The following is a 104,397-nucleotide window of genomic DNA, read 5'->3' as shown; positions in this document are numbered from 1 at the left end:
CTGATTTACAAATTAAGCACTGGGTATCTTCCAAGGTTACAGCCTAGTACAAAATTAACTGTTTAGGTCTCTCCGGACAGTGTTTCCCTGCTGAGTCGTAACAGCAAAAAGAGGGAAACTTGTCCTAAAAGACTGTAATTTTGGAAGATACTTGCATGGTTTGTCTAACGTAGACTGCTGAAGCTTCATATTAGCATCAGATGAACTTTGGAATACATTTTTACACAAAACGAGGACTGTGGAATTTGTCCCCCTCCCATCATTTACATTGACATGCATTTGGAAGTGATCTCTTCATGACCAGTATGAACAGGAGGTATAATCACAGCAAGCAAAAACTGTTTCAGTGTACATATGGGCACCTGACTATTGTTTTAAGACAGATTTCAAAAACTGGACCTGTCCTTTAAAAAAAAAAAAAGTTATGGATCCGTTTGATTTTTCTTTGCCAAATCAGCAAAGTGAAATTATTCAGATGAATGTAAAGGCATGTGTGTTACATTTGGAATCACACTGGATAAAGGAAATGACTGGGGCAAGTAAAAGGGTATGTACAAACCATGAAATCAAAAGCAAAGACCTGAATGCACCCTGACATCACTTGATGTTTTGAGTCACCTCCAGGTTAGTATCTTTAAAAAAACAAAACAAAAAAAAACAACAATTATATAGTTTTCTCCAGCCACAAGTCAATTCACAAAATGCCCAAGGCTATCAAGTCAACCAACTTTTTATTCCATGACTCATTAGTTGGGATTTGGAAGAAATTTTACATGGAACCAAAAGGTGACAGTGGTCAATCTGTCTTTACCAGAGAAAATCGTCAACATAATGTCAAATGTTAAATTATGTCAGAACATTATTATAACAGTAAATGACACTCATTCTGTTACATTCTCATAAATGCATCCAGCAGCTGTCGGTCTGAAACAACCCTGCTGATTTTGTGTCAGGAAGTGCACAAAACAGCTGAAAGTATTTACACAGTACAAATTTAAAGGTTATCTGATTCATTCTGAAATAAAACTTCCTCACACCGTGTTTATCATTTCTTAAATTAAAAAGAAAGCTTAAGAGTTAGGACATGAGTGCTAAAATGGTTAAAGACAACCTACTTTCATTTAAAATAAAAATGATAAAAAAAACCTCAAGTCTTTGGCAAAGCCTTTTGCTTTCGCAACATCTTCATTTAAAATGTCTTTCCCAACGTGCAAATGGGCCGAGCTTTTTACATGTTTTGAACAACTTGTACCACAAATATTTCTTTGCTTTTTTTCCAAGTTCAGCTAATTTGAATGTAAACAGCTGGTTTCCAATGATAACATTCAATAATAGTGACGGTCCTCTTCATATTGGACACACATGGATGTTATGAAGTCCAGTCCAGTGTCTTTTAATAGCTCCATCAGTCTTTCCGTGTAAGTCTTTATGATGGACGAGGCCTCATCCGAACTTCAGTCTGTAGTTTAGGATTAAAGGAATATTACCTTCTCTTTGCTCGTTTCAAGAACATCCTTGGGAAAAGGAGGCGGCGCCGGTGGTGGAGCCTCGCTGCTGCTCCTTTTGTGTGTGCTGAAGGACTGAGACGTTTTCACATTGCGGACGGATCCTGGAGGGTTGTAGGCACCTGAAGGGAGAATGAAAAAACTAGAATTACCGCCCCGCGGTTGTATGCCTCCGCCAACCAGTCAAGTTGCAGTTTACATCCATGTCTGTCCAGACTCATAATATATGCAGTGAATAAAAATTTAAAAAAAGGGTATAAAGTGTATTTTTTGGCTAAATGGAAGTTATCACTATATTGATGATACATATGTATGATTCTAGTGAATGTACATTGTTGAACTGATTAATGAAGGATTATCAGATGTATTGGCTAAACAGGTACACATGTACTTGATGACTGTGTGAAGATGGATTCTTAAAGTATAGCTAAACAAAATGTGGTGCTTTTGTTTTCTCCTGGCATTTTTAGAGCTCTCTCTGAGCTGTAGGTGAAACTCATTCACAGGAACACGATTAGCTAGGCACGCTCCAATAGGGATAAAAAAAATAATAAAATAAAATAAAACAATAATAATAATAATAATAATAATAATAATGATAAACTAAAATGGAGCTACAATAGGTACTTGTAAAATTACAGCAACACCTGACATCAGAGACACCATAGTCTCCCCTCCCATCTCTGTACTCTGAGTTTAAACTGATGATGGTCTTCTCATCCAAGTAGGAAACAAGCCTATATACCAAATTTATTTCTCACTCTAAACAACTATGAACAAGGCTTTAATTAAGCTTTTTTAGACACTTGACCTTCAGGAGTGCAAGCTGTCTGTAAAAATAGTCACCTCAGCAGAGTTAATTATTCTACTACCAATTATCAGAATCAGCTATTTTTGGCCAAGTATGTGTACACATATAGTACAAGCTCTCAATTTTATTACACACAGTTCCAAGAACAATTTTCAGGACAATAAATAGAAATAGACATACAGCTAAAAACAAGGCCTCCCTGGTGACTGTAATAAATAGACCTTAGTCAACCTACATTGCTACAGGTATAAACAGCAGGATGGAGCTACAGTTGCTAGTTATGTCTGGGCTTGTTGTGAGTAAAATACTTCCCTGATGCTTACGCATGATGTATGATGCAAGAGTGCCAAAGAAAGTTTAGTCACCGACTATCTCTATAATAAGTAAATAAAACACATACTTTTGTTAGCCCGTCATTAAATATTAGCCATGTTTTACTGTAACTCCTATTGCTCTCAACACACTAACATTAACATGGATGCTAAATAGAAATAGACATACAGCTAAAAACAAGGCCTCCCTGGTGTAATCAGAAAGGGTGAGCTGAAACTAAACAAATAAAACAGAAAAAGTACCAGAGAGTGCAACACAGAGGCTGCTATCCGAGGTGCCATCCTGCTTAATCAGAAATACTTTATTGATCCCTGAAGGGAAACTCTTTGTTACAGCAGCTCGCCTTTACGTCAGTGCACACAGGAGAAAGTACTAGCAAAAAATATAATACAATACACAGAAAATAAATTAAGTATAAAATAAAATAAGTGTGAAGTACCACACTTAAATATATATTAGAAACAAACTCAATAACACCCAAGTTTATAGTTCAATTATTCAACACGAAAAATAGACCTTACTCAACCTACATTGCTTATAGTATATTCAAATAAAATGTGGATCTTGCATATGGGAACAAATCCGATTGTATGTAGGGGTGACGTCTTTATGACTGAGTGAGAAGCCATTTCTCTTTGATTGTCTGTACCTGACTTGTAGATGCTTTGAGAACTGGTGTTCCTTTTGGCTCTCAGACTGCCTCCTTCTTTCCCGGTCACTCGGATGGGCAGCACCTGGTTCACGTCTATATTGGCTGCATGTAGAAATACAGGACTGGGGTCAGTGTTCGGGTTTTAAGTTTAGAATCATTTCCTTTTTGAAGCAGTTGTAAAACTGCATGTAACTGCAAGTTGACACACTAATCAAATCTTCAAGGTATTTGAATCTGAAGGCTGATTGAGCTTGCCATTTGCTAGCTGTAACTGCTAACAATTGACTCACTGCTGATGGACAATGTTTCCTAAAAGTTCAGCTGCAGCTAAATGTTTCAAACCACCAAATAACAAGTTGAGGCAGTTTTGCCCGCAAATGTTTTTCTGTCAATAGACATGAACATCTACTGATTTCTTTCTGAAGTCTCTTGTATTTAAAATACATGGTTTGCAATACCAGTTTTTTAAAACTTTTTTTTGAGAAAGAAAATACACAAAGATGTAAAACTCAACATCCGGACCTGCGCTGTGCGTTCTCTGGTGGGAATGCTTCGTCTTGAAGCCTTTCTCCTTTCCCTTGGACAGAGTTGCCAGCTTGGTGGGGATCTGCTGCTGCACGGCTGCAGGCTTGTGCACCTGGTTGGTGGTGCTGATCAGTTGGATGGGCAGCTCTGGCTTGGGCGGCTGGGGGCTGATGCTCTCCTTGCGAGGTGGAACCTTGGGAGGAATTTCCATGGCGTCTGAGGTGGTGGGCAAGATGTGGATCTTTGGAGGTAAGGTCTGACTTCCACCTCCGTTCACCATGCTTCCCATGAACGACTGGTAAGTGGAGCGACTCCGGTACTAGGGAGAAAGAGGGAGTTAAATTAACTCATCTCACCTTCAACTTCTACCTGTGAAGATTAACTACTGATTCTAGTACTTCTTTCTGATTATGTATTTTACTACAACATTGTAATACTTTTTGTAATTTTTTTCCCTTTTAATATTTATTTTAAATTAGATTTTTTTTTTAAATGCACTGTAAGTCAACGTCATTGTCGAGTTGCTCATCAAAAGTGTCAATGTTAAATCAAGGCTCAAGTTAGTTCTGATTATAGTGTTATATAAAGACTTTGCTGACTTAACGTTCCCTAATGAGATTGGACTTTGTGATGGAAAAGAATATTTGCAGATATTTGTCAATATATTTTAAATTTCAGTGAGCATAAAAAACTCATGGACATATGAATACACAATAATGTTAATACACATTCAATCAATCAGATCCTATTCCTCACTTGTGGAGAATCATCATAGTTTGAGTGTCCTGGGTTTGGAGAGTACTTCTTTAATTTCTCCTGCAGCTGCTCCAGACGCTCCCTCTCCTGATTTAGACGCTCCTTGTCCTTGTCTACTGATTTTGTAGATTCCCTCAGCCTCTCCAGGTCCTGCTGATAGTTTTCCTTCAGCTCCTCCAGCTCGGCCTTCTCTTCGTTGAGCTTCTCCTCCCACTTTCGACACTCCTCCTCCCTCTGTTGCAGCTGAGCCTCCAGAGTCTCGACCTGCATCCTCTGCAGCTCCCTCTCCTTCTCCCAGCGCTGCTGCTCCTCTCGATACTGGGCCTGCAGCTTGTGCAAGTTGGTAAGTTCTTCCTTCTCCTTCTCCACGTTTCGCTGCTTCTCCTGCTCGAGCAGCATGCTGCTGTAATGACGAGCGGGCTGCTTGCTCTTTGACTGAAAAGCGTGCTGCAGCTCAATCTGGCTGTCCTGCTGGGCGATGATTGCCTGCATGTTGAAGAATTGAACATATGACAATGAAACATATGAAATCTAACATAGGCAAACACACAATTTATTGTTGTGGTAGAAAACTAATGGAATCAAGAAAGCAAAAAAAATTAAAGATGCTTTTGCAAGAAACTTGTAGAAATGAGGTGCCTGCTGAATAAAATTTAGATTTCAGAGCAATTTACACTTTCTTACTTGCAAGCTGTATAGCCTCTGTGCAAGCAGTATCACCCTGTCACACGCCTACAGAGAAAAAGAATAATGCACACCAAAAGAATTGCAGTCATATAAGAATTGCATATCAATTTTTCTGCATGAATGAATACAGATGGAAAGAGAGGAAATTAATTAACAAAAACTATTAGAAGGGTTACCTCTGCCTCAGGGAAATGACTGGAGGTTAAACTGCAGTTTGGCCTCTGTGTGTCAGCCTTGAAGCAAAATAGCACAAGCAATGTAAATACTTGATATTTTATCACCAGATGGAAGTAAGGTTTAGATGCTTCACATCTGTCTCACTCACATACTGTTCCAGGCTCTCTGAGTGGCACATTTCCTGGAGCTGAGGGTCACTAGTGGTGTGACTGCTGTAAGCTGGACTGCCCTCCCTGCCACCTGGCCTCTCAGCTGCATCGCCATCTGAGAAAATGAAATCATACACATCAAGTCAATAAACACCTTCACATATTCAATATGAGTAGAGATACCTAATTTCTGTTGGTGATAATATTTACTGTACAGGTAAAAACACAGCAGGATGGAGCTACAGTTGCTAGTTTGTTTTTCAGCTCATTAAAAAATTTAAAAAAATTAGATTAAAAAAAATAAAAAAGGAGTTAACAGTATGACTGGGCTTGTTGTGAGGAAAACACTTCCCTGATGCTTACGCATGATGTACGACTGACTATCTCTATAATAAGTAAATAAAACACATACTTTTGTTAGCATGTCATTAAATATTAGGCATGTTTTACTGTAACTCCTATTGCTGTCAACACACTAACATTAACATGCATAAAAAAAGAGTTAATGTCACTACTATGTAAGCTTTATGTCAGCTTACTTTTCATGGCGCTTGCAGCAGGGTTACTATCGGCCACGCCAAAGGTCTCAGCCCTCCTGAGCAACCCGTCCTGCATCCGACTCTCATCCATAAGAAGGTTTGGGTCTCTTATCCTTGAGAAGAGCAGGTTCTGCAGGTTTTCCACTGCAGACAAAAAGAAAAAACAACTCCTTAATCTCCTCCTTTAAAAAGACCTCATAAGTGCTCTCTGAGTTATGACTTGGCTGTATGAGAAAGAGTAGAGTATATTTCACTTTCACTTCAGTGCATATCTTCTGAATTCAAATATGTTTTCATAGCTAACCAATGCAGAAATAACCGATACTGAATACTGCCTAATTATTCCAACCATGACAAACAAAACTCAGGCGAACTCTTGAAAACTGATGATGTTGTCTTACCCTCATCGATGGCACCTTTGAGCAGTGTCTCCCCCTGCTGGAGGTCAGTGGCGTCTCCTCGGAGCAGCAGCCCTTTGTGGGGGGTTTCCTGCTCCGTCACAGTTTCATAGAGAGCAGCAAAGATCTGCTGTTTCTCTGTCAGACTTAGCTTTATTTGGTCATCCCTCATCTTTAGCATATCTAAAAATCAAATAAACAACATGTTTGTCTAGTAAATGCAGTGGAAATGCAGAGAGGGCAAGTTGACTGAGCATGACTGCCCTTTTCCAGTGAGTCCTGCTTTGTGCAAAAATGAATGCCAATATATTTTTTCCATGTTTTTATTATCAAAATCCCACCATAGTCTCTTCCTGTAAAGTTTCAGATTTTTTTTTCCACTGAAATATCTTGCAGTGGTATTTGACAAAATCAGCATTCAAAGAAAAAGGGTTGTCTGCACACTGACATTTGCAAGCTCCTAAAAATATTTAATGATACAACATTTCAACCTACAAGGTCTTCATCAACCAGTACAAGATGATGGTTTTTGTCTTAATCCAACCTTTCCTCAATCAAATACCTCAGAACAAGTACCTCTACCTACAGAAGAATACCGAACCACAGAACAAAATCATTTAATATATAAATTGCAAAAAGGTTGTTTCAAAGGACTTTTAAGGCCTTTAAGTTTGTCAGGTGATAGAAAATGTGTTCATCACATGGACATTTCTTTTGTTGGATAGAAGACAATCAAACATCCTTTGAAAAAAAAAAAAAAAAAAGATCAATTGACCATCTGCTAAGTTCTTACCTTGAAATTGTTGCAGTCTAGCAGTCAGTTCACGGTACAGCTCCTCTTGTGGATAGCTGAATCACACAGACATCTTACTCAGTGTTGTCTTTTATGTCTTAAAGACATACATTTTTAAAACATTTTGACCAGATATTTATTTAGATTCCATATAAAGAACGTTCTCTTTATTGTGTTTTTGATGTTTATCTCATGATATGGTATATGTAAGGAAGGACATGTTGGTTGGCTGTTCTCTTATCTTTTACCAACACTTTGGTCACTGAAAAGGTATCTCAAAAGCAGATTTTTGTAAAATTTGTAGAAGAAATTGTAAATGTAATGGGCAAATAGACATGAAATTTTGTGAGCACTTTAAGTTCCAAAGAGAAGGAATCCTTTTCATTTTGGAAACTGATCACCTCCAAGCCAAAATATCATCTTTGCACACAAAATCTTATAATCTAACTAACTGTCAGAGTGCCATAAAATTTGTGTTTTCAAAGGGATTTGCTTTTAATGACCACACGGCCACTACTGATGAGGCTACAAGAATTTGATTGAAGGATGTACTGCCGTTACACAGAACTATTTCAGCTATCAGGTACCAAGGCTATTAACATAGGCTGTTGCAACTATTCTATCAAATATTAATTTCCCAATAAAACTCATTCTGCTCTCTTCCTTGAAGTCCTCGTCTTACCGGTTCACAGCTTCCCGTATCAGCGCCATCCATTTGATGCGTTCCTCTCCGGAGCTCGTGTGGATCTCGTACATCTCCGGCATCTCTGGCATGCTGGTGGTGCATGCACAGATCAGGAACATGGCTTTGTCCTCATGAGCCACTTCCCTAACTATCAGACTTTGAAGGGAGATCACTGGTGGTTTGTTATCCTGCATGAGCCACGATAATACAGCAGGTGTTATTATGATTCAAATAATCATCATGATCAGTCCCGGATTATTACATCACATCATCTAAGATAATGTAGCGATCATATCTTGATGTAATGATTTAAAGAAGTCTGTCTTATTGCTTCTGTCCATGTAGAAAAACTGAAAAAGTGAGTTTTCTATAATCTGTTCTAACAAAAATGACTCATGTTTGGGCAGAACTCACCACAGCAGCAAACACAAGCTTCTGATCTTTCTCTTGTAAGAGGAGGAGCACGTCTGACAGCAGCACAGCATGGATGTCTGCAGGGAGACAAATGCTGCTCAGTATCAAAACAACACTTGCTTCATGTTTTGACTCAAGCTGCCACGGAAGATGGATATGAGACATGTCTACCTTTCATTTTGTGTGGATATTAATCTTTGGCACCAAAGTAATGACATAAAAATATGCTGCTACACTGGTTCTCTGAATTTTTCGGCTTTCACAAAAGCAATTTACCCTGAAGTTGAACCTCCTATTAAAAAACACAAAGAAACAAGTACATACACATTTATTTCAGTATCCCCTTGGGGGACAGTCAGTGACATAATGCTTTCCCTAGCCCCTTAGCCTAACCATCACAACTAAGTGCCTGACCTGACCCTAACCTTGATCTAATTGTAACCTGTACTGTAAACCAAGTCTTAACTTTTAAAAAGCTGTCTCTACCCGTGGGGACCTCAATATTTGTCCCCACAGTGACACAAATCCCCATGGGTTAGTGTGCATTCAGGTTAAAGTCCCCACCGGGATATAAGAACGAACACATACACTTTGGTTTACAATTTGACCTTTGGTGACCCCATTAGGGCAATGTGAAAGAGTAGATGGAGGTATGTAAAAGTTTTGTGTCGTGTACAAAAGGGTCACAAATTTAAGGAAGAACCTGAATGAGTAGAGAACCATAAAAATTGCAAATGTTTACATACAGATGTATTGCATGATACAATTCAGTAATAAATAAAACAGGCGCACTGGAGCTGCTCTGAAGTGGCTCATGGTGGCCCAAAACTTTACTAATCGAGGTTAATATGCAGACAGAGTTATTAACTGTGTCTTGTTCCACCTTCAAATTGTAATTAATACCACTGTAATAAATCTGTCATTAATTATCATCTCTTATGCACAAGGACATAAAACTCTGCTTAATGAACCAGGAAATGCTGTGAATGAGCTTTGTTGTCGGGGAGATTCCTCAAATTCGATTAGCCTATAAAAAAAAGCATTTTCATTGAAGATGAAGTGCAGGGAAAAAGAAACGAAACCCTTTAAAACAGAATTGATCAAGACCATCAATCTTACTACATTTTTAACTTTCATTAAATGACAGCTGCTTACAGTAACAATATATGTAATGTAATATACATACATACATACATACATGTGAGCAATGGTCACTGACAAAGCCACAAACAAACAGCCACAATGTCAATGAACTCGTCACAAACCTTTTTTTCTCCCGGAGGCCTTCCAGGTGACAGTGCCTTCGTGCAGCAGCGTCCGGTCTCCCTGGATCAGATCCTCCCTGCGGAACAGCTGGCCGTCCTTCAGCCGGCCCTGAGACTTTGGCTCCAGACGCAGGCCGATCTCTCTCAGACGAGCAGCGTTCTCTTTTTCACTGATGTGATTGTTTACCTGGGAGATGGTGTCTTTGATCAGCGCCAAACCCTGTACCAGAGACTTGTACTCGTCTGTGTCAGCTGAAAGGAGCATGAAAAATATTAAATGACCAGTCTTTATTTATATATGAAAACATTTTATGCATAGGACCAATCTAGCCAACATTTCTTTTACCAAAGAAGATAGCCAGTTAGATTTCAGTAATTGCAGTTTGTCAAATGTCTACTAATGAACAGTGAAAGGCTGAGCATAGTCTATAAACAACTATAACAACTTGTTGAGATGCAGGTAAGTGATGATTTTACCTTCAGTGTTCTGTATGATTCGCTCCACCAGGATGGGATACTTTGTAATGCGTTGAGTCACCAACAGAAAACACTCAGGGATTCCCAGCCTTCGCACTAGGGGCAGCTGACCTATTTTCTGTTAAAACAAAGAAAGGTTTTGTTTTTCCAAGACGCATCATTCCTGCCATTCTCCTCTCAACAGTAACCTGTCTTAGGTTGAGCATCACAGATTGTTAAACGCATCATTCTTTGTAGAGCGTCATCACTGATGTTTGTGAAAAGGCATGTCTCTTAGATACTGCTACTGATGCTCCAGGCATGCACCTAATTCTCTTCAATTTCTTGTTTTGCCAATTCCAGTAACAAAACAAACACAGGCCTCACTGTGTCTTGAAGAAAGTCACATTCGTGTACATAAATTGACCAATGAGTGTAGATTGCTTACCCTAATAAGGATCTGCAGTTTCTTGTTGTTCTGCAGCTGCTCTCTGTAGAAGCTGATGGCTTCAGTGTGATGACTGCAGAAAACACTGTAACACCACATCATTTCTTCTCCCAGTGCTCCTGAAAACTAACACAAAAAGGAAAAACATGAAATGTATACTTCTAAAAATTGTATAGTAACAATGTTGCATTGAAGTTACTGCCAACATATTACTGAAAATATAAAAGTATCAACATTGTGTTTATTTGGGGGAAAGGGAACAATGGAAGAAAGACGAGAGAATGACAAAGACCCCAGGCCAGATTTGAACCCAGGATATTGTGGCTTTATAGCCCACACAAAATGCAACACACACCTGCCATGCTATGAGGCATTACATCATTTGACACTCCTGTCACTCTCTCACACACACACACACACACACACACACAGGACATGTTATACAGATAGAAGAAACAGTCAAGGTATGGCAGCCAAGAAATGTCAAATTGGAGAGCAAATGTTTCAAATCAAAACAGTAGCGTATCCTGACGCATTGACGCGCATCAACCTTCAATGACACAGATCAAGATGCTGTCTGTGTGTTGGTTTACATAGAAAACAATGAGTGCTGGTCTTCTGACACACAGCACTGTGTCACTGGTGTGTGTGTTACCCTTTAGAGCCACTTTATCAGGACATCTAACAAACTTCATTTTTTTTTTTAAGTTAGGCTAGATGAGCATAATGTTAAGACACTGCTTAACACGGCTCTGTGCTTCATATATACTGTACATCTAAGCATATTAACCAGGGCTGGACAAGGAAATATAACTCAGGCAGAAATTCTACCATGTTAGCATACTTCATATTACCGTACATTTCAATGTAGTTACATGAAATATCGTATTTAACATGTGAATTTGCATACAGTATGTTAACAAATATATAGATATAAATACTGTAGGAACTTCTTTTGATTATATTTACAGTATATTTGTCCTTACAGACCGGTCCAAATATTAAACCTACCTAAAAATGCAAGGAGCTTTGGTTTAACTAAACAATGGAAGTCATCTGACACTAACTGATGACAAATACAGCAATACAACAATACATTTTCTCTTGCAGTGCTACAAAGGATATAATTCAGAACAAAAAAGTTCAGAAAGGGTGACAAGGGTGGAGAGATTATTTATTCCTAAATAAAAACAATAACAATGTCAGTGCTGCATGTTGGTCTCCTGGGATGGTATCAACTTATGTGCATCTTATTTTCACCTAAATATGAAAATGTTGTCACTTAATCCCATTTTTGAAAGCTGAATTGTCTACTCTGTAGAAATGCAAACATAGCATTTAGCGGTTGTAAATATACACTGAGTACGTATATACCTGAGTGTGGAATGCAAGCATAAATGCTTTTAGTTAAAATGTGCAATAAATAAAATGTAGGAAGTACAGTGTATTTGGGAATAGCGTAATCATTTGGTTTAAGAATATTTGGATAATGTCGAACAATCTGTTTACAGTAAATTCATGATCCTTTTGAACCTTTCTGGAAATCTAAAGATTAGCTTCCAACTCCTTTCAGTCATTTTGGAGAGACATTCTGAACTGAAGGTGAGTAGATAAAGACATTTTCACTTTAAAAAGAAAGAACTAATTCTTTAAACGTGCAATCAAACTTTGCATGTTTACAAATCAAATCACTGTCTCTGGGGAAAATTCCCCCCAAAACAAACTATCCCTTTCAATTAGAGGGCTTGGGATGCCCCCTCTCTGTTGCAACCCATTGATTTAAGAAGATCAATTAGACTGACTGCAATGAAAATCTAGCCTGCTGTGGCTTTAAAATGACTCTATCCTACCTGAGAGATGAGAATATCCCCCAGTTGTGTGATCTGGTAGTTGTTTGGGCTTCCTTCCTCCTGACTTTGGTTTTGGTGCACTTTGAGGCAGTTGAGGAAGTGCTGGTGGAGGGCGAGCAGGGCCTCCACCCTAGAGAAGAGCCACTCCAGCCTGGCCGTCTCTATCAGCAAAGACTTCCTCAACTCGTGCATGTAGACATGGAAAAGGATTTTTAAGGTGCGTACATGGTGCATCTCCGTCTGGATCAACTCTAGGAAATTGATGAAGAGGGATCTCTTGATTAATAGATCTGAAAGAGATCCGGGTTCAGTGCCTAAAACATATAGGAAAATGTATGTGGGGTACAATAGCAATAAGATGTTTACTCCAACGACAACCAGTGAGGTGCCCTCGAGCAAAGCATTTAACTCTAAATTGGACCAGTGAAGCTGTTTTATTAGAAACACAAAAATAACTGCTCTCGAACAATTCCCACATGCAAACGCAAACAAAACAAATAAAGAGTAGTCCAGTAGTCAAAGCTGGAAAAACATATTCTTGGGTGAACTTGTACTGTTAGGAAAAAACACAGTTGTTGGCATCATTACACTTATTATTATAGTTGAAGTGTTTACCCTCAAAAGGTCCTCTGAGTTAGAGAAAGCATCCATCATCAACATCATAATTACAGCTACTGTCATCTGTGCTTCAACAACAGTGTAATTACTATGCACTGCCATCAGTGATCAAAGATTCATCTTCTTTAACGGGTGATTGACATGAGAAAGTTCTGTCTGAATGTAGACACACACATACACATTATAAGATGATATATGATTACTGAAAATACAATTTGGTTTTTGGATTTGGGGTGGTTAATTTTTTTTTTATTAATTTATTTATTTTTTTAAAAAACAGATTTTACAGACTTAGCTGGTTAAGCCTACCATAGATGACCTCCTGTCTTTTAACAGCCTCTTTGTTCAGGGCCGTCAGGTAGTTCTGGTCCACAGCCATGCTCCACGACTCCGCCTCCAGGTTCTGGGCGTCTGACTCAAGCTCGCCTCGCAGTAGATCATAATGGGAATCTGGATGACACATAACAAGTCCTAGTGTGACTTTCTATCACCCAAACAAAGATTGTGCTTTGTGGTGTATCTCAGGGATTCATTACTGGTCATGTACAGGTTATTATCTTTTTTTGTGGCAAAATGTTCTTTACATGGCGCCAGGTTTTAGTCATGTCATACTGTTTCATTACTTACAAAAATAGAGGAAGGTTTCAGTCAGCAAAGAGAAAATCTATTCAAAGAAATTCTAACTATTGTAGCTGCGTCTAACTGGGATTTTAATAATCTTTTATGTCACTTATATCTCTTATGATGTCACTGCAGCATTACGCACTGATCTTCTCTTAGTCCATTATTGACAAAAATATGTGAGAAATACAGCTGATTATTTCTAGCCTTGTGTTACAGAATTGTATTTATCCTTAATATCTTCAACAACAATAATTACTATTTTACCATTTATCAAAAATGTGTCATTTTTTAAATCAGCCTCACACCCTGTCGATCACTTCTACTGACCTAATTAACTACGAGTATGTGAATTTTACTAGATGAAGGTCTGAGGACCAAAAATGTCATTAATAAAGTGAGTAAAAGAGGTTAACAGTGTGTGAGATTCTTTGGTTTCTTTGTACAATGTCACATATATTTCATAGGAGAAGATTAAACTTCACAAAAATAATAAAGACTAGGCCATCCAAATGAAAACTACATTGAAGTTTCCATAAGCTATTCTTAACAGTGAAATTACATCATAAGTTATTTTTAAACAGTGAAGTTACATCATGCTGTTGTGACAAAGGTACAGAGAGCTTTCAGCAGTTTCTCATGAAACCAGCTGACCTTCTAGGTTGATGGAGTCAGCCAAGGAGGAAGCTAGCAACACAGAGTCCTCAGAGGAGAGCTTCAACCGCTGGCCTTCGACCTCATCCATCTGTACCGGACTGGATCTAGTTGGTATGTGATGAGATAAAGCGCCACAGGTAAAAGTGATGTCAGTGCACAAACACACAGAAGAAAAAGCACACTAACGCTGGTAGGCCTTCAGTGCTGTTGCTTAATTAAGTGTTGGAGCTTCTATCGGACTTGGATGGTTGAGCTTATCTATTCGATGCCAAGTATAACAACCTTGATGTCAAAAGGAGAAATGCTAGTAAAAAAGAACACAACAAAAAGACATAACATGACTCAGAATCAGGTTTTGTACCACACACGTCTATTACGGCTGACAATGAACCCGGAAAAACCACATGACTCGGTTTATATTTCAGCTGCTGACACTTGACTGGAAAACAATCTGTGTCATGATGCACGAGGAAAAACTAAATGAAGACACTGTCTGTTACACTGTGAATGTGACCCAAGACACACTATGGAAATTAGTTCTTAAAATACATGCACACCAACCTGGGACTTGTGTAGTTGTAAGAGGAGGAACTGAGCTGAGCAGTGTGTTTTTTAGGGGTGATTGTCATGCCTGGACTGAGGAAGCAGGCAGGGAGGCCATGGGAGAAACTCTCCCCAGAGCTGAGAGAGAGAGCAAGCAACAAACAGAGAGGCAGATAAATAGACTGTGAGTAACTGAGGCAGAAAGACAAACACCATGATGGCTGCAAATGTGCAGCCAAGTTTTCCTCATTATTAGGACACTTTATTTATTTTATATATATATATATATATATATATATATATATATATATATATATATATAAAAACATTTATTTACACTTGGAAAAAACACACTGAGGAACAGGTGCCCTCTTTTACAAGTGTATAGAGTTTAAAAGTCATAAAAACAAAACACACAAACCTAATCAAGTCAGAAAACTGAAATATTCTACCCTTTTAGAGGATGCAACTGTTATTAATCACATTACAATGAAATAGGGCTGGGCAAAATCTAAATATTAAGAATATTTTCTGATATTGAGATATATATATATATATATATCACAAAATAGATGTATGTAAAAAAATCACACATCAAATTAATACTCAATAAAATTAGCTGTGTTATGCATTACATCAGACAATACTATTTTAATATGTAAAACATATCCTACAATAACATACATTAACAAAATATGATTATATCACCACAATACAAAACCACTGAAACTCGATACATAAATTAATTGCCCAGTGCCACATTATAAGCAATGACAATTTCAAGGATTAAGAGTTTATTATTCAACAGGAAATGCAAAAAATACCTTTATTTTTTGTTTCTGAAAGCTCTTTGCTGACTCACAAGCCCTCAGACAGATAGGTTACCTACAAAAGAAAAAAAAGGACTGTAAATGGAGAGTGCATTTCATGGTGTTGAATCCAAACAACAGGCTGCTGCAAAACTAATCTAGCCCTGTGGAGAGGGAACTGGTTTGACAAACTGCGACAGCACGGCTCAAGTCAGACCAGCTCTCAGGTAAAGACAACAAAAAAAAGAAATTGTGTTGGAGAACACAAAGCAGCACTATGGTAACAGAAGCTACAAATGACATGATTTATTACAGTGACACAGGTACAGTAGCTGTTTGCACATACATGGATCAACATTTCCTATTCTATGTTAAAGAGACATTACATGAGATGTATGTCACCAAGCTCCTGTCTACACAGCATTTTCCTTTCGACTCTGTAATACACATCTCTGCAGGGTGGGGGTGTGAAGATGTTAATAGAGTCCATAATAATCCTATGACTGACACATTCTTTCAAATGCCTGTGATTAGGAATTACTCACCTAGTTCATTTACACTTCTGCTTACTTTTTCCCCACGTTGTGTCTTCCACGGTTTCCTTGTGACACTGGAAAAAACATAAATGGGGGGTCCGGTTAAAACAGTGGATAAAAACAAAAGAGGAAAATTCTGAAAAATGCTTGTGGGTCCCAGTCTGATTGAATTTGGTACCAACACCGACAGAAAGCAGTGTGTCCCAGTTTTAGCGCAGTGGCCCTCAATGACCCCACTGGCTGCACGAGTGCTATTGCTAATGGGCCCTTGAGGGTCAATGAGACTGATCCACTGTTGTGTACAAAGGCCTCCACCTGATCCAAAGGCAGCAGTAGCATAGCTTGTGGCAAATCAGACAGAAGGAGGAAAACAGTTTTATAATGTGGATCATAACATAAATCATACTGAACAAATACACTTGAACAATACATAAAATAAACATTTAAAAAAAAGACAAGAGCATTAACAAGGGGGAAAAATGCAAAAAGTACCCTTTTTTCCAGCTACAAACTGCATTCTAATTGTATCTAAGCTTATTAGTTTAACAGAGAGAGTTTTAGAAGAAAAGCAGCAGTTGTTCAAAGTCAGACACACCTAAAACATACACATTACTGTTTGACTAAAGGAGTTGTGACACAAATGCTCACAGGAGCTCTCCTGCTAGCCTCTGGCTCACCTGTTTGTCACACACTGACACTTCCTGCAGAACAAGAGCAGATACCTCAATATGAGTGTTTGCAGCACGCTACTTGGCTAGGCTTAAAAACACCTCAGTCATGGGCTTTGACGTGATTTTTCCCCACCCATTAACTAGTGCTAAAACAATTAGTAACAAAATAACAACTGTGATAAATCGATTAATCGCATTAAGTCATTTCTCAAGCAACAAGACTAAGAGCCTACAGCCATGCTAGCATCTCTACGAGACAGTAGCAAAGCAGTGCTTTGAGCTATATGCTTATGTCAGCATGCTAACATGCTCACAATGACAATGCTAAAATGCTGATGCTTAACTAGGTGTAACGTTTACCATGATCACAATCTTAGTTTAGTGTGTCAGCATGCTAACATTTGCAAATTAGCACTAAACACAAAGTACGGCTGAGGGGACTGTCATTAGTTTTGCAGGCATTTAGTCATAAACCAAAGTAATGAACACACTGACCAGACCATATGATAGCCTGGTTAAAGGGAAAAGTTAAAAGGGATCGCCAAAGTTACAACAATTAATCTTGAGAGGAACATGAATGTCCATATCAAGTTTTATGCCAATCCATACAATAATTGAGATATTTCACTTAAAACCACAAATGTCAACCCCATAGTGCAACTAGAGGAAAAATCATGGGGGTCACCAAAGTCATTAGGATTCATCCTCTGGGAACCACGAATGTCTGTACCAAATTTTGTGCACATCCTTCCAGTAGAAGTAAAAACTTTGATCTGCTGGTGCCGCTAGAGGAAAAGTCAGGGGATTACAAAGTCAGTAGGATTCCTCTTCTGGGGACCAATGATGACTGTACAAAAGTTCATGGCAGTCCATCTAATAGCTCTTGAGATATTTCAGTCTGGACCAAAGAAGTGTATCGACAGACAGACCAACCGAAAGACCAACATTGCTAGTTCCACCTTCACAAATGTAAGGTGTGGGAATTTTCTGCCATTTTACAGACTAAATGAATAATCAGTTATTTGAAAAAAAACAAAAACTATTGTTGGTTGCAGCCCTAGTCTATTCTCAAATCTCAATACTGTTTAGATCTCTCTGCCTTACTGCTGCTCAAACATTTCTTGTTGTGTCATGAAAACAAAAATTATGGAGGAGTATCAAAAAGTCCCAGTTTGTATTAGCCTACACTACTCTGCCTTGTTGTTGTGAGTGACAGCCACACCTCAAATGATTCAGCCATACTGGGCGGAAAGGAAACAGAGCAGCATGAAATACAGGTCATTCCCTACAAGAGACAAAACAAGACCAGCAAGTCTGCCAAGTATCCTGCAGAGGACGGAAAGCCAGGGGAAGAAACTGCTGTGTTTGTGGAAAGTAGTGTCACTTAGAAAGACATAAGCCCTAATCACTTCAACACCACAACAACAAGACTACTGAAACAAGTGAGAGTTGCTGATGTTTAGTCATGACAAGACAAGTGAAACCAGGCTATTGACGGTTAACAGCCGTGAAAATATATCCATTAGCCCGAGGAGGACATAAAAGCTGACTGACAAAGAAACCAGTGATCCGTGTTGATCTTGTTCCTAAAAAACCCTGGAGGCTGTATTTGTTTCACATCATCACAGAGGTATAATTTCTCAAAAAACAGAAGCACCAGATGACTGCGATATGTTACCATGTTACCTTCACATCCACCAGCCTTGACACATGGTTTACTCATTAACTTCTAGTTCCTGGCTGTGTTTTTATCTTTAGTGCAGTGTGATGTGATGTAAAAGCATGCCAATGTGTTTCTGTCAGTATGAACAGGTGAATCCTACCCCTTACTAAGTCCTCAATCTGAGGGAAGAGTGATGCATGTGTGTATGCAATACAGTGAGAGCCCCAGGTAACCTATAGCATTCCTATATATTATATAGTTTATATAATTATAAACATATGAGACTGGCAAGAACATGTAGACTGATTGGCCAGCCTCAGGGTCTTCACCCCTCATTCTGTACATTGTATAGTAAACTCTTTAAACTTGAATCACACCGAACATCAAGTCAGCATTATTTTTTGTTTATCTTGCATTATCGTTGAGTGGTGATGCAATTTAAGTGCAGATTCATTTCAACAGTCTGCACTGCAGACTGCATAATGTAATTTTCCAATGAGACGTGCAGACTTGATGTTCACTGTGATGGATTACAGAACAAGTTTGAACAGTGGCCATTGGTGGAAACCAATGGCATGGTTTGCAAAATGGTTAGCTGTACTCTAAAGTATATGTGATTTAGGGTAAATGGGCTACAACATGCAAAACCCCTGGTATGGTATTGGTGTAACATGATATCCCCTGGTTACTCAAAAGTAATTTATATAATATGCATATCAATGTATTATATTACATTTTGGAACAGTGGTTTCTAAACGTTAACGGAGAGACTTTAAAATATAATATTTTTTCATTTATATATTTTAAATCTTAGAAAGTTTGGAATACTTCAACATTTTTACTGCATATATTCCAGTTAGAGCTCCTGCCATGATCATGATCATGATCAAAATGATGCCCTCAAAAAAAAATAATAATAAAAATCAGATGAATTTCTGTGAATGTTTTGGACCTGAAAATAGGGCGACATGCCAGAAAAAGCTTGTGAAACCCTGTTTTAGAAAATCGCTTCCAACTGAAGCAAACATTCATAACAAGCAATCACATAGTGCCCACTGAATACATTATTGTGTAATATCCATTCCTTCAACAGTCAACTGCTAAATACAGTCTGCTAATACGGTCATTGTGAGGCGACACTGAAACCTGTGGGACTTTGGCTCTTACAAAACACAACATCAGTGTTTGATTTGTTTTTGTACCAATTCTAACATTAGCTCTGGTGGTGTAGAGCTTTTAGAAGATACCATTCACATTCATTTGTTGTACAGTATGCAACAACTTCAGTTTAATTTTGCTATCACAGCAAGCACAGATAGATGACAGTTTCACTGCTTTCATTTCTTAAATAAAAGGGCATCTGCTTTTAGCCATTACACTTCCAACTGACATCTCAACTCATTTTAATGCCTACACTTCAACTGACACTTCAAACACTTTCAAGTCTCAGCTCTTCACCTTCTTCAGCACTTCTAGGTCCCACAACGTCCACTGTTCATACACAATTTACACAACTGCTTTCAGTGATTACACTTGAGCCAACACTTAAAATGTCATTATCTTTCAGTTTATGCATTTAAACTGGCATTCATTTCTCTTGACTTCCTCTTCAACTGACACTTCGAGCCCAAATTTTCAGTGCTTAGTGCTTAGTTTACAATTAAACTGAAACGTAAACTTATTTCAGCACTTCCATTTTAACTGCCACTTCAACTTACTTCAAATTTTGGTATTTCAAATGTTTCAACTGCATATTTTAAACAAAGACCACAAGTCGTTTCTGGGTTTCGATATTTGTTGTCAAACGTCCTATTTTAACGTTACAACCGCAGTTTTAACGGCTAAGTATGTATAATTCCGCGTAAGCTATGTCATCACGCAATATGTTTTTGTGAAATCTTATATTTTAACGGTTAACGTTAGTTTTCGTATCATTCCGCATGCAACATGACGCTCTATTTAATATCAAATCACCTGCTAACTGCTAGGACATTTTGGTGGTTCCCTCAAAACACAACATAATCTCTCATTTTGGGGAATTTTGCAAAAAAAGAAACAAGGTTTGACGACATTAGCATCAGGGTTCGTGTGTTGTCGATCCAGCGGAAGGAGGATGTGAGGTGCGAGTAACTGACCTGGATTCAACAGAGACAGGTGTTTCAGGGGAAATAACAAACAGGTGTCAAGTCAAGAGTCGAGACAGGAGTGGCTGCAGTCAACGTTAACTAAGTTACTGGTTGACATATGGTTACTCTAGCTAATAGGCCTACTGACCGAATTGATAGGTAACGTTACAGTAACGTCAAATTAGCTGTTCAAAAGTCAAAATTAACACGTAAAAGAAGAAATTCGCGTCAGTTTTACAGGTCGAGCAAAAAAAAAACCAAGCAAGTGGTCACCGCTTTGGAAATAACTTGTTTTCATGATCGTGACGTATGTTTTATAGTTAGTTAGCCAGCTAGCTAAGTTATCACAAAGTGTTACAATTACAACGTTAACGTTACCCAATAGCCGTTTATCAGCGTGTTTGTCCCGTCCGCAATGTTAATTTACTAACATGAACAATGAAACAACCCAACAGCAGTTTCACCTTACCCGGCGAAGAAGAAGGAGCAGCAGCAAGCAAGAGGCAGCTCTCTGTTTATTTCCAGGCAGAGGGAAGAAATGTCTCTCAGCAACTTCCACTAAAAGGGAGAGACAGTGAGGATGCCTCGGGAGGAACAAGTGCACGAATAAGAAAAAGTGTAGCTGAAGTGGAGGGTGGTGTTTTAAAAAGAAATCCCTGCCTCCTCTGGATGAGCCCTCCTTCCCTCTCTAAGCATCATGGGAATCGTTTAGTTCAGTGCAACACCTTCCGCAGGTCTGGCTGCTGCTCAGACTCACTCCGTCTTTAAATTAATGCAGACATGTGGCATTCATGACATGTCTCTACCAGTATGGTCCTGCGGGCTCTGCTGTGATGCTGCAGTTATTTGGCATTGATAAATTACCAGATTGATTTTTAAAAACGACTTTCCCTGTAAGAAGCAATGACAACATGTCCAGGAGGTTAACCAGTTGGTGTGAAAACTGAGATGCTTCTTATTTTGGTAAAAAAAACCCCAAAAAACCAAAAAAAAACAAAACCAACAGCTTTTCTTTATGTAGGCAACTACAGGGAATGCAGGTAGGAGCTCAGGTAGTATTTCTTATGAGTCATTTCTTGTAATTTCATTTTCACCAGGCTTTTCTTTTAACCATATTTAACTGGCTTAAAGGGACAGCTCACCCCAAAATCAAAAATATGTCTTTTTCCTCTCACCTGTAGTGCTGTTTATCCATCTAGATTGTTTTGGTGTGAGTTGCTGAGTTTTGGAGATATCAGCCGTAGAGATTTCTTGTGAGCAGTTTCATGTAGAAACTATTGTTAGAAAGAAAATAGTTCCTACATGAAACTGCTCACAACAAATCTGTGGATTATCTTGAGTAACCGGGTCTTGATTTCTGGAAAGAGACATTGCTGTTGAGTTTTTCAAATGTATTTTTTTGGCAGTATGAGCACCACAAGCCGAGTGCCATGTACTGTAGTCCCATTATACATGGGATATATATAAATATGTATTTTTGATTTTGGGGTGAACTGTGACTTTAAGTGCAGTTTTATAGCTACTATTAACATATTGACATAGTCATGTGTAAAAAATATGAAATATGAAACTAGAAAGTAATTCATTACATAACTGGATTGATCACTGTACTGTGATAATGACTTTTACCTCTCTCACTCTGATTACTCTGATTCGGGGTGTATTTTGAGATCCAGACAGATTGAGAGGGAGTATTAGAATGCAACAGGTGATGGGACGCATCTCCAACAGGTATGAATATGGACAGCAGAGGAGGTCAATCCTTAGAAAGAGAAAGTCACTGTACTAAATGGACCTTGTTTTGAGAATATTTTGTCAACTACTGTTTCCAAGACTGAACTTTTAATCTCAATTTTTAAGCCAATGTGGATGAGAAGTCCTAAAATGGGTCAGAAAATAGACATTTTAACAGCTCTAATTCTATAACAACCGGGTCACTCCACCTGCTGGGGAAGATTGTGTGATACGATCGAAAGCTCCAGCACAGCTACGGAGTGGACCTTGTGCTTTGTCATCCAAAATCACTATACTTTGACCTCCTTCACTTAGTTTTTTTTGTTAGATGACTGGGCTAATATTGGGTGGTACAGTCCCAGTTGTACAGACATTAAACCATTCAGTTGCATCTAAGTTAATCCAACAGGTACGTACTTTGAGTCAGGTTGCATTTAGTGATCCCCGGTGGTGTGAAGCCTCTCAAACAGGTTCAGTATTTACAGCAGAGGTGGTCGATCCTCAGGAATAGAAAGGGGCAGGATATTTGATAAATGTTCAATTTTATATATATATATATATATATATATATATATATATATGTGTGTGTGTGTGTGTGTGTAATATTTAGAAACAAGACTAATATTAAAAGTGCAAAGCTTGGCCTTATATGTCACCACATAGATGGTAGTTTTAATTTAATTGTTGTCCAGCAGGTGGCATCATTGTACTACAACACTTGTTTGGGAGTTCAGCTTCAGCTATTGAGACCAACCTAACACACTGGAGCCTGAACCTCTGGCACAGCCATCCAGCATTGTAATCAATAACAGATGATAGATACCCTCATCACTGCACATAGCATTTGATAAATGCTTTTGATTAATGACAGATCTGTGATAAGTCACCTCTATGATTATATATCGGCAGACAAACACGGGATAAAGTGCTGTACATAAACGTTTTATAGGCTGCATTTGAATGCATTTAGACTATTTATAATGGTTGCAATTCTGGTAAAGTTTATTCAGAATTTTAATGTAATTTTCATTATGTGTGTGAAATGTAAAATATCCTGCCTCAGTATATACCTTTATCAAAACTCTGAAATTACCAAATTTGAGGGATCATTGCCAAAAGTATTTGATTGGGTAGTGTTTAGCGGTTGTGTATAAAAGGAATACCTGCCAATATATTGTTAAATGATTTCTTTTATCCGCAAATATCAATATCTGTACTGGCTTCAAAAATCCCATCTCACTCGGGCTCTACTTTGTATGGACATTGAGTTGAGTGTGCGTACATCCTATTTTTGCATGGCTCGGTTGGAAACAAATTCCTACCTTTCCAAACTGAGATAAAAACACAACTTCCCTTTATACACACAAGACAGTATTCACTGAAGAAACATCGCTGTGTGGAAACATGTGAAAACATGAACTGAGAGAATGGAAAATAACAGAAGCACTGCCAGAGCCTCGTCATGAATGCACCTTGCTGCATTATTTACAGCACTATTTTATTTGATCTTGATATGATGGGCAGACATCTTAAGCTGAAGACGCCAAACACTCCTCCTCCCAGGCATCACATGACATCGCATAGCAAAAAGACCAAGTGCTGTTGGTTGATCGTGAGTCCAAAAAAGCGAATTAGTATGATTTTCTGGATTAGAAAAAATAAACATGAGACTAACATTTAAAAACATTTTCTATGACCGAAAATACCTCAAGAATGACAACATATCAGCTATGTACAAAAACATCAATAATATATTTATATATATTTATATATTTTTATCTTCTATACCCACTAAAATATACCAAAGAAGCAGCTATTGGTCAATCTGAGGAACTCGTTCACCAACATGTTTTTTGAAAACAGTTTAAATATCCTTCAGCTGTAAATGTGAAAACTCAAAAAAAAGGAGGAAAAAAAGGAAAGGAAAAGAAAAAGACATGTAAATAAATTTTTAAAAAATATAACCTGACAAAAGTCCTGTGTTCATCCTGTGTGCCATTTTGGAATACTGCAGAGTGTGAGGAGGTAAGCTACTTCAACCAGCTTCTCCAGTGGATAAGAGTTTGTTCGAGGATGGACCGTCTTTGACCATCCAACAGAGTTCCCAAAGTCTTGACTTTCAGTTCGTCATCCACTTGCGTACAAAGGTTCAGAAACAGTTCCATGACAACTGATGTAGGCCACAGACAAAATAGAAGGGCACTTTTTTTCAAAACTTAGCAACCCGGGGATGAACCCTTTTGTTGAATCAGGGGAGAGGGGCACAGTCTGGACTCGGGAAGGGACAGTGGGTTTAGCAGCCTTCTTGTTTGTCAAGAGTTTGTTTCACAGTTGAATCCATTATCCACCCAGTCTAGCACAAACTTGGCAATATATATATATATATATATACAGTATATAAACTACAATCATGAACAAGAGAGATCATCCTTAAATAGAAAAAGTGTCTTCTGGTATCCGTGTGTGGACTTGCTGTAGTGTCTGTTTGTGGCATCTGAGGAGAAAAATAAGGTCCTGAGATATGCACTGAGGGGCTTCTGAAGAGAGAGTGATAAAAGTGTGATATATATATATAAAATGACAACAAAAACAAAAATATATTTAAATCTATAGCATCGACATGTTTGCGGGGATGTGTACACTATGTTAGGAGGGGCTGGACCGCGGTAGGGCCAGTATTCGTCCATTGGTCTTTCCCCCGTTCATGTGTGTGAACGGGATGTGGTGCTCCTCGTAACTGCCCCTCAGGCCCATGGAGGAGGCCTCGTCCCTGTCCAAACACTGTTCCCTCTGGGAGTAGGACGACGGGTCCAGCGGGATGCTCTCCATGTTTTCCATCATGTCCAGGTCAAAGTCTTCACTCTCGGGCGGCTTGTTCTCCTCACTGTAGAAGAAGGAGAACTCCTGGAAGGAAGGATGCAGGTCCTCGCGTAACATCTCAATGATCTCCTGGAAGGTGGGACGCATCTTGGGGTTGTACTGCCAACACATCTGCATCAGGTTGTGTCTGGGTGAGGATACAGGAAGAGTGAGTTCACCATTAAATGATACTGATGTCTGAATTTTAGTTTGTTCGCTAGTTATTTCTTGCTTTCATAATGTACCTATTTCTTGTTAACACAGTTGTCTGTCCGGTGTGGTTAAGAATACCTAATTTAGTATAACTTGAAGCACACGGCTGGCGATATTTTACACTATTGTACACACACAAAAAGCAGACTTTAGTTTTTAAGTAACATTTGCTAAAAACTACAGCTGTCCAGCTGTTTTAGGAAACTACTTTGCTACTACTTTTTTTTTTTTTTTTTTTTTTTTAAATTCAACTGTACACCTGTTACCTGTTTTGCATATTTGGGCTTAGGCCATTGACAGGTTTAGGACATCGAAAAATATTAATAAAAACGCATTGTTGGTTTTGGTCTTTTCATGGAATTTGTTGATAAGAAAAATACAGAACATCACCAGCGTTATAATTTAATATACTTATATTCATACTTGTTTCTATATATTGTAATTTTACTATTGCTAGTCTACTCTGTATGTATTGCATTTATTGCATGTCTGTCAGTCAGAGAGATCCCTCCCTCTGTTGCCCTTCTTAAGGTTTATTTTAGCTGCAACTAACTATTACTTCCATTATCGACTAATCAATTAATTGTTTGGCCTATAAAATGCCAGAAAACTGAAAAATCATTGCATTTTTCCAGAGTCCTAGATGATATCTTGTTTTATCTGAGTCCAAAACCCAAAGATATTCAGTTTATGATGATATGATATATTGCAAATTATAGAATATGATATAAAACAGAGAGAAGCAGCAAATCCTCACATTTGAGAAACTGGAACCAGAAAACGGTGGCATTGTTGCTTAAAAAGGACTTAAATGATTAATCAATAATTAAAATAGTTGCAGACTAATTTTCTGTCAGTGGACTAATTGATATATCAATAACTGTTGCAGCTCTAATGCAGATTGTAAGACCCTGAGGCAAATTTGTGATTTTGAGCTATATAAATAAACTGACTTTACTCAGGTAGTCTAAAATAATAAAATTACTACAGTACAACTCTTGTTTTTCTCAGTCCATATATGACCTGAGCCCTACTCTTGTACTCACAGTCTGTCAGCGCAATTGTCCGGCCGGTCCAGGAAGCCCCCGTCCATGACAAACTTGAGGACCTGCTCGTTGGACAGGCCCTGGTACGGCTGCTCGGCCAGCGTGCTGATCTCCCACAGCACAACCCCAAATGACCTGGCAAACAGGCGGACGAGAGACAACAACAATGACACAGGGAGAGTGAGGACAGGCCAGTTAGACACCTGACAGAGTAAATCTGTCTGTAAACACTTGAGAGAGTGAACAGGTAGACTGAGGGCAGAGGCGGCAGCTGTGATGCTGGTAAACAACATATGATAAAAGCAGGTTAACTACATGCACTTTCTAAACTCGTATTTTAATATTTGTAATGTGTTTACTGTTTGTTATCCTGGTCTGATTTTATGACCCATGTTGCTCTGTGGAGAAGCTTTAAAAATAGACTCAAAAGGAAACGATTAGCCTTTAGATGAAAGGCTAAACTTGTTGATCAGCTTATCAGAAAGAAATATTAAAAAACAGTGTAACACAGTAAAGTAAAATAATGTATTTGTAAAGTAGGAAAAATTGTATTTTATCAAGAGTAAGCGCTCACTCAACACCATGTTATACTATGTACAGCACCTACACGCCTACTCACAAACCCAAAATCAGAGGTGTCACTTACCAGCAGTCTGAATGTGCAGTGAAGACACCGTCTTTCAGAGACTCAGGTGCCATCCACCTGACGGGCAGCAGGCCCTTCCCTCCCTTCCTGTAGTAGTCGGTCTCGTAGATGTCTCTGGTCATACCAAAGTCTGGGAAGAAAAAATATTTATGTTAAGAGTTACATTTTTAAGGGGCTTAATAAATTTTAATATGTCATTTAAGACCCACTTATTCCTACTGCTTTTCCGTGTCCCTGGTGCATTTTAGCTTCTTCAGCATCATGAGGCATTCAGTGTCTTTTTTGATAAACCACTGTGGGTAATTTCGAACAAGAGAAACATAGGCCCCTTCCCTGATACACCCACCCACATACGATAAAAACATAACACAAAAACAAAAAAGGTTGCCAGAACAGCAAGCATAGTAACTAAATCAAAAACTATTTTGTGCCTGTTGTGCTAAAACTTACCTCCTATTTTGACGGTGAGATCGTGAGCTACCATGCAGTTTCTGGCTGCCAAGTCTCTGTGGACAAACTTCTTGGCATTAAGGTAAGCCATGCCGTCTGCGATCTCAGCAGCCATTTGGATCATCTCCTTCAGAGTGGGCGGTGGACGCCCGGGGTTGTTCTGAGGGACACAAGACAGATTTTCAATTCCTGATCTGCTAACACAGAGATTCATACTGCTCAGATCCCACAGCATTAAGAAAAATAATCAGGTTTATTATCACCAAAAAGATCATTATCACACTTGACTTAAACAGCTTAGTAGCAGCAGTTTTCTCAGCCAGTTTGGAGGCCTGGTGTTCACCTCCAAACAAGCCTTTGAGGCTACTGCCATGTTTTTAGCTAACTGCTAAAGTCATCTGTCAACATCCAAGAGCTCACCCTCCTCCTCCTATGCCAATCCAAGTGCCCTCTGTATATTTACACACTTCAGAAGATGACACTACAAGTCATCTGTACACATATCAAAAGTAAAATAAATTCAGTTTTATTATTATTTACAGAGTCCCAACAATTCTCACCATGAGCAAGCACTTGGCGACAGTGGCAAGGAAAAACGTCCTTTTAACAGGCAGAAACCTTGGAAACTCAATCTGGAATTTAATATTGCGCAATGGTAATTGAAAAGGTATAGCTGTTTCAGTTGTTGTGATAACACCCCACAGGTAGATCCATATTAGGCCACATAGCCTCTCATCTAATTAAATTATATTTGATATATGTGATTTAGTCTACAATCTACAACAATCTGGCTGGGAAGAAAACAGAACTGCAGTGAAATGTGACATCAGAAAAGTAACTCCACAATTTCTTATTGCGTTAACTGCTGGTTAATTTAAACAAATTAATGGTTTGAAATTGTTCTGTATTTGTACATCTGTGATGAGTCTTATATAGAAGTAGGGGAACCACTGCACTTTTACATGCAAAGTAAGTTAGGTAAAATGTATTTATATAGCACCTTTAAAGATCAGACATCACAAAGTGCCAAAGTAGATCCTAACTTGGTCAATAAGAGCAGCAGAGGATCTTAGGGTGAGTAAAAATCAGTCCAGTATGACAAAGGACTACCGTACCATTTATCTACATAAAATGCAAAGAAGTGAAAAGAAAAAGTGAAAAGAAGAAAAAGAAGAAGCACATAACAGAAGATAAAGTATTTCTACATGTGTACTGTTGCAAGTGCAATTCAACCTAAAACAAATATGAGCATAATTAAAAACACTTCAGATTCGGTTTATGATTGAGGGGTGAGTGCTGCAATCTCATTACCTCAGCGTCAGGTCGCAAAGAGCGGAGGAAGCTCTTCAGGTCTCCGTGGGTCATCAGCTCCATCACCACCAGCGTCGGCTGGCCTTTAGACACAACACCCAGCAGACGCACCTGGGAAACAAGGACGAGGGGTTTTTCCATTTCAACCATTCTGGTTTGATTACATTATGCATTATGACAACTGGTCTGGTAACAGCAAGGTGATACTGCTGTCCTTCACACAGCTAAATGTAGGAGAGGTCTGGTACTTACTGTTCTAGCTCAGTAGTGTGTCTAATTATTGACAGTTAAAACATACCGGTGGGGTTCATTGATTCACACCCTACTTAGCACTTTTACACAACCAAAACTAATACCACACTGCTTTGTGTTGCTCTTTCACAAGATGACGTCTCTCCTTACCACATGGTGGCAGTTGAAGGCCTTCATGACAGAGGCCTCGTTCAGGAACTCAATTCTCTCTCTCAGGCTGGCCGACTCGTTCACCGTCTTCACTGCTACGTGTGTTTCCCCCTCGCCCTTGATGATGTCCTTGGCGATGCCCTCGTAGACCATGCCGAAGGAGCCCTGACCCAGTTCCCTCAAAATGTTGATCTTGTCTCTGGCCACCTCCCACTCGTCCTCCTCATACACTGCAGGCACATTTCAAGGAACAAAGAAAGAAAGTAAAGCAAAGTTTTTCCTTACTGTGCCAAATGTTTATTTGTGAAAATCCAATCAGACTTCGTCATGTACACAAATCATGTGCCAAACAACATGGTTTCTCCCAAGATAAATCTACAATCTGTATAAATAGGAACTCTGAACCCCTTAATCTGTTAAAAGGAAACTGCACTTTTCATTTACAAAGTTTCAGAAATCAGGTAACTGCTGAAATCTGGAAACAATCAGATTTCCTGAATGCTTTCTTAACTAATGTCTCTAGACATGTTTTAAGACTTATGCTTTAATTAACAATATGTGTCCATAATGTTTTTCCACAAAAAACTTAGATTAACTAGTTTAACTAGTTACATTTCTTAAGACGACATCTTCTCCTTCAGTGAAATCCAGAATATATAAATATGCAAACATTACATACGTTTAACGTGTAACTGGACCTGATGTCTCCTACTTCACTTATAAGTCCATTCTCAGTGTATGTGAACTATAGGTTTCAAGTTTCCATGTCACACTTGTGTAAGTTTCATTCTGGACCATGATTTGCTTCAAAAATAGTGATGTTGTCTTGTTACTGAACTGGAGACAACTGCTGTGAAATGTCACGTTAGTGAAGATGTCTTTGCTAGGTGTGTGTTTCTGAAAAAGGAGCAGATGACTGGGCTTTTCATGAACTTGCTTAATGCTGTCTTCACTATCAGAAATCTCTACCGGCATCAGAAACTTGTAGGAGAAAACACAAGCACCCCATGCTGACCAAGCCCAGTTCTTGTGGTCGCCATGTAGTACTTCCTTAGCCACTGTAGCTCCGATGTGTAGTTACATTTTTGAGTAAGGTGCCACAATCCCTTAACTCAAAACTATAAATCCAGTTTAAGGTAAAAAGACCCACCCACTTTTATATTATTGATCAAATGGCTTAAGCCCTTTGCTTACCATCATTAGCACTGAGATACTCCGGGTTTGAAGAGGCGTAGATGGGACCATTGGGACCTTGAGTTTGACTGAAAGGAAAAAGAAAAAAGCATTTAATAATTACACTGACAAAATGTGAAATAATAAGAAAATGAATGACAGTATTGAACAGGATTTGATAATTGCGTACTTCTTCTTGAACATGACGAATCCTGCCACTGCCACAAGCAGCAGGAGGGCAAAGCAGATGACCGGTCCAATTACAATCTTCACGATGTAGAGAGGATCGCCTGATCAACACATCCGCCCAGACAGTGAGTCACATTTCAGGTGAAGAACAAAAACAAGGTCTTATAAAACCCACTAATTAAACAGCAGTTAGGATCAACATGCTGCTCTGTGAGCATAATGTGCTTCAAGTAGCATCTTTTGATCTTGTGATAATGGTTAAGAGGACTGAGTCATAAGAGACTTTGGCATTTCCATGTCTTTCCATGTTAAAATTCTGTTTTTGCATACATCTACATTCATTTCTTAGCTTTTTTGACAGCAGCTGACCACTATATAGATAAAAGACATCAAATATTATAAGGTTAAATAACAGCAGATTTACAACTACATGAAATGTGTAGTCATCTATGCACTAGGACTCAAAATGTATATTCCTGCCACTGTTCTTTTTGCAATTCATGAATGTTTTAAAGAGTATGAAAATGAATTTCCTACTAAACTAATGCCATATCCCAAACCCATACTACATATTGAGTCAAGCAGGTTTTTGTCTTCACACTAGGAAAGTAACAAAATAAAGTATACTTAAACCAGACAACATACATATTAAATGCGATCACACAATTCTCCCAAATTTGCGATGCACAAAGGAAATGGAGGAGTGGCTAAGAGCTGGAAAGAAATTTAAATAAATTGTGGGTGGCGGTGAAGCAGCTCTAAAAGAATCTTGGAAAACAAAAAATAAATGTTATATCTTAGGAAAAACATTTTGATGTCTCTTTGAGAAGTTTAATGGGCAGTAGCTTTCCAAAGTTGCAGTTTAACTGACATCCAACGTCACATGTATCATATAATTTCCTGTTGGTATAAAATGGTCAAGTATGTTGATATTTTTGTATACTTGCTGCTAAAACAGTATACTATGATGATTAGTATGTAGTACATACTGTATAGAATTAGTATATTGTATGGATTTGGGACACGGCTTTGGTCTCGACTTGGATTGCCTTCATGGCAGATGGAGACTTACTTGCGTCCTGGACGTAGAAGTACGTGGGCTCAGTCCAGGATCCGTTTCCAGCCAGCGAGGTGGCCCGGATCCTCACCGTGTAGTTCCCAGGATGCATCACTTTCAGCTTGCAGCCACGGGTCACTTTGTACATTTTCCTCGACACGCAGTAGTGCAGCTCCTGCAGAAGAACAATGCTGACATTCAGGCAGTGGACAACCAACAAGAAACAGCATCGTATGACAAAAAAAAAAACCTGCTTCATAATTTCCAAGTTTAAAATAACGTTGTGACTCATTGTGTAGGATATACTGTTTCATCTGCTAAAACTGTTTCATGTTGTTTTATGTGGAAACATCTGAGTTGTTTTTTATTGTTTTCCACAGCAAATAACAGCCAGATGTTTTGTAGACCTGTCTCCATAGCAACTAAAACATGGTGCAACAATAAAATTACTTCTCCATTAAGTTTATCAACCAAATGACATTAGTGAGACCACAAGTCCAAATTTAAAAAGAAAATACAAGTCAAGTAATAAATATTGCCTCTCTTATTTGTCTGTGCTGCATGGCCAGTTTTAAGATGGATACATTTAATTTGATTCTCAGTTAAATTGTCTTTCATTACAAGCCAGAGCTATTGTGTTTAATGAGAAAGGGGAATATAAAAAGTGCTTTCTGAGTAAGAATGAGTATGTGTGTATGAGTGTTGTGGTGAACTTAAAGTGAACTCATGTACTCAGTGACCCAATGACTCAAATCACTACGAACACTAAAGCAATAAAGGCATGACTGATGTGTGTGCAGATGTGTGTTTGGTGTGTTTCTTCACCTCAGTGTCTCCCAGTCTCTTGTAGTTGACCTCGTACAGGATGATCATACCATTAGGGGCTACCGGTTCCTGCCATGTGATGTGAACTGAATTTTCTGTCACCTCGTAACTGATGGGACCCCCGATGTCATCAGCTTTGTCTGCGGAAAACAAAGTCACATGGATTCATGAATCAGATTTCTTTTAAAACTTAATGTCCTGTCCTTGCTGTCTGTCTGTCTTTACCTTGTCCTCTGTCAAACAAATGCAAAAATGCCAAAAAAGTCCCATGAAATTGTAACATTACCTACATAATTGGATGTAATTCTTGTTCAAACAGGATGTTGGAGTGGGACATCATGACATTTACAGTAAGCATGACAGAGAGGGATCAATTTTAGTTGCATTGTGGGTAATGTAGGTGCCAGAGTTTGACAAGGAAGAAGAATGTGTGGAATAAAAAGGACGATATCTCTGGTTCTGTTGCATTGATCTCGATACTTTTTTTAAAAATTGTCAATGAGTCCGACAATGTTATAGGAGTGCAATGCTAAAACGGTGGAGTACATTTTAAAAACTATTTTAAGTGTAAACCAATGAACTATCAGTTATGGCAAGAAAGGCTGTTTGATTTGACAGGATGAGCAGGAAGCAGAGATTGTTCAAAAATGTGCGATGTTTTTATTAGTTGGACTTTTAGGTTATGCCAACTAGTGCAGCATGGCCTCTGAAGATGCACTGTTATCCAAGAAATAACTGTTTTCCAGGAAAATCAAGTGCCCATTTCATTGTTTTTTTCAACAAAAGATTTGAGGAATTGCAACCCACAGTACAAAAACACCTCAGTAATAAACGCTTCAGAACCAAAGATGTTGCCAAGATAATCAATTTGTTTGTTGCCAAACAAATGGAAGAGAATCTTTAAGAATACCGCTGTTAATACCAAGTTTTTTTCTTTCTTTACCAAGATTGAGCCCACAGGAGGAACAATCTGTGAGAGAGGGGATGAGAAGTCACAAATTTTGAGAACTACAGTAGATTCAAATCAACAACATCTCCAGGCTGAGGCAGCTATCACCTTATTGATGATTATGTGATTTTATTACATAGACCCACACTTTTCCCCTCATTAGTAACAGTAACAAAAGAAGAAGTTATCAGTGCCTTCTTACCTTCAGGCATTGTGCGGGCGCTGACATACGCTGCCATGCTGCAGCGGGCCGGGTCGGTCGGGTGGTTGCAGGCGTGTATCTCAATCTGGTAGCTGGTGAAGTGGCGCAAGTTGGAGATGACAGTGGACTCCTTGGCGTGGACGGTCACCACCGTCTTTGTGCTTTCAAAGGTTTCCTCGTCCTCGTCCTCAGGGATGCCTGTGCCGTGGGGCGGGCTGGGGGCGGTGGTGAGGAATGGGTGCGTTCGGTTTGCGATGCCCATCACAGAGCGACGTTGTCTCGAGCGTCTAGACAAGGCAAGTTTAAAGCGATTTATGAAAGACACCAAATTTCAACACTTCACGAAGTGGACAGACACTGTCTCACAAATGTCGAACTTTTTGTGTGAAGATGGAAACCATGTTATCATCACTATCTCCATCTGCTGTTTACATTCCATCAGACGTTAATTAAAAAAGTGCACTGCAGAATTATTTCCTGGGTGTTTACGTATAGGCTATGTATGTATGTATGTGTGTGTGTGTATATATATATATATATATATATATACATACATACATACATGTGTACACACACACACATTTTTTTATATTATATGTTATGTTCTATGTGTGTAGCATGAAGGGACTACAAACTTTCATTTCATTATACAACCTTGTGTTGTAAAATGATAAATAAATTACCTTGTACCTCGTACTTGTTGTGTGGGAAGCTAAACTGAAAGGAATGTTGAACTGGATTGACTCTGACAACATGAAGACAGAAAAGAAAAGCCTTTCTGATTTAACTTGACTTAAACCTTAAAAAAACAATTCTCTTGGAGGACAATGTTCATGAATAATAAAGTTAATAAACCCTACAGCTTTCTTACATCTAATACTTAAAAAGACAACTCTGTTGTCATTTGTCTTACTTTATCTCAAAGACTTCATTGTGGAGGTAATTCTCAAAGGTTTTGCGGTACTCTGAGTCCTCTTTCTCCTTCTTAAGCTCCTTGTCGGTTTTGGGGCAGGCGCAGCATCGTGTCCCCTGGCCCTGCTCCTCCGTCTGGTTCCACTTCTGCTCCTCGTCACTGTCCACCTGAGTGGGGACCCGTGATGGCAACTTCATCCCTGGTGAAATGTAGTCCGACACAGCAAACAACAACAAAAAAGAAAAAAGAAAAAAAAACAAAAAAAAAACAAATCAGACAGAATGGGATGACAGGTGCGATAAATACAGACACATAACACAGTCTTATGCACAAATATCCATGTATACACCCTCCCACACACACACTTGAGGGGCACATCTGTCATTGTCATCCACAGGTCCCCACCCTCTCTAGTGGAGATAAATTACCAGTGACACAACCTCCCTGCAGACTCCCATCTCTCTGGATGTGTGGGAGTTATGGGAATTCAAAAGAGGAAAGTTTGGGCTCGGTGATGGCAGGGCATCGATGCAGGTCAGGCTGTGACAGGAATAATTCAACCAAGGTAACTATCTGAACTTTGCCTGTACCTGAGCGGAAGTGAGAGGAAGATCTCGACGTCACGTAGTTTAAGCTACATAATGCTACCCAAACAAACAATTTTGCTGCACTTGATTTTCTTGCTCAGTGGATGCAGAGGAACTTTCTCCCTGTTAGGGACAATGGTTCAATTCACAGAGGGGTCACTATGCTTAAAATGCACTCAAAAGATAAAACTGTTCAACAAATGGCTTTTCTTTTCTGTTGCACTTTTCTGTCCAAAATGTGCCTTAGACATATTGCTGTTGTTATGTGGAAGTGTTTAACTCCAGTTTTGGTGATTTTAATGTTTTCATTTAATAATAATAATAATTAAAAAAACATGCCACTCTGTGGGTTGAAGAAATTCTGCCAGGGCTTCTACAGCTAATGAAACCTTTTTGGAAAATGTGAAAGATGTATTATCATCAATTAAAGAGCAAGGCTTTTTTCCTGGTCCTAGAAAATCAGACTTATGTCAGACTTAATTATGTTTTATGTACATGAAATAATCAAGACAATGAGGTTGAGCTAGTTTGCTTTGGGCGTTGGGTAAATATGCTTTTTTTGTTGTTTTGTAGGTTTGTTGTGGTGGTTGTTGTTAAGTCGTTTAGTATATAATGTGGGTTGATATATATTTGGAAAAATCGAAATAAATCCTTGATATGAACTACCCATCAAGGAGAATGAGATCATAAAGTTAACACAAAGTGTCCTGGGAGCAGATTGGAGCAACCTGAAGTAGTCAAGAGCCTTTGAGTGAGAAGAGCTGTTCTACTATTGGAAAGACAGCAAAAGACATTCTTTCGCTCTCTCGCTCTCAGACACAGTCAGACAAACAAAACTACTAACATAGAAGCAGACACAAGAACAGGACAACCACAAACTATGTGGCTCACCCTTCTGACAGTAGTCAAACTTGTAGAGCTCGCTGGCTTCAGGCTGGCGCTGGCAGAAGACCAGGTAGTGAGTGATGTTGCCGTTGGGGTCATTGGGGGGTTTCCACTTGAGGATGATCTGGGAGGAAGAGTTGGACGAGGAAATGGGGTCCAGCGGGACTGAGGGCTCTGGGGAGACATCACAGAAATACCAAAGAAGATTTTTAATAAGCAGAGATGGTTAATGCTGGGTAGGGCCTCTTAAAGCATACTTATGTTTGTTTATCCATCAATCCCAGTATTTGTCCCTGAAGGGCAACTGGTGGACAAAACAACAAAAACACTGGATAAAAATGAAGCACATAAACACATCTTATAAATACAAATTAGAAATGAGTGGTACAAGGTACAAGTTAACACAAGTAAGTTAAATTAGGAATAAAAATATAAAATCCTAAAATATTTTGAATTTAGGTCTTAAATAGGTATATCTGTACTCCTGTCACCTTGACCATTTTGTTAAAAAATACTGTCCAAAACAATGAGCTGACTGTGCAGAAAAGCAATTGTAATTGTAATTCAATTGATCATGGTACTGCAGTTTAGTGAGTCTCGGTTTTAAAAAAAACACTTGTGTTTCTCTCATGTAAAAGGGATTCTCATTATTATTTTACTAAAGAAAACAATTATTAGTCTTTAACACATTCAGTAAAAATTTAGTAAATGCATGTTTATCAGTGACTTTGTGATACTATCTTATAAAATAAAACTCCTGATACATTAGTGTCACAATTAGCACATTTCTACAAATTAATCATTGGGATTTATCAAACATAGAAGATGAGAAGAAGTGCTCTCTCAATCTAATTTGCATCTCATGTTACAGGATAACTAATGAAACACCCTTACTGGCAGGGCGTTGCTCTGTGACCAACAGCTGCCAGCTCTGGGTATTTGCAGTTACCATTGTCGATATGTGTACAGCTGAGTGATTGCAATGAGTATTCGGTGTTCCCATTTACATTCAGATGTCCATATTTTACAAGTCAATGACGACCAAATAAAATATACATTTTTAGTCTGGGCAGCACAGGAAAAAGCCTTGTTTTGTTTGTTGTAATTTGCACATTTTTGGAAGATATTTTAATACCATTTTTTAACTACTGACGCTTCTTGCTCTCTGCACCAGGGTCTTAAGCTTTTGACGCTTCATTGGTGTATATCATGGTTTCCAATGTGGCTTTGGTAGTTTTAGTTCTTTTTTGAGTGTTAAGCTGCGGTTTAGATGTTTAGTTTCAGTTCTAGTTTTCAGTAGTTTGGCAGGTGTGGTTTTTTGTTCACATAAAAATTTTTCTGTGAAAAAATAAATTTCAAATGATTTATGTATTTACATTTTTTAACATGTCTTCATTGTAAGTTTTACATTCTCATAGAAAGTTTTAACTAAAATAGCTATGATGTCTTTTTTTAACGTACCAACTTGTTGGTTTATGCAACATGTAGTTTTTGGTTAATAATGTTGGTTATCACTTTAATCCGTGTGTGGTGAAAAACTTGATATGTATATATGCGGTGCATGAGTGAAATTTCCAAATAATTTCATGACTGTAGAGTTAAGCATATTTTCATGTTGCAGATAAAAGAAAAAGACAAACGGCAATGTGACGCACATTTTTTCTATTCTTAATTCGATCCTACTTAGTGAAAACAGATTAACAGTGCTAACGCAAGAGGCATAATAAACATCAGTGCTTGTTATTGGTGAGAATTAAATACAACTAAAAATGTCTTTGGCAGCTACATAATCATTGTTTCAGAACAAATTGTTTTTTCTATCCTATTATACATCTAAATGTGTTTTATGATCTTTGATTTGCATCACCTGTGGCCAGCTTATAACAAAATGTGCTTTCTGTGCTGAAACTGCAAAAAGAGGTTACCAGCTACATGTGGCATAAACACTGACTGGCATCACCTTATATCTGATTGTCTGGTGAGCCGTCTTTTGAGTCGACATATGAATCTGACTTTCGAGTGGGAGGCAAAAATAAGAGACGCTTCTCATGGCCTGAAGAGGAGTAGGAGTTCTGAGTAGATAGTGACAAAAATATAATTAATCAAAAGGTTTACGTGTTGATATTTATTCTTCCAATGAAGAGTATTTGAGGAGAAAAAGAGATGGGAGGAAGGAGTGGTGCGTGGGAATGTCAGGCTGATCCCTAAAGAGAGACAGAGACCCGAGCTTCATTGTCACAGTGTGGTTATGTTGTCCCCATTTCATTAAGGTGCAATACACTGGTCCGACCGCATTGTCAGACGAAGTCTCATCAGCCACAGCGTATTTGTACTGACAACTTTGCACTTCAGACGAGGTATGCTGGTTAGACATGACACAGACCAGGAACCCGGAGCGGTTGCCAGACGGATAGAAAACAACCCTCACTTAACACGGCTGGCTGACTGAATGATACGTCTCTGCTGGAGGCCTGTTTCGTGTGAGCGAGGGATGTCATGTTTGATGCAGTTTATCAGGAAGGAAATGCACATTATGTAAAAAGGAAGCCAGTTAGACAGGACATCGTGACTACGAGGAACCCAAACTGTACACGACACACACTGTGGGTGGCAGAGTACAATTAAGCACTGGGGAAGAGATTTATGATTTTTTCATGACTGACTGATGCAGACACCTTGCACGAGGCAGCGCCCTGTCGGTCGGAGGCCCCCCCAGGCGAAACGTCCCATCTGTCTTCCTCTTCCCTGTTCTTGTGCCAAGGACATTTTGGCAGCAGCCAGACTGACACACACAACACTGAGTCCACTAGTCAATGATAGTAACACCACAAGAAATGTGGATTGAAAACAACCCTAAAAATAGTTGAACTCTAGCACTGTTTGGCAGGCGAGTGCATTTGTGGAACAGACAATGTAAGTGTGGCAAATACTGATTTTCTTTTATGTTTACAAAACGTCAGTATCAGTCAATTAATGGAAGGGCTGCTGTTTGATTCTCTCCTGAATCAGAAAACATGGAGGTGCAGGAGAAGAATGTGGTGGAGAGCAAACTGCATGATGCTGCATTTTGTCGCACTGCCACGCTATGGTACATACAACTTGTAGAATGTTAAAAAAACAACAACAACAAAAAAAAAAAAGTTCTTCTCTAACTACATCAAGGGGATATTTTTTTACTAACGAACCAGTGAACAACTCAAATCTAAATCAGTCTTACTGGTGGCGTTGGTGCGAACATAGATGATCTCGCTCTTGGCTCCGTGGACCTGGTGCTCGTCAGAGGCTGAGAGCTGGGTCTTCACCATTATGGCGTACTGCGTCCAGGGCTTCAGTGGCAGGATGAGATGACCCGGTTCAAACTGCTCTTTATCCCCTTCTGTGGCTCGACGTGGAGGGTCCACATCAGCGATCACCCAGCTGTTGGAGCCGCAGGCGTCCTGCCCGTCAAACTCGGTTACGTTCTGAAAAGGTCTATTGTGGGGAAAAACAATAACAGTATATGGAAGAAAAATGTGTTATATGTAGGCCTAAATTGTATTTCAGTTGAGAAAGGATATTGAGTTTCAGTTTGATGTTTTACTGTAATTTATCATTTTATTTATCTGACTAGTCAGTAGAGGAAAAGAGCCTTGCAAAACAAAAAAATCACTGAGGCCAGAGAGACCCTCAAAATGATGCTGGTTCAAAGGGAGAATATTCCAGGATACTTTGCTGATATTAGTACTTCGTAGGGTGAATCCAAAATGCTGCCTCACTTTACTTCTCAGTTAGTTTGGTGTCATGATTTGAAGACACATTCTTTTCAGATGTTTATATGTTATCACGACAAGCAGGAAATTACATTACCACTATCCACACAATCTAACTGATCTATACGTTTCTATTCATCTATTAAGAACTTAAGCAGCTGAAATCAATATTTGTCTGTCAGAGGTCCAAGTCTGATTGTGACTGTGGCTGACTGATGACTGAAGATTAACTTACGCTTCTTTGTAGAGCACCATGAATCCCAGCAGGTCTCTGAAGTCTGGAGGCCAGAAAGGTTCCCACTTGACCATTATTTTATCGCTCATGGTTCGAATCTGGGTAAACTTCAACACATGGTTCTCACCTGAGAATAGACATTAATCAATTAAAAGCAGTGAAGAGTCTTTTCCCCCTCAGAATCGAACAGGGGAACTTGTGGTTCATCGTTGGCATCTAAGTACAGTACCACTCCTGTTTTTGGAGTTTCTATGACACCTTCTACCTGACAAAAACCTTGTTAGGCCACAGATCAGCCTTTCTCCTGTGACAACCACATAATCAGAGCTGATAGTGGCTCCACCATGATCCACTTAGGTGTAAGAACATATTGACACACAGACCAGAGACTTGCGGCAATAGAACAGGAACCCTACCCGAACCGATTAGGCTGAATAAATTTTAGACCCGGCCCGACTCCGATCCCGGGTCAGGTCTTGGTTACTAGAAACTGAAGCATCCCATCCATCTGCCCCTCTTTACTGCCTCCCTCTTATGTCAATCTAGTAAAAGGAAACGTATTAAAAATGTATAAACGATACATTATACCCTCAATCTCGCCTATATAGAAGCACAATAAACTCATTCCTACACCCTGTTTCTGAACAAAAATAGTCCTATATCACTGTGTTACCATGTTTAACAGTTATTGGTGCTTTGTTCTGTTGGTTGTTCCTAGTTCAACTGTGTCAGTAAAAGGTCTGCAGGAAGACATTTGCAAACACAGAGGGACAGGAAATGACCATCATAACAATAACGATGACTATGTTTGCATCTGTACCAGGGCAGACTGTGTTTCCTGTTGCCATAGTAACTCCTGCAACAACGGTCATGTTTCCAGAACAGAGGTTCTTACATGACGCCTGGTCTCCGTTGTTCTTGGAGGCGATGTCGTTCTTGACCTGCCGCTCTTTGGTCCCCGTCACCTCCTCCATCTTGCGGATCTCAGACATGCAGAGTTTGGAGTTGTAGTGGAAAAACATACGTCCTTGCAGGATGGTCAGTTTGTGTTTGGACCAGTCCCAGAGCTGTCGCAGGTTCTGGTTGTCCAGGGCATAGAACGAGTAATTCCTGGAAAAGAACATACAAGATTGCATGAACATATTTTTCATGATACATGATTCATGACCTTTTAGCTGAGGATATTATGAAAGAGCTTCTTGAGTAACATGAGTAGAAAAGTATTTCAGCATGGTTAGCCTACAATTTGCATCATATGCCTTTCCTGCCATTTCTACTGTAAGTGTAGCCCTTTGTGCTACAAGCGTCTTCCACTTCGTCTGAATGAAGTCTCATATATGATTTGGGAAGGTCTAACCAAAAACAGTTACCACAGAGAGACATTTTGAAAAGGTCAGTCCTTCCACTTTTAACTCATAATTACAGGAGGAGGCTTTGACATGGCGAGGATGAGATGGGCTCAGAAGTCGGAGTCTCACCCGATTTCCTGTTCCTCTCCACGAATAACACGGAGTTTGCGGAAAAACGAGAGGGATACGAGGGCGTAGGAACGTCGCACTGTCAGGTAGCCAGTAATCTCCTCCAGCTGGCCCAGGCTGGCCTCCAGTTCAGCTGCTATGTTGTCTACAGAAAACCAAAAGACACAAGCCTTGAAGTGACTTCTGATTCTTCAGCATGCTTAGTACAAAAGCTCTCACTCTCAGGCAGCTGTTCTTTACCAGCAAGCTGTCTCTGCTGTCTGTGTTTTCAATTTTGGTTTCATCTTTTTTCTTTTAAAATCACACTCTTCTTTTATATGCAAAAGATAAATAATACGATTCCCCTATTTAGGCTGTTCTGACACAAATAATTGTTTTCAGTCCATCGTCAACTTTTATATTTTCATAGCTAAATTTAAATTCCACAAGCATAAAAGTCATACTAAATCATGCACTGCTATTTTCTTTTTCTTCAGGCAAAATTGTTAATGTGCATGTTCAATGTGTTAAAATTCAAATAAAATATTCTTCTTTAAATCTACACTTAGTTAGCAGCCTTTTCTTATACAAATTACACATCTCTTGCATTCTTTAAACCACATGACGAACCAAAAGCTCCTTATTATCATCTCAACACACATTGTCTTTTTTTGTCTTTTTTATTTGTTTATCTATATTGATGTTTTTATTTTTTATTTATTACAAATCAAGATAAACAACTTGAGATGTACCATCTCATTTTCTAGGAGCTCCCACAGTTTTTGCATTTGAAACTTTATCTTATTTCATATTAAATGTATGTTGTCGTTTGTTCAACTGCACGTTCTTCTGCTGTAATTTCCAGTGTTTTTTCAATGTCAAGCACTTATGGTTGTTCTGTTGATCTGTTGTTTACGGTTATCTGATTCAATCAAACAAACCACAGTTACTCACTTCCTCCACGCAGGTTGATGACCAGGCTCCCGTTGAGAACAGTGCAGCCTCTCAAAGCCTGGGCTGCTGTGACAGAGTCCACAGTTTTCAGACCCATACATACCTTGGGACAAAGCCCTGCACAGGGAGAGCAGTTGAGCCTATAGAATCAAAGGGAAAAAACACTGATTAGAAAAATAGTTCACAAAAATGTGTGCTTGATATCAATCTAGTGTATGTTGGTGCTACAAATTCATTTTCCACCTTCTTTACGATTCTCCTCAACACAGACATACTAGAACCTTAAACCTATAATTAACTGATTTGATATGGTGAACTTGTTAGCAAAAAGTTGCTTATTTACACATCCAGTAGATACGGAGCAACATACGGAGCAACATTAGCATTCATTTGGAGTCCTTTTGTGTCCACCTGGTGAATTTAAGTTCAATATTCACTCTTTTCAGCTCTGTTCTGCCCTCTACCATCCGCTGAGGCAAACATCTGACTCTGTAGCTGCTAAATACTCAACTACATTCACCAGCTAATCACTAACTTTGTCTGTCTGCCATGTGGTGCCAAGCAAGCTGTTTCTCCGAAAACAACTGCGGCCGAATACGCTGATGAGAGGGGTGAGACTGAAGTAAAACAGTAAAGTTGCGGGTCGGACAGCTAAACGATGAGCTGAAAGAAGCTAAAACACTCCATAGAGCTGAGGGGGAACTACAGAGTCAGGTGATAGCTCTCTGTAGATTCATAACTGCTAGCGACACTTTTCAGTAGTCATGTGACCTATTATGTAAAAATATTGATTATAGCTGCTTTAAATAAGCTGCACTGTATGAATAACAAAATCACTGAAAATGAAGCTTTACTCAAATTCTGTTTTGAATCAAATTGAAAATGAACTGACCCCAACCTTTCACCTTAACAACAACCTGGCTTACATAATGTTTTCATAACAAGTCTCTTCACATAACAGATATATGGTCAGGGCTTTGTGTGCCAACCATAATAACCTATTTCCTGAAAAGCCATCTGTACAATCCCCACACTCATAAAGCAGCAATTGCAAACTTAGATGAGGTAAAATCGAAAGTACACAGCAAACTCTGCAGCCTCTCAGATTCACACAGCAGAGTGAACATCTTCTATCAGAGACTCGTGCTGTGGAGAACGTTTTTTGAAAGTTTCAAATTGAGGGAATTAAGGCATGATTAGACAATGATGGGCTGTTTGCTTGGGGCCATTGTCCTGGGTGTGTTAAAGTATTTTTTATATAGCCTAATACTAATACTATAATAATAATAATAATAATAATAATAATACTAATAATTGTAAAAATAGCTGAAAAGTCTGTGTCTTGCAAATAAAAGAAGGTTACGGGCATCATTCTTTATCTGGCTCATAACTTTGCTGATCCATCTTGACCTTTTTCCATCTCTAGTGCCACATATGTACTTTCAGGCAAGACATTCATAACGCCTTTGAGTACACCGCTTATCCTCAAAGCACTTTCATTTCCACAACTTAGTTTAAAGCCAACGACGGGAGAGAGATGCCAAAGAGAAGAGATGGGCCACAAGGGGAAGAGAAAGGGAGTCAAAGTGAAAAGGCTGAGATATCAGTACAGCAGGGTTCACCACAGGTCAACAGTAGCCTAAAGGTGGAGATGAGCAGGATTGTTGATCCAAATATCTGACAAGAATTTATCAAATCTGCACAGAGAGGTGCCTTTTAACTAAATCTGTTCAAGCATTATTCGGAAGATATGAGCTGTCAAGCTCTTCATCAGACAATACCACTTATAATATAGGCAAAAGGAAATTATTGAAGCATATAAAATCAGAATCAGAAATACTTTATTGATCCCTGAGGGGAAACTCTTTTGTTACAGCAGCTCACCTTTACGTCAGTGCACACAGGAATAGAAATACTAGCAAAAAATATAATACACTATAATACAGGTAAGAAAATAAATTAAGTACCAAGTGGGTATAAGTATAAAATAAAATAAGTGTGAAGTACCAATTGGGTTTACCGGTTGATGATAATAATACGGTATAAGGTAATAGTGCATGAACTGTCAAGTTAAGTGTAGCTTATTAAGGTTATAATGAGACGGAGGATATTGCACAGCAGTAATAGAGGTATGAATAATAATATCAATAAATAGGGAATTTTAAACTAAAATATTGCACAGGAGTATTACACAGAATATTGCACAATTATGTCAAGTATTGCAGAGATGTAATGATCAATGTCCAGTTTAATGACTTAGAGTCATACAGACTACACTTAGAGGGAGGAGTTAAAGAGTTTGCTTTAAAAATGTATTATACTTCATATTTTCAAGATATAATGTCTGACAGTAATTAGCTTTCTGTTGAAATACACTAATGTGATAGAATAAATCTTATAAACTTTTGTTATTGCAATTAGTCTATTTTCATTTGGTTATTACAACAAATTCTATTGTTGCCTACATTATGACTGAATTTATATCTATATCACTGATATATGACAGTATTATAAAAATGCAACTGGACTGCAAAGTTGTTATCAGTGTACGTATGTCATGTCAGAATACTTATTATAAACCAGATGTTATGCCACCGAATTGAAAACACCTCATGCTGTTTCTATGCGGTGTGTGACTAGCTGTAGTTCTGAGCATATCTGGATGTGTATGCCTTCCTTTTGTGATTCTTAATTGTGGACCAAACTGGAAAGGTGGAACGGTGAAAGAAAATCAGTAGCACTCTGTCAACAAAGGCTGGGATGCACTTGAGCAAGGCACTTCACCCTCATCTAGTCCCACTAGAAACCTCTCAGGTGTGAATGTACAGTATGTAACTCCATGGATGTGAAGCTGTTCAAACTAAGATTAGGTGCTAGGTAAATCCCTCTGTGGATAAATAAAGGTTAAATACACATGACAAGGCAAACACCGCAGCAGTAGCACAGCCACTTTTCCTTGTCATCACCGTTGTCAGTGACAGACTGCCTGGACTATGCTGCTGCAGTTGCTTTCCAGACAGACCCTCTATCTCTTTGCAGCCAGCCACAAGGGAGTCGAGCCCCAGCACCCCAGGGGACTGACAGTCTGTCCGGAATGCCTCTCTGAATCTCCTGGTGTCTAACTGCTACCCGGTCAACTAGCCAGTTGTGTTCTAACAAAAGATCCAGCTGTCAGAGCAGAATGATTAGAGCTGTCTTGAGTGTCTGTGCTTGCAGGCACACCCACACTAATCAACAGCCCTGTCATGGTCAAGAAGGTGTCAAAGAGGGAGGCGATAAAGGTCACTGGCAGGTCAGCACAAGTGCAACACCTTCTTTAGAGAAGTCTGTTTGCATGCAGCGACAAAGATACACGAACAGCAGGTTATAGATGTAAAGAAAAGGGTAAAAACACTTCATGTCTAACTGTCTGTATTTGCCTATAGCTTGCACACTCCAATGCAGACACCAGCGGTTGGTAAACAACCATCAATTTTGTGCAGCGTGTGAGCCACAAAAAAATGTAGCAGGTGGATACCGAGTCAAAAGCAGAAATGTAGATGTGCCAGCCTTCCTACTGCGCTGCACCACTTTGACCTAGCTGTCTGCAGTTTGTCACACACACACCCCCCCCCCTCACACAAGAGGTGTTCAGCAGAAGGACCTTCATTTCCTGTCATTCTGTGCTACAAACACAGTGACAAGAGCTAAACCAAGGCAGGAATCAATGCAAGATCTCAGTATTTTTGCACAGATAAAGATTATTTTGATCTTTACATGTATTACATTTATTTACTTATTTTTCTTTCTTTCAAATTGGGGTCTGTTGTTGTTACTGTTGTTGAGATGTTCACTGTTGTACCATTTGTTCTTATACCTGGGAGTCTTTTTAATAATGACCAGTCTGTAGTAAGCAAAAATGCATTTGTAAATTAAGGCATTGTTTTTAATTTCAGCAATGTGCAGCAAAGTGACCGGTGGGTTTTGATGGAAATTATACACATGTAGGAGAATCAACAATGTCTATGTAAAGGCCCAGGATTAAAATGACCTGCATTTGCATGTATGCATGCAGAATATTAAGCCAGTTTCACTGATCACACATCTTTCCATCAGTCCATCAGACCAGCATGAGTGTCTACTTACGAGGAGGAGTTGACGGTCGTGTAGCCGGAGGGACACTCGGGGATGCAGGCACCGTTGTGGATGACGTACTCGTGGCAGTCGGGGCTCTTGCTGTGCTCCTTCTCCCGCTTGCATCTGTTGTGGAGATCCTGGCAGAAGGCGAAAGAGACGCAGCGCCAGCCCTTGAAGGTGAAGTGGTTTTTGGGGCAGCGCTCCACACAGTTGCCCTCGTGCCCTTGGAGGCCGCGGCAGGCCACGCAGTGACTGGCTGAGTTGGGCTTCAGGCAGCCGCCCAGGCATTGGTCGTGGCAGCACTGGTCGTCCTTGGTGCAGGCTCGATGTTTACACTGAACAGGGCACACTGCAGATGAGAGAGGAACAACCAAGTCAAGTTAGTGAATCAAAGGTGAGACAAGTTAAAGAAAAGGTTACTCGGTCAATTTAAAATGTACAAGTATTAAGGATTGAATGTGCACTGCAGGAAGAGACAAACAGGAAACCGCATGCTCATCATTCAAACAGCTACATAGTATTTCTATTCCCCAAGTGACATAGGTGATTTTAAATCAGTCTCTAATGACAGTATATCTTTATATCTCCAACTCCACAGAAATCTCATATGGTCAGATCTCTCTGTCAGCAGGAGTGAAATCCCTCCTCACTGCACTCACCAGCAGCCCAGAGGACCATCTGCCATTGGCCAACAAGTATAGTGAATACAAACAGCGGGGATCCAACACTAGTCAACAAAAGACAGACACTTATCCAGAAGGCTTGGTGAAAGTGAGGCAGAGGGGAAAAAACTGGCATTCGAAGCATATTTTTCAAGCAAGACACATGCAAGATGTCTCTGATTGGTTGAAAGCAAATTTAATAAGTGCCTACAACAGTAAACAGAGCTAAACAAGTGCTGGGAAACATGGAAAAAAAATATGATAACATAGTTTCCCAGCGTTTTTAAGTTTGGGGGCCATTTAGGAAGCAAAAATGGCAAATAGTCACTTTTTCTGTATTTTCTGACATTAACCAATTAAATAATTAATAGATTTATCAAAAATAACAGATCAACAGATGACTGAAATCTTTAGTTGAAGCTCTGCAGTTGATGTAGTTATTGTAAAACACTGTGTTGCAATTCATGGTATCAAAATAATCTTACATCATCATTGCAAGGATAAATAATAAATATCCATGAATTGCTGAGCCCTTGGCGGCAATGGTCATAGTAAAAACAAGCCCTAAATCATCTGAAGTAGCTGAGCAAAACTTAAGCGCAGTCCTCTTTATAGCAACATTACCTACACAAGCTCAGTGTTCTTTCTGGGGCATAAAAACGATTAACTAAGAATATAAGTCTGTAGGTTGGCTGTTTATGCATACATCTGCATGTGTGTGCGTGCCTGTAAATCAGCCCATTACATAACATTAAACATTAGACTTTCAGGATTGGCAGTGTGTGTGTGTGTGTGTGTGTGTGTGTGTGTGTGTGTGTGTGTGTGCGTGAGAGAGTAAGTGTACTAGTGTTCGTGTGTGTGTGTGTTGCTGTCTCAGCGTAGATATGAGGACAACTGTGCAAGGATGGATGGAGGCTTCTCAGAGGTAAATAGAACTGACTGACCTGCCTGCTGAGATTAGCTTCTCATCCACAGGAGCCAGATTAAGACCGTTCAGCAGGGGAGATAATGGGTCACTGAGGTTAGGGGTAGGTCACAGGTCACATCGTAAAGTTGTGAGTATGTGTGTATTTTACGGGTCTCAACTAATATTTAGCCACATAAACCAAGAAGGGAATGGGACATTTGGATGTTGTACTACAGATTACGGGAGACAACTGATCTAAATAATTTGTTATTCTTTGTAATAGTTTTCTTTGTTAACTTTCTATTGTTGAGCATGACTCAGTGAGTACGTGCCCAAAATTGCTTGGCTTCATTAGTGTCACAAGCTCAGCCCCTAGAAGAACAAAACAACATGGACCCCCTGTCCTCTGACATTCACAGAGGAAAGCTCTTGAAGCACATGAAGAGTGTGTGTTTGGGGCAGGCAGCAGCAATATGAGAATGGCAGTGTGAGGGGAATGCTAAAGGGGGCATGGTGCTGGAAAAACAAATGATATAACCACCTTTTATCTACGTCAGTCTTAGTCTAATCTTCTCCACAATGGGATTTACAAAGACAACTGTAGATGATTTCCACGATGAAAAACAAAAATGTCCTCTTAATATGCTCTCTCTCTCTCTCACACACACTCACAACAGCTTTGCTGTCTGCTCACACCGACTCCTGATCCTCCATCAGGGCTCCATGTCGGAGCACAGGCCCAGCAGCAGATCCACCCTCAGCTTTAGCCAATGTGTTGGCTAGCTGTAGCTAGCCATTCAAATGGCCTCTCCCACCTCCAAGGAAGACAGGCACAGTTTAACCCTTTGTGTCCCTCTCTCTTCTCTTACAGCCAGTCAGACAGCAGCAGCAATGGGAGGTATGCAAAAAAAAAATAAAAATAAAAAAACACACACACGAGAGCCACATAGTAACTGGCTGGAGCTGAAGAAAAAAAGAGCTGCACTGCTCCACTTCTTCTGTCTTCTCACTACTATGAATCGGCTGCTTTTATACTAAACAAAAGCTCAAGTAGTTCTTATTAAGTACTTTTTTTTTGTCATGCACATAAATCTTTGGTGGACAGAAGGAAGAACGGGGCGCTGAAGCAAAATCTTTTTATTTAGAAGTCCTTGTTGAGAGAAACGTAGTGCTTTCTGTAGTAAAGGGGTTCAAGTGTGTGCAGAAATATCATGTCATGTTAGTATGGTGCTGAACAACTCTGTGCCTCGGGTGATACATCATGTCTCATCATGTCCACAACTCATTAGGAGTTTTACAAACTTCAACGGCCCTGGAACAACTGAAAAATTTCCATCCAGATCGAGATATCTGTTAGAACTACACATGCCTCCTCCTACAAACTGACTGCAATTGGTTAAAGATAAAAGTATTTCAGACACTTTTAATAATTTATTTGCCCAATGTCCAGTATGTTTGAATTATGTCTGGTGAAAGTGTTTCTTTCTAAATGGATATAAAACATTGCATTAAAGCTGAAACAATTAGTCGATGAACTGATTAGTTGATCGACATACAAATGAATCAGTGACAATTTTAATAAACGATACAATCAAGCAAAAACTTAAAACTTTTTGCTGGTTCCAGCTTCTTTAATGTGAGGATTTTCTTTTTGCTTTTCTGTTTTATTTATATATAAAATTTTAAATGTAATATCTTTAGCTTTTGAACTGCTGGTTGGACAAAACAAGACATCACCTTGGGCTCTCAGAACTTGAGATGGGCATTTTCACTTTTTTTTATTTTTTTTTCAATCCAAGAAGTTAATAATAGAAAATGAAAATACTTGTCAGTTGCAGCCCTACATTACATGTGCAATGAAAATGTTATTTCTGATGTTTTTAACAAAAGGCACCAGGCAGTGCAGACTTTTCAGGGGGAAAAAAACAAGTTAGTTAATGTGGGTCAGTCAATTTCAGTGACTGATGTCAAGCTTCTGACATGCACATGAGTACCACCTGAGAGAACAAGCGGGCACCCACTTTCGTGAAGCACCAAAACAAACCACTTAGGAGGTGAATTCACAAAAGGATTGTGCAGCTTTTGCAGCCGCTAAACCTGCATAAATAAGACAAAAGGAAACCGTGTAATTCTCAAAGCACCCACAAAGGGTGAACTGCACCACGCCACGCAAATAGCATCTCCGGTGCTGTTCACAGGTATGTAAATTAGGTAATATGCAAACATTTGGCACAAAATTGCCCCCTTTCTATGCAAATGAGTCTCACTGAATAACAAGGTCAAATTCAAAAAGACTAGCACTTATAGCCACACACAGAGAGAAATTATTAGGCTCTTCAGAGAGTTGGTGGTAACTGAAGCACACCTATAAGGGGCGTCACACTCAGCCTTTTCAGTGATCATGGCAGCACGGATTGTAGCTAGGCGAAGCAATAGCGCATCACAGTACATCATACTGTATGCACACAGGTGGCACAGAGACAGCAGGCCTAAAATTCTTTGTGAATTCACCCCTCAGTGACCAAAATATTTGTACAGTTCACTTTGCCAGCAGCTGACTTAACTGTGTCTGCTGAGTTGCAATCAATGCTGGTAGCTGATCCTAAATTAGCAGTATTATTCACTATCAGAGGCTTTTATAATATCAACAGTGACAACACTGAAGGAAATAGACTTGTTTCTTGTGTGCTTGTCAAAAATGTTTTCAAGGTCGAGACCCTGAGGACCTTTGAGAGTGGGGCCACCCCAAGCCATCGTTGATCTCCCAGAGCGAGAAAGACACTGAGGAGACTGTTTGGGGGAGTTTGTCTTTCTTTCCTTAAAACATGCAAATCTCTTAATACAGGCCCTGTTTCTTTATTATTATTATTATTATTATTATAGACCCTGCAGCTAGCACCACTCATGAAGAGCAGACGTCTTTTCTCAGTTTGGTCTGTGTCAATTAGTTATGCTCAGCTTGAGTTTGGTCTTGTCAGCATCTCCACTACTTATCTTCCATTTGAACAGAGTAAAATCACTTGACAACAATAAATCAATGGAGTTTTTGGGAGGCAAGTGCTGGGTCGGCAGTTGGACTTAGGTCTGTTTACGACTTGCTACATCTTTTTAAAAAAGTCTTTGAGGCTGAATGTGTGGATTGCCTCCTGTCTCTGAACTCCTTATCCTTATTACTCTGGTTCCTCTGGCACACTGGTCAAGGCCTGTCTGATCTCTTGTCATGCAGGGGGAGGGGGCTTGAAGCCCGAAACGGACATCAACAACAAACCAACACAACTCCAGGCCCCTGTGTAACAGATGAATACACCCTGTCAGGGTGATGCCAACTTGGAAATGGGAGGTGAAGAAACAGATTTGCGCAGCCTGCCAGCCAACGGCAAGCTTCAACAGCGTGGGGTGTCGAAAAGGCAGAAAGAATCCACATTGCTTGCAAGGAATGACTCATACTCATAATGGTTCCTTGTTTGCAACCAATGCACACACACTGTATGAATTTTCTATCTTAGTTGTTTCTACCAACATCAAAATGCACACCACACACTTCACTGTACCCTAAACTCTGGGATTTCTGCCTAAAATTAAGAGCCTCTGTACTTGTCATTAACCACAATCGTCCCTAAAATCCTTTTGTGGTGAGTTTTTCCAAGTTACTTTTTTTGGCATTGATGAAACAGCAGTTTATTCAGGCTTTTTGTGTTGAGATGATATTAGACCCCAGAAAATGCCAAACGGGAATGCGGTGGTGCGCTGGTCGGTAATTAAAATTCCATGCCCATGACGAGGGTAGTATTTAGTTTCTTATGAAAGAAAGTTCTTGCTGAGGGCTCAGAAGAGAACAATCTAAAGAAAAAAAAGTGATTTTAAAAAGGTGATCTTTCAATGTTTCCACACTTGATAATTTAAAACAGAATTACAGCGCAGCCACGTGAGTAGTGAATAAACTGCCAAAATTGAACTTTGAAGATTGATTCATGTTTCAAATATGACATGGATTGCTTGGCATTAGCTGCTTGTACAACGCAACAGCTGACTAAATATTTAGGGATTATGAGGTTGTGCAAAAAATATATAAAAAGCAAAAGAAAAGAAAGAGACAAAAAGCTACCTAATGAATTTGTATGGCAATTGCATATAGAGGTGCAACTAATGACTATTTTCATTTTGAATTAATCTATCATTTCAGTCTATAAAATGTCATAAAGAATAGAAAAATGATAATCACAACATCCCAGTGCCCATGGCAACTTCTTCAAATTGCTTCCCCAAGATATTCAATTTGAAATACAACAGGGAAAAGCAACACATTCACATTGGAGAAACTAAACTTTCTGTCGAGCAAGTAATTGCTTAATCAGTTAATTGTTTCAGCATGAAATGCTGCATCCAATGCAACATCCAAATATAACAACCAATGGTCATTGCTTAATAACCCCATCTACATGCAGCTGGTATACTCACTTGGGGAACTTTTTCTTACCACAGTACCTATGCAAATTCAAGCTTTTATATACACATAACAATTTTTTGTTGGCCACACAAGGGTTTTCTTACAACAGACTGTATCCAGAGGAGGTGCTTCATTCACTGTAACTTTTTTTTAATGCACTCAGTGATGGCTGACTTCTGATGGTTGAGTTTTAGTAACTCAGCCATCAGAAGTGATGGCTCAAAACTGTCATAACACAATGTTACAACTGTATAGTGCCAGAAGAACACAGACTGCAAAACAAAATGTCCTAAAAGCAATGGATGCAAATATGAGCCAGACATCTGAGCCTTTTTTCCTCTTGTCCATTTGAATATAATAAACAACATCAGTCTACACCATCTTTTAGAACATTTCTAGTTCAACAGAATCTAAATCTCTGACACTGCCCGCGGCACATTCAATTTATTTCAACTTGCCTCAGGCGGTGATAACTGGTGGCTCTGCCCTGATACACACTAACATCTGTCATTAATACAGAGCTGCCTGGTTTCCTCTCTACTAGTGAGGAACAGATGTTATATAGTCCCCACTTCTATTTCCAAACATGTCTCTGCCTACTGTAGCTCCCTCTATACCTTTAATAAGAATGAGATGGCGGTGAATGAAGATGGATGGATGGCGGGACATAAAGTCAACAATGAATCAATTCATCGAGCGCATGACATTTGAGTCGAGATGTTGACTTTGTAAAGAGTCCTGTATAGACAGGAACATTGGGCAAATGCTACAGTGTTAAATTATCTATAAAAGCAAATCATTGACAATGCCCATTAACATTTAATTAGACAATTAATGAATTACTTTGTTATGGCTCAAACCAAGGCTTTGTTGACTGAAGACAATCTAGATTAACGTCTCGCATTTTTGAGTTTAGGCTTTATATCCTTATATGAGGTTAATTACTTATCAAATATTTATTAGTGAAAACAACCAAATTGTGCAGATGATGAGAGAAAAGCTGTGCGGTTGTTTGGAGGGCCTGCAGACATAAAGGAAAAGCATTTATTAAGGAGGTGAAAACAGCTGACTAAGAAGTAGAGCTGAAACGATTAGTCCACTAGTTGATTGACTAAAAAATTAACAACAATTTTGATTGGTGTTTTTGGTTGATAAATGACTTAATTGATTTATCAAGCATTCTCTGTTTGAGTCTCACATACAAAGGTTTGCTCCTTTTCTTTGTTTTAGATCTTTGTAGTAGAACTACAAACCCTGCAACTATTTTAATAATTTCTTAATTGTTTGAGTCATTTTCCAAAGCAAAAATGCTGAATATTTGCTCGTTCCAGGTGAGTATTTGCTGCTTTTCTTTATGATAAGATAGTACACTGAATATCTGGTCGAATAAAACAACACATTTAATATGTTACTTTTGGTTCTGAGAAATTATGATGGGCATTTATTTTGCCATTTTCTGACATTTTATTAACTGAAAAAATTATCTGCAGATTAATCAATAATGAAAAAAATTATTAGTTGCAACCCTATATCATTATAAATTGATCTTTGGGTTTTGGACTGTTGATCGGATGAAACAAGCAATTTGGAGATACCAGCTTGGGGTCTGGGACATTGTGATGGGAATTTATTACAGGTTTTGGACATTTTATATACTAAACAATTTATCTACTAATCGAAAAACATAACTGACAGATTCATTGATAATGAAAATAACTGCTAGTAGCAGCCCTTAAACAAAAAAAGACTTTAGCAGGAGCTGAGATTCACCTAGTCTGAGCTGTGTCACTTTTTTTATTGTTTTTTAAAGCAAAAAAGATGGCATGATCACAAGAACAACATGAACAAGTGATACGTATGTATTTCACTGATTCAGTCTTGCCAACCAAACCAAAGACAGATATCAGTCAGGAACGATAATAATTGTCATTCTGAAATATTCAATCATGCTTCAAAACTCTGATGAGAAAGATTAAGACTCGACCTGCGATCAATCTAATTCAAATTAAGGCAAAATTAAGGATGTCACAGAAAAAGATTAAAATTGTTGCCTGAATGTGATTTTATAAAAAGCAATGGCTAATGACCTTGGTTTATTTGTCTCATTTTTTCTTGGTAACCACTTGTCAGCTGGTCTGAGTCAGCAGCAGCAGGGCTTGTTTGAAACGACTCTGGTAGCAAGAGGAACCGTAAACAATTTCATTAACCGGCCCCGGCCTCTGTTAATAGAACAAAAACACACAAACAACATGAAAAGGCACTTTTTGTTTTTAATGTTGCCCTGCTGCCGCGGTTATCTGGAAGCAGGATATCCAGTTTGTCCGTGACTGGAATAGAAATGATAAACACTGTGCAGTCATTGATGGGCAATTACCCTGCCTGCTTGACAGGCAAATGACGCACGTCATGGACTTGAATCTTCATTTCCTTCCAGGGCTCAGTGTCAGGCTGAAATAATGACTACCTCTGTGTTTGACTTTGATTACCTGCTATGACATCAAAAGCATTTATGTCATTAATGTAATGTCACACCACCCTGTCTTTTTTTTATTTTAACGAACGCATGTTGTTTTTTTTCTAAGCATTAACTTCACTAATGGTTAATTTATTTATTAGGACAGTCTGGAAGGTGTAGTTGGTGGGTGAAGATGGTCTATATTTATAATGCTTGTGTCTTTTGAGTGCTTGTATTTTATGTTTGTTTGTTATTGCATGGAATAAAAAAATAAAACCATTTTGTTCTGTGGAATAAAAAAGAACCAGTGACCAGTGACAGAGACTAAGACAAGAGCTCCCCATACAGAAACTTAAAGGAAAAAAGACGTTAAAGTAGGGCCACATTTTTGTCTCTGCATCAAAAATATTAAAGAAGGACAAAGGCAACAATACTGAGGTTAACCACTGAAATATTTAGCAATATAAGGAGGATATTGCTTGAGATGTGCTGTAACACTAGAGCTGTATCAATTAGTCAATTGACAAAAAGATAATTGGCAACTATTTTAGTAATCGATTAATTGTTTGAGTCATTTTTTAAGCTAAAATTCTCTGGAGGATTTGCTGCTATTCTCTTTTTTATATAATTGAAAACTGAAAATATTTGGGTTTTTGACTGTTAGTCAGACAAAACAAGTTTTATCAGTTTATAGGCAAAGCAATCAATCGAGAAAATAATGTGTAGATTAATTGATAATGAAAATAATCATTAGTTGCAGTCCTATATAACACTAATGCAAATTGTGTGTTGTATGTACAATTCTATCGCCATTTCACAATTGATTTTTCTATTTTGCTTTTCTTGGACTACAATAAAAACATTCACTCACTCAAAACCTTTAAGGCACTAAAAAGCCTAAATCAATTACATCTGAGTCCCTGAATCAACTCCTTTCCACAAAACCATTTTCAAGAGCACCATTACATGATGTTTTTAATTTCTTCATTCATTTACAGCCTGGAGTACAAACAAAATCAAATATTAAGGCTTGGCTCTGACGAAATGAGGTGTTACGATATTAAACAACAGTGATATTTTGCTGCACTGCGCACAAAAGAAAAAACTCTTTGGGCACACACAACAGATTGCGATAACACACAAATGATTTCCCAAAATAATACAAACCTTCTTATTTAATAGACAAATGATAGAATAAACTAATAAAAAGAAACATTTTCCTGCAGGTCTGATTAAACCAGTACTAAACCAGCAATGAGCTGTTGTAAATCGAATGGCTGTAGTGAGTGTGAGCACGTACAGCGGTGAAAAAACGCCTGTCGACCCAGCTTTAACAAATGCCTGAAATGTCTGGGATTCCATGGGAATGGCTCCAGTAGCTGAACGGCGAGGGTTCGTGCCAGAGCAGTTAAGTCAGCTCAAAGGAAAGGACTCATGGTGTGTATGTGTGTGTGTGTGTGGGGGGTGGGGTCTGAGAGCATTCTGGATTTAGGCTAGTAGAATAGCACTCTGCATACTGAACCATGAAAAGAGTGGACTGTCTAGGCTGGGGGGAAAAAGGGGGTAGATTTTTTATGACTTGTATCGGTCTGATCTTGTCTGATTCCTTCGTTTCTTATCATGGCTGATTACAAACCAAAACTTTGCGACAGAAATGAGGTCAAACAGGCCAGAATCTATGCTACAATGTCAGTTTACTAACTGGGTTATAAGGTCCTGATCAAGTGAAGCATTTTCTGCCATTTGTCGTTGTACACATTGTGATCTACTGAATCACACAAGTAGGGGATAATACACATAGCTGGTGTGTATATGAGGTTTTGCCACGGCCAATTCAAATAAACATTAAATTTCCTTTTTTTTAATTATTATTATTCAGTGTTTTAAATGTTGTTATTTTCAAGACCTCTTTATCAATGCTTCCTTGCAAAAACAATTTTTGCTCATCTTTTTGTTAAACTTTTATTCAAATGTTATTTTACAATTTGAATAAAAGAGACCAAAAATGAAAGATAGGTCACAGACAAGTTGAATATTGGTTTAAGAGCTTTTTCACAGTGGAAACAAATAAAGAAAGGAAAGGAATTCAAACATGATGCTGGGGTTGTAATGTTTCTTTTGGACAGGTAATCTTCTAGCTACTAAGAAAATCTTTGGCCTTTACCTTGTAAGCGCGCTGGCCATATGTGAATGTACAGTATATATTGTATTTAGATGACGTTTGGTCTAACGCTATGTGAGATCTCTGAACAGAGGTTGCAGTCCTGTAATAAAATCACAGCAGTTTGTATTAAGGAGTTGTGACGTCAAATATAGTTTTCCACGTTGTGAGAAAAGGTAAGTAAGTTTGACTTCGCTGGTGTTTGAGGACATTTTCATTCTGCTGTTTTACGCTCAGCAAGGAAGTAACATCTTTCACAAGCACTAGTCTTGATTTTCTTTAAGCTTTGTTTTAGTTCGAACACAATTTAATTTACTTCTAGCTGCAGTGGAGGGCAACAACATGCAGAAAACTATGGATTTAAGCTTTAAGATTTAATATTATATAGAGGATACAGAATGAATGGGGGCCATGATGAAAATAGAAACAGAAAGAATGATTCATGAGATGGGAGGAGGACAAGGCTGGCTTGGCTTTCAAACAGAGTTCATGTTTTTAAGGCAGTGCTACGGGCAATGAATACACAAGCCCCACCAGGCTGTTGAAATTAGCTTACACCAGCCCTCAACATGTCAGAGAAACATCAAAGAGAAGTGTCCTTACACTGTTGACAGGTATATAGTGACATACAGTCACAGTTTAAGTGCCAATAATGAACACAAGTCAAGACAATATAATAAAGTCATAGCTTCTTCACGTTTGGTCACACCAGGGGTCACTTCCATCTCAAAATAATAAAGCTTAGTAACAATATCCTCCTATTTCCCTGCAGACAGCTTTACTAGCAGCTAAGTTTATCCTCTTTCCTGCCTAGCTGACCTCCATGGGTCACCAATCAGTATTTTGGTCTCATAAAAGTGTCTGCCGCTACCGAGGCAGCACCCAAGGCCCCTGTGTCCATTCATAACCTCAGAGAGGAAGCAGACCAACAAAGACAGGAAACAATTGGGAAGAACGCTCCGTGAACTTCTACGACCACCATTGTTCAGAGTGGAAAAGGATCGTGGCGCCAGCGCTGACTGTTGCGTGTGGGAGCTGCGACAAGTTCGGCACAGAGGAGAGCTGAGGGTCAATGGTGAGGTGCGACCCATACCCCAAACCCTCTCACCCCTCCTAACCCCCACAGTGACCTCGCTTTTCCTTCTGATACAGCCTGGGTGAATGACTGATGTGTTCATATCCACGATTACACCACAGTGTTACTCTTCTGTTTCCTAGCAGCAAGACTAAACAATAGCTGTTCACTGTCTGCAAGCAAACACACACACACACACACACACACACACACACACACACACAGAGGTTATGTCCCTCTGTGATTTACAACCCATGTCTGTGTTGCCGTTACACACACACACACACACACCCTGACAAATCTCCAAGTCCATCTTGTGATTGGTGGACAGACATATGTGATGTGAGCCAAGAGTAAATTTGGAACATCCATATCAAGAAAGGTCCGGCACCAGGTCCTCACCTGACCTGACTCAAATGTGATTCATAGCAATACTCCAAGTGTGGCAGCCTGCATAAAAGCAACAGTAGTCTCCCAGTGCCCACATGCTACAGAGGCACACATGCTACAACAGTGGAAAGTGCCAAACCAATCAGAGGTTGAGGCGTCTGCTAAGAGCTTTTCTCCACCTTATGTGAGCTTATTAAATATGTAACAGATCTTGCAAACCCAAACACTGGTGATAGCTGCTGCGGCGGCTGAGGAGGCGGACAACCCATCTCTGGCAGAGGGTAAATAAATAATTAAGATCACTTTTAATAATGTGCGTAAAATACTAGCCACCTGGGAAATACATGCTCATTTATATCTTTGTGGGCTTGGCGAAAGGCCTGCAACAGAAACTGCTCCACAAAGAGAACGAACACAAGCAGCATTTGATGCTGAGATGTGCATTACAAAAAAAGATATTAAAATACTCGTTTAGTGAAGATAACTCTTTTACTGCATTAACATAATATTATTCCTATAAGTTTTCTGCAGGGTTCAACAAGTTACAGTTAAGACTTCTTTTTAATAAATCACATAAAATGCAATTTAAATACCTGTTTCACAGTCAAAAGTATGATGGAAAACCAGTAGCAACAATTTGGCCAGAGTTATTTATTCTTATCACATTTTTGTCAGTACCTCCAACCAGAATATAATAATAATTCCAAATACAATTAATTAAATTAAACAGGTCTGATGGTTCTTGATTGAACAGCATCCTGCGCACACAATTCACTGTCGCAACGATCACACTTTTAGTTTATAATGTCTTGACAGCCGGATATAAAAACATTTTATACATAACATTACTGACTACAGCAGATAAGAGAAAACACTTAAGATTTTGTAAATTAAATTCAAGACTTATAATACCTTCTAAGGGCTTTTTTGGAGGAAACTAAATTCAATGCTTTTTAGGGACATTTCAAGACCCGCCGATACCCTGTCCAGGATACTTTTCACAGGTTCGAACATGTTTAAAAAGTAAAAAAATGCATTAAGTAATTGTAAGTTTAAATGGGTTCAGTTAATGTGATTCAAGCAGTTGCCTTTGTCTGTTCCTTTCATCTCCATCACCTGAAGTGCTGAAGTTGAAAAATTACTGTAAAAGCACCTATTTTAATATATGCTGTGTTCTCAGAATTTCTTATACACATAAAAATGAGAAAGTAAATGCCGTTGGATTTCATTTCACAGTAATCCAACTTATCTGTACTGATATGACTAAGAAACTACTTCATACTTCCACTGGCATTTTCCCCAAAGTTGAATAAAAAGAAGCATATGAGATATGCAAGATTAGGGGCAACATTTAAAAGGTCTAGGGGTTTTTTGGTGCCGATCATGAATCACAACGTCCCTGGTTGGAGACTGCCCAGACACCATTGTTGCATGGCATTCCCCATCTCTCTCTCACCTCGTTTCATGTCGTATCTCTACCCTCAACTCTAACAAAATACATAAAATGCCCCAAAACATGCAAAATTAAAGAAAAATTTGATGAACATTCTGTCAGTGCAGAGCAGCAGTGGAAAAAAAAAATATCCCTGATGTGCCCCTGATTTCTTATTGAGTCACAGCCAATATTTTCAGCTGCCAGCCCCTTTCAGGGCTCAGGCTAAGCTGACATCCTAACAGCCAAAAAAGCTGTTCCACATAACAACTAATACCAAAACATAATCAAATGCCCATTATCTTCAAATGAGTGTTGGCAAGAAATAGTAATTCATTACAAGTAAATAGACCCAATAGTAATGTTTCCCTTCACGCCATCTCATAATTTCAACTCAATTTTTAAAAAGGAAATAAAGGCCTGCTTTGTTTTGCAACAGATTTCATAAGTCTGCGTTTATAACAAACTTGAGATATTAAAAACTAGACATAGAATTAGGGGTTTCACAACTATTGATTATTGCCAGTAACAGTTTTTCAAAATAGTCCTTAATATTTTTTGGATTAACATTAAAAGGCCCCGTACTCCAAAACGAGTACAAACAAACAACAGGACAGCATTTCTGTTTATACTACATTAGTTGTTTGGATACACAGACATGCTCTCACATGTGCAGGTTGGCGCGTACAGTCTACGCATACAGTACACACAGTCATACATTTTGAGCTGCATGTGGATGTCTACAAAGACCCTCACAGACATGCGCTGTTGACCAAAATTTCATCACGCAGACTCTCGCAACTACACAGACACGGAAACTATAATCTGAGCTTGATTTTTAAGAACATTAAAATTTTTGAATATGGAGATACTACATGTTTTCCTGAAAAGTTTCAACTGGGGGCGCCTGAAATAAAGAGCAGCTTTGCTAACTTATGTCATTTTTAAGCTTCAAGGCTACATATTTAATGAGTGAAGCAGCTGTTTACACTATCTAGTAACGAAATTGATGAGATGCATCAGGCTCTGTCTGATTCAACTGATCAATCACACTGTACATTCACTTCACTGTAATTTATCAGTCTGGTGATACTGGCTAAAGTCATATTAACCCTTTGACTACTGCTGTGTTGACTAGAGGTTTAAACAGTCAAATGTCCTGCGCGTTACCATTTCTGAATATACTATACTGTCCAGTAAGTAATTTGTGACATCACAAAACAACAGAAACAACCTCTAAAATGCACAGTAATTTGTAAGTGTTCAAGCCCTGTTTTTTGCATGAATGTCTGATGTGTCAGTGTGTTTGTCTGGCATTTATCTTTAATACAACTCCATAACATATCAAACATAATTTCACAAGAGTTAATTGCAAAGATGGGAAAGATGCTTCACATGATGAAGTCTTGTACTTTTCACTACTACAGCTGTTGACATGGCATGTGTTTGTGTCTGTAACCAAATCTAATCAGATTCAGTAATGAGCATCTCCTGCAACCTTGCTTTGCCACTTTGTTTAACAGACACACCCAGTTTAGTGTAAAAAGGAAGAAGAAATTAGCAGTGGCTACTCTGGGAGAAGCTCAAATTACCCCTGTTATAGAAGCAGGGAAGGGAAATGGGTTGTGACTCCAAACATGGGACCTAAGCCAAGCCTCGTGGTTCTGCAGCTTTGTTTTTCTGTTGGTGTACAGACTACAGAAAGTGTGTGTGAACTGCAGTCACCTCTGTCACCACATTATAAAACATTTTTCAGTTGTTCTTTTATATTGAGATAGCTAAAACAAGACACTTTTTGGAATTAAAAAATAATGCAACAGTCACAATTCTCTATTTGAGTGAGATCTATTTTGCAAAAAATGAAAGGTAATTTTACTTTTATCTCTAAAATGCCTCTTTCGGTATCAGATTCAGCATCTATGTTCCATACAGGCACATTATTGTGTAAAATCTACAGCAGACCTGAGACCAAAAGAGGATAGAAATAAAGAATCCAAAAAACTGGGGAAAAGTAGCTTAATTTAAGAACTACAGTAGATCTATAAAAAGCAGCAACAGGGTACATCTGAGGAGGACACTGAATGCCTTGAACTCTGTCCTGTGGTTCTAGCTAGGGCTTAACGGATCTTTTCATGCTTTAGTGAAAGTAGGCAAAAAACCGCAGGTCCCAGACCACAAGACCACAGGCCCTGCCCCTGCTGAATACAGGCCCATAACTGGAGATCAGAGCTTGCCAGTCAATGCCTGGTCCTGATTCGTCGTCATTGCACACAATTAGGAAATCAACTCTGCTGTGAGACTTTTTATATACTTCCGCCTTAACATTCACTACATTTTGACAATAGGCCTTCTAGGCCTGTTCTGCAAATGTCTTGAAGGATTTGTGACGACTAAGAGCAATCACCTCAAGCAAAAAGTCAATAGTGGAAAAACTATTAAAAAAAAACTTGTGTGGCAAGGGGACTGAAGAGCATAATAATGGACGTCGCTCAGAAAGCGCATGCAGCCGCCACACCAAACAAACATTAATAAGAGCCCGAAAAAGCAGACATGTGGAGAGAAACTCGTTCAAACTGCAGTTAAACTAATGTACGCAGTGTTGCGTAATGGTGCGAGCCAAGGTGTTCAGACAGCACCCATGCGCAAAATTCTTCTCAGCCCTTGAACTTGAACACAGAGGGAACGGCCCGTGTCGCAGGAGCTGTGCTTAAAGGCCACAGTGAGAAATGTGCCATGATGTCTAATATCTTCTTTACCTCCTCCACACAACATGAGCAATGACAACAGTACAGTCTATTGAGAGTAAACATTCAAAGACTAACTGGGGAGGTGTTGCGTCACATCAGAGTGTGGTTCAAGCTGCGTTGACACAGAACTTGGCCTACTTAACTAAACCTGAGCAAATGACACAGCTCTGACATTTCAACTATTAAAAAAAGGAACATAACTAACTTTTGGCAAAACAACTTTTAGGCTGCGATTCATCATTCATTCTGACGCGAACAAAGAACTATTTTTGTTTTAAACAGTGACCCTCGTGTTTTTTGTTGGTCCAAATGGAGTTGAATTTGGTAAATGTTAGACTGGTTGGACGTGTGGCAAAAGCAAATGGGAATGGAAATAATGATTTGTTGATGGAAAGTAAGAACTACACAAGGAGCTGCAACTGGTCATTGACATTACTGTCATATACATTTTTTGCCAATGTAGGGAATTATAAAAAATGAATCTAATCATAAGTGTTTGATACAGTTTCTCTTCTAAAACAAGTGTAGTGCAAATGTTTTAGATGTAATGACTTTTTAGCATTACAATCTCAACATCTCTCGATTAAAACCATGAGATGTGGTTGAAAGCTCTGGAAAAAGCTAGTGAGTGGACCTTGACATAAGATTGACAGATTATGACCATAGAAAATGTTCCTTTAACATGGTGAGATTCAAGGACTTTATAATCTGATAATGTTACAGCTGCAACTAACAATTTTTTTTATTATTGATTCATCTGTTTTTCTCCAATTAATTGATAAACCATTTAGTCAACAAAAGACAAACAACATAAAACAGATAAAAGCAGCAAATGCTCACATATGACATTGAGGCTGAAGCTTGATCCTGCAAATGTTTTGGCTTAATCCATTATTAAAACAGTTAGCTATTAATTGTTTTAGCACTCAGTGGTATTTAGCCCTGATCCAGGACTGTCACACTATGTATCGCAGGGAATCCAAACATGTCAGTCACTGGCCACTTTATTAGGTACACCTATACAATCTAATGCAATCCAGTACAGCAGTGCAGCCACATATTCTACCTTTACAAAGATTATAATGGCCAGTTTTGTTTTGTTTTTTTACTTTCCGAGAGGTGTTAATTCAACTATATATTTATTACTGAGGTCGTGGTTGGTGATGGTGTTGTACTGGATTGCATTATATTGAAATGTGTTTCTAATATTCTTGCCCCCTCATGTTTGTAAATGTAAACCTCTCTGACAGTGTAGAATTAATGGCTGTGTCGTTGTATTGGATTGCATTAGATTTTACAGGTGTATCTAATAAAGTGGCCACCGAGTGTATTTTCACCGTTCTTTCTGTACAGAATTTTGTGTCTCGGGTTCCCTCTGACAGCCATCTAGGACCGTGATATGTAGTGTGATGGTCCTGGATCAGGGATAGGTAGGTAGTATGTTTTGCAGTTTTACCATAAAGAATCACAAATATCAAATATATTACATGAGAGTTAGAGAATTATAACATAAGACAGCTTACTTCTTTGACAGTGGTTCTGCGTCCAGCAGCGTTCGCTGAAGTGTCCGTTGATGGTCGTCGTCTGGCAGGTGGTTTTTCCGATTGCCGCCCCTGGGCACACGTCACCACACTCTCTGTCGTTCTTGTTAGCCATGATGTAGTTGTCCTCCACCGAGTCCGAGATTTTGGACCAGTCCAGAGTGGAGAGATAGCAGAGATCTGGGTTCTTCTCAATTCTCACGGCTCCTCGGGTGATGTTCATCAAGCTATGGAGGCCGATCTCTCGCAGCTGGAGCATCTCGAACATCACTAGAGCGTAGTTGAAGAACAGATTGTTGCCTCTGATCACAGTTAGATTGGGGAAGAGATCACTGAGGCTCTCCAGGCCGTAAACTCTGAAGAGCAACAGGTAGTCAGTGACCACTATCAGTTTGGGGAAACTGAGGCCTCGGAAATCCTCGGGCTTGGTCTTGAACATGAGTAAGATCTTCAGGTGGCCTTCGATCACAGTGCAGTTCTCAAGCGTCTGCAGGTTGGTCACATTGTTCCTGATGTCCTTGCTTGGACAAACTGAAAAGACATAAAAAGGAAAGACACAGGTTCTTTAGAAACTAGATACAGTCATGTATGACTCACAAAAACTTCACGTAAAAACAAGGCACAAATAATATTGTGTGGAAAGCTGAGATGTATAGTAAGTGGGTAACTGAACAGTATTGCCTTATAAATAGGAAATGTTCTGAATTTCGGACATGAACAACAAAAAAAATTGGCAAAGACAATTTATCTTGTCCAGTTGTCTGCGATTACAACTGCTAAACGTGACTGATGCGTTAGGCAAGACGTCTGCTCTGTAAACTGGAAACACAGGGTTGAAGAAGTCAGACACGGTCTCAAGGAGGGAAAAAAAATAGCTCTCTTGGTAATTAGAGGGGATATTTTACTGAAAAATATGTGGTTATGTCTCTGGCTTTGATGAAGACCAGACTATCGTCGCTGACATTTTGTTTAGCAACCACATTTCTGGCTGTGAGCCAAATATGGAGTGCTGTCATTGGAGTGAGGCTGTGCTCATCCTTGGTTATGGCACGTTGATTTGTGGAGTTGCTGCTGTAACTCAAGACCATAAAAAAGATTAGCTAATGCATTAAGAATATTTGTCTATGAGGGAATTGAAGCACTAATGGCAGCGTATTGCACCAGCAGTAGATTTGTGGCTTTGTCAGTCCTCACCCAGACACATGATCCTGTTTGATGAGAAATTCCTTAACTATGCTATTGCGCAGACAGGCTACATTTGTACAGTCTCAATCAGATTAATATAGGACTGCAACCAGTGTTGAGGCTAGCGTACTACAAAGTAACGTATTAAGAGCACTCATTACTTTTTTGTTTTAACGAATAACATAACGCGTTAGTTTTGCAATTCAAGTAGTTATTTAGTTACATTTTCAAAAAAGCAATCCATTACTGTTAAAATTTTACCATATGTCCCTGTTCCTTTTGTTGCCACAAAAAAGAAAATCCAACACATTCGCATTGTTTCTGTTTCTTTCCTACTTCTTGGAGGGTAGTTGCGTACTAGTGGAAGCTATCCAATCCTATGGTTGTGTTAGTGCTCATGTGTAGCTCAGCTAAGTTAGCGAGATGGCAGAGAGGACAGCCTTGCATGGTTGCATGTTGAAATAATGATGTACTGTAAGCTATACAAGCCCATGTTTTATTGTTTTCATAGAAGCAGCTGTGCCTAATATGCCTCTGCCCAGTTCGCTGTCAGATCGTTAGCAGTCAAATGGCTGCACAGGTGTCATCTGTCAGGTACCCTCGGTTTCTATTTACTTTCATGTACTTCAAATAATTAAACTTTTTCATTGCAAAAAAATGTACATGTTGTACACGCTTGTTGGGTATATGCATTGAGCTCTGGTACTCTCTTGATATATGCTTACTTGTAAACAAACATAATCGAGCTGTAAAGGGCATATTGTGTCATACCAGTTACTAGCCTGCAGAGTTACAGATTACGGGCCGTAGACTAGGCTATGCAATGACGGTAGAGTCAATACATTCAAAGGTAGACGTACAGTAGGCTACGCACCCTCTGGACAAGTAAACCAACATGCGCAAGGAATCCCAAAGCGGTTTTCATTTTTGGTAATGCACAAGTACTCGAACAAGCTAATATTCTCAAATCAATAACACTGTAACATAAGTTACTTTTTAATGGCAGTAATCTTGTAATGTAAGAAGTTACTTTTTAAAGTAACATTACCCAACACTGGCTGCAACTAACTTATTTATCTGTCAATTCTTTTTTCAGTTAATCATTTAGTCTATCGCATATCAGAAAATAGTGAAAAAAAAGCTGAGCACCATTTGTCAGACCCATGGTGATGTCTTTGAATTACTTGTTTTGTTCAACCAACAGCCCAAAACTCAATAATATCCCATTTACAATTAGATAAAATAGAGAACAGCAGCAAATCCCCACATTTGGAAAACTAGATGCAGCATATTTTTGGCTTTATTGCTTGAGGAAATTACTGAATCAATTGATTATCAATATACTTGATAAATCGTTTTCTTTCAATCGACTTATTGATGAATCAACTAACTGTTCCAGCTCTGGATGAAAGTCAACTGTACTATAACTCCAGATAATGCAGTACTGTGATCTGGAGTCCTCCTGCTAAATATACCATACATTATTACACTAAGGGAGGTCTGAATGGAGAGGGCTGACAGTAATGAAGATTTCCTCAACTCTCTTTTCTGGAAATCAGCCAAACTCTCAAACATATGCTTTGTGTGACATAACACAAGTAATGATGGTCATAAAGACGTTTTCCTTTGCAGGTGCAACGCGGGACATTCCAGGCCCAATTTTACAGTTCACAAGTCATGGGTGCAGCTGGTGGTGTGCTGCCTAGTGAGAGGACTGTATTTGTTTCCCTACTGACCCACCATTGAGCTGGGCGCATCAGGCCAACTGGTCAGCCATGTGGGGAGGAGATATAACAGCTAGACGTGCACCTCTTTATGGCAGCAGCTCATTTTACACCTTCTGTTGCATAACAGTACAAGACAACCCCCACGCACACACACACACACACACAGTGTCCAAACAACAAGCTTTTCACTCCATGACCTTAACCAGCATGCTCACTCTGCAGCAATTATCTAGAGTTCAGCTTACAACTTTGAGGCTTGTTTAAAGTACACAGAAAATGACCTAACATGGGTTTAAACTGCAAGCTATAAAAAGCAACTTGGCTTGTTAAAAAGTACATTTCTCTTTTTAAACTACATTAAGATATGCGGTCTTGGGTGTATAGCCAAATTGTAAGCATTAACGGCATGCCACAAACCTGTAATTTCAACACATCCACCTCCAAATGAAACATTTCCTATCAAACTGAAGGTAACTGCCAGAGGGGTCTGCAGCAAATGTAGCCTATTGTAGATCCATCAAGGAACATATTTACAACTACAAAGAGCCTCCCTCTTTCCCCACACACACTCAGACCCCACACACACTCAAACAGTTTAATAGATAAAGACGCAGGCAGTGTACAATACAAGGGGACAGCGGTTCTATAGTCGCAGTCAAGTCAGCCAGCAGAGTACTGAGTGACCCTGTGGAGAAGGCGAATTATCCCCGGGCCGGCGAGTCCAAGCTCCTATCAGTGTCCACTTTCAGCCAGGCCAGTATTTTTAGCACCGCATTCCCAATAGAGAATCTAATACACTCCGACCGTTCCGATAGTGGCTCACATTGGAAACTGGAACATGGCAGCCCTGGTGTGTAAGTGAGGAATTTTAGAGCGGCGGCAGAGAAAGAACTGAGCTGACTTCTCCATGTGTGAACACTTAGTTTAGAAACAAAACTTTGGCAGGAGTAAGAACACTGTTTTTTTGTTGTTGTTGTTTTAGAGGAGAGTCTGTGACGACATAACTCAAGCAAAACAAACCAGATGCATCTCAGAATTTAACTGCTCCCTGTATTGTTGGGAAAGAGAAAAAACTGGGAGACATCACAAAGGTTACTATGGTGACTAGGCCAGCTCCAGCTCTCCATACAACACCTAATCTGAGCCAGACAAAACTGAAAAGACCGCCATGGTGCGCTGAATCATCAATTAGTCATTAGAGTGGCAGATTTTCACTGACCGATGCCAACAGAGGTCTCTCCCTGCCTGCACCTCTGACGGATGAACTTTTAAGGTTAATTAAAAAGGAGCAGTATGATGGTATCCCATTTCATCTACACTGTAAGCAAGGAAAAACCTGATAATAATAATAACAACAACAACACTGGAGAAAGCTTAAAATCAAAGTTTAAAGGTATATGTTTTTATCATTAGTAATAAATCCAAAGAAAAGACCAAAACCAGCAATGAATTTATCCTAATAACAAAACAAGGCAAAGCTGATTTGTAAAGCATTTTTCAAACGCAGAGGCAAATTAAAGTGTCTTAACTAAGGCATAGAAGTTTTTTCTATCAACTTTTTCCAGAACTTCCGACTGCATCACACAATCTTTATCAATGGTGATGCTTAACTTTAAGCCAACACGGATGAAAAGTCCTACAAGTGCTATGGATGAAATCATAACAGCTACTGAGCTTGCATGTCAACAGATCCATCTCCATCTGTTGATAAAGACCATGTGATATAGTAAAAAAGCTCTAGAAAAAGCTAGTAAGTGGACCTTGAGTTGGATTTTTTTTGTCAAATCCAATTTAAAACAGCATAAAATAAAATTTTAAACAAAATAACAGACAAACAATACTGTTATACAGTAAATAGCCCCAAATTTCTCATTAGAATGAATAAAGTTATCTCTATATCTATCTAATAAAGGAAATAAAATAGCAGTATAATCAAATAAGTAGTTGCAAGAGTCATGCCATTGCATTGGGTGATATATCCCTTAATTAAGATGAACACAGCTTACTAACAATAGTTGTCAGCAATTTAAGTTGTTGGTTTTGGTCTCTTCGGGTGATTTGTGGATAATCATTAAAAGATAAAATAACACCAGCATTTCCTTTAACTTTTAGTCCCTAGTAGAATAGTAGTAGAATCACGTCAAGTGTCAAATACACTCTGTGTCTGACTAGCTTATCTGGATAAGGAAAAACGCACATTATTAGAGCTGAAAAGATAAGTCAATTAATTGATCAAGTAATTTTTCAAGCTAAGTTAGAGGATTAGCTTTTCAATGTCATATTTCACTGTAAACTGAATATCTTTGGGCTTTGGACTTCAAGACATCTGAAGACGATACCCAATCAGATGTGTTCAGGTCCACTGGGCGACATATGAAGGTGGTCTGGTTCACACTGTGATCAGACTACCGCCAAAGTCAGCCAGATGTAAAGGAAATCCATACTGCTTGATCACATTTGAGAGAAAAAAAACCCGCCATAGGGAAGAAAATGTCAAATGTCCATGTCACAATTCTGTACAATAATGCAGACAAGTTGCAAACAAGACCAGATAATTAATACCAAGTGTAAATGCAATGCCAAGGACGACATGTCGTTGTCCTCATAATAAATCCAGATAGAGAACATTGTGAATGCCTGATGTAAATCGCATGTGGGTCACGAGATGATTTAAATCAACATGTACTGAACTTTAACTCTGAAGTGTGGACACAAATACTGTACATATCTATACTAAAGAGAGTCAGCTCTACATGGTCTGAGCTTCACTGTGTCCACTGTGTGCTCAGTGGCACAATGTACAAACCCACAATCCTTTTGCTACAGCTGCAAGCATCAACAGGCACTGACACTTCTGATCTTGTGAAGGAGGTGGACAGAGAAGGGAGGGGGGGCTACAAGTTGTTAGACTGATGGCATATATTATCGCTGGGCCTCGTAGAGAACTGAGGCCTCAGTAAGCAGGAACACAAACACTCAGTGATTGCAACACTTCCCTTTTCAAGGTTTCGCTGTTCTGGTGTTTTCCAACCTAGGCTAAAACTAACCGCAGACCCGCAAAATGCCGAGGTCAATGAGAAACATGTTCACTGTGTCCAAACTGACATGTGATGTAATCTATCTTAAGAAAGGGGTGCAAAACCTAATCATCCGTCAGTTTTAATGTACACTGTAAACATAGAAAACAACTTTCAGTAACTTTGCCTTCATTCTCTCTTCTGAATTGGTGAAATAATGACATAATACAACAATATACACCTGTTCTGACGGGAACATCAAAGGCAAACAAGCTTAAATTCTGGCAACTCAAAGCAATGTTTAAGTCAAAATACAACCATTTAATTTTGATAGGCTCTCGGCTGCAATTAAAGTTAACTGAGAGGTTTGTCATCTCTTCTACTGAACAGGATTAGATATTACAGCAGTTAGAAAGTGACATTACTACAACCCTTTTTAGAAAGAGTCATGCAACACAATAGGCCCCTCCTAGGGTAGAGTGGGTTATCAAATCTGCCAGCAGTTTGGTAGGGGTGACATAGCAAGTGAAGCATGTTGACAATACAGTACAACAGTCCAGGGAATAAAATGAAACCAAAGTAATTCAGGCACCGGTCTTTAAATAGAGTGAAATTGAGTAAAAGAGAGAGCCTATAAAACCACAAAGTTCCCTCTTGGGATTGTTTGGTGGGTATCCTGTAGAGAAATGGCTCAGGACCAAAGATCATTTAGTGATTCAGTTGCCTACCAGCTGCCCTCACTTACAAATGATTCTCTCTCTCTGCCAATGTTGGCAGCGAGGTAATTATTACCTCTAAAGTGTGAGAGCACAATAACAAGCACATTTCCTTTTAACAGGGTCACAGCGCCAAGGGTAAAGATATGACACAACAAGACTTCCTTGTCAGACGCCTGTGTGGTCAAAGTGAAAGATTGCAGGTGTGCCAGATTACTCCATGTTCAAACTCTACATTATTTTCAAACGTGAACCCGTCAACCGGGATTAGACAGCCATTGGTGAGGGTGACAAGTGCAAAAATCATGCCATTGTATACGTGTCAAACATACTCATGACTTTGGTACTTGAGAAAGCAGTGGCAGTTTGTGCAGAGTGTTTTTGGAGAGGTGGTGGTGGTGGGGGATGACAGTTTCATCACCTTACAATTGCTCTCCTTGTCGGGAGGCATAAATCAAGGGCGCCAGGTTGCCGACTGCTGCCCCCCTTCCGAGACCTGCTCTGACCAGAGCGGTACACAACAACAGGCTGCCGGTGGCTTCACGGACCCCGTGCTGTTTGACACTCTTGACAAAGTGATGTGTTATCATGGCACAACTAGGTGCAGCAGTCTGACAACCCTTCCACCTGAGACCTCAACAAACCACAGTTGTTGCCTCTTATGTATTGCCATTACATTCGAGTCACAAGGCTGAGCAACCGTTTTTGGAAAAATAAATAAATAACCGGAGATGTTTGAAAAACCCAGAAGGTCATTAAACAACACTTACCACTGTTCTGAAGGTATTTCCAGTATCCTCAAAGACTCTTATAACGAAGTGCGTGAAAAAATATTCTGTCCGCTGCACGATAAAAAAAGATTTTTAACTTGTTTCATAAGTGGCAACTGTTTCCTCTCCAAGTAATCAGATATGACATACCTCCTTGCTTGTTTTGTACGAGACAAGAAAAATATACACGCTATTTTGTATGAAAATACAGGATAATACAATGTAGCATAAATATAGAGAAACAACACAACAGATGATAAAACTTGTAATAAAGTTAACTCAATTTAAAACAAATGTTAGGAACTTGCCTAAGTGAGCTCACAGTGCAGCAGGCACAACGTAAGAACAAACTTAACAACCCTAAGTACCACAAACATAAAACATAAAGCTAAAACAATAAAAGCGGCATAGTCAAATAGTCGAATAGCCTTTTAACCTTTTTTGATTCACGTTGTACACATTGACAACATCTTAGGAAACAGTGGACAACTTGAGAAATGGGTTAAAAAAATCTTTCATCGTGCAGCTGACAGAATATTTTTTCATCCAGATTGTTAGAAGAGTTTCTGAGGATTTTGGAGATACCTTCAGAACAGCAGTAAGCGTTGTTTAACGACCTACTGGGTTTTTCACAGATCACGGGGTATTTATTTTTCAGGGGGAAAGAAAATACATAAGAGGCCCAAACTGGGGCTAGCTGAAAGTATGAATTATGCAATTTGTAACAAAACATAAGACACATTTGGCACTAAAATGTTCAACTGCCAGCCTATGCAAAATAAATTAAATCAATTCACACTGCCACTAAATATAAGCTTTCATTATTAAGTGAATTTTTCCATCAAGCTGAGCTGGACAGCTACCAACAAGTAGCTCAGACGATTTCCTGACTTCGACACTGGTCAGTCCAGCTTATGAAATCGGCCAGTGTGAGGCCCAGGTTCCACTCTTCCCTTCTGTGGTTCACTCTTAACTCTTAGAGGAGTGTTGGGGAGGCTACAGTGCAATTACACAACTTGCTTTTGATTTGTATTAAAATTCTTGCTCAAACTGGTTCGATGACATCGCTCCATTTGCCGCTCGCTACAATCTGATGAAGGGTGAGCGTCTGTGCTTTTCTTTTCCTTCAGAGCGCCTCTTAAATCCAACCACTGCCATATACTGCAGTAGTATGAGTTTTAAAGCTACCTGCAGCTACATACTGTGTGTACTTAAGAGTGGACACACTTCTTATACTGAACAAAGGAGGAGTGTGTGTTACTATGTACACGCTCGTGTCAAGCTTATTGTAACAAACAAACCTTGAAGCAATTTTTCCTCAAAGACCAGAGAAGAAAAAAAATGAATGGACACAGACAGTATAGCAATTTAGGGGATAATCTTAATAAAGCCTGAGATATTTTGCAAAGGCACACCAAAACTATTGCAATGTTTTTGGACAAGCACTCTCTGTTTTATAAAAAGATTTTAAGGACATTTTTTAGAGTGACAATTATAAAAATCAACTAATCATACTACAGTGCGTTAATTGATATTGCCAAATACATTTGAATTGCCCATAGTGGAGCTTTTAAGCATTATTTAGATTTTGAATTAAATGTTCTTTCGTTTAACAGCCTGCCATCTCTTTTAGCAATATTTTGTGACTTAATTACAAAACAAAGTGATGACACATGGACTGAACAAAAGCCCATGTTTCTTCCAACTGTGCAAAGCCAAGAGTCAAAAGAACAGCTATATTTATTTCACTATTTCAACAAGTCCTACAGTCTGAACAGTAGAGAAATCACATGAAGAGCTGTTAACAGACAAAAGTTTGAACATGTTTAAATTCACTTATAAAATCACCAGTAAGCTCCAATGAATATCTATTTAGATAAAACATTTGAACATTTCCTGTTGGCCTATATGGCACAATGAGTAAACTGTGTATCATCACGTTTACCAGACTGGTCTCTGTTCTTGTCATCTTGAAAATGCACTCTTACTGTACAGCAGTTTAAACCAACAAGACGTCCCACAGGTTTGCTTAACATTTCCTCATAAGTATGGCCAATATTTGCTTAAAATAACAGATCCCAACAAAGTTAAACTGTGAGTGTGTACAGTCATTGTGGTGTTTGAGAAATGTGAAAATGTGTCCGGGTGATTGCAAATGTGTTCATTTGTACTTATCACCCAGGCTTGTTGGCTGGTGAATATAAAAAGGGATTGTGAGGAGCTGTAAAGACGGCTTATTGTTACATTCCTGCGCTGACCACAGCAACAAGCCAAGGCTTTCCATTCTACAAAAACAGACAATTAATTCTTCTAAATTCTCAGGCTACTTACTTACTTGGGACAAAACATTTTGTTTACAGCTCCTGCAGACTCAAATAGCCGATAAGTGTTAACCTTTGTCCCTTCAATGCAGGCACTGTCTATAAAACCACTTGCTGCCTACCTGCCTTTATCAAATCACTAACAAAACAAAAACTAAATCTAGGTGACAAACTTACAGGGTGTCTGCACTAATCACTTTGTTATAGTATTTTATTTATGTTATTCTTTTCAATTTTTTTGAAATGTCTATTTAATGTAATTGAACTGACTATTGTATATAGTTTAGAATTTGTGAGTGTAATGTAATTAATATCACAATTATTAATTACATAATTAATATAACAATTATTTGGGTCCTAAATGCCTATACCTATGGATCTCAATCAAAATATAATATAATAATAATATAAGACATTCACTTAATCCATTTCCACATAATCTTGGCACAATAAAGGAATGTGTAATGATTTTTAGATTTCTGTGTTAATCCCCTCACCTGCAACAGACAGGACATTTGCGCAAAATTTGACAGACTCGGACAATTTATTTTAACCAAATGCATAATTTCTATTTTCTTGTACGTGTATACACAAGCTGTTGTACAATGCAGCCAGCCACTGAATCCGACAATTAAACACAATTAAAATGCTTAATATTAACTATGATAAAAAAAAGTGACAATTAGTGTTACTTACCCTCTGCACTTGCTTGATGACAGCTCATCATGAAGCAGCCAGCGGACAAAACAAAACACAAACACAAAGTCCGGAGCCACATAACTGACTCGGGATAAGACACCATCCAGCACTATTCCGGGTCAAATACAGAATAATCCTTGGCGAGGAGGGCAGTTCAAATTGGAGGAGAAATGCCCTCAGGAAATTGGGTTTGTTTTGCAGCGTGGGCCAACAGGTAAACAAAAATAAATAAAAGACATCGCGGAAGATGGGCGGAGGAACGAGTCCAACGTGTTCAGTCAAACACGGCTAACGCTGCTAAAGTTAGCCGCCTCATGGAAAAGCACTGTTAACAAAACACGGGACATGCGTGCTCCTTTTGTGTCTTTAACTGCATTGGTTAGTTAAACTGTCCCAGATGAGTTTGTCTGTGTCGGAGGAAAAACAGCAAAAACAGACTTGTCGGCCGAGCAGAAGACAACGTTAGTGCTAGCAAACGGCAGTTAAGCTAGCTAGCTAACGTTAGCTGCCTAGCCTGGCTCCGCCACTCCAGTCCAGGCCACAAGTGAAGTTTGCGCTGCTTTTACAGCAACACTCTCAATTAATTCTAACTTTTAAGAAACCTCACGCATACTCACACAGCTGCGTTGCATATTCTTTATAAAAAGAGATAAGTTGCATGCGTGAACATCTCAGTAAAAGCGACCATTAACTTAAAAATAAGAGGAATTTCGGAGCCGTTTGCTGCTGACTCGATGGTTGTGGCATGCGTGGCGTAACGTTAGCGTGCCTTTCGCAAAAAAAAAAAAAAAAAAAAAAAAATCCCCTCAAGTCCTCCAGCGAGCACAAAACATTACAGCTGATTTATTTTTCTTGTGAAATAAGGTGTTTTTTTTCCGGGCAGCTGGCTAGCGCCAAAGCGACAGCTCCTCCTCAGTCAGTGCAGAGATTTCCAGTGAGACCTCCACTCTCCGAAAGGCTGACAGACAAGACTTCGTCTCTGCCCAGCTGCTCTTCTCTTTTTTTTTTTTTTTTTTTGTTTTGTTTGGGAATTTAAAAAAAACAAAAAAACAAAAAAAAAATTGCTTCAAGTTGCGCCTCACAGCTGACTGCTCCCACAACTAAGCGTGTGTCTGAATGAGAGAAAAGTAAGAGAAATGAAGTTTCAGAGTTATGTTTTTCTCCTTTTTCTTCTTCCACGCACAGAGAGGTAGATTGTACAGTCTCCCAGGTCCTGTTGGATCCCCTTCTTCCCAGCCGCTCCGCCAGTAAACAAGCCCTGCCAGTGAGCAAGATAGGTTTGAGGGGAAATACGGACTGGAGTTAATTGGATTACACAACAAACTCATCCTACGCGTCAAAAAGTAATGCAGTTACTTCTACCGGTGCTTTGTAGTGTAAAGGGCTTGATATATCAATTACAGAAGGCTGCTATGGATTTATTGCCATTTCAATTTACCATTAAATACATACTGGTCTAGAGCTGCAATCAGTACATAAAACTATTTTGATCAATTAATCTTTAAGTCATTTTCGAGCAAACAAACAAATCAGAAGTGAGGATTTGTTGATTTTCTTTGTCTTATATGATAATAAGCTGAATGTCTTCAGGTTTTGGACTGTTGGTCGGACAAAACAAGCGCTTTGTAGTCGTCAATGGGAAACAGTGATCAATGATACTTTGTGACATTTTATAGACCAAACTAATTATCCATCAGTTGATTAATCGAGAAAATTATTGGCAGAATAATAGTTCATAAAAATAATCTGCAGCCCGAAAATACTATTATTCTGCTTTTATTAATATTTAATAACGATAATAGTATGTAATAATAATGATAATAATAAGTTATCACCTGCTCATCTTAAAGTTAAAAGGGATATTTTCCAAATTTTATCACAAAATGAGTCTAGATAAATCTGCAGTTTCAGTTAAACTTTATTCAAAATAAACAGGGGATCATCATTAACGTAATAATATTGCAGCACTGCTGGTCTTGCCGCCTCCCCTGGCGGAAACAAATTCTGGCCAACAAGAGGCAAGACCATGTGTAGATTAGTACCAGAATTAGATACTGTTGACAAAAACCATCTCACCATAAGGTCCACTCAGTAGTTGTTCTGGAGCTTTCAGTCGTATCATATGATCTTCCTCAGCAGATGGAGTTCTCATGGAAATGTAGATGTTCAAATGTGCATTTTTTCTGAGCACCTTAGCTTTTTGCAGACCTTTCAAACACATCTCACAGTCCGTCTCAGTGGATGGGGTTTGCTCCGTTGTCATGGAGATATCTCAGTTGTTGTTGACCTCCAGTTAGATTTGTTCACATTGCGACATCACACAGAGGTGCAGCTCTAAGTGGTTTATTCAACTGTCATTATTGCATACAAATTGTGAAACATTTAGGAATACGAGTTTCATGTTTTACTACACGCAAGTAACAGACGTCAGCCGGCTGCAGACCTCATATAATCATATAATACACAATAATCTCCCTAATTAGACGTTAAATCCACAGTCATGACTCCGAATCACTTGTCAATATGTACAGTAGAAAATACCAGAATTGTTTATGGTTAGTTGCAGAAACATTTAACAGGATTGTTAAGAAGTACAAATATAGTTCTAATATACAGTATGGTATAATGCATACTGTAAATACAGATATGCAGTTTCTAGAAACATGCATAGTTGTACAAGTGTTTGGAATAAAACTGTTTAGCTAAAGTATGCAGAGTTTTACTGCAACAACAGGTAGTTACATGTCCATTAGTAGTATGATTGTAGTTGTTAGGTTTCTCCACTTTTACTGCCTTTGAGATGGAGATTTGCCAAAGATGCGGCTGTTTGAGTAAAGAGGGTTGCCACTTATTTCGCCACCACCCCACCCCCCTTCACCCTGCAGTGTACTCTAGTAGTCTTTGAAGTCAGTCAGAACTTTATTAGGTAGATGACAGAATGGCTACATGATTATAATAATAACACAAAACAAGTCAAAATGATGATTGTGATTGTATTTAATTGCATCAATTAACTTTTTCTTTGTTCTGCACTTACCACGAGAAGCAACAACATATTAACATAAACATGTTTTCACTGATAGGTTTAATCAAATTAAATTAATTAAAACCAAAAAACCCCCACAAATATTGTAATTACATTGTTAGAAAAACAAACAGCACAGACTCTAAAACGGCCTTTAATGTAGGTGGTGAAGTGACATACTTACTTGATATTGGTGATATTGCTCACCTTAATTTTAACAAGTCTGCAAACACATGAGTTGATTTAGTGATGTGTTTCTCCAATAATAAGCACTTAAACACTCTGAAAACTGAGCATGTGATTAAGGGTTTTGGCATTTATTATGCAAGCACAGTATTTTGTGTTTAAAGGTAAAAATATAACTATCAAGTTTTCCGTCTTTTGCATTAAGCGTTTTAACTGATGTGAAAACCAAGTCAAAGTAATCTTGAAACACTGTATTATGATCTTTCTGTCAAATTTCTCCTTCACATTTTGCATTCACAAGTTATATCTTGAATGTACACACATATACCTGGTTAAGAGAAGGTAATACATGAAGTATTTTGGCTGTTATCTTCCTTCCAATTGAATTCAAGATCACACGCTAACGAGGAAAGTTCTGCAAGGACCCAACCTAAAAATCCGTCCTTAATTTTCATCCTTGTAAAGAGCTAAGAGTGACTGTATCCGGTCACATTAGGTCCTTCTGTACATGTTTGAAAATGAAGACGTACCTCTGTTATTTCAGGAAGCTGAGAGAAAAAGATGAGGAAGGAAAATCCTTGTGTGATTCAACCATTGTTTAAAATCAGAACTTTATTCTCCTTTTGATCCTGTAATGTTCTCACACTCGGAAAAACGTATTTCACACTGTGTTCACAACTGAGCTCTCAGAGGCTGAAAATATCTGAGATTGTTCTTCCTCGCATGTTTTGTGTGAGATGCAATTGTGCCGCAATGCCATCTCCATCACCACTGCTAATTCACTACCTGTTTACATCCTCCATCAAAGCAGCAGCAGCATGTTTGGTGCAAGATAATCATGTTGTTTATTGTACTAAAATAGGTTTTTACTGGAATACTAAAAAGCTGCACTTATGGGATTTCTGTGGCAGCTGTGACACTTTTAGTCATCAGTTCGTTGTGAAATATTCTCTGACTGAGATTTGTCTGTAAAGCAGTCAGGTGGTGTGAATGAACACCAACCATTATCTGACACAGTAACATGAAACAGGAGAGCAGCTCATTAGTAATATCAGCACTTGGTAATCAGAGTTATTTACCGCAAGAGGAAAACTCAGAGGCTCTCGCGTGTTCACATCTGAAATGGTGGAAGGAAAACCGAAGCAATGGGGTCAAGAGGTGATGCTTGCTAACGCCTTTCAACAAGTGCCACCTAGCAACAAGAGGGAGAGATAGGTTCCCGGCAGCACAAGAGTAATTAGCTACTGAGCCGATTGGACCATCACGAAATGCAGGAACATCTTGCATTATATAGGAAGCAGAGCTAAATTGCATCGCGGCGATTTCTATATCTTAAACATAATCCCATACAGAGTGTGCAGTCTGTAGGAGTGAGGTGCCTTAATGAGATTAAAGCCTAGTGAGTGACTGGATAAAGCCATGTCCCACTTCCCATTCATGAGCTACCCACTGTTTTATACAATTAGATTTATTTTTTACTCTCACAACAAATATCATTGGTGATAAGTTCAGCTTTTGTCTGATTTTCTAATTCTCTTCAGTATTCATTCTTGTAATGGATATCCTGCAGAAGAGGACGTGTTTTGTATATGGGGTTATTAGCATGTAAGATCTAGGGACATGCTAGCATACAACATTAATCAGAAAAATATGTTTAATGTATTGAATGTCCAACAGTTTTTCCAGCTGTATGGATAATTATGCTTTGTTACCTCTTTAAAACATCCACTTTTTTATCTCTAGATGTTTTAAACCTTGTGAAAGTTAATGTCCATTAATCATAATTCAACCATTTTAAAATGTCATAGACCTTAATCTTGAATTCAAAATTCAAAACACTTTTTTATTAATGCAGGATGAAGTCATTTTCAGTAATTCGTGTCTAATATGTTGCTTAAACCAGTGTGGCCAAAGCAGAATACGTACCCTGTGCTATTTTGACCAGATTAGGGTCACAATGGCTCAGAACTATTGATGTGTTATTGAGGCTGAGATGAACAAAAAACAAATGACTCATAAACATATGATCTGAATGCTGACAGCCTGTTGCTGGGGACTAAAATGAGGTTGTTTTCTGAGCTGTGATTCGTAATCCTGACCTCTGCTGGGGTCGTGTCAGACTGTTGAGCATGGAGCGGTCCCACTCTATTGTGCGCAATATGGCCTCTATTAGTCTGGTTCAGGTGTAAGGAGGAGGTGGCTGCGACCAGAAACAGCAGACAGGTGGTGTTTAAAATCCACCTCAGCCACACATGAGGAGTTTATTAGATCTGATTTTGGGACAGTTGGTAATTGCTTGTTAACAATTTTGCAATTTAGCAGGTTCATTAAAGGACCTTTTATCCCACAAGTGATACAACAGTACAACCAGAAATATATAAGGAAAACATACGCTGTCATTTTGATTGAATTTATACCTAAATTTAATTGTAGTTTGTAGTTTGTTTATGCTGTTGTTTGAATGGAACAGTTGTGGAATGTAGTTTTTATGCATGGTTTTATTTATGTATTATGTACATTTTGGTAACCAGAGTTGGTTGATTTGGATGTGAGCACTTTAATTTCCATGTTTTTATGGATGAATAAAAACATTCTGGTTAAATAAATAAATATTAACCATCATGTTAGAGTGACATTATTAATTGTTAATGCAGTGCAGACTTTTGAAAACAATTACAGACTTGATGTTCAGTGTGACGGGTTACAGAGCTCAAGCAAGTGTCAACAACCTTTTAATAGATTTTCATACTGCACACAAATCAATGGTAACCAGCGGCTGCCATGGAAATTGGGGAAAACACATCAAAAAAATCTAAAAAAACTACATCTCTGCATTAGAAAATGGTTAAAAAATAATAATAATCTGGAAAGATTACGTGATTTGCAGTTAAGGAGCCAAAACACATTGGTATGGTCTTGCATCTACCAGCTCATCAACAAATTACATACTGAATACTTTTAATCATTGGTTACCATTTTCCAAAGCATACCAAGTGTTTAGACAGATTTATTCCAGCAGGCATTGTTTTCCATTAATTTGAACAATGTGTGAAAATAATTTTGGTAAGAGCTGAAACTTGCTTGAACAATTCCTCGCTATTTGGTTTCCTGTCAAAGTGATGTGTTGTTATGTCGTGAGGTAATGCCACTTGGAGCGGGAACTCTTCCTTTGTGGTGCTTTCAAGAAAGCTTCAACTTCCAATATTTACGTGTTGACTGTTGAAAAGCATTGCTGTCGCAAGCTATGTTGTCGGGAAATCAGACCCGGAAGATGAACAATAAGCAAACATGGATGTCCTGGAAAGGACTATGAATTTGGCACAGGCATCAAAAAGGTTGATGTTTGGAAGCCGATTCTTACGTCGTTTACAGGGCAAAAATAATGTGAAAGAACCAAACATGACAACACAATAAAAAAAAATGACAAAATGTATTAAATGGAAAATAAGAATTAAAATAATAAAAAAAATTGAACTGTTTTAATACTTTTTATAAATTAAGTTCTTGGGTCTCCACAACACCAGAGTAAGTTCTAAGTAAGGCCGATGGATATGGTTGAAAGCTCTGGAAAAAGATAATAAATGAACCTTGACTTTAGAATATTTAATCACAGATATGTTTAAATATCATTTAAATAACACATTAAATATGTCAAGAAAAATTAAAGCTATTTAATTGATTTTGTAGCCACTAGAGGGCAGAAGAACTCCAAAACAAGCTGATTGACACCCTAACATATTATTGAGTTGATATGGAGTTGATATGTTACTACTACACCCAACAAACACAGACTAACATTGTAATCTCATTGAAGTCATGTTTCTGGTTACCTGACAAATGTAAAACCAGTCATTTGATTTAATGTAAATGTGAAAATTTGTTTTATCAAGCTTTAAGTCTAAAAAATAGGTTTACAAAATTCAAATCATGTTTGTGAAGACATAAGTCCGATCTCCTGGAGCTTTTATAACACAGGAATGATGACCCTGATGTTTCAGCTAAAAGTCAGCTAAAAGGCTATAATGAGGCTCACAGGGAGTTAAAAGCTGTTTAATTTAGCCCGTGGTCCGCTGTAGAAAGTGGTGGGATGTACCGATGTGGTACTTACTCACAGGTGCGTTTATATTGTGTCTCTCTTCTCAGTAATGACATAAATCTGCTTGAAATGATCAGCTCACTGCAGGGAGAGAATAAAGTGCTCTTACATAAAAGCCTGAAGCTGCACTTTCTGCCACTCTTTAGGTGTTTTCACATTAATAACAACCACACATGTTAACGTGTAACCTTTACCTTATTCCAACATATAGGCATGTAGGTAGCACCCTGTTTGAATGTGACAGCAAAAACAACAGGGTCAGGGTTCAGAATGATAAGGCTGACTCACCCTGATATTATGAACATACTGTGACATACTGGGGTTATTTTTGTCAGTCTACAGTATCTATAAGAGGTGCGGAAGATATCTGAGAGGTAAATACAAGGAGTTTAAAATAAATTGATAATATGTTTCAAAGTATGGCCTTGGAGGTCAAAGTTTTGTAACCAGAGATGTTGGGACCTTGTGTGTGAAACAGCCAGTACCCGGAGGCCCACACTATCCCGTTGACGAGTTAATCATCAACCACATGTGCTAGGAAGTCATATGAGGAAACATTGGTGGTCTGCATATAGAACATGGGAAAGCAGGCATTGTGGCAGAGGTTAGTGACAAACCCAGGTTCACACAGACCTGTTTGACTAGAAGAACAATGAGGTTCACACGTGATTCATCCCGGGGCTCTTCCTAGGCGCCAGTACGCTACACTTCTCCACCACAGGAAAAGATGCTGCCGTGTGTCCGGGCTGAGCGGGACATCCACCATTGGGCCCACTTCCCCTTCCCAGTGCGTCTGCGGGGCTCAAGGTGTACAGCTCTAAAGAAAGATCTCTTCCTGCTGACATTTAGAGTTTTTGCAAAGACAATACTTAAAGTTCTGAGGCAGCGCTTGATGGATGCACTGCCTCTCTGAGGTTAATGGACACTCACATTTATAGCAACAGTGCTGTGGACTGTGTATGGCCTCTAGCCAAGTCCAGGAGGCCAGTTTTCAAACATGTAAGCACTCTTCCACTCTCATGCACCTAATTGAAGCCTGGAGAGTAAATGTGCTATGACAGCGACTCTGCATCACAATACATTCCAGCAGCTCCCCCAAATAGTCACATGGCCCCTTTTCATCCCCAACATGAGCACAAATAAGCGACGAAGGAAAACACTAGAGGGGCTCTTGCATTCACACTTAACGCCTTGGATATGATCTGTGCAGCTACCTTCTTCTAAAGAACTCAGTAAAGTTGCTCTTGTTAAAACATGCCCAATCCTTTCCCTGCCAGAGAGCTGTTAATCCTGACAAGGCTGTGTGCCCCTAATTCCCAGAAAGCTGTAACCTGCCGTTTGTTGATGTGTTGTGTAGCTACAAGCACTGGAGGCCAAAGTTAAAGCATTCCCCATTCCTTTTAGTGCCACGAGAAAAAAAGAAGTTATATGCCAAACATGTGTCTGCAAGTATTCATGTGTCGAGAAAACAAAAATCCAAGTGTGATATAAAACAGCAGCAAGGCGGGCATCTTTCTTACACTATCCAATGGATTTCTGAAGCACGTATGTACAGTAGTTGGGGATTATGCATACTCAATCAGAGACCCCATTGTGCTGATGAGTGCTGTTAGAGGGCTCGTCGGGAAATAATGGGCACGGATTACGGTTAAGAGTCTTATTATTATCTCTTCTATCCCAGGTTAAGACCGCAGAACACCTGCTGCTCCACTTGGACCCTTTGCCTACATCATCATATCCCAGCAGATAGAAGTAAACACCAGTGAAGCAGTCTGCTCAGGCATGCAGAAATTATTCTGTAAATGTAGAGTGAATGTCCCATTATAGACAGTAGCTGACAAGTCTTGACTGTTTGTCTATGTAGACTAATCTCTCAAAAGCAAGAGTGAAAGTGAGAGAATGTGAAAATGGCAATAATCTCATGTAGGATCGTGTTAGCACATGTGAAAAGTGTGACGACGGGAGGAAAGTAATGTGATGGGATTTTTGGTAACGGTATTTTGCAAAGCTCTTCTCCTGCCAATGATGGAAAAAATATAAAAATGAGTCCCAATGTCAACACTGTCAAGTTAAAAAGATTCATTCCACAATTCAGCCTCATTTACATTATGCAGCTGATTCCTGTATGAAATCAGGCTTGGCACACACAACACATAAATGAGTGGCATAAATCCTTGATGAATGTATTATATTTAAAAATGTCTGAATCATTTCAGTCTGATTAAATTGAAGAACCTTTTCAATGAAAAGCTAACAGTTTCAAAATAAAGCAACATTTCAAAAGGGAATGGAATAAATACAACTAGTCTATTCAAATCTTGACAGAAAAGTAAAGGTTTATGATATATATCCTATATCATATTTGTGGTCAACATTGTAATGTGGTACACGCTGGTGGTGTCCCCAAAGTATCGATACTGTAGATACTAGCATCAATAGGATCGATAACCACACTACAGGATCCTTCTCACATTAGATCACGTTTTGGGCACATGAAAACTTGTTAGCATGATGTTGCGTGCATGCGCTCAGTGATCACCTCGTTAGTTCAGAGCATTCACACAATAAACATTTATTTACCATACAGATATCCTGAGAATAGTAAAAAGAAAAGCCTAATGTTGGTCAAATTCCTAGTTGGTCATCAAAATATATTCAGAAGTAAACCACTACCGATGAACACATTTCTTTCCCCTACATGATATTACAGCAGCTGCTTTTAATAAAATTATTATTCTGGTCCTGGAATTACTTTTTTATTGGAGAGAAACAATTTTTTTTTGGTATCGCCAAACCCTAGTACACACACTTGTTCAGGGAAAAGCAGCCTCCATGTGGTTTTAATAAAGAAGGGCTCAGACCACAGAAAGTAAACAAGCTTAGGTGCATTAATAACAGTTGAGTATATGCAGTGTGTGGGTGGACGAAAGCATTAGAGCTGCAATAGAACTCTCAAGGGCAGGATTACTTAACAACCAACAAAGTTAGAGCATTAAACAAAAAGTCTGGTATTAAGCTAACAGGAATACTAACGGTTAATGTAATGGGATCTGATGGGATTTAGCAGCCATTAAATTTAGGATCCCCATTTTAAACATAGCACTAAAAGAATTATTAGTTGGGTTACTTGCAGAGGCACACACCGCGATCACTCAATTAGCTTTGGCATAAAGATCAAACAAAACGCATGGTAAACACCCCAAAACTCACAGAGGCAAACTCAAACATTTTGTTGTACAATAAACCTTTAATAAATAGTTTGTCATTAGTTTCCCATATTTACATAATAACCACCATTTACTTATGTTGCCATACTCATTTCTTGGCTAATTTTAGGCACACAGAGAGGGGGTTCAGGCCACAAACCACATCGTACTAAAAACAGGAGTGGCTAGCAGGTAAGTCTTGAGAAATATATAATTGCACCATACAACCAAATAGACCAAGAGGTGACCACCTCCTTGAGCAATAAATATATACATTTGCTGTGCGTACAGGTGATTTTTGTACATTGGAAGCTGTACAAATGCAAATGGGGCTGGTGCAGAATCTTACCAATTGAAGTAGGATCTGAATTTATGGGTTTACCTATGTGTTGGTCCAATAAATGATAAATTTAAAAAAAAAGTATGATATTCAGAGATTAAATCAACAGCAATGGCCTCTTGGCTAGTAACACCCCCTCTAAAATAATAAAAACTTTGACAGGTTAAGTCAAAATGTTGAGGGTATAGCGTGGTCAACATGTACAACTTGGCTTGGAACATTCAGTGACTTTTGTTATGATTTACTGATCTGGGAAAAATTAGCAAATGTAACAAACCACGGTAAAATGCTTGTTATTAAATGAAGACCGAGACTGACAGATGGACATTCGATAATATACCATATAGCCACAATGTTGAAAAGATTCCTAAAAATGACTGGATGAAGTTTTAAAAAGCTATAAAAAAAATAGCATTAAAACTTAAATCTTCAGCCAAAGAAATTAAGACAAGAGAAAACAAAAACAAAAAATACCCCAAATCACTCAAATGCACAAGCACACATACACACAGTATGAAAAAGCAAACCAAAAGAAATTTGGCACAAAATATATGACGTACATTTCTCTTCAGATAGATGTTAAACAGCGTGAAACCCACTGTTAGCTACTAATCCGTATCAGATTGTAATTGGCTATTTAAATGCACTTGAGGCATTTATAAATTAACTGTTAAAAATTACAAGGATAATTTACCAGTTGCTGACACAGTATGTGAACAAAGGGAACACTGTGTCACTGATGTGAAGCACCAAAACCAGGTGCAACCAATATTATCCAATTAAGGAGCTTCAGCACCAGCAGTTTCACACCTGCAGTTCAACCTCCGGCACCTACTGGCAAGAAAAGTAACAGCAACAGTTTAGACCCGCAGATAGACATGCTGATGTGCACCATCTACAGGCAAGAAAAATAATAGATTCAGGTAAGTGTGCATATTTGAGGTTTTACATTTTGTTACATTTAATTTGTTAACTGGATCATATTTACTAATGAATGCTGGGGCAAATACAGAGTTCACAATGCTCTCAATGTCATCATGTAACCTCTGAGCTCAAGCACTGTCCTCCTGGTTACTTGGTTACTGGTTAACTAGATTTATATTTGAAGATTTAATATCCACTGGAAGGGAGGACGAAAACAAAATTTTAATCCCAGTTTATGCTTTTAAACTGTTAAAAAAAGTATATAATGTTGTTTTTATCTATGGTTTTATTTTATTTATTTTCTATGTTCTGGTAACCAGCATTGGTTGATAAGGATAGGAGCACAGTTGTTTCCATGTTTTTATGAATGAATACATTTAATCTTGAACCTTGAGTGGTACTTAATGATGATATATTTGTACTTCATTGTAACTAACAGGTGTTTGTGGAAAATGTAAAACCTTAAAAACACTCAAATACATCAGCTTTTAAAAAGAAAAATCTGCAGGTGTAACATTTGCTAAAATTGGAACAGCTTATACCTTCTATGCCTGTAGGGGGCGAAATTTTTTCATCTACAAGTCTGAACTATTGTTGCAACTACTTTTTTTCCCCCATAGGTGGCGCAGGTTGGCCCGTATAGTGCTGGTCTGACAATGACCAAAAGGCTCCCCCTTGTGGAGAATATGAAGCCTGTTAAATGTGAGTTTGAGAGTCACAAACCAGTTCCATGAGATGCTTCACATGTAAAATTTCTACCATCTGTTGTTAGTTATTGTTTGAGAAATGTGCAGTGCCTGTTAATAACCGTTTGTATGGAGGCTTATATGTCAAGGATTCTGTGAAATCATTTCATCGTTCATATCCAATTACCACTGAAGAAATCTTTATCCACCACATTACATCACACTTAACCTTTGAATTATCTACTGCAGCAGCACAAGTGATATTCTGTTTAACCTAATGATATTAATTCAAAGACTCCGTATTAACAGTCAGTGCCAACACTGACATGCTGATAGCAACTCTAGCTCCAAATGGTCCAGGGACTTAAAATAAAACCATGGTTCTGTAAGCCTTAACCCTGATGGTGATAAATGTCAGGAAATAAAGTAACAAGAAGGGCATGAAAACAAAAATGGAATAAAAAGTGTTTAACAGCTCCGATGGGAGCGATAGCATAAGATTACAGAGCCTTCTCAGACCTCGGTCTTCTTCATACATATATATATATATATATATATATATATATATATATATATATATATATATATATATATATATATATATATATAATATATATATATATATATATATATATATATATATATATATATATATATAAAGTCACTTGAGGCAACATTTGTTTCATGGATAAGAACTTGAAGCACAACTAGCTTTCAGTTTGAACAGAAAAATATACAACCCAAACTGTACTACTTATCTAGAGAATGGCAAGTAAACATTGAAAAACAGTTTCAGCTAATAAAGTGGTCTCTCTCGCACACTTCTCTCTGTAAGAAATGTGATGTTTAAACAAAGTGTGGTTTTACGAAGCTTTTTATATCTGAACTGCTTGACCCATCCTAATCTAGATTAGGCAGCGCCTCACAAGCACTCATCTGCAGAGACTCCCCTCACAGGTATACAGTTGCTGTGCTTCCCTGCTGAGCATACAGAGGAAGAAATGTGTTCCCTTCTTGGATGCTTTAACAGAGCTGTAGTCACAACGACAAGCATCAGAACAGATGTTAGCTTGTGAAAAACCATTAAACAAGTGCTCAACTAAATGTTAAACTCTCGTTGGACAAACAGACAAAGTTGCCACTTCACAGGCTACAGAGGAATATGAAGAATCACACAGGGATTTAGTAACATTTGAGATATGCCCCACTCACACTCTAAACCAAATCACTTCTGTTTTATACCAGGAGGGGGGCAAGCTGTTGTATACTCCACTCTGTCACTGCTTTATAGAAACCAAGGATTAGAGTCCAGCTCAGCCGCCGTGACACACACATCTTTCCACTGCAGCCCAAAAAAATACTCAACACACTCTCTTTATACAGGGTCTGTAGAGAGTCCTCACAATACCCTGCTTTAAAAAAAAGAAAAGGGCCGCTAAGGAAGGAGTGCCCACTTTTGTGCTGTGGACACAAACACCTCTCTGTGGCACTTGAGTCTGATGTGTGCCTGAGGTGAGAGTGTGTCCATGTGGTAAAATGTGTGTGTATCTGTCCATGTGTGCGGGAGGGTGTTGGGTTGGAGCGAGGGTTTCTGCCCCCCTCAGCTGAGGTTATACACTGCTGTCCTCCAGCAGCGGCTCCTTGCCCTCGGCCCCGCTGCCTTGAGGGCTGTGGGAATGACTCTGTGCTCCGTTGCTGTGCTTCTTATAGGCGCCGGGCCTCATGCCGGGCCCCGTGTGCTCCGGGATAAACAGGGCCACCAGCAGAGACAGCAGCACTGAGCATGCACCAAACAGGAAGGGAGGACCTGGGATGATGGCACTCTGAAGGGATGACAGAAGAAATATTTTGAGTACAGCTACCATATGTGCAAGTTATAATTTGTGATGTGTAACTGACTTAAATGCAATTTTTCGGTCATGCACACCTCATCAGTGGGGTTGGCCATGTTGGGTTTGGCACCTTTCTCAGAGCCATCCGTGTCGGTCAGCTCCACGTGAAACAAGTAGAAGACAAAACCGTATAGAGCAGGGCCCAAACCGTTACAGAGGCCCCGAATTCCAGTAATCATCCCCTGGACAACACCTATTAGGCAGATAGATATAAACAGAACACCGTCAGGAAAATCTAATAGATGCTAAATTTCAGTGGCCAATCAGAATGACAATTTCTTTCTTATTGGCATATACAAGGCAAAGCACACAACATAACCTGAATGTGTCAAATATCCGTCAGCTAGCAGCAAGACATCCATTTTCTGACATACAGGTAATATAGCATCGAATAACATTTAAACAGATACATGTTCCAAATTTTTAATTAATAGAGGTATATTTCAGAGTCAACTGGATATCCACTTGATGTGGGACCACCTAAGCTATGAATAGATAATTAACAGATATGTGTACTTGTGTTCATCCCTCCTCTTTCTAATATATTAGTGTGCAATGTTTGAGCACAGACACCCTCTATGTCAATAAAGGGAAAGGACTAGGTATTGACCGAAATGTTTGCGTCTTGTTCACCTATTTCACCTACAATTTTGTAAATTTTAGACAGTTTTATTTGGGCAAAGTTCACATACAACTGTGTGAAAACAAAATCAAGCATTAATGCATGCTTATTTTATTAAATATAAAAAAGGTGATAGATGTTAACAGTTGAGACACTTACCTTGTTGGTCGGGGTCTGCGTTACGGGACACAATGGCGCTGATAGCAGGGAAAGTGATGCTGGACATGGCTGCAACAGCTCCAGCAGCCCACATCATCCTACAACCAACAACACAGATTTGTTAAGGATACAAACTAAATTCTATTTAGCCTTTCAAAAATGTCATTAATACATGCCCTTGAAGGTGAGTTAAAGGTTGTTAAGCCTACTATGGTAAAAAAAAACCTTATGGATAAAAATATACACTAGCTATACCTGTAACCAAACTGCAGCTACTGTCTATTCCATTTATGAAAACCTAAAACCATGACAATGATGACCAGTTGTATGTTTTACATCATCGCCTGACTGCTTTAGAGTTCTGGTAATTTTTATGGTAATACCAAAGATAGAGAAACTAGATGTTATGGAGACTGTTCATTTCTTTTTGTAAACATGGAAAGTTCTATCACCTTATTATAAGGCCAACTTGACCTTTATTTAACTTAATTTCCTGGGTATTGACCAAAGCAGAGGAGGAGCAACAAGGAGTCATGTTGTGAATGTTTTTTTTCAGAATCAATAGATATTATGGTCGCTCTGCCTTCCCCTCCAGACCAAAACAACAAGAGAAAACTGGTGGAGTTGTTATGATCTCACCTCGAGAGAAATGAAACCGATAGTGTGACCTGTGCGTATGGGTGGTGGTTGTTTGGTTAAACCACCTTTCTTCATTTTTACAGGTTTCAAGTGAATTAGCACACACAAAAAAATGTTGCATTACTGCTTTTTGCTTTCAAAAATCATGTTTTGAAAGGCAATGAATCTCAAACTGCAATTTCAGTACAGTAAAATGCCTGTGCATATGTTGTAACTGATTACAAGAAATTATTTTAGAATTAGTCAAACCAAATCTTTCCAGTTACAACACTATATTGATGCCTTTAAAGAGTCTCAGTTATCAGATTACAGTGTCACCACCTCGTTGGTGACAGTACTATTGATTAAGGCTATGCTACCCTCTGGTGGTTAGTCGTGGCCTTACAACAAGAGTGGACAATCACAAGGAATTCTAATCCAAAAAAATGACAATAGTGCCTTTCTGTGTGCAGTGTTCACTGGGGGATTGGGCCTGAAACACATTGGGTCGAGTATCATTTAGATTTTATTGCAAAAGAACACATTTTCAGCAGATATGACTTCCCCAAACATTTGTCATGAATGGATAAGTACTTTGTGATTCTTTTGATTTGAAATGTTAAATTAAGAAAAATCGAGATATTCTCCATCTTGCCATGCACAAGTTAAATATTTGTTGTTTTACTGGGGTTGAATGAGCCACCATTATCTGACTTATGGCATTATCACTATGACTGCGGTTTTGCACCATGCTACAGGAAATGCTTTGTCATGTTAGACAAACTTCCTTCCTCGGTTTCTTGAATTATATTCACTGAGTGATTACATTTCACTGTATCACTACTATCTTTTGTGAAGCATGCCCACACTTTTGAACCTGAACTCCATGGATACATGCGCAACAAGTGGTGCGGATGGAAGCATGGAGGGTCCAAACTTTTCTTTCAAGAATCAATAAGTGGAATTGAAAAGCACACTTCTTCATGAATCTATGGTTCTTAGTGTGTGGGCTATCTGTCCCTTTCAATGAATGTAGTGGAAAGGTGTGTGTGTGTTCTAGAAACATGTGTGGAAGTTACTGACCAGGGCTGAGAGCCGAAGCCGTACCACGCCAACTGGAGGATCTGGAAGCCGAGGCCGAGCAGGATTGTGTTCTTATTTCCTATGGAACGCATCAGGATCCCCAACACCACTGTCTGGAAAAACACGGCACACAGGTCATACAAGACAGCTCTAAGGAGGCATTAAATAATGTACCAAACAGTTTCACTTGAATCTTGACTCTGACATAGAACTGAAATGATTAGTTGATTAATCGACAGACAGACATTTTACCTGCAACAATATTTAAAATAAATGTAATTGTTTCACCAGCTTCACCACATCAAATGTTAAGAATTGCTGCTTTTCTTTGTCTTCTGTGCAAGTAAACTGAATAACTTTGTGTTTGTCTGTACACATCTAATAGCATGTCTGTCCATCCTGGAAGAGGGATCCACCCTCTGTTGCTCTTCCTGAAGCTTCCTTTTTTCTCTGTTAGTAAGTTTTTTTTCTCCTTCTTATCCAAACCATGGATCTAAGAACAGAGGGTGTGATATGCTGTACAGATTGTAGCAAATTTGTGATTTGGGGATATACAAATACAATTTGACTTCAAGTTGTCAACTTGGGCTCTGGGATATTGCGCATTGCATTTTTCATTATTTTTGGCCATTGTATTGACAAAACGTTTAAGAAAAACACTAACTCCAACTCCAAACACGAGGAGAGGATGCATCAAATGTGTATTTTTTCAGTACCTGAGCTAGTATTGAGAGGATCCCCACAACAGCGATAAAGGCAGCTACTGTCTCTGACGAGAAGCCTATGACCTGAGGGTGAAAGAGAATTCAGATAACACAGGCTAGGACATGACAAGACAAGCACAGTCAGAGACAAGCACGTATCTCAAAACACAAAGCCTTAACCCATTTTTCACTGAACACAATGGAAGAAGCAGGTTTGGCCTTTTGTAAACAGATGTTGTTTACTACTGCATCTTGGAACAACAAGAAGTGCTTCTCTTTTTCTTCCCCTCATTTTCTCAGGTGTATTTAGGTCAAATATGCAGCATCAGGAATAGGGCAGCTGGTGCGTGGTGTGTATGATTTACGACGCTACTTTAACGTCTTTTTCAAGATGGTAGCAAAGAAGTATGAGTTGCCCGACTGGTTCATCTGACACTGTTTACACACACTAAACAATCCTCATTTCAAGCAGTTTGGAAAAGGAGCTCACACCTTGTCAGTTCACCTCGAAGCTGCCAGTTGCTCCCAGATGCTGCTGTACCATTGCCTAATGACTGAAGCTGTCCATATCTGTCTACTTGTGTTTTAAAATACATTTGTTTTCCTGTGTTAGCATTTTGCTGAGACACACTGAAACAGGCTGCTCAGCAATCCTGCTGATCCCATCTTAAAGCAATGTAGTTGAAAGTGTGTGTAGGGCAAATTTCGTCCAGTTGTACTGAAATTATTTCCTGAGCTTTTCCAGTCGCAATTTCAGCCTTTTAGCAACACAAATGGCTAAAGTATGATGCTGTCACATACAACATTCACATATTAATACCAAATTGTATTGTCTCTCTTAAACCACAACTTCAAACTAAAAAAGGAATGCCTTGGATTCCGATCACCACAAGATTTTTTAAAATCAATTTTACACGCAAACACCACAGAGAAAAGGGCTGTTGGTGTTGCTCAACAAATTTTTATGAGCAGGTGCTATTACATGTGGTAGTAAGCGTACATGATGAGTCGAAACAATGTTTGTGTGTATAATCCAGTCATTTTTGTGTGTTTCTGGAGATGTGTAAGCCGGGAGAGCAGACTGTTACCTGTCTGAGATAGAGGAAGAAACTGGAGTACTGGCCGGCCTCGGGGAGGTAGGAGAGAAACACTGTGATGCAGATGAGGAGCACCGTGGAGTCCTGGCCCACCTTACGCAGAGACTGGCCAAGAGAACAGCAAGAAGCAATTTTACTTGTTGCATAGCTAAATAATTTGAAATATTAGCAATGTCACTGGAATTCTTGACATGCTGACTTACCATTGTCTCCTAATTTAATAAGCCCTAAGAAATAAAAGACACCACTGCTGCCCAGTGTCCTGCCATAAATCACCATGACTAGTTTAACTGTCATGCTTTTGAGGTTATGCAAGAAATTAAAGCTTGCATATGTAAATTTGCATTTTCCTTGTCAATATGCAAATTTAGGGAGCAAGGAGGTCCAAAATCTGATCAGATCTACACACAAAAGACAGACACACACATGCTACCATAACAGAATAGGGGTGTAACAGTAAGCAAAATTCACGGTTCGGTATGTTCCTCGGTTTTAGGGTCAAGGTTTGAAAAATGTAAACAATCAACAATGGCTTATTGGCCAGAATTCTTACTGTAACAGTTAATGCACTCAAATAATCATATTGTCAATAAGAAAAAATTTAAATACATAAATAAATAAATAAATAAATAAATAAATAAACACAAACATCAGTAATGCTCAATCATAAGACTTTGACCAGTTGATAATTTCTGAACAGCAGCTTGTACTGGTTTATACAGGGCAGCACAAAGGACTGACTAAAATGCACATGTGAAGGCACACTGTAGCGTGGCTTAAGCACTTTAACCATATGCTTAAATTCTTTATTTTCTATGACAAGTATGGTCGCATATCTGCAGCGATGAACTCTCCTAGAGCATTAGTTGATTTGGCACGGCCTGAATCTGCAGTGGGCGGCTGCCTGAACGCTCTAGGGATAAGGACTCGCCTTCCAGTCTGTTTCTGTCTCGTTCCGCTAAATCAACACATTTGAGTGATGCTGTTGTAAATGACATGTTTGAAGTGTTCCCACAGACACACTCGACTTCAGTCGAACAATGTCGGCATAAAGTTTGACACTAACCTTTGCCCATTTTCGCTGGAACTAACCAGGAAATGGCAATGCTCCCATACAGAGAATCTAAATGTCATGAGACGATCCTCCAGCTCTGGTCTCTCATTTGTGTTTGACATTAGCAGGCAGCGACACTACAGGAGCTTGACTAACCTGGCTAACCAGGCTAAGCCAACTAACATGCTACAGCTGATAGACAGCAACTGGTGTGCTGCCAAAACGTTCTGGGTAAAACTTGCGCTCTAGAATTTCTGTTCCATGCATGCTTGTAGTCGACATAAATAGACAATTTTGACAGTAATAGTTTGGGTCACAGAGCGTACCGATCTGAGGAAGTCGCATACAGAACCGAACGGTTCAGGACGAATACACGTACTGCTTACACTCCTAAAACAGACATAACTAAAGGTAAACTACAGCTGACTTTCCTTATTAAGATCCAAGTCATCCCTAAAGCTACAGCATAACACTCTTATTACAATTAATATATTACAAATAAGGGAATCTGCTTATGCATCATTGTGTTGCTACGCAGGAATTAATGACTGAATGATCTTTCTGAGATTGAAAGAATTTGTCTGTGAGCAATCTGCCCTCGCACATTTGCAGCACTATCAAGTGCATTCCCAGCATGAGACTCTTTGCTATGACAGAAAACATTGAATTATACAGATCCATTTTACTGAGAAGTAAAAGCTTCAACTCAAGAGTGTAACCTTAAATGATTATATGATTAGGCAACCGTGTTTTTATTCCAATAAAACACTAATAGTTGATAAAACACACTGCATGTATGTGTATGTTGTTACTCACAGCGAAGGGGTCTGCCTGTTCCCAGGAGATGGGTGCTCCCCATGATGCTGGCCTCATCTTCTCTGGAAGTGACTCCGGTACGGCCACCAGGATGAAGCAGATGTCGAGCAGGGCAATAGCTGTGGCCAGAATCACCACCAACGTGTCACCATAGGCCACAGACAAGTAGGCTCCGATGGCCGGGCTGGTGACCAGGCTGGCCGCAAAGGTAGCTGATACCTGGAGGGAGGGAGAAGCAGAGCTGAGGTGAGAAAAACAGCAAGGGATTGATCTTTAACTGTTTTGACTCTTTTTAAGAACTTTGTCAGTTATGAAAAGCAATAAACAAATACAGACACGATTCCTCACCGATTCTTGCTTCCTTAGATTTCATTATCATTCTGTAAGTGTTTAAAGACACATTTTAATCAGCACTCTGCTCAACCATCTCCTTACCAAACCGTATGCTGTGCTCCTCTCATGCTCCTGCGTGATATCCGCCACATAGGCAAAGATCACAGAGAAGGTGACGGCAAAGACGCCGGACATGGAGATGACTGCAAAGTACCACCTGAAAGAAGAAAAGGGTTTGGCTTGTCAGGACAGACAAACTATAATGGCTAAAACCTTAAACCTTTTTACATTGTAGATGCTACCTTTGGGAGGTTTATAATTGATAATTTTGGGGATGTAGTTTATTCTGTTGTATTAGATTACATTATATTGTATGGTGTCTCAGCCAGCACAACCTAAAAATATTCTACCTAAAAACAAGACTGAATAATTGTATAGAGTTGTCAAGTGTTTTGCACTCACCATGGGCTGATCTTCATCAGTGGAATGGGCGCGCATGTGAAGAAGACTGTAAGCAGCAAGAAGGACTTGCGTCCCCATACGTCTGACAACGCTCCAATCAGCGGCGCACTCAGAAATGATAATAGGCCCTGGTAAGGATGGAGAGAGAGTTGGGGGAATAAATGGGACAGAAATGGCGGTGGATGTATCAGAAAAGTGCTGTAAATGAAAAACTTGAGTGAAGTTACCACTCATACATTCACAGGGACTGTGATTCGAGTACATGCACTCTGTCACAGTTTTTAAACTTGCAGGTTTGGTAGAGGGCAATGTACAAATTGTAACTATAACCTATGCATATAACTGCCCTTATGGCTAACTCACAAGTGGAAAATTAACACCAGTCACACATTTTATCTTGAGTTTGTCTTCTCTAGCCAGACTGACACAAAAGGAAGCCAATATCTTTACAATTATTTCTATTGTTTGGGCATTCTTAAGTCCTGTATATGGACTGTGAAGTCTGGTATCACCAAGCTATTGTAGCTGGCTATTGTAGCTACTGTGAATAAAGCATGTACTCTCTATCTTTAGACACACTTTTCCTGAATAAAGACCGCCAAGGTGCACTTGAGGCACTTCACCCCCGAAGGTGCTTCAGTGAGCTATTCTGTGGCCAGCTGGGGAACCTGCTATGGTTACTGGACAGCTTGCAGGTGTTAACATGTCACTGAATTAGTGTCAAGCAGGGCGTCGCTGAACAAGCGCACACATGCTCAGCAAATCTTCCATGGGCAAATAAAAGCCAGACAAACTTGCAGTATTGAATAAGGTGTTAGTTAACAGCAGCTGTAGTACTTTAAAACACAAAAAGCACAAGGCTGCTGGCCATGAAAAGTTACATTATTGCTTATTTATTCCTCCACAGTGCAAACAAATATTGCCCTACCACTTGTTTAAAATCATCACATTTCAAACAACACAAAGATATTGCTTGTTATTGTGATACTGTGAATAAAAAGACTAGAGATAACTTGCTAACATGCAAACTTGACTGTTTTGTCAATTTGCATGTGTCACTGTTGTATTTCTGCCATGAGAGATATTATGGATAGAGTTTTGAACCTAGTTATTCTGTTTCTACTGATGTCTTACCTTGACACCATGGATAAGCCCATTCATCAGGAATGTATGTTGGGGGAATGTCTGGTGTAATACCTGGAGAACAAACACAGATAACACCAGATGAAACCATGTTCTCCACATAGTCTGCATCACATTTCAAACAATGACCTACAGTGGTTTATGTACTTTTCAGAGTTTAACTCCAGCTAGGGAGCAAAACAAGCGTGAAGCCATTGGGACAAAAATCTACCAAATGATGGAGGGTTGAAATTAAGAAAATAAACCACTAATTCAATAATTGAGGCCGAAATGGCAGAAAACGTCACACTGTAAATTTTCATTGTAATGCAAAAACCAACAAAACAAAAACAGATCAAATATTATACATTGTGCACATCTACATTAAACATAAATATTCAATCTTTAATGTGAGACCTTCCACAGGGCTACGACCCACATGTTGAGAATCATTAAACTGATTTGGTTTAGTTTGGTTTTATTCTTTCATGAAACAACATACACACAAACTTTCACCACCTTTCATCATATTCACCAGGAGAGCACAAACAAAAGCACACTGATTTAAACACTGTCATGCAGAAAAACAAAAAAGGAACAAAACAAACTGTAAACAGCATATACAACAAAGTGTTTTGCATAAAATTGAAGCATGTAACAGGATTAAAACACTAAAAGTAAAAATAACTTATTATAGCAGATACAGTATTACTCATTGCACAATTTCTACAATGAGTAATACTTAATACATTCACCCATTTCTCCTCTTTCCATTTCTTTAAATAAAAAGTTTATACATGTTTTTAAAAACTGTAATAGATTCTCACTTTATGTGGTAAGCTGTTCCAAAAATAGTTTCCAGTTTTGGTCTATAGTAAGTGAAGTCCGGGTTACAGGTTATCGCTAGACTGGATAACTGAGTATTTTTACCTGTTACAAACTGTGTTCGTTTCCCTCTGCTCTGTTGAAAGTGACATTTATTCATTTAATAAATACGACTGTGTAGCCACAGAGACTAAGGACTACTTTATCGCCTCATTCAATCCTGATGTAAGGACCTGGCTATCATAAAATATAATAAAAAAAGTGTAATATCAGGGAGCAAAATAATCTCATCTATTATCAAATCTCTATAATGTCATGTTACAGCAGTTGACTTACAGTGACATCCGTTTGATGACTAGATAACTGTTTTGCTGGGAAACTGCTCTTATCAAACTTTCATTGCAGACAAGGAAGTACTCAGAGTGCATACACTGTCGAGGCTGCGCAATCCCCAATTTTATTTTAAAATGTTTAGAGTTTTCTTAATTTGGAATTTGGAAGTTGAATGCAGAAAACAAACAAACAAACAAAAAAAAAACATAAAAATTGACTCATTTAATTTACTTTGTGTACCAGCTTTTATTATAAACACATTAAACTAAAATATAGAGAACTTTTCTGTTTTTGACCATGCTTGGTTTACCGCTGCTGTCATATGTTCAGTTTAAAGTCCATCAGCGTCAGTGTGCAGCAAGTGTCATTGACACTGGTGTGGGAACATGAAGCCTTGGTTTAATTTAGCATGTGGAGCTTGACAGAGACTGAACAACAGGTTCTGGTTATTGTTTAGGGGTACAGAGGGAAAGTTCCCGGCATGGCTAAGAATCCCCTCTCTTCCTCTGGGAGTCAGTTACCCAACACACACAGACTGTGAATGCTCAGTGAAGACTGTAGCTGCTGGATACTAATGAAGCAGTACACTCATTGAGAGCAGTGAAGCAGTTCCTCTCATCTTCAGGCACCCTCTGATTAGTCCAAAATGCAAATCCTGCCTCCGCCCAGGGATCTTGAGGGCAACAAACCCCCAGTAATTAATACTTAACAGTTAAACATACAACCACCTCTTCAAACAAGAGACTGCTGAAAAGCATGCGTTGCATAAGCCCGTCTGGTTTACATCATGTGGCGCACAGATGTTTGCTCATCATTTTGTTTGAGATACCAGTTTCTACACAAAGGAGATAAAATGTGTGGGTAAAAACAAAAACAAAACACACAAAAAAACTGGACAGGAATTCAATAACTACAGAGCTTGGCTGAAAGATTGAAAGCTACTGTCAGAAAAAGAAAACTATTAATACACATTCCCTGCTGGTATAAAATAAAGCCTATCATCATTCTGAGTCATCTTAGCACTCTACTTACAAATTAGATCTGTTTTTGAGGAAACAATCATCTGTGTTTTTTAATTATTGACAGATGATTTTGCGCCAACATTTTTCAAAAACACAGGTGACATTTTGGAATGAAAATCCTCTAAATAAAGCTGTTCGAGTAACCTGTAGCAAATACTTAAATCAAACTACTATGCAGTGCAATGAGGTAAATGCGTTGTGTGATGTGTGGCAGGCATCTGTGCAGTGGCCTGACAACACAAACCAGTGACCGCCTGATAAGCCTTTTCAACAAAGAACCGGTGCTCAGACAATACAACAGTTTGATGCCCTTTTCATATTTCTCAGTCCATTAGCGCAAAGCATCTGCCAACACATACGCACAAAAAACAAAACTGCGTCACTCACTCATCTTATTAGGAATTCAATCATTCATAAACACTGACGGGCCTTGTGTGATTCTAGTCAATGGGAAATGTCACTGTTTGCCTATGTTTCCAGAGAAGAGAGTTGTAGGCGTATGAACATATTACAAACTGTTATGTCAGTTTACATAACAGTATGTCTATGCAAGAGTGTGTGTATCAGGGCTTACCGTAAGCATCGGGGTGGTAAGGAGACCCCATGCAAAAAACTCCAGGAAGATGACCACCACAGCATGGTAAACACTGGGCTCACCGATTCCCTGAGGCTGGATGAAGACCGAGAGAGATACATACAAGAAAGGTAATTTAGTTGAGAAGCAATAAACATTTTTACATGCATCAAATTGCCTGTTAACGGCAACACATTAACAGATCGAACCTTAAACTGGAATCCATTTCAAGGCAGCATTCAATACAGAGCTGAATGTTGAATTAAACAAGCCACCAATCATACAGATTTTTCTTTAACTGACATTCAAAATCATATTTCCTTCATAACTATTGAAATCTGCTCACAGGATAGACTCCGAGTACACAACAATCGGTAGATTTACTTGCACACAAATAATCTGATTGCTGTAAATAAAAAGATTAAGGGACATTTTTGAATAGGAATTTATATGATTCACAGTAACTCCCTTAAACTAAGTTTAAGTTGCCTGATAGTCAGAAAAAATTTGCTGTATCCTGCAGACAATTAGGAAATAACATAATGAAATGGTATCATTTTCTACACTGATGAACTTATAGAGAACCTTATCACAAATGAGAACTGACTATAACTATAAAGCTGTATATCTGCTGCCAAAATGAAGCGGTTTTATTTTTTCACTGCCACAAGCCAATCTGATTTTTTTTTTTTTCCGAAAATCCCAAAACAAAAAGCGACTAAGCTGCATACATGCCAAGACTAATTTAAAAGCAGGCAAGCACTGTGGCTCTATTAATCCAGTCGTACTTACTCTAATTACAACATTAACGTGAGTGAGACACGGTTAAGCTGTTTACATGACATCTCCAATATTAGTTATGCTGCCTTACTCTGATTACAAATTATTTTAGTTGAGTACAAGTAAATGCACAGACTGAAACAAGAGAAGAGGATTAATTTAATTTCACATTCATACATGGTACAGTGTCATCGGCAACTTTGTAGCCTATATACTGGAACGGTATTTCATTAAAAATTTTAAATTCATTATTAACAAAACGCTTCAGTATTTAAGTACAGTGTTTTGTCATTTAAATTTCACAGCCAGGAACCACAGTGTTTAATCTAACAGGTCAAATAACCAAATATTCTGTGCTATGGTTTACTGGGTCACTCTAAATACAGACCTATACCTGTAATGAGTAAAACACAAATAGACATCCTTTTAATTATCATAAAACCCACTTCCTGGAGAAGAAGTCACTTCACTGCAGCACAGTAAAATCTATACAAGTCTGTAAGGTGAAGAGAAAGTGTGATGGAGTTAGCGTGGATGCTGAGCAGGATCTTTGGCAGGAAACGCAGCAAGGTGTGATAATTGTGGACACTGTTAAGTAGGTCAGGACCAACTTAACAAAGACAGTAGCTGCTAGTTTACTCGTCATGTGGTTTGTCATTTCACCACATGGAGAGGACGAAAGCATCAGAGAGTCTTCAGGTCTGGGTATGACCGATTGGGGCGCAGGCACCAAATCAGAATAAACTCCCACACTTTTTGTTCCATGATAAGTCTATGATCACACCACCTGCTTTACTGAGAAAATGAGGAACAATTTGTAACCACTTCATTATATAGATGTTGCAACTTCCTCTCCATTTAAATTATGACCAGCTATGTCTTCAGAGATCACATTTTGCTATTGACTAGTGAGCGTCTAAGCCTATTAGATGCTATGGCTGGATCAAGGGCTGGATGTGGAAAGTGAAATCTTAATGGCTGAGTGGTCAGACCTAGCTGCAGTAATACACTAAGGCAATGACAATGATCTGAACTAAGGACCTCATTGGAATAGAGTCACATCATGTCAGGTGTTTAAAATACTTGCAGATACAAGGCTGCCATCAGGATGACAGGACCATTACTGAAGAAAAAACAACAGTTTCTGGTTCTCTTCATTATGATTATAACTGTGTGTCTTCATATAGATATCCATGTTTGGCATAGCTGCTCAACTCATCACATCACCTGCACTGATGCCTCACTGTATTTATAACAATCCTACCATACTCAATCTTTGCCAAAAGCCTAATTTGAGACAATCATCACTTCCACCATCTAAATGATCCACATAACTAGAATCCCTGATAGTGATAGTTGACTATTTGATTTGTCTATTGATGAAGTTGGATGCTTCCAGTTTAGGGCACCTGATCACATTATAGGACGGTTTCATCATAACTGGACTACAGGTGTCAATGACCCAGAGAAAGGAGTATACATGTGTCAGAAACAAGCCCCGACTGATATTTAACCAATCATTAGCACCATATTTTCAACAGCCATCATATAATTAGAAACTAAGTTACGTTAAACAGCTGATAGCTTAGCTTTAGCAGCGTCAGTCAATGTTTTTACTTGCCTGGTATGTTGACTTAAACGTTTAGTTTGCTTATTTTCAACCAACGTTACCAAACCAAGTGTTCAAATGTTTTGCCTTCGCCCATTTATACACCACATTATCGACTAAAGATCTCTTTCGTTTACTGAAAAGATACCTTGCTGTGTCTATTAAACAATTTGCTAGGTAGAACAAAAAAGATAATATCTGTATATTGCAACAGGGTAAAAAATAACGTTAACCCCAATTACATAAATATGCTAGTGAGCTAATGTTAACCTAGCCCCAGTTTGTGCCTCTTAGTGATGCACTGTCACGCGTAATTTCTTCAAATGCAAACAAACGTGAGATACTGATAGCGTTAAGTGCGGGTTTAAATGATATAAAATAATCAGAAGTGTAACTGAATTACTAATGGGTGATATATATAAAGAAAAACACAGCTAACGTTGCCATTAGCCAGCTAGCGTTACCTGAGCTGACGTGTAAACTACTAGCAAACGTAGGCCGCTAACATTAGCTAATGCTAGTTCACAGCTAGCTGTACAAGCTAGCCAGTTAGCGAGGCGGACCCAGCTAACGGTTAACATTATCCGCTGGGGCAAACCATCGAAGACAGAAAGACATAAACAAATGCCACTTCGACTGCTACGTTTTCATTAAATAAACAATACTAGTAACTAACTTTAGTGGCTGACAGCAAGTTTAGCTCAGCGGCAAGCTAAGTTAACGAATATAAATAAATATTTAACTCACACTTCCTCCATCTTTTATTATAATTTTCTTTGCAAGAAGAATGCTGCGGTTCAGCCGCTTTTTCTTCTTTTTCTCCCCCGTCATTGTTAACTTATGTCCATTCTTGGTGTCAGAGGGTCATCGTTGCACCTACCAAAAGTAAAATAATCTACTGATTTCGACTATTAACGTTAACTCTCATAACACCTCGGCAGTCGGCTTCAGACAGCAGCGAGCTAACTAAATGATGATTTCTCATCCCCACCTCACTTCAACCCGTCTTCCTGAACTAAACATTGACCCGCCCCAATGCAACACCGCTCAACGATTGGCTGCTCGATGAACGAGCTACTCCAAACTGTGCGTCTCATTGGTTTAGAAAAACGTTGGTGCCAGTTATCCTCAAACGGTGATTTGCGAACATCACACCGCGGGTTCGGTGTACAAAGAGGAAATCTCTTGTCACCGCCCTGGTGAGTGGCTGTGTTTACAAAGAAAGTGTACAAGATGTTCAGCTACTTCAGCGAACCTACTAAAAAACTATTCAGTAATAGTATAGACATATAATAAAAATGCTCCCATACCAAAACGTTTTTGACATCCACAACTCAACCTCTTTAAAGCTTGATAATCCTCTAAAATTCACTATAAATCTATTGTCATCAATTAAGTAGAAACAGACATAGCCAATTTAATTAATGTCAATGGAATTGTGGGTATTAAATATCACATCCATTGTTGCAAGTCTTTCAATCTATATTTTCTTACACTCATTTTCAGATTTGTCTTAAAGTCTAAAATCCCTGACAGAATAGATTAATGACTTTTTCTGATACCTGCTATTTTGAAAGTGTCCACTCTGACTACACCATTTAAATATGTAGTGTGGTGTTTTTATACCTGCGCTCCTTTTTATGTTATATTATTTTATCTTTATTACACATTTTTTAAGCCTTGCCAGTCACTATTTTGCCTTGTGTTTTCTTTTTGAGTATTTTGTTAGGTTGAAAACATTTCATTAAGTTGTCCCATGTCTAGATTTTACTGGGAAAAAAAGTAGAACAGACAGACTTTTACACAATACAATAAAATACAATGCAGGAACACAATAAAAATGATAAATATCTTAATAGAGGAAAAATATGAATTGGGATGAGTATGTATTGCAAACACCAGTTAAAATTGGAAAAAGCTAAAATAATGACAAGATTA

General features: G+C 38.9%; 3 protein-coding genes across 6 annotated transcripts; all 3 read right to left on the bottom strand.

The window, feature by feature from the left end:
* Positions 1-714: 714 nt before the first annotated feature.
* arhgef18a (rho/rac guanine nucleotide exchange factor (GEF) 18a) lies at positions 715-21,428 on the bottom strand. 2 transcript variants are annotated; one of them, XM_044221020.1, is made up of 22 exons: positions 21,157-21,428; positions 16,237-16,301; positions 15,707-15,767; positions 14,901-15,020; positions 14,337-14,443; positions 13,371-13,511; positions 12,444-12,694; positions 10,594-10,719; positions 10,167-10,284; positions 9,690-9,941; positions 8,425-8,501; positions 8,008-8,198; positions 7,326-7,381; positions 6,536-6,715; positions 6,135-6,278; positions 5,599-5,710; positions 5,446-5,503; positions 5,267-5,314; positions 4,583-5,068; positions 3,824-4,145; positions 3,299-3,403; positions 715-1,627 (listed from the first exon to the last, which is right to left on the bottom strand). In XM_044221020.1, the coding sequence occupies exons 4-22, from the start codon at positions 14,966-14,968 to the stop codon at positions 1,473-1,475; spliced, it is 2,997 nt and encodes a 998-aa protein (XP_044076955.1). In that variant the 5' UTR covers positions 14,969-15,020; positions 15,707-15,767; positions 16,237-16,301; positions 21,157-21,428; the 3' UTR covers positions 715-1,472. The 2 variants fall into 2 exon arrangements, with proteins under 2 accessions (XP_044076955.1, XP_044076954.1); XM_044221019.1 differs by having other exon boundaries at positions 5,446-5,502; positions 5,595-5,710; positions 21,157-21,427.
* A 2,455-nt stretch (positions 21,429-23,883) lies between these two features.
* On the bottom strand, positions 23,884-76,264 carry insra (insulin receptor a). 3 transcript variants are annotated; one of them, XM_044221015.1, is made up of 22 exons: positions 74,889-76,264; positions 64,439-64,987; positions 46,649-46,988; positions 42,524-42,663; positions 41,591-41,735; positions 41,008-41,222; positions 40,113-40,239; positions 39,346-39,599; positions 36,135-36,302; positions 34,657-34,855; positions 33,744-34,030; positions 33,515-33,562; positions 32,593-32,732; positions 31,783-31,942; positions 30,712-30,811; positions 30,543-30,610; positions 29,349-29,578; positions 28,947-29,057; positions 27,636-27,795; positions 27,186-27,315; positions 26,540-26,674; positions 23,884-25,428 (listed from the first exon to the last, which is right to left on the bottom strand). In XM_044221015.1, the coding sequence occupies exons 1-22, from the start codon at positions 74,992-74,994 to the stop codon at positions 25,068-25,070; spliced, it is 4,173 nt and encodes a 1,390-aa protein (XP_044076950.1). In that variant the 5' UTR covers positions 74,995-76,264; the 3' UTR covers positions 23,884-25,067. The 3 variants fall into 3 exon arrangements, with proteins under 3 accessions (XP_044076950.1, XP_044076951.1, XP_044076952.1); XM_044221016.1 differs by having other exon boundaries at positions 33,536-33,562; XM_044221017.1 differs by lacking the exon at positions 33,515-33,562.
* A 9,161-nt stretch (positions 76,265-85,425) lies between these two features.
* On the bottom strand, positions 85,426-103,469 carry mfsd14a2 (major facilitator superfamily domain containing 14A2). Its single transcript, XM_044221018.1, has 12 exons — positions 103,207-103,469; positions 100,071-100,166; positions 97,329-97,391; positions 96,195-96,322; positions 95,835-95,949; positions 95,400-95,618; positions 93,521-93,634; positions 92,445-92,516; positions 91,729-91,841; positions 90,028-90,125; positions 89,282-89,439; positions 85,426-89,177 (listed from the first exon to the last, which is right to left on the bottom strand). Exons 1-12 carry the CDS (start codon positions 103,288-103,290, stop codon positions 88,965-88,967), a joined length of 1,473 nt encoding a protein of 490 aa, XP_044076953.1. The 5' UTR covers positions 103,291-103,469; the 3' UTR covers positions 85,426-88,964.
* Positions 103,470-104,397: the final 928 nt, after the last annotated feature.

This window comes from Siniperca chuatsi, linkage group LG13 (assembly GCF_020085105.1).
Source record: "Siniperca chuatsi isolate FFG_IHB_CAS linkage group LG13, ASM2008510v1, whole genome shotgun sequence".
NCBI lineage: Eukaryota > Metazoa > Chordata > Actinopteri > Centrarchiformes > Sinipercidae > Siniperca > Siniperca chuatsi.
Note: the sequence above shows the minus strand (reverse complement) of the source record. Positions and strands in the feature narration are given on the sequence as shown.

Excerpts from the sequence above, each read along its gene's own strand:
- arhgef18a (XM_044221019.1), bottom strand. The coding sequence starts at position 14,968 with ATGACAATCACCCCTAAAAAACACACTGCTCAGCTCAGTTCCTCCTCT. Across the intron at positions 6,716-7,325 it reads TAGACTGCAACAATTTCAAG|ATATGCTAAAGATGAGGGAT; the intron begins GTAAGAACTTAG and ends TTTGATTTTTAG. Across the intron at positions 6,279-6,535 it reads CAAAGGTGCCATCGATGAGG|TGGAAAACCTGCAGAACCTG; the intron begins GTAAGACAACAT and ends TTTTGTCTGCAG.
- insra (XM_044221015.1), bottom strand. The coding sequence starts at position 74,994 with ATGGTGTCTTATCCCGAGTCAGTTATGTGGCTCCGGACTTTGTGTTTG. Across the intron at positions 42,664-46,648 it reads ACGACCGTCAACTCCTCCTC|GCTCAACTGCTCTCCCTGTG; the intron begins GTAAGTAGACAC and ends TTGATTCTATAG. Across the intron at positions 30,812-31,782 it reads CTTCTACGTCCAGGACGCAA|GCGATCCTCTCTACATCGTG; the intron begins GTAAGTCTCCAT and ends TGTGTTGATCAG.
- mfsd14a2 (XM_044221018.1), bottom strand. The coding sequence starts at position 103,290 with ATGACGGGGGAGAAAAAGAAGAAAAAGCGGCTGAACCGCAGCATTCTT. Across the intron at positions 97,392-100,070 it reads TTACCACCCCGATGCTTACG|GTATTACACCAGACATTCCC; the intron begins GTAAGCCCTGAT and ends TTTGTTCTCCAG. Across the intron at positions 89,440-90,027 it reads CGCAGACCCCGACCAACAAG|GTGTTGTCCAGGGGATGATT; the intron begins GTAAGTGTCTCA and ends TCTGCCTAATAG.